At 36.4% G+C, this 112,326-nt stretch overlaps 7 protein-coding genes across 11 annotated transcripts; 3 read left to right on the plus strand and 4 right to left on the minus strand.

Moving 5' to 3' along the window:
* Positions 1 to 7,131: 7,131 nt before the first annotated feature.
* LOC131940946 (uncharacterized) lies at positions 7,132 to 14,146 on the minus strand. Its single transcript, XM_059299875.1, has 5 exons — positions 13,982 to 14,146; positions 10,955 to 11,137; positions 8,897 to 9,014; positions 8,501 to 8,725; positions 7,132 to 7,409 (listed from the first exon to the last, which is right to left on the minus strand). Exons 1-5 carry the CDS (start codon positions 14,002 to 14,004, stop codon positions 7,302 to 7,304), a joined length of 657 nt encoding a protein of 218 aa, XP_059155858.1. The 5' UTR covers positions 14,005 to 14,146; the 3' UTR covers positions 7,132 to 7,301.
* Positions 14,147 to 14,822: 676 nt separating this feature from the next.
* Positions 14,823 to 73,790, minus strand: LOC131940924 (sodium- and chloride-dependent glycine transporter 2-like). Of its 2 annotated transcripts, none has more exons than XM_059299845.1 (14): positions 73,684 to 73,790; positions 42,256 to 42,408; positions 32,788 to 32,919; positions 29,487 to 29,799; positions 27,197 to 27,329; positions 25,609 to 25,743; positions 24,954 to 25,057; positions 24,306 to 24,430; positions 23,437 to 23,549; positions 22,439 to 22,570; positions 22,204 to 22,303; positions 21,162 to 21,262; positions 20,589 to 20,756; positions 14,823 to 19,596 (listed from the first exon to the last, which is right to left on the minus strand). In XM_059299845.1, exons 2-14 carry the CDS (start codon positions 42,380 to 42,382, stop codon positions 19,420 to 19,422), a joined length of 1,860 nt encoding a protein of 619 aa, XP_059155828.1. In that variant the 5' UTR covers positions 42,383 to 42,408; positions 73,684 to 73,790; the 3' UTR covers positions 14,823 to 19,419. The 2 variants fall into 2 exon arrangements, with proteins under 2 accessions (XP_059155828.1, XP_059155826.1); XM_059299843.1 differs by lacking the exon at positions 73,684 to 73,790 and adding an exon at positions 65,805 to 66,011.
* Positions 73,736 to 81,306, plus strand: LOC131940925 (coiled-coil domain-containing protein 138). Its single transcript, XM_059299846.1, has 12 exons — positions 73,736 to 73,853; positions 74,385 to 74,464; positions 75,118 to 75,249; positions 75,652 to 75,771; positions 76,185 to 76,262; positions 76,645 to 76,788; positions 77,616 to 77,762; positions 78,330 to 78,449; positions 78,866 to 79,067; positions 79,501 to 79,625; positions 80,114 to 80,304; positions 80,776 to 81,306. The coding sequence occupies exons 1-12, from the start codon at positions 73,742 to 73,744 to the stop codon at positions 80,915 to 80,917; spliced, it is 1,593 nt and encodes a 530-aa protein (XP_059155829.1). The 5' UTR covers positions 73,736 to 73,741; the 3' UTR covers positions 80,918 to 81,306.
* A 474-nt stretch (positions 81,307 to 81,780) lies between these two features.
* On the minus strand, positions 81,781 to 91,078 carry LOC131940933 (ankyrin repeat domain-containing protein 50). 2 transcript variants are annotated; one of them, XM_059299853.1, is made up of 2 exons: positions 90,939 to 91,078; positions 81,781 to 88,824 (listed from the first exon to the last, which is right to left on the minus strand). In XM_059299853.1, exon 2 carries the CDS (start codon positions 88,775 to 88,777, stop codon positions 87,494 to 87,496), a length of 1,284 nt encoding a protein of 427 aa, XP_059155836.1. In that variant the 5' UTR covers positions 88,778 to 88,824; positions 90,939 to 91,078; the 3' UTR covers positions 81,781 to 87,493. The 2 variants fall into 2 exon arrangements, with proteins under 2 accessions (XP_059155836.1, XP_059155837.1); XM_059299854.1 differs by having other exon boundaries at positions 91,003 to 91,060.
* A 963-nt stretch (positions 91,079 to 92,041) lies between these two features.
* Positions 92,042 to 100,507, plus strand: LOC131940950 (NEDD4 family-interacting protein 1). The gene is made up of 7 exons (XM_059299885.1): positions 92,042 to 92,181; positions 94,954 to 95,056; positions 95,611 to 95,759; positions 95,880 to 95,949; positions 98,973 to 99,097; positions 99,208 to 99,274; positions 100,055 to 100,507. Exons 1-7 carry the CDS (start codon positions 92,152 to 92,154, stop codon positions 100,150 to 100,152), a joined length of 642 nt encoding a protein of 213 aa, XP_059155868.1. The 5' UTR covers positions 92,042 to 92,151; the 3' UTR covers positions 100,153 to 100,507.
* A 1,344-nt stretch (positions 100,508 to 101,851) lies between these two features.
* Positions 101,852 to 105,040, minus strand: LOC131940949 (uncharacterized). 2 transcript variants are annotated; one of them, XM_059299884.1, is made up of 8 exons: positions 105,008 to 105,030; positions 104,572 to 104,872; positions 103,977 to 104,056; positions 103,798 to 103,874; positions 103,541 to 103,613; positions 103,352 to 103,407; positions 103,069 to 103,144; positions 101,852 to 102,911 (listed from the first exon to the last, which is right to left on the minus strand). In XM_059299884.1, the coding sequence occupies exons 2-8, from the start codon at positions 104,868 to 104,870 to the stop codon at positions 102,730 to 102,732; spliced, it is 843 nt and encodes a 280-aa protein (XP_059155867.1). In that variant the 5' UTR covers positions 104,871 to 104,872; positions 105,008 to 105,030; the 3' UTR covers positions 101,852 to 102,729. The 2 variants fall into 2 exon arrangements, with proteins under 2 accessions (XP_059155867.1, XP_059155866.1); XM_059299883.1 differs by having other exon boundaries at positions 104,572 to 105,040.
* An 81-nt stretch (positions 105,041 to 105,121) lies between these two features.
* LOC131940951 (vesicle-associated membrane protein 7) lies at positions 105,122 to 111,923 on the plus strand. Of its 2 annotated transcripts, none has more exons than XM_059299887.1 (9): positions 105,122 to 105,212; positions 107,169 to 107,318; positions 107,557 to 107,614; positions 107,893 to 107,942; positions 108,042 to 108,129; positions 108,327 to 108,414; positions 108,681 to 108,748; positions 108,886 to 108,978; positions 109,066 to 111,923. In XM_059299887.1, the coding sequence occupies exons 2-9, from the start codon at positions 107,173 to 107,175 to the stop codon at positions 109,126 to 109,128; spliced, it is 654 nt and encodes a 217-aa protein (XP_059155870.1). In that variant the 5' UTR covers positions 105,122 to 105,212; positions 107,169 to 107,172; the 3' UTR covers positions 109,129 to 111,923. The 2 variants fall into 2 exon arrangements, with proteins under 2 accessions (XP_059155870.1, XP_059155871.1); XM_059299888.1 differs by having other exon boundaries at positions 105,184 to 105,204.
* Positions 111,924 to 112,326: the final 403 nt, after the last annotated feature.

Genomic DNA, 112,326 nt, shown 5'->3' on the forward strand with positions numbered 1-112,326 from the left:
GAAGAAACACTGCCTGTGATCTTTTCAGTTCTCCTTTAGGATTTACAATAACGCCAGCATAATCTTCAAAGACTTCTTCAAGTACAACCAGGTTAGATCCAAACACTGGCCCTTATACACCCCACTCAAGGATATTTTGTATGTGGCGCCTGCAGATCTGTAGACTACAGTCCAGTTCATCGACAAAGTTGGACTTGTTGTTTAAATCCTCCAAAATAAATTCAATTAAGAACGCAGTAGATTTTAAAAATAAATTTTAATATTAAAAAAAAACGTATCCTTTCTCCTGAAAGGCTTTCTCTGATTAATAACAAAGGTTGGCATTACTTTCCTTAGTTTGGGTTTGTCTGGTGACTTGCTGCTAAATGTCTATTGGGGAGACCTAGAACAAATAGTGCACTTACTTTCTTGGACATTTTAGATAAGAGAAGTACTTTTTTTAAAAACAAGCCTCAGGTATGTAATGGTATTTTAGCGTATATTTTCTTTGTCCCATGCTTTTCCGCTATTTTATTACAGGCTTCATAATTTTGGCATATACAGACGGGTGAAGATTTACATTAGCACAATATCTCTAATTCATCTGATCATTTTTACACGTAAAAAAAACCCCGTTTATTGGCTAGTTACGCTTGTTTCTGAATGTATCGATGTATTTTTACATGGGTTTGTGGGAAAATTTCTTTTGACGATACCAGAGAGTCGGTGACCGGAAAGATGCGCAATGGAAAACTGCGCACAAAATCGTGCGCAAATGCTTTTTGTTTTTTTTTTAATCGAGCGTTTACAGACCTAACAAAAATGACTACATGGACATTGTACATGCACATGGTAGTACAATAAAACATATTTCCACAAAATAGGACGAAAATAAAGCGTTTTCATAATTTATTAATTTAACAGGAGAAAAAGGGTTTTTTTTTTCTATTTGTCTACTAGTTTTAAACATTCAATTAATTAAGTTAAAAATTGTACTGCAAGAGAAACTGCAATCCGAACACTAATCGAAAAATTGTTAAAATTTGATATAATATTTAATTCGTTTTATTCTCGCGTTTTAGTTTGGCTTCAACGATTATTTAAAATAAAAGTATTTTAAAATATAACACTAAATTACTCAAGAAACACACACTAAATAATTGAACAAACAATAAATATAGTATTCTGATATAACTCATCTACATTTTGTGTGTCAATTAAAACAACCAATTAAAGCGTTTTGTTCAAGATTACCTCCCTTGTCATTTAAAGAAAAATGAATGTATACGAGACGTGTAAATCACTGTTCGCAAAGAGGGATGAGGCTCGAATATTGATTTTAGCATATAGACTAGTTGGGTGACATGATATGATGTAACACAATGAATGCTCTGTTTGTTGAAATTATCAGCCCTATGATAGAGCAGTTTTTTTTAAACAATCTCACCACGAGAATACAAACTTGACAAATAGTCAGGGCCATGACGGGCGTGTTTGTGTTTATGCTGAGGCCAGTCTTTGACACAAGGAATAAGCGAGCATTTACAAACTGTTACCTAAGATTATAAACACATGATGGAATGTATTATATCTTCTTTAATTCGAAGGTTATTTTTTTCCTTCGTTGGGGGAGTTGGGGGGGGGGGGGGGGGGGCCTTTTCAATAACTTCAACCCCAGAATAAACCTTTATATATCTAATCGTTTTAAAATGTACCGACTTGGGAACAGAACAAGGCTACGCCACGGTTAATCGTTTTTAAAATGTACCCACTTGGGAACAGAACAAGGCTTAAAATGCAATCAGAAACACAAAAGAAAACACACATGCCACTCAAACAATTTCATATCAATAAACAAAAAAACAGACTTAAATTTCCGGGGAGAAGGGGGGCGGATACTCGTTAAAGTTTATATTTTCTAGACAAATTATACGCTTTTTCTATTTCTTTCCGATAGACTGAAATTTTAGTTACATTTATTTCATTGAATTTCTTGTCTGCATTCGTCATTTTACCTTACCCCCAAACCCAAGGCCGAGAAATGAAACTGCAATTTATGCGTCTAGGAAACCATCTAATCCTTGTTTGGACAAACAGAGTAACTTCCCTTCGCTATCATACAGGGTGCGCGTATCACAAAGTGCACACTATCAGCGCTCATGACCGCATCTTTGTTTGCGCACCCTCTAGAGATGCGCGCCGCACCGGTGCTGTTATCGTAAGGTCTTGTCGTAATCCCACCCTAGGTTTTAATCCTCCCACAGACACTCGGCCTCCGGACGGAAATCTTGCCAGTCACTTGATGTGGATTAAAACTGCCAGCCTCAAGCGCCGGATCTCGTGCGTAATTCTGTATCGCGAGATAACGAGAAAGCGCGAGAGTAGACGCTAATTTAAAAAATATATTGAACAGCATAGCCAAAGCACATTTTTTTTTTAATTCTTTTTTTTATAAGTAAAGCTAGCAAGTTAGCTTTTGAATCTGCGATCCATATGGCATATGAAGTAGAGATCAACTTCTACCTTTATAAAAAAATATATTTTAAAAACTTGACTTTGAAGGGTTAGTGTTAAATGAGGCACCTGGTTGGGCAAGGGTTCGTTCATAAATGACGTCATGTAAAAAGGTTGTGGTTATTTTTGTTGCGAGCGGATTTTCATGGCATCATATAATGGGGGGGGGGGGGGGGGGAGAGAGGGTTGGTGTCTCGACTTTCGCGATAATACTAAATAATACTGAATGTTCCTATCTGACAAGGCTGAATCTATTCATTAGGGTAAGGGAGGGGGCGGTCTCAATTTTCCGGGAAGGGCGGAGGGGTGGATACTGATAAAAGAATATATATTCTACATAAATCATATTTCGTTGGGGGAGGGTAGTGGTAGACGTTCTTCGAAGGGGGCACTGACCCCCCTCCCCCCACACATGACCACACCCACCCATAGAGATGCCTCAAAGAACTCTATGTATTGGTAAAGTCTGTTTCGTGCCTTAACTTTTTTAATAATATCGATCTATTTTTAAAGATGTGTTAGATTTTATTGTTTTGCACTACGTGAAAAATTGATAAATTCAATTATTGAAAATCATAAAAATAAATCAATAGAAAATAGCAGGTTTTGAAGGTGATCAGGCGGTCTGACAGTGTAATATTAACACATGCCAACTAAACAAATGTTTACAGAATGGCAACTGACACCATGCTTGTGAAGGGAAATAATTTCGTGTATTAATTGAGAGAATTGTGAACTTAGAATGCACGAAATTATGTATACGAACTGTAATACAAAAAAAACTATTTCTCTTTGACCGCTTAGATCCGTTCTAGAAATTTGAATCTGAAATCATAGGCTATGAGCATGGTTTTCTTGCTGGACAATGAGCCATCATGAGCCACGCTGAGCCAACTCCGGGCAGCTGCGCCATTATTTGGGTTAAACGGGTGACTTGCGCCTACCCATATTTTAAATGTTGGCAGGAACGATAACTCCTGATTAGCCCATGGGCGTCATAAAACTCAAAGCCTGATGGGAAAATTGCGGAATTATTCGCTGCAAAGCGGTTTTCTCATTCCGATATTAATCCGCGTGCTGGAGAAAAACGACATTTTAGTGCCGTGTGACAAATTTGCAAATATCAAATTTTATTTTAGGATCGGGTTTTTTTTTTTCATTTCATCTAAAGAAATTGAAATAATAATGTTTTGCAAACCATATCATGCTGGGAGGTTGTCTTTCTTTATGTACTAGTTGTTAGTATTACATGGAGTCAGGGAGAGTCCGGTTATCTCCCATAAAATTACGTAATAAAGCCTTCTATTAAATTTATACCAGCAAAGTTAAATTTTAAACTGACTTAGAAGCTGATTGGAAAAGTTGGAGTAAAGTGTAGCAAGTGAATAGACGCATTCATTGTATAACCAAAACTAAATATAACCAAAACTAAAACACACATACACACGCACACAAACACACGCATTATATATATATTATATATATATATATATATATATTATATATAATATATATATATATATATATATATATATATAGCACGACTATTGTGGTCACACATATATAATGTTTATTAATGTAGCCGATTCTTTAAAAAAAATAACAAATAAAATTACTTCATTCTATTTTATTAAGGTGTCTTTTTTTTTCAGTAGTGAACAATAAAACAAAGATTGCAAATGGTTTGTTTTTAAAAAAAAAAACGTAGTGCTGAACTTGGAATACGCGAAGAGTTGTTTCTAGGCATCTATCTCTTCACACACACACACCCCACCCCGAAGGTAGTCTACCCCCCCACCCCTAAAGAAATGGAATTTATACAGGAAATATTTACTTTTATCAGTGTCAGCCCCGCCCCCTATGTTCCTGTTTCTGCCAAGACACTCTACGAAGTTCTCATATTTCTATTAATATCCCCCTCAAATAACAATAATTTTTAAAAGATTCCGTTATAATTCACACGAGATAATAACTCATCAAGCTTTTTTTTTCAGTGAGTACACCGTCAAAAAAAAGTGTAACTATCTGACACCTTTATTTTAGGTGCGTAGGTTTATAACTTTAGCTCCAAACACCGTGTACTTTCCCGTCATTTTCTCACACATAATTTCTAAAAAAAAAATAACTCTCGAATAAAAATATTCTAGAAGTATCGCTTGACGAGACACGAGCCCGTATGTATAAACTGTTCAAATACTCGCGGACGTACGAGGGGCGAGTAGGGGTAAATCCACTCTAGCGTCACGAAATCGTCCTTTTAAATACTGTTATTCTTGTGTGAGCCTCTTGGGAAGACACAATTACCTTTATCATATACGCGGTGTCATATACACCTCCACCAAGAGTTCAAGAACGCTCCTACACTGTTATAGCGACGAATAGGGGGTGTTCTGAAGTGGCGGTGTAAAAAATATCAAAAATATAAAATGAAGCACCCATGCGTGCTTATTTCTCACACCTCTTGTGAAGGTAAATTTCTACCACAGCTCGTATTCCACTCTATGCTATCCGGCAAAGACGCGGCTAATTTTCTAGACAGTTGTCATTGTAGTCTTTGAAAATGTCCTGCCGCCCGACCGCGTCCGCCATAAATAAAAAAAAAAAAAAACGCATCCGTTTGTGTTGGTTGCTTCCCCTATTGAAGCATTACCTCCCCTACTGTGCTAGTATTAAGCCTCGTTAATCGGAAGGTGATACTCCAAAATTCTAGAGCAAAAAAAAAAAATTCCGTTGTTTTTTTCGGGGTAAGTCACCTGTAATGAAGAAAAATAAACAATGTAAATTTTTGTGGTTAAGTGGAACAGAAAGAACTCGTTTATCCCTTTAAATTTAAAAGAGAAAACTGGATTTAAAAAAAGGAAAAGATAACACAAAGGAGTATCGAGTTACACGGCTTAGATACGCGAAAACAGAACCGTTCTTGTTTTCTTTTTAGATTATCCGAGAGACGGGGGATTCTCAAATTTAAAAGCTAGTTAAATGCGAACGTCTACAGCGCGGACGTACAAGAAGAGAAGATTTGTGTCTGGCGGTCTAACTGTGCAGCACAAGTAGATTGATTACATGCAGATTACATCGGCTGCAGACGTAAAGAATTTAGACGTCGGTATAGGAAACTACACCTGGAGATTTCTATACACTGTAATATATTCTGATTAGAAGGAGTGGGGTTTTTTTTTATAATTTTATTAGTCGTGAACATTTAAAGTTAAAAATTAGAATGCATAGCATTGCTTTTTTTTTTACTATTCTATTTTCTATTCGTTAAATTTTTTTTAATATTTTTTTTTTATTTTTTTTTTTCAAGAGGTGGTTGCCTCCCCGCCGTCACCATTTATCCCGACGTTGACGGGTCAAAAAGTCGCGCCGAGCCAGTTCAAGGGAGGTAATCGAGAAATTAAAAAAAGACTAATTGCAGAGTTACGGGGGTTCTAGCTTTTCGTGTTGGCGTCGTGTTTTTGTAAGGCGATACTCGCACCGTGCAGACAAAAATGGCTAACGATGAGTTATTTCCCTTCAATAGCAGAGGGTTAATTTTTCTTTTAACCCTTGTCCATTATTTTTTTTTTGCATGTAAAAATCTGTCGCAGTAAAATTATTTTTGTTATTATAACATGTCAACAAAGACAGTTGTTTTTAACACTTGATGCATTTAAAAATTTTTATAATTTATGCTACATGCAAATGAACTAGATCTTAAAACGTTTGACTCTTCCAGGTTTTTAAAAATTGTGGTAAATTATCATCTGAACTTTTTACATTTTGCAAAGGTGCATTTCCTGTTTTTAGTGTTAAAATTTAAAGAACATTAAAGCGAAAGGATTTAGTTTTTTTCTGGTTTTTTTTTTTTTTTTTTTTTTTTTTTTTTTGTCATCGACGAACAAAGCCATCTTGTCGTTCAATCGTAACATTTTTTTTCTTTCGTAGACGAAAGAGTGGTCTTTAACTGTTTTTTTTTTTTAAGAAAGAGTGCAGTCTTGAAGTTGATGTTCAGCATTTGAATACATATCCCTCTTGCGTGTGCGTGAGTAGTTTCAAACAAACATGTTCCAATATAAATCATAAGGAACTGTTTCTTTTAGAAGAAAATTTTGATACCTTGACAGTGAATTTCCTTAAATGTGCACTAAATCATGCGATGTTTAAAAAAATTCAAATGGCATAAATCAATATATTCATGTTTAAAATACAGCACGCAAATTATGGTGGTCATAATTAAATAAGAGCCAGTTCAGATTTTCGTGTATCACATAAGTAATACATGTAAAGCCACGGAAACGTGGGATAGATGTTTGTAGATAGAATTATTTTTTTTATATTTTCAAGTTCTTTTCAACGGTACGTTAAGTCTATATAAAACATCTAGCTGTTTAAATTCAAATTGATTCATCTTATGTGGAGTTTAGATGTAGGCCTATTTCGTTTACTAGAGTGAAAAGTTTTGACACTGCGTTTATCAGTCGCATTTAAATTGTAGCATCCAAGGGAAACTACCCAATATAATGTTCTTAGATTGTAATTTACTTTTCTCGCATAGTTTCGCTCCCTTTTATTTTATAAAGTTTTAAGCTAAATATTTTCCAATAAAAAAAAAATTTAACAAACATTTAAAACTTCTCAGGAAAGTTTATTAGCATTTATATTGCAACTTTTATAAATAATGTATTAGCTGCATTGCAATTATTCGATAAGTATAATACTTTTATTCAAGTAAATATGTGACATGTAATAATATAGTTAAAGTGATGTTGCTAGTTATAAATTAACATGAAACAAAGTGAAATAAAAAAAATAGTCATGAAGGCGTCTCATAAGATGAGCAGAATGCCAGGGCCAATCCTTGAGAGCACGAACATCCCCGTGGCGAAGAGACCCAGCATGGCACCGCCCCTGGTACCGCTGGTAAACACCTTACCCTGGGGGAGATACAAAGGGGGTAAAGGTAAAGGGGGTAAAGGTAAAGGGGGTAAAGGTAAAGGGGGTAAAGGTAGAGGGGCAATACTGTCCAAAAGAAGAATTCAAGAACGTCCAAAATAATAAAATATATGAATAAAGTTAAAATATAAACTATTTTAAAGAAATGCAATGAACATTCCCCCACACACACAGTAGCATACGCCTGTTACAACCTCGCACACACATATGAATAGAACCCCATTCATTTGAAACCCCAACACACACAAATCACCCACCCAAATACACCCCTGACCTCCCATCACCCTCACACCCCCACCCCACCCACACACTCATTACCAACCCAAGCATCCCCATACACATCCACGCACGCACATCTTTACCCACTCATTACGCCAACACCAATCAGCCCATACACACACACCAATCAGCCCATACACACACACCAATCAGCCCATACACACACACCAATCAGCCCATACACACACACACCAATCAGCCCATACACACACACCAATCAGCCCATACACACACACCAATCAGCCCATACACACACACCAATCAGCCCATACACACACACCAATCAGCCCATACACACACACCAATCAGCCCATACACACACACCAATCAGCCCAGACACACACACCAATCAGCCCAGACACACACACCAATCAGCCCAGACACACACACACCAATCAGCCTAGACACACACACACCAATCAGCCTAGACACACACACACCAATCAGCCCATACACACACACCAATCAGCCCATACACACACACCAATCAGCCTAGACACACACACACCAATCAGCCTAGACACACACACCAATCAGCCTAGACACACACACCAATCAGCCTATACACACACACCAATCAGCCTAGACACACACACCAATCAGCCTATACACACACACCAATCAGCCTATACACACACACCAATCAGCCTATACACACACACCAATCAGCCTATACACACACCAATCAGCCTACACACACACCAATCAGCCTATACACGCACCAATCAGCCTATACACACACCCATCACCCCTCACAATCACCCTCCCTCCTCTCACACACCCACTAACTCACCCATCCTCCACTAGCTTGAACCCGAGGCCCCAGGATTTGAACCAGACTTGACCGGCACAAGTTGACCACCTCCAGCGCATTGCCCCACTTGGCTGTCATCCTGTGCAGAATGATGTCAAAGCAGAAATAAAACAGAACAACGATCCCTTCCTCCAGATGGTTCGTCCTGCCAATCATCGTGGTCAGTATCGTGGCCAAATCCTGGCCGGTCATGTTTGAACTCAACTAGACAAAGATTAGACATTCAAGTTACACACTATAAGACAGATAACTCTAGTTCGAGTAATTTTAATACAATTTAATGAGTTATTGCCCTTTTGTCAATGTCAACGTTCTCAGTAACAACAACTCTTTTTTAAATAACTAGAGTTGTCTCTTGTAATAAACAAAAGTTACCATAACTGCTGTTTCCTTCACGAGTTTTCGTTCCTCTGTCTCAGCGAATCTTGTCGCCAGTTCACACAGACGATTAGACGCGTCATTGATTTGTGTCCTGTCCACAGGTGTTGGAGTCCTACAGCAAACATTTAAAACGTTTTTTAACATTTCATTAGGCAATATAATAGTGTGAAATTTTAATACAATATCAAATTTAATCACGGGTATAAAATAAACTGCAAACAGCTTGATTTTTTAAACGTTTGGAATCTTTAAAGGTAGAAATGCCATAGCAACTGTTGGTAAATGCTAACGTACACCGTACACCATATTTTAATTTAGTTATTTTGCTAATTTATTTTCTCCATTTAATTACTATATATAAAATTGACATTCATTGATATTGATGCTGTGTAAAACCGTCAAATAAATTATTATTACTATTTTAAATGTTTAAAACAAATGAATTTTTTTTTAAAACTGTTTGAGGACTGCTATAGATGTTTGAAAGGGAAGTATGTTTGCTTTGATGTGTCTCATTGTAATAACATAACTTCTCCGATTGCTTAAAATTTGTATCATTTTAATCCTCTGTAATCCCAAATTTGTTTTAGCTCTATTTAAAAACCCAACCCCCCACCCCTCAACCCACCACGCCGATGGAAAAAAAGAAACTTAAATCATCATTAATTACACATTTGCATTTTCAGGTTGTTTTTTTTTTCTTTTTCTTTTTTTATATTTAGACGTTTTGTATTAGATCTATGTATAAGTAACCAATCTTCTATATATATAATTCTCTTCAGGGAGACGATAGAAAACAAGCTGTAAGCGCGCTCCCTACCACTCCCACCCCTACATGGTCTGGTGAGCTGTGGTTCACGCTAAATGTTTATTGTTTACAGCAGAGCCGGGTTTAGTGACGACTATTAGGGGCAGATAATTTAGTTTGAAACGATTTTAAACGTGGGGGGGGTAACTAAGTGGAGTTTACTTTAACGGAGGGGGGGGAGGAGGGGGGTTATCGTCCTTAACGAGCTACTTAAAGTGTTTTAAAGAAATATTTTCAGTGGCAGCGTTGGTAGTGTAGAATTCACAAATTATGAATTACTGAAAAGTAGAAAAAACAACAACTAAATAGCGGCGTATGATATGCCGCGGGTCGGCTCGTCTTAAATGAATGAAAGTAGGCTACACTGATGAAGAAAACTAATACTAAAGCGGACATGCAAGGCAAACTTACGCTGTAAATTACATGTCTGAGGCGGGGGAAGTAAAAATGGATCTAAATATGTAGCGTTAGGCTAAATATATAAAAATTGGGGTCTAGTTAAGTTCCTATTGCGGACGTTAAGATCAATATGGCAGATGAAGTAGAGCAGTTGTTTTTTTTTAACCACTGCGTATGCAGGGATGGTGTGTTAGCTCAGCTGCCTTTGCTCCCCCTAACGCGAATCAGGCACGGATCTGAACTGGGTGGACTCGGGGACGTCCTAGAGACTCACGTCCGAGATCAGAGTTTCTTCCAGGCAACTCTTCGGGGGGAGGGGGGGCGGCTTAGAGCCCCCCCCCCCCCCCGAACGTAATGGAATTTATATAGAAAACATACTTTTACCAGTGACCGCCCCCCCCCCCCGGAAAATGTCCGCCCCCCCCCCCCCCCCCCCCGGAAAATGTCTGTCCATCCCCCCCCCCCCCCCCCCCCCCCCCCGGAAAATGCTGTCCGCCCCCGAAAATATCAAGTGCCCCCCTCGGAGAAAAAAGTCTGGAAGATACACTGTCTGAGATCCGGACTCGAAACTTTCGGTTTAGAAAGGTGACCACTCGGTCCCATGACCTTTGGAACTACCCGATGCTATAAGTTAATTGTTGCTTTTTTTAAATTTGTATAAACTCGCTGTCAAATATTTTATCGGTTAGTGCCCCACCCCGGCCATTTAGGTACAACCCAACCCCACACACCCCCCCCCCCACACACACACACACACGCACGCACACGCCCAAAGCTTCTAAGTGCTCCCAACCCACGTAGAAAAATGCCTAAAAGAAAGACAGCTATCTGATACACGCCCTTACCTTGGTGCGAGTATGGACTGCACGCAGGGGCCGATAACCTCGTACGACTTGACCTGGCTCATGACGAACTGATCAAAGAGTTGCTCCCCTTGTGCCCGGATGGCCGGGTCCACTAGGTCCAGCACGCTGGTCAGGGAGATGGTGTTGTCCGACTGCTGGTCCACGGAGGAGCCGACGATTCGCCTGGGGGTGTCAAGCAGTGGCGTAGATAGGATTTTGTCATAGTTAGGGGGGGGTGGAAGGATTTTGTCATAGTTAGGGGGGGTGGAAGGATTTTGTCATAGTTGGGGGGGGGGGGTGAAAGGATTTTGTCATAGTTAGGGGGGGTGGAAGGATTTTGTCATAGTTGGGGGGGGGGGTGGAAGGATTTTGTCATAGTTGGGGGGGTGGAAGGATTTTGTCATAGTTAGGGGGGGTGGAAGGATTTTGTCATAGTTGGGGGGGGGGGGGGTGAAAGGATTTTGTCATAGTTAGGGGGGTGGAAGGATTTTGTCATAGTTGGGGGGGGGTGGAAGGATTTTGTCATAGTTGGGGGGGGGTGGAAGGATTTTGTCATAGTTGGGGGGGGTGAAAGGATTTTGTCATAGTTAGGGGGGGTGGAAGGATTTTGTCATAGTTGGGGGGGGTGGAAGGATTTTGTCATAGTTGGGGGGGGGTGGAAGGATTTTGTCATAGTTAGGGGGGTGGAAGGATTTTGTCATAGTTGGGGGGGGGGGGGTGGAAGGATTTTGTCATAGTTGGGGGGGGGGGTGAAAGGATTTTGTCATAGTTAGGGGGGGTGGAAGGATTTTGTCATAGTTGGGGGGGGGGGGGTGGAAGGATTTTGTCATAGTTGGGGGGGGGTGAAAGGATTTTGTGATAGGGGGGGTGGAAGGATTTTGTCATAGTTGGGGGGGTGGAAGGATTTTGTCATAGTTGGGGGGGGGGTGGAAGGATTTTGTCATAGGAAGGGGGTGGAAGGATTTTGTCATAGTTAGGGGGGGGGGGGGGGGGTGGAAGGATTTTGTCATAGTTGGGGGGTGGAAGGATTTTGTCATAGTTAGGGGGGGGGATGTGGAAGGATTTTGTCATGGTTAGGGGGGGGGGTGGAAGGATTTTGTCATAGTTGGGGGGGGGTGAAAGGATTTTGTCATAGTTAGGGGGGGTGGAAGGATTTTGTCATAGTTGGGGGGGGGGGGGAGGGTGGAAGGATTTTGTCATAGGAAGGGGGTGGAAGGATTTTGTCATAGTTAGGGGGGGGGGGTGGAAGGATTTTGTCATAGTTAGGGGGGGTGGAAGGATTTTGTCATAGTTAGGGGGGGGATGTGGAAGGATTTTGTCATGGTTAGGGGGGGGGTGGAAGGATTTTGTCATAGTTAGGGGGGGGGGGTGGAAGGATTTTGTCATAGTTAGGGGGGTGGAAGGATTTTGTCATAGTTGGGGGGGGGAAGGATTTTGTTATAGTTGGGGGGGGGGTGGAAGGATTTTGTCATAGGAAGGGGGTGGAAGGATTTTGTCATAGTTAGGGGGGGGGTGGAAGGATTTTGTCATAGTCAGGGGGGGTGGAAGGATTTTGTCATAGTTAGGGAGGGGGTGGAAGGATTTTGTCATAGTTAGGGGGGGGTGGAAGGATTTTGTCATAGTTAGGGGGGGGGGGTGGAAGGATTTTGTCATAGTTAGGGGGGGGGGGAAGGATTTTGTCATAGTTAGGGGGGGAGGTGGAAGGATTTCGTCATAGTTAGGGGGGGGTGGAAGGATTTTGTCATAGTTAAGGGGGGTGGAAGGATTTTGTCATAGTTGGGGGGGGTGGAAGGATTTTGTCATAGTTAGGGGGGGGTGGAAGGATTTTGTCATAGTTAGGGGGGGGGGGAAGGATTTTGTCATAGTTAGGGGGGGGGGGATGTGGAAGTACAAATTATTTTTAATGATCGCTAACTTTTTTATGACTTGTTTTCGAAGCTGAAAATGTGCTAAGAGTGCAGAGGCGTAGCGAGGGGGGGGGGGGCGGGGACAAAATGGGTTGGAAAAACAAATTGAAAGTTTGAAGGGGGGTGCAAATTGAACGTTTGAAGGGGGGGGTGCAAATCAAAAGTTTAAGGGGGGGGAGGGTGCGAATCGAAAGTTTGAGGGGGGGAGGGGGTGCAAATCGAAAGTTTGAGGGGGGGGGGTGCAAATCGACACTTTGTCCCCGGTCGCCGGGAAGGGTCGCTACGCATCTGTAAGAGTGAGAGTAGATGCATTGGCATGGATTGCTCTCATATAGACACCAAAGGGCAAGAGGGGGGGGGTAAACGTGAACAAGATCAATGTAGAAAGAGTGGAAGGGGGGTGGCCTAACATTCCAACAGGCAGAGGTTTTAGTGGGCTTTGTGAGATAATGATAATGATGATACTGATGATGATGGTGCAGCTGATGATTAACATTATTAGATTTGACTTACTGTATCATGAGGTTAGGTTTTGAGTTTGGTGTTACCTTTAAAGTAGATACCAAATCAGCTGCTTAATTTCTTAAACTTACACGTTAAGTTAAAGCGTCACTTTACTTTGAATTTCTAAACACTCATCTATACATAGAGGCACACGTCAACCAATCAAATTCAAGATAACTAAACGTTTCGGTTGACACCTAACTTTACGAGACTTCCGACGTACTGTCTGTAACCATAGCAACTATTAATAAAGCCATACAGAAAGAAGCTGAAGAATCTCTACAATAACCTTGCACTTTAATTTGAGTCTACATTCTATTAAAATAGATATCAAACTTCAATCTTCATCACACTAGATGAACAATGATTCTTTCTTAAATTGATTTATTTATTATATATTTGTTAAAAATATGTTCGAGTAGACAGCACAAAATTAATTATATTATTAAACTTTAAACATTGATGTTAGAATAGAAACTACTCATTATAATATTGAACATATCTTACGAAGAATCAAAACAACGAAAATAAAATTGAACGTTGTGCTTCGGACCCCTTTTACAAAGATTTTGGTGTGTTTATTAACCATTAAACTACATTAAAATAATATTTTTACCTTCTGAGACTCTGAAATGCCATGTTTGGTCGTTAAAGTTAACTTGTTTTATTGTTTAAACCTTGGGCATCAAGCAACTGTGCTCGGTCTAACACTGTTAAACACTGAACATGGGATACCACGGCGTCTACACCCAGTTCAGGCTAACACTAAACGTGTTGTTGGGAGTCACAGTTCAGGGAGTGTGTGTGTAGCATACAGAACACATCTCACGAACATCACAATATCACTTATTAGTTGCCCCGGGTGGGGAGGGGGGGGAGGAAGAATTGAGCGAGACGTTGATTCAATTTCGTTGCGTGTGTTCCAGTTGTATTGTGTAAATGTGTTCTTGTTTAAATTTAGTTCCAGACTACATGCCCATCAGCCAGTGACGACATGTGGGGGAGGGAGGGGTTTAATCATATATATATATATATATATATATATATATATATATATATATATATATATATATATATATATATATATATATATATATATATATATATATATATAGGGACAGCTACAAAATACAATCCACCACAACTTCCAAAATATAATCCACTATAGCTTACAAAATACAGCCCACGACAGCTTCCAAAAACAATCTACCACAGCTTCCAAATACAGTCCACCACAGCTTCCAAATACAGTCCACCACAGCTTCCAAATACAATCCACCACAGCTTCCAAATACAATCCACCACAGCTTCCAATTACAATCCACCACAGCTTCCAAATACAATCCACCACAGCTTCCAACGAGCATGGTTGAAACAACACAATTAGCTTTGTTGCAACTAATTCTTTCCCAACACTAACACAACAAATAAAATAGTGTAAAAAAAAACGCTGTCTAGGCTAAGCCGCAAAATTTATTTATTGAAATAAAAATGTTCACAATACAAAGGTTTATCAGATTCATGGAATCCCGTTGGCATGTTTCAACTGAAAAATCTGGCACACAAAAACTTTATGATATGTACAGTCAAATTACCACAGATCACTTTGCTAGACTTAGATAAAAAAAAAAATTAAATAATGTTAAAAATTTTTAAAATTGAAGTTGTGTTTTATATATGGTTTATATGTTGGACCTATCCCATCTTAAATCTTTTAAAGCTGTCACTGATATGTAAGATAAACATAGCAGTTTGTAACCGCCTAATTTTGACAAATAGACACAAGATCAATTATTTAGATAAAAGGATTTTGTGCCAGTTGGGAGGGAGGAAGAAAGAGAAAAATGAAACATGGCTTTTGGGGCATAGTGGTCCAATTCTTTATTAATAAGAACCATGGCTTTTTAGGCGTGGTCGACTTCTTTATTATTAAGAAACATGGCTATTAGGGCATAGTGGTCCACTATTTTATTATTAAGAATTATTAAGAAACATGACTACAGGTAGGGGTCTATACCTCAGAAGTGCCTCTATGTATATAACATGATTTATACATTTCGTAATGAAATTCAAGGTATGTACACACACAATCCACCCAGATTCCCCACAAACCCATTCATCAGGACTAGAGTAAAGGGAAAATGGATGCTACAAACTGGTCCAATTAAAAATAGTCCAATGATAGTCCAATTCAAACATCAAATACTTGTAACAATATCATTCATTTTGAAAAAACCTACTACTGCTTTAGATTAAATTAAAAAAACTAATGTAAAGACATAATACTATGTTGTATTAAATTAAACATACATGTAATAACATACCAGGCCAACTGCTTTCTTTTAAATTAAAAAACATTTAAAAACATGCAACGCCTATTGCTTTATATTAAATTAAAAAACATTTAAAAACATAAAATAATAAGCCTTCTGCTTAATTTATTTTTCTAAATACAGTTCTATATCACTACTTCAAATTATAGTATTGAAGTGTCAGCTTTATATTCTTTAAAGTGTATAAATTTCTGTTACATGATTTTGTGAAGTTATAATTGAAAACATAAATTAATCTAGCCTACTTGTATAAATACTATAAATAATAATTATAACTGTACTAGTCCATTAGATCTGTATAGGAATGTTAATAGTACCATTCTAATATTATAATCTATAAATTATACAAATTATACATAATATTTGAAACACGTAAACTAAATTATTTTGATTCAAATATTGTGTAGTGTCATTCAGCAATATGAGTGAAAATTATTTTTCTAAATTTGTTTTAGCTTTGCGCTATTGTCATAAATTTTAAATTAAATGTTTTTTTAAAACAATTGATAACTCAGTCAAAGAGGAATTACTCTAACAAGGAGTGAAAAAAAACTCTAACAAGGAGTGAAAAAAAAGGAGTGGCAACTCTAATGAGTGACAACACAAAGTTAGAAACAATTTTAACATGAAGTGACAACCTCTTAAAAAGTGAGAAAAAACTATTGCAACTCGGAGTTGTACATTTTGTATCTGGGTACCCATCCATTTTTTGTTAGTATAAATAAATTACAATAACATTTTTTGAAACATCGTGATCAACAATAAAATTGAACAATAATTTTGCAAAAGTTAAAATTATACCAGTTTTGTGAGCCATTTCATTTAAACTTTAAATAAATTGGAAAAAAAAAACATGTGCTTTAGTTTAATCAACAATTTTTCATATACACGATAAAAATATTTAAAGTGTTCCCCAACAGTAAAAAAAATAACAAACATTTGATTTACTCACAAAATAACAGAGATCAAATCTAACAACCAGCATAACTTGACAAAATACCAGAAAATTATGTACATATTGGATCAATCTTCAGATGCCTTAATTAAAAACTTTTCATTTAATTTTTTTTTAATTCCAATTTTTAAGTAAACAGTTCTTCAAACAACAATGGTAGTGCATTGAGCAAAATAGGTTTTAGTCATGTTCAATTATAATTAAAGATTTTTAATCCATTCTTGATTCCTAAACTCTTATAGATTCCTGGCATCAAGAGAGTGAGAAGGGAGATAATTACACTGCTAGACACAATGCATTGATGAAAATAAATTGTTGGAATTATTTTATACTGCTGTCTGAAGTTATGAATTATTCTTGATCCTTGATAAATCATAGGGTATGTACTTCAAGGGCAGAAAATTCAATTTTTAAAAAGTAGTCAAAATAAAAGTACATCAATCTCTGACTTCTATTGAAAAAGTTTGAATAAATTGATGGTATAATACTGATTGTAACTTCTAGGATTTCAACACTCTACAAACATTACCAAGATTGTGTTTTGATTATAGAAATGAATTTAAAATAAATATGGTTGAAAAAATGATGTTTTACTAGAGAAATCAATTTAAATGGATTAATCTAACAAACTATCAGTTATAGATTTAATTAACACACAAAAAAAAGAATTTTTGTTTTATGATTATTTTAACTATTAGTCTAAAAAAAAATTTTCAAGTTGGATTAAGGAAAATTATAAAGATTGGGTTAACAGGTAATCAGACTGGTCCTAGGTGCTTTGACCACAGGTGCTTTGACCATAGGTGTGTTGACCATCGGGGGTTTGACCACAGCGGAGCTTTGACCATAGGGGGTTTAACCATAGTGGGTTTGACCACAGCGGAGCTTTGACCATAGGGGGTTTGACCATAGGGGGTTTGACCACAGCGGAGCTTTGACCATAGGGGGTTTGACCACAGAGGGAGGTTAATCATAATAAGTATGGCACTGTCTCAAGGTTCCATCTGCTAGCCATACGGGTGCACATGCTAGGCCATCGATGAGCTCGTGACAACCGAGTATGATGATACGATCATCGCCTGGACCCGAGACATGTTGAACGAAGTGATGAACACGCTCCGGTATCTAAAATTCAAGATCATGAGGAATAGTAGGCATTGCTTTACTCTTCTGTCTGTGCTTTCTCAATGCTCTTGATAAAGTAGTTTTCTTGGGTAAAGCGTGCAAAACATGATCTGCTAGAGTTAACGCGACTGTCATTTGTGTTGCAGCTAGTGTAGCAAGAGTATCCTCAAGTCTTCGTTTAATTTCTCCAACAGCTCGTTTTGCCAAACCATAGCTAATGTCTCCTTCGTGTGAATATTGAGGAATCTTCTCGCCTATGATGTGCAACTATTGTAGCTTGGCACTTACAAGTGCGATCCTTCATACACCGCCAAATGCGTGACCCGTCCTGGCGTTCTCTGTGAAACCAAATTCATGTCCACGATACAATAGTTCTTTTACCTTTTTTTGACGTGCTCTACTCTCCAAGATTCTCCATGGATGTGACATAGAGGGGTTTAGATGACTTGTAGTTATACATGATGAATTAACATATTATTACATCCTGCCGCAGTTTAAAATATAATTACTCAACTTTAAAATTAATCCTTACCATATATAGACAATGCGTTATCAAATGTCAGCATTGGACAAAACACCTGTTCAAAGATGGACACGGCGCTTGTGATCAAACAACCGTTGACAAACCACCTGTGATCAAAGACCCTCTGCTGAGAAAATATCTTTGGTCAAATCCCCTATGGTCAAATTCCCTATGGTCAAATCCCTGTTATGGTCAAAGCCCCACTGTGGTCAAACCACCTATGGTCAAACCCCCTAAAGGTCCGCGCACCATCAGACTTAAGCACACCCTCTATAAGAGGAGTTCCACAAAGACATTAAAGTACAAAAAAAATCATTATGGTTTGATACACAAAAAATAAAGTTTTTCACTACCAAACAACGTTAAGAAAATAGACATAGTCTTTAGAGACCTGCAAAAAATGTGTGGTCTAACTACAGAATTATGCAAACTATAAGATTATCTGGCTTGTGTGAATTGGCCAATAGATTGGACCCATCCTTGTATAATCCTCTTATGCAAGCTATGCACAAAATTATTAGAAGAGGAAAAAAATTTGATGAATAATTTTAATCATCATAAATATATTTTTAGGATAATACTAGTTTGACTATAAATATTTTCTTATCCTAGAAGGTTTAAAAATTATTTTTTTATAAATCATTAAAAAAATATACAAAGATGAAAATTCAACAGGCATAAGAAATATATTCTCATTATTAAATTTTAATTTTAAACCAGGGGTTTTAATTTTCTTAAATTTTATGATGTTTTTTTACATTATGTTAAATATCTATATTTTAAAAAGGTAAAAACACAAAAATCAAATGGCAAGAGTGATAATTATTACATAAAATTTATAATTTTTTTAAAATTCTAATATAAATATTTTAATTATGTGTATATACTAACAAGTATTGTATGTTACAATAACATAAACACGTACATTTTTAAAAGATCTAATTCACTACTAAACCATAGAATTCATAAAAGAATTCATGGACTAAGACTACTATATATTAAAATATACTTGTTCCATTAACTTAAATATTTATCTGGCCATCAAACAAAAATACAACATGGCATAAACATCATTCAAATAAACCCTATATCTATAAAATGTTGTACTATTTCCTTCACTAAGCCATCAGGGAGGATTCATCACAGCATCCATTGTTGTTGGAGTAGTCTACTGAGTTGCCCATCATTGCGACAGCCTCCATATTAAATTTACCCAGCGCTGCGTTATAGCGTCTCCTGTCGTCTGGTTTTGATGGACCCCAAGTGGGATCAGGTCTCAATAATAATTTCAGACGCTGAGCAAAGGAGAAAGGAACATGTACATAGGTAGATTAAAGCTTATATAGGTGTGATCTAGTCCTTTCTTTTATAGGCTAATCATTCTCTGATTCAAGGCAGTGAACACATAGCACCTATGTTAAAATTAACCCTTTAAGAATTAAGATACAAATATTCTATGATGAATGGTATAGGTCTTGACAATTATTTCCCAAAAAAGTCCCAAAATGATGTGCAGTGTACCCTTTCTTCTTAATTCTAGTTACGGAAGGGATTCCCTCGATCACAATTAAGTATTCTATCAAATATTAATTTGGATTTGCTTCCATAGCCTTTTTTCAACCAAAAGCAGTCTACAAGGCAGCAGTTGTTTCATTTTTGGAGTTGTCTCTCATAAAAGAGTCCCCAGTTAGGGAGCCTCATCTGTCCGGGGTTTGTACTCAGGGCTTTTTGGTTCAGCAACCATGAGCTTAACCGACCCGACCACACCGACCTCCAGGCAAATCATGGGGTAGATGAAGTAACATCCACCTGTTTCTATTACTTCAGCAAATCAAGTAATAGTGTGGTCAGCAATATGGCTTTTTTGGACGATTTTTACCTCCCCCCCTCCCCTCCGTCACACATCATCACAAAAAGTCAGACCTCCCCCTAAAATGACGTCACACCTCAGCCTACAACCCCCCTCAAAATTGCAGTTGAATTTTTTTTTTTACATCTATATTTTTCTAAAATCTTGTCTGAAATCTGTCAAAATAGAGTATTTTAATCAATTCCTATTACAATTTATTACAACAGTCTTCTAAAACGCAAAATAACGTCTAAAATTCATTTGCTAGCATTGCTTTTTTATAATGCAAAAGTGTGACGTCGCACCATCTGAACCCCTCCTCCCCCTCATCACACACCGTCACAAAATCACGGACCCCCTCCCCCCTACGAGTGTGACGTCATTTATGGACAACCCCAATGGCCATTGAGTCAAAATGAAAATAAAATTCCCACTTACTTCAATGAAGGATCCCTCTGTTTTGAGAATCTGCAGCATGGCCACCATTGGAATGGGAATGACTGAGATAACGGCCAGCAACCAGCCAATAGCTACAGCCCATGATGGGTAGGAGTAGTCACCGTACGTCACCGGAGTTAACGTAATCACACTGAACACCCAGATAAACTAGAGAAAAAAAAATGTGGTTTATATGTCGTAACTGGAACTAATGTAACCACATTAAGATATAAACAACAAAATTCACCTGGTTTATATGTTATTTTAAGTAGGGCATCTATACATTCTAGACTTCAGAATTTTAAAAGTACAAAATTAAAATCAATTATCTGGCACCTTGAAGGATGTCACTAAATAGCTTGAGGTAAAAAAAAATTGTAATTATGGCATCAAAATTAAATACATCTAAATACAACAATGTTATCATTAGATAAGATCTACGTGGAATTAACTCCACTTTTTATATTATGCTTCTTTTCAGTTATCAAAGTTTTTTCAATAAATTAAAGCTCTGACCAAGAGAGGTAGCCTAATGTATTATGTCACAAGAATGTTTATAAAGAAATGACTTACCAATACCACAGTAGGTGTGATGTACTTCCACATGTATTTCCACCAAAAGTGGGGTTTATAGCCAATCATCAATGCTATATCTCTGGCTAGGCTGTCAGCCCCTACACAGGATCAAATAATTGTGACTTTACTACAAATGAATACAGAAGAAGAATTGAAAAAATAGATTAAATTTATATTGGATTAAATAGGCGAGTTTTAAACAGGTTAATTACAGAAATAGATTTCTATTTTTTTATTGAAAATAGCAAACTATTGCATGCTTAAGAGGTAGGCGATCTCTTTTGTTTTTTAACAAACGTTATTTTTTTTAACCTGTAATTAATAGCCTTCCTTTAATAAACTAACTATAAAGACATTTTCCCCATTTTCGTAATGGAACACTAATTCAGCCACACCATTCATCTCAACTCTTCATATGCCAATAAAAAAGCCAAAAACTAAACTCACCATAAGCCCAGGCTAAAGCCATACACTAAACATAACTCACCATAAGCCCAGGCTAAAGCCATACACTAAGCACAACTCACCATAAGCCCAGGCTAAAGCCATACACTAAACATAACTCACCATAAGCCCAGGCTAAAGCCATACACTAAACACAACTCACCATAAGCCCAGGCTAAAGCCATACACTAAACACAACTCACCATAAGCCCAGGCTAAAGCCATACACTAAACACAACTCACCATAAGCCCAGGCTAAAGCCATACACTAAACACAACTCACCATAAGCCCAGGCTAAAGCCATACACTAAACACAACTCACCATAAGCCCAGGCTAAAGCCATACACTAAACACAACTCACCATAAGCCCAGGCTAAAGCCATACACTAAACACAACTCACCATAAGCCCAGGCTAAAGCCATACACTAAACACAACTCACCATAAGCCCAGGCTAAAGCCATACACTAAACACAACTCACCATTAGCCCAGGCTAAAGCCATACACTAAACACAACTCCCCATAATCCCAAACTAAAGCCATACACTAAACACAACTCACCAGGCTAAACCCATACACTAAACACAACTCACCATAAGCCCAGGCTAAAGCCATACACTCAGCTAATGAAATGAGCATGAGAGAAAAGCTGGCACAGTACCAGTCCATGATCTGTAGCACATAGATTCCACCCTGAAACAGAGACAAAAAATACATTTTCTTCTTCTTAATTCTTTAATTGTAAAGTTGGACTTGATTTCCGACTACATAATTCAGTATAAGGTGAACAACAGGTTAACGTCAACTATACATCACAGAAACCCCTACCTGTGTAATACACGGTAAGCCAAGTAGAAACTCAACAAAGCATGCCACAGCAGTTATGGCTGTTTTCCTCCGCCTCAGTGCTTGTGGGTACTCATCCATCACTCCACTCAGAATGGTCTCCAACATCCCAAACTACAAGAACAAAATCAATCAATAAACTAATCAGTAAATCAATCAATAAACGAATCAGTAAATCAATCAATAAACTAATCAGTAAATCAATCAATAAACTAATCAGTAAATCAATCAATAAACGAATCAGTAAATCAATCAATAAACGAATCAGTAAATCAATCAATAAACTAATCAGTAAATCAATCAATAAAAGAATCAGTAAATCAATCAATAAACTAATCAGTAAATCAATCAATAAACTAATCAGTAAATCAATCAATAAACGAATCAGTAAATCAATCAATAAACTAATCAGTAAATCAATCAATAAACTAATCAGTAAATCAATCAATAAACGAATCAGTAAATCAATCAATAAACTAATCAGTAAATCAATGAATAAACTAATCAATAAATCAATGAATAAACTAATCAATAAATCAATCAATCAAAATTTCAAAATCAATCTAAATTAGTTTCAAAATGTAGAATTTGTCCTCTGATACATTGTAAGTATACATAACAACATAATTAAGTTCCCAATTATAATAAAAAAAAAATAAAGTTCTCTTTGTGGACATGACGGTCAATAGGGTAGATGGCTTAGAGTTCATGTGTTTCTGTATCCTCAGAAGATAAAATGATAGTGTAGTCAGCACCATGTCCATTGCCATTACTTTCCCTATAGTGAGTCAGATACCCATCAGAGCTTAGTGGACTTTAAGACTTCCAACAGACTAGTCCATGATCCATACTCAAAACTCTTGAGATAGTGAAACTACGTGAGCTCTACCAATTGACTACACCATACCATATAAATATACATATTTAAAACAAGTTATTTTACAACAAGTAATTTTTAACAAGTCATTTTAAAAACCTACCTGGCTGTCCAGACCCACAGTGAACAGCATCAGAAAGAACAGCACTGACCACAGGGGTGAGATGGGTAGTGTAGCAAGGGCTTGTGGGTAGGCAACAAATGTAAGACCTGGACCTGCAAATGTATATGCAAGATCTTGCACTCTTTGTTATAAGCTTTGTTATAAACTTTGTTCCCTACTCAAACAAAGCTGACTCTATCAACATTCACACTGGGATACAAAGGCTTGTGTGTCACCTGTTTTGTATGTACGCTGAAACTACTTATAAAAGGCTTGTTGTTTTATAAAATTAATTTGCCATTGGTTTTATAAGTAATTCACATGCATATTGGTATTGATAAACATTCCCCTCCCCCCAACTATTTGTGGGATAATTGGACTCAGAAATATATTTTTAATCACAACGTAAACCTATTCTATTTTTATCCACAATCTGTAAATACAACATCTAGTGGATATTTCTAATGACTTCCAACTCTAACAAAACATTGCAGTATACCAGCATCACACAATGCAAACCTTCATTTAACCCCAAACTTTCCCTGCACTATCCAGACAGTGCAATCCCTACACAACCTAATCCAACATAACTCTACACAATCCCAATCCAATCCTACATTACTATGTACCAATCCCAACTCAACATTGCAAAGTACCAATCCCAACCTAACATTACAATCTACTGAATCCCAACCTAATCCTACATTACAACCCACACGATCCCAAACCAATCCTTTATGTGAAATTACCTGATCCCACCCCAATCCAACATTACAATCAACACAATCACAACCCGATCTTACATTACAATCTACACTGGCCCAACCCAATCTTACATTACAATCTACACAATACCAGTCCAATCTTACCCTGTGTTACAATCTCATCCACGCTTGTGTTGGCTTCATGTGCCATATAGCCGAGCACAGAAAAGATGGCAAAGCCAGCAAACACACTGGTGCCACAGTTCACCAATGGAACTATCATAGAGTCTCTGGCAATAAGAAAAAAAAATTGTTCTGGCATAAACATTATTATTAAATGGTTTCATAGTCTGAGAGACAATTTAATGGAAATCACAATTAGAAAAGTATTAGTGTAATTGATCAGTGGCATAGGCAAGGGGGGGTTAGGGTGGTTATAACCCCTCCCATAGACCCTTACCCCTATATATATATATATATATATATATATATATATATATATATATATATATATATATATATATATATATATATATATATATATATATATATATATATATATATATATATATATATGAATTATACATAAGGAAAAATGTTTGAACCCCTCCCACGACCACTTACTGGCTACGCCACTGTAATTGATTACAGTATATAAAACTATTTTTTCCTCCAAAACAATTTTAATGAATAGTATGTTTTGATTTTTTTTTAATTCATTAAATTGAGAATACAATTGCCAAAACAATGTCTAGATATGCTTGTGGCTGGTTATAAACTCATATAATTTAAATTTCAGGGGAAATAACCTACCTGTAGACGTTGTTGCTGAACTTGTTGTAAGATGCCATAGTGATGATCCCACCCCAAGCCATCCCTACTGAATAAAAGATCTGTAAAGCTGCATCTCCCCAAACCTAAAAAAAAAGGAAATTACACTAGTAAATTTGTTTCATATTTAGCACCGACTGAGATGCGTAGATAAGCTAAATAAAGATATCTATAGATTCATACACCTAAACAAATGCAGGAGCCTATGGGTGTAGGTTTAAATGAGCTATATATTTGATACAGGATGATCAAACATATCCTAATCTTACACTTTAGTTATAAATATAAACATATATAAAGTAAAGTTCCTCTTTAGCCCTAGCCATCTATTGGGCAGAATAGAGTTCAGAAGTTTCTTGGCCTCTGCATTTTAAGGGATAGTGTGGTCAGCACTATGCCCAGCCGCCTTAGTTATAAATAGTTTATTTAAATCTATTAGCTTAAATTAAAAAACAATTATTATCAAACATAAAAAGAACTTGATTTTTAATTGAAATATAAAGAAATAGAGCACGGTTTTTTATTTGTGCATTTACAACACAAGTGACAAGGAATTGAGCTTGTAAGTAGCCTTCTGAAACCTAAAACATAATACTTTAATCCATTAAATTTGCAACACATTAATTTTTTAACTTACTGTGTAATCTGCCAGCTTCTCCCACCTGGGCACTATGTAGAACTTAATGCCCTCTATGGCACCGGGCAGAGTGCAACCCCTTACAAGAAGGACAAGTAGAACCAAGTATGGGAAGGGGGCTGCAAAGTGCATCACCTGTTGCCATAGAAACAAAACGAGCTTAGCTTCAGAAGTCAGTGGTAAAGTTCCCTTTTCAAGCTGATGGTCCATGGGGCAGGTGAAGCAGAGTTAACATTTTTCAGAGACCTCGGCATAAGAAGGGATAGCGTGGTCAGCTCTATGCCCAGCTGCTTTTACCTTCCATAACATGAGTCAGGTATCCTTTACATCTGGATGGACTCAGGAACGCTCTTTAGAACTGAACCAGGGATTCGAACTCCAGACTTTCAGGTTAGCAGCCCTATACTCTACAATCCAACCACGCTTAGCTTTACTTTGATAGACAGAGCCACAAACAAAACTAGTCAGGGGTAAGATTAACCAACCTAATCTTTTGACAGTGGCAAAGCTTTGTAGTACATGCCTAAATAACAGAAAGGCAAGGTTTGGATCCAAATCCAAAAAAGAGCATTAGCTTTGGTCTATGGAAATGTCTGGCCCTCTTGAAGATAAAATTTAAAAGACAGTTATATAATACTTTATTGGCCAGGGTACTGTAAACAATCAATTATTTCATTCTTTTTGGAATTTAAGTACCTGTACTTTTTTTTTAAAAGCAAACAATTCTGAAGTCACCTAAATATTTGATTGATAGTTTAGAAATACTTTAAGATTTTGCCCGGCTCTCTTCTATGAAGACATCTAATTTTTCAAATTTTGCAATTAACTAACTTTTTCATGGTTTAACTAACAGTGGGCTAAACACTAGAGTGTTATTCCAATATAGTAGCCTAGGGCATAGTCTTACACTCAGTCACCTAAATTAACCCTTTTTTAGTTTGGTTTTATGAATGCTTGGTTATTATTTAGTTTTAAGTTTGGAAATTATCCATTTGAAGTAACACTCTTGTAGTTTGAGGTGGGGGGGGGGGGGGGCTTCAGATTTTTGTCATGATGCTTGACAAGGAAAAGGGTTTACAAAAATGTGACATCACACTTTAATTTTTTTAACTATTTTGCTAAACTTTTCAGCATTAACTTGTGGTAAACAATGTTTTTATTTTAGGCTACACCAGACTGGTAAGCAAACAGTAAAACAGTTGCTAAATTATTTTGCTATGTCCGATTATAAAGGAAAACAACTCCATTAGTACCTTCAGAAATAAATCGCTATAATTTTGTAAAAGCTATTTTTTGGGGCAGAAAACGCAGAAACTGAAGCATGATGTCATGAAGCCAGTGCGGATGACTTTTTGTGACAACTTATGTTTTGATGGGGTAGGGTTAAAAAAAACCCGCATCTGTCCTTTATTGGTGATCCCTTGACTAGAACTGAAAAAAATTCATGTTACCTCGCAGAAAAAAAAAAACACTCACCTTGCCTAGGACTTAAATCAAAACATGTTGCCTAGCAAAAAAAAAAAAAACTATACACAACTTGCCTAAATCTTAAAATATGTTGCCTAGCCAGAAAAGAAAATACACACACCTTGCCTAGAACTTTTACACCTTTGAACAGGCAAAAAAAGACACATATCCAGGCAAAGGCCAGGCAGATGAGCAGCTGCCATCTGATGGTACCAGGTGAGTCTATGCCACCACTCAGTTCCAGAACATGACGTCTGAAATTGGGAAAAGGAAATGTAGCTATAATAAAAGTTACAGTCAACAGCATTTGGAACTATAGCAAAAGTTACATTCAATCTCAATCAGAAGAATAGGAAAAGTTACATTTAACCCCAATCAGAAGAATAGGAAAAGTTACATTCAATTCCAATCAGAAGAATAGGAAAAGTTACAATCAACCCCAATTGGAAGAAAAGGAAAAGTTACAATCAACCCCAATTGGAAGAAAAGGAAAAGTTACAATCAACCCCAATTGGAAGAAAAGGAAAAGTTACAATCAACCCCAATTGGAAGAAAAGGAAAAGTTACAATCAACCCCAATTGGAAGAAAAGGAAAAGTTACATTTAACCCCAGTTGTAAAAATAGGAAGAGTTGCAAACAATAGTTTTAACCTTTTTAGAATAATGTTTTAATATACAGCTCTTTTTAACTCACTTAATCTGCAGTCTTTTTTTTTATTCAAATGGTTGGGGGGGAGGGAGGCAGGGAATTTTTCAGTTTTTCATAACTGCAATTTAATAATAGATTTCTGAAGAAAGGGATGTTAGGTTGATAGTAATGAATTATTAAAGTAGTGTGCACAAGCAACAGCCTTAACTCTAGTCTTTACCACTGCCCTCCCTTTTGAGACTAATTTTATATTTACTACCAACCAAAAAAGGTAATTCAAAGAAATGTAGATTAAAAGGGAAGTAACTATGGCACTAATTCAAATAGGTTTGTTTAAAAATCAGAAGGCAGTGTAGCCCTATAAATCAACCCCCTCCCATCCCCCCCTTTTTGTTATTTATTTTTTGTAATTTAAAATTAAATTTACGGACTTCTGGAATAAAATGCATATATTCTTTGAAATATGCATTTTTCAAAACACAAGAATAAGATAATTAAAATAATTAATTAAATGTTTATGTGAATCTTAATGTGTAATTATATAATACATTTCATCTTCTTTCTTTTTCTTTAGAAAGCAAAAACTTTAATTTATTTTGTTAGAGGACAATTAATTATAACTAAGCAGTGTTAAGCCTATGATAATAATGGACTACCGAAAAGCACACATTATTGATTTAATATTATTTTATAACTTGGTATATAAATAATATTAGTATGCCTATAACCTTATTTTCAGAAGCAGTTTTAATATAGGCTTATTGAACTAGGCCTAGATCTATTATATATTTATATAATGACTCTATGATGTCATGAATAGCCATTCTTATTTATACTTTATTTTAATTAGGTAATCTAATATATTTTCTTCCTTTTTACTAAGGGGTCATCAATAAAAGATATTTACAGGAGCAATGGGCAAGGGTTAAGGTAGGCCCTATTTAGGCAATAAGCCTTAGTGGTAACAGTTACGGCTAATGTCACTGTGAATTGAAGTCAGTGTTTATTTCAGGCATCTCTTGGACGTGGGAGGGGGGGAGTACATTTCTCCCACACCCTCCCCCCCCCCCCCCCCCCCCCGTGGAAGCTTCAGCTCTCACCCCAAAAATTTGATGAATTGTCACATTAACTTGGGGGTCATCCATAAATGAGGTCACGCTTTTTTGATGATTTTTACCTTCCCCCTCCACTCCGTCACACTTCCTTCACAAAAAGCCAGACCCCCCCCCCCTAAAATGACATCACACCTCAGCCTACAACCCCCCCCCCCCCCCTTAAAATTGCAGTTGAATTTTTTTTTTTTTAAACATCGATATTTTTCCAAAATCTTGTCAGAACTCTGTCAAAATAGAGTATTTTAATCAATTCTATTATTTATTAAAACAGTTTCTAAAATGCAAAATAACGTCTAAAAATCGTTTTCTAACATTGCTTTTTTTATAATGCAAAAGTGTGACCCCCCCCCCCCCCCCTCATCACACACCGTCACAAAATTACGGACTCCCCCCTACGAGTGTGACGTCATTTATGGACGACCCCATTGATGGCCATTGTGACATCTTTAGAGTTATAGGGTGGAGGTCTAGCGTTATAATAATATATTTATTATATTATAAATTATATGGTGACGAGAGAGGGGTGGTAGTTAAAAATGTGCAAAATCTTAGAACAAATAAATGGGCATTGCATATTGCATAGGGACTACCCCTAATTTTGAAACAACCTTTCGGTAAAGTCTGTCGTCAAGGAAACTTTTACTTACTCCCAGAATTCCTCGCTTGATGGAACCGACCTGTTGCTCTTGGTAAACAAAAATTCACTTCCGTTCCTCAAGATTACATCACCAGTTTTGTTGAAAAACGAATCCCGGCTCAAGTTACCTAGAAAGGCCACTGCCGTCTGGTTTTTCGCGCCCCGGAAGTCCGTGCATCTGTCCGTGTTCCATGAGTTGTCGCAGCTGGCCCACGGCAACACGGACCGGAAGGACATAAACAGATAGTACACGATCCAGGCGACGATGACGTTGTAGTAAATACACACGATGGCGGTACAGCACAGCATACCCACCCCAACACCTGCACGATAAAAAAAATTAGATTGTCTTTAGGTTTCAATATTTACTAATTGTTTGTATTCTTGGGAGAATGTTTACACCGGTGTCCGATAATAGAATCTTCTTTTTAAAAAAAGGGGTGTTAGATTACTGGTAGTTAACTAAATAAATACACACATGGCTGGCTAATGTTCCTAATCCCAACCCTGGTCCTACCGTCGAGATTACAATACTACTAACAACCCAACACCCCTTTTTTTAAAGAAGATTCCATTATCGGACACCGGTATCTATAATTAATCTTTTGTTCGCTGGTATAACGGTCTTGTCCAATCCTGATCAACCCCGCCAAAAAGTACACGCCCGAAAGGTTAAGCCCAGACACTTTATTGGCAACTCAAATTTATATTTATTGCATACACAAACTTAATTGTTATGGCGTAAAGTACCAAAAATACAGACCTGTTTATGCAAATTATTAATGGCATTTTCCAATTTTACCCCTCTTCAAAAAAAATCTAAAAGTACAAGTTTCATTATATCCTCTTTTTTATGATCTTTTTTTTTTTGGTAGACGGAGGGGGGGGGGGGGGTAACTGGTGCCGGGGCTTAACTAGACAATCTATTCTCGAATAGTCATTTTCTGCCAAGGTAAACGTAATCAGGGCCATGGCTAGGCTCACGATTATGATAGCTAAATCAGCTAAAAATAGCTTCGAACCAGGGGCGGAACTACCATACCGCCAGACCCCGCAATGCGGGGGGGGCCCAAGACGTTTAGGGGCCCAGTTCCGATCAAAAAGCAATGATTTTTTTTTTCAAAAAATATGTTTTTCATGCATCTTGAAAGTGGTTTTGTAAAAAAAAAAAAAAAACAGGTCTACTATAGCAGAGATTGTTGCGTAGAAAAATATTTTAAAATCTACAAGAGCTATAGTTTGAAAGGTAGGTAAACATTCACACTACTTGCATGACTTACTGCCCTTCTTTAAAATAGGGATGCCCACGAAGCTCATTTTAATAGTTTTGTACTATGTAAATTAAAAAGCAATTGATTCTCTGAATTGCTACTTAAATAAGACGTACTATACAATAGTATAGCTATAAAAATCAATGTTTACAAAATTGATATTATAAAAGCCAAAAATGAAAAAAATAAACATAACGCGAGAAACCATTCACGAATCAACCTAACGTCTTTATTATATTTTTGACCAGTATGGTTCGGATACTAATAACTCAATATTAGTTTGGACTAAATTTTTTCTGGTTTGTTCTCTCAGAATGGTTATATATTGCAATGAAGTAGACTAATTAACTCATAATAGATTATATATATATATATATATATATATATATATATATATATATATATATAGGGGGGGCCCTAGTTTTTTCTTTGCGGGGGAGCCTTTGATTTCTAGTTCCGCCACTGCTTCGAACGTGGCCTTCCTAGCAATCATTGTAAAGGCTTCTCTAGCATTATCTGAAAACACTCCACATGGCTTTTGATCTTACTATAGTCATCTATATATATAAAGCAAAGTGGTCAAGTGCCCGATAGGGCACTTCCCGGCGCCGCAGGCGCGTCAAATTTGGCACGATGGTGCCTTCGGGCGATAGAACACGAAGGCCGGTGACGGTTGGCCGAAAAGCCTACGGGGAGGGGTCAAAACTGACCTCGACTGACCGGCGCCTTATATGGGCTATATTACGAAAAAAAATTTCCTCCGACGACCCCCCTTGAAATTTTGTGAGGTGGTAGGAGAACGCCTTGGGGTGTCACAAAAAACTCGCCATGTCCGGGAAAATTCGTTAAATGGGTCAAAACTGACCAGTCGTATTTCCCTATATAATCTTTGTATTTTATGGGAAAAACAGAGGGTGATTTCAAAACGGATTTTAGGGCACTTACCGTCTTTACATCTGGCTAATTTTTTGCATGCTCTTAGGTAAATGGCTTGACCTTTAGGGAAAACTGTCGGTTTCACTCAAAGCCCTCGACGAGGGCTAAAAAGTGACCTCGAGTGAAATTCTCTTTATATGAGCTCTATTACGAAAAAATTTCCTCCGACGACCCCCCTTGAAATTTTGTGAGGTGGTAGGAGAACGCCTTGGGGTGTCACAAAAAACTCGCCATGTCCGGGAAAATTCGTTAAATGGGTCAAAACTGACCAGTCGTATTTCCCTATATTATCTTTGTATTTTACGGAAAAAACAGAGGGTAATTTGAAAACGGATTTTAGGACACTTACCCTCTTTACATCTGACTATTTTTTTGTATACACCTCAAAAGCTGACTACGCCGTATGGAAAACTGTTGGTCAGACTTATAGCCCTCTCAGAGGGCTAAAAATGACCGCGAGTGAAATTCTCATTATACAAGATTTGGTCATTTGGTCTTTGAACAGGGGAGGTAACTTTTTAATGTAATAATTTTTAAATATTTTGTATACTCTTTTTAAGAAAAAAACAAAAATCATAAAGTATAGCATTGTTTTAAATAAATATTTTGTTGCGAATTAAGTTTTGCATTAAACTGTAATGTATAAATTAATTGCGATAGTAATTTATTATAATATTTGATTGATAATATTAAGAAAACACCTGCAGTTCTAATAACCGTACAAGTAATAAGTTTGCGAATATTCCATTGATATTTGCTTACCATTACAATACACCACTGTAAAAATTTAGGCCCTAAGCATTTAATATAGCAGCCAATCACCTATTAATTAATCATTCAATTCCCCAACTTTTTTGAAAACCTAAGCGAAGCTAGGCAGTATGCCTAGTTTTATATAAGGTCAATTTCACTTCATGAAATACACCCACCAGAAGGATCAGCAATTGGTCTTTGCCAAAAAAAAAAACACGGAGAAAGATGCAAATTATGCATTTTCTACCTTTTTTTTTTTAAATACACACTGGCAATAGCTAACGAAAATGCACAGATAATTGTGTTAAAAAGAAACAATAGAAAAATTATTAATTTGATTATTTTACTCACCTTTGAAAAGGGGGACAACTTTCCAGATAGCAACAGGACTCAAGCTGGAGAACTGACCGATGGTCACCTCCAGGAAAAACAAAGGCAGCCCGCACAGGGCTAGGAAGAGGCAGTAGGGAATCAGGAAGGCGCCTGGGGATAGAGTGCCTGGTTAATCAACGATAGATGGTCAAAGTATTGCTTTCCTTGATACAACGTAAGGGAGTTTTCTTCTGTGTGCTAAGTATGTTTCCAACATCATACATTCATACATATAGTTATGCCCGAACATAGTGATGGGTGTGTGTGTGGGGGGGGGCAGTGTTTCTTCCAGACCTTTTTCTCCGTTAGACTTTCTTCTGGGGGGGGGGAGCGGACACTATTAAATGTATATATTTATCTATATAAATTCCATTTCGTTTGGTGGGGGGGGCGGTAGATTTTTTTCGAAGAAATGCCTGGAAGAAACTCTGGTGGGGGGGGGGGGGTGGAGTTTAGATTTCAGGTTCAAAAACAAAAATGAGGTATTTTTATCTCATTGTTATAACTAAATTCGCTTTTTTATCATCATATATTCAATACGGTATAGACACTGTATTTCACACAAAAAAATGCTCATCATTTTCTCATTAAGCCAACGTCAGCGAACTGTAGACCATACAGCACAATTTTCGTTCATAATAAGATCAATATGGTATGCGAACATATTTTGTGCTCATTGTCCATATATCATATGTGAGCTGTATAGCACGATTGTGTTCTTCACTGTGCCTGTATGTAACTAGCGTGTAATATGTTAAACCGCTCATATGGTGGGTGGGTTGTGGTTGTATGTAAACACTCTGCTTTGTGACTGGAATGAAATACCAAATGACATAAAGATTAACTTTAATACAACTGAGTTCCCATTCAAAATGTAAATCATAATTTGTCCTCTTAATACCAAGAACATATTACAGTTCCAAAAATAAACAACGCGAATCAACGTCACGTGATAATTATATTATGTTTTAGTCCGCGCATTTTAAACAATAATTTGATGAGAAAACACGAAATTTGTGCTGTATACAAAGAGCTCAATTAGCGACAGTACAATTCGCAACGCCACGAAGGTCAAGTATCCCATAGTTTATTGTTCTCATCTTCGTCCTATAGGCTATTACCTTGACCTTTGTCCATTAGAAATTTGCTGACCTCAATTCTACAGGACAAATATCCATTTAAAGAAAGTCTATTGGGTTCAAGATAAGTGAAGAATCAGTGGCGACACTATAATGTCGGGTGACGCCACTGATTCTTCACTTATCTTGAACCCAATAGACTTTCTTTAAATGGATATATATAATATATATATATATATATATATATATATATATATATATATATATATATATATATATATATATATATAGGCCCCCAATGATATACTAAAACGTGGTCTCAAATCAATGCAGGATGGTGTCACCCTGTCCCTAAAGATAAATAATAAATTTAATAAGCTATTAATATTAAGCTAGCAACAAAAACAGATTGGCGTAGGTGATGTCACTCGGGGCGGTCCACCCCACCCCGTCTTGTGACACCCCCCATCCCCCGCCTAGTGACGCTGCTGTGCAGGACAAATCTACTGCCCCTACTCTCATGACCACGGAGGTGTAGGCTGCTAAAGGATGGAAGTCATTGTTATAAAGGCCCTGCTTAAGATAAGAAACTGATGTATTAAACATATGGGACGTTTTACTTTGTTTTCAACTAAGCTTAGAAGTTAGAGAATTTTTTTTATTGTATTTTTCTTTTTTTTTTCGGGGGGGGGGGGGGGGTAGAACATACATACGTGCGCATGCGCGCGGACGCAAGCACACTATGCATCTTGGTAAACATTATTTAAATTGACTTCTTAAATATTCAGACTGTGTTGTTCTGATATTTGTATTAAAATAACGCCACTATTGATTTATCAATGTCTTGTTTTTCTTTACTTACGGTACATTTTATGCGTCATCCCCCCAGTTTATACTCTATTTGCTTGTAAAATACTTGGTATTGAAAATAACTTTTTGTATAATTATGATATTTTTAGAAATATCTATCACAGATTATCGCAGAGCAAAGAAAAATAAGTCAGTTAATTTTTTTAGAGATTAAAAAAAAAATGCATCGATATCTAAAAATAGATATAGGTTAAGGTTAATCTATTTGAGCAGCCTGCACTGGATATTTGACCCGTAGCACCCCGCTATCTGGGTTAATATGCTAGTAATGTCGTAAACAGTCGAGTACTAAATCCCTCTATATCTGCTGGCGTATTTACTTATCTTATTTACCCAGACGAATGTGCGACCAAGGCCGGGTTAACTCGTAAGCAAAATATGCAAAAACAGAGCAGCGGTTTTCATGCCAGGTCTGCGGGCCGCTGTCGGCCCTTCTTGTCGTTTAAATAAATTTTATATATATATATATATATATATATATATATATATATATATATATATATATATATATATATATATATATATTGTTATAATGGTATACTTAAAGTTATTAATTCTAGAAATTAGTCAACTGTGTGAATTTCAATTAGGACATAGTTAACTGTGCGATATTAATGGAACAATGGACCGAACAGACGTTAACTTAAATGCGACAATTTCGCTAAAACCACATGCTCGAATGCCGTTTGTCCTAAAATTAATGTTATACACAATCCAGTAGAAGTTTCAATAACACCATAGCATTTCTGGCAAACGTCCGGTTAATTAGTGTTCAAAGGTCAGAGCCGCTCCCCCTGCCCCTACCACCGAGAAAAAAGTCTGAAAGAAACACTGCCGCTCAGGTATGACAGACTTGAGTGTAAACAGCAACAGAGAATTGTAATAGCATATGGCATAAAAGTATACGATCAGAGAATCTAAAGAGGTTGTTACGATCGACCTTTCTTCCAACAAACACGTTTGTAGGCAATGTTCAACCTTTATTGCGCTTGTCCTTTTTATCTTTACACAACACGCCCTCGTACCTAGCAGCTACCAACCGTCCCCCTTACAATCATTCACTCCAGGTTTTATACCTGCATTCGACCCTGGGATAACAATACATAAACACGCCGGGGTTAACTACACACTAGGGTAAACTTAACCAGTGTTTCTTCCAGGTATCTCTTCGAGGAGGGGGGTGGGCTTCGCACCCCCCCCCCCGAAGAAAGTCTACCACCCCCCCCCCCCCCCCCGAACGAAATGAAATTTATATAGAAAACATACTTTTACCAGTGTCCGCCCCCTCCCCCCCCCCCTCCGAAAATATCAGGTCCCCCCTTGAAGAAAAAAGTCTGGAAGAAACACTCAACTCGCACACGCACTCTCCCATAATTTCTAGACTATTCTAGCCTATTTCTATCTAACCTACAAATGACCCGTAACAGTTGTTCTGTACACATGTGATCTACGTGTTCTATAACACATAAACGCCAAGGACCTACTTTACCACTATCGAATGTTTGGTTTGAAAAGAAATACATGACTAGGTTGGGCGGAGCGGATCCCATAATCAAGACTCATATTTACAGGTTAAAGGTACGCATTAATTTGATACAAAAAGTATTGAAACCCTCAACACCTTCTGCCTATGCTTTAGTTCGTGACAGAGTGCTCATGATTGTCTAACCAGGTTGCAGTGTTTCTTTCAGACTTTTTTCTGGGGGGGGGGGGGGGGCCACTTGATGTTTTCGGGGGGGGGGGCGGTCAACATTTTCCGGGGGGGTGGGGCGGACACTGCTAAAAGTATGTTTTCTATATAAATTCCATGTCGTTCGGGGGAGGGGGGGGGGGGGGGGGTGGGCGGTAGACTTTTTTCAGCTCCGCCCTCCCCCCTGAAGAGATGCATGGAAGAAACTTTACCAGGTTGTGAACTCCCCCCCCCCCCCCCCAGACACCTTCTGGTTGTTATCTCAATACGTTATATTTAACCACAGTGTCTGTCTGCGCTCATCTACGACTACAAAGAGTATATTTATATATGTTTAAATACTTATTCATCGAAGCAAATGGAAGAATCTGAATCTGTAAAAGTAAGATTAGAGTTGTTTGCTTAAAGTGAGGTAAAAATTAAATATAAAACATTTTTTTAATGAGAATGAGGTTGTTAACTTCCATGAGGTCAAAATAATTTTGGGGTATTTTTGTCGTCTTCCCGTGTGGGAATGCGTGGCCTAGCGGTAGAGCGCTATAGTGCTAACTCAAAGGTCAAAGTCGCGAGTTCGAATCCGGGTTCCAGTCGGTAGAGTTCACCCAGTTCTGTTGGGTACCGAATTCACGTTAGGTAAAGTGAAGGCGGCTGGGTATGTTGCTGATCACACTACCCCACTTCATACGCCAAGGTCACAGAAACAAGTTGAACTCTACTTCATTTGCCCCTGGATCGTCAGGTTCGAAAAGGGAACTTTATTTTGCAGCCGTTACACAATACACATTTCTTTTCCCCAATACATTTAAAATTCCAAAAGATTTTTTGTTTGTTTACAAGCTTAGAGCACGTGAATCTGCTTTTTGACTTGTTAACACGGAACGTGTGTTGGCCTACTCACGTCCTAAGTGTTTAAATTGTCCATATTGTGAGAATTGCTTTGCGTTTTTGTACAACCACGCTTTTTAAAACACTAAAGTATTCTTTGTACGTCCATGTTCATAAAAGACAATTATACATTATCGTATTGAGATTTTTTAGAGGTTCTGTGAATATTTATCCTTTTTTTTATTTTTAAGATGAACAAAATACATTCCGCATTACGTTTTTCAAGCTTCCATCCCTTCCATTCAGCAACTTACTCACAAAATCGCAACCATCTTGCCCCGTCTCCCTTAGTACATGACGTCATTAATTTACATAGCATTCAGTTTCACTTCGGGCGCTGTTGTTTTGTGATGTTTATCTTTTCACTTTCTCGTATACGAAGTATAGAGAAAGTATTGTAATCGTGCAAAAAAAAAATCGAGATTTTTGCAAATCTCGACGTTTTACACCTCCCTGAGTCGGAAAAACATAATTTTAAAATCTTGTCCGTATGTCTGTGTGTGTGTATATGTGTGTGTATATGTGTGTGTGTCTGTCTGTGTGTTTCTGTGTGTCTGTGAACACGATAACTTGAGTACCGTAACAGCTAGGTTGATGAAATTTCATACATAAGTATTATATCAAATTTGTAGATCTGTATCAACTTTTCATGATTTCCGATAACCGGAAGTGGAAGTTTTTCTACTTTAAATTTTTCAAATGCCTATAATTTGAGTACTATTTCAGATAGATAAATGAAATTTCACATGTAAGCATTCATTTTCATTTAGGGCGCTGTTGTTTTGTTTATCTTTTTTAAACGAAACTTTCAAATCAAAGCCATATGGGTTAAAGAATGACAAAATACAACAGTGTAAACTACTAGAGAGTGTAACAAGTTTTGACATCAGCTACTTAAAGAGTAAATAAAAACAACGTTGACCCTCGACAACAACCTGTTATGTTATTGTTAAGTCATGTATAAAAACACAAAAATACTCAAAGATAAAACTATGCAATCACAAAAAAGATAAGCCTTCCTTACGCTATAAGATTAACATTACTATAACCTAAGTATTAGGAAGGCACGCTAAAAGTACATTGAAGAGTATTTTTTTTTCAAAAACAATTAACAAGTCAACACACTGTTGTGTTCAGTGTAGGTCCCCCTATAGATAGTCTGTTGTTCCATCTTTATATCTAATGTCAGACATACATACTGTCTACATACCATACATAAATATGTAGATCTACATATTAGATCCATACACATACATACGCACACACACACACATATATATATATATATATATATATATATATATATATATATATATATATATATATATATATATATATATATACATATATATATACATATATATATATATATATATATATATATATATATATATATATATATATATATATATATATATATATACAGAAATACATATACAGTGTATATATATACAGAAATACATATACAGTATATATATATATATATATATATATATATATATATATATATATATATATATATATATATATATATATATAGGCCAATATATATACATGTTTCTTTACACACATAATTACATTCACACACACCACACACACACACACACATATATATATATATATATATATATATATATATATATATATATAGTGGAGCTTTTGTTATTGCGACGCTTAAAATGTAAATATTGCTACATCTCAGGCCTGTTGTATTATTTTTTTACCCACAATGCAAACGAAAACCGCTTGGCCTAGTTTTGGATTCCTGGAGCAGCTTGACCTGACCTTGACATACTAGCCTTGTTTACATATTTTAGCAGAGTGTGTATCAGAGTGTGAAAATGTGTGCGATGTGTACTCTAAGTGTGTGTGGGTGCGTGTGAAGAGGGGGGTGGGGTTAACGGTAGTGTAAATGTCATTAAGCGGGTTCTTGAAGATAGCACTAAAGTTCATGTGTCTGTTTAGATACTTTAGCAATAATAGAATGTTTGTCTCTTTTTAGCAGTGCCTACAGCCTACGTGTGTCTAGTCTAGTCTAATACGGTTCATGTTGCATCATATTCATAACTACACTAGCTAGTAGTCTAGTCTAGTACGGTTTATGTTGTCATTCTACACTGGCTAGTCTAGTCTAGTCTAGTACGGTTCATATTGCATCATTTCTACACTGGCTAGTATAGTCTAGTCTAGTACACTTCAGCACGGCATATCTACATATTCAGAATTTCTGTAAGGTATTTTTAAAATCATTTTTGTTTTGGAGGGGATCGGGAAAGGGGTGCTCCCTCTAACCCTAAACCGCCCCTTCTCACACATTGAACGAAATTGATATACAAAATAAATACTTAAACCAGTGTCCGCCCCACCCCCCGAAATTAAATACACGTCCCACCTCCCCGGAATAAAACAGAAACACTGTACATATCACGCATTATTGACATTGCTCCGAAACACTACACATTGTGTCATAGTTACACTGTTTCGTAAAGACTAGTACAGTATATGTTTGCCCTTTCTAAATTGCCTTCAAGGAAGGGGGGGGAGGTATAATCTCACTGAAATCAGATCTGTTCAATATAACAATTTAGTGTGTGTGTGTGTGTGTTTGTTTTTGTGTGTCTGCTGATGTGAGTGTGTGTGTTTTTGTGTCTGTCGATGTGACCGTGTGTTTGTGTAGTAATCCAGCAGATAAGCCATACGAGACTGCAGTACAACTTGTGTACTAGCCTGCGGAAGGCCGTGTCACCCACATCTACCAAACGTGCACAACATAACCGCAGGCTAGTCCCGACCCCTGCGACTGCTCTCGTTTAACGAATGACACCAGCGTTCCAAGTTACGAACTGTGACGTCGGAACACATTTCGACGCTCGAGCAGATTTCCCATTATATCACCCCCATTTTACACGAGCGATAAACACGGAAAGGTCTGCCGTCAGTGAAGCAGAGGCAGCCGGAATGACGTGGGCCCCGCTTGAAAGAATGGCCCAGAAATGGTATCATTTGACCTTATATATTTTGTCCTGAGATCTTTTGTTCGTGATATCATTTCTCCTTAAGATCATTTGTCCTGAGATAATTTGTCCGTGAGATCTTTTGTCTGAGATCATTTATCCATGGTATCGTTTGTCCTGATATATTTTGTTCTGAGATCTTTTGTCCGTGATATCATTTGTCCTTAAGATCATTTGTCCTGAGATAATTTGTCCGTGAGATATTTTGTCTGCGATCATTTGTCCATGGTATCGTTTGCCCTGGTATTTTTTGTCCATGAGATAATTTGTCCTGAGATCATTTGTCCTGTCACCGTCCACACTTATGTCTTATGTCCTACAGGAACTGTTGTCCTCAGTCATGTCGTGTCCTATAGGAACTGTCCTAAAATTACTGACCGCAGTCATGTCCTGTACTACATGTACTGTCCGCAGTCATGTCTATGTCCTACATGAATACCCGCGGTCAAATCTTACATTATACCTTAACTTCCGCAGTAATGTCTTATGTCTTACAGGAACTGTTTGCAGACATGATCTACAAATCTGTCTGCAGTTATTACCTATGCACTAAAAGAACTGTTAGCTTTATGTCCTATGTTCTAAGAAAATTAAGTATTCTGCGTTTTATGTTTATTGTTTCTTAAGATGCGGGGACGGTATTTTCCGTTATATCACGAGTTCTCTTGAGTTTCTAAAGTTTTCCTCGTTTACGAGAGTTTCAAGAGTTTGTAAAGTCCACGTTGTTCCTATGACAAGGGGTGAAGGGCGGGTCATTCTGACACGGACAAACACGGAAAAATACAAACCGCTGGACAGGTAAACGTGCAGCTTCAATTAACTAAAATAAACTTAAACCGTTTCTTGTTTGTTTGTTTTTACTTTCTCGTATACGAAGTAGTGTATCTATATATATAATTCTCTTCTGGGATCAGTTAGAAAACAAGCTGCAAGCGCGCCTTTGCAGTCCCCTCTCTTCCTCTCTATCACTACCACCCCCACCCCACCCCCACATGATCTGGTGAGCGGTGTTCACTCTGTTTACATTTTACAATCATAGAGACGGGTTTGGTGACGGCTATTAGGGGCAGATAATTTAGTTTGAAACGATTTTAAACTTAGAGGAGGTAACTAAGAGGAGGCTGCTTTCACGTGCAGAGTTTCTACCAGGCATCTCTTCGGGGGGGCGAAGCCCCCCCCCCCCGAAAAAATTTTACCGCCCCCCCCCCCCTTGAACGAAATGAAATTTATATAATTTATATAGAAAATATATACTTTTAACAGTGTCCGCCCCCCCGAAGAAAGTCTACCGCCCCCCCGAAAATTTCAAGTGCCCCCCCCCGGAGAAAAAAGTCTGGAAGAAACACTGTTCACGTGGGGGGGGGGGTAGTGTTTTTAAGCAAATATTTTCAATGGCAGCATTGGTACTGTCGAATTCACAAATTATAAATTACTGAAAATTAGAAAAAAAAACAACTAAATAGCGGCGTATGATACGCAGCGGGTCGGCTCGTTGTAATTAATATAATTGTGCAAAAAAATCGAATCGAGATGTTTAGAAATCTCGACGCTTTACGCCCCATGAGCCTTTTTTTTTCTCGAGATTCTATTTTATTTTTAAAAAATTAAGTATTTAAAAATGGATTAAAAATCATGTCTATAATATCCCGAGTTGCAATCCTCCGCAGTGTTATATAAGAATATTCGATAAAGTTTAGGGGAGATCACTCGCGCTTTATTTTAATTTGTAGAAAATACTTTAATAATATGTATATTGTGATAGTGTGTTCTTGTTTTTTTTTTTTAAATCCACTGCAACTGTATTCAGCTTTAACAACAAAAAAAATTCGATTCTCCAATCCATTTTTATACAACTTGATTAAGGCAGCAATTAACTAATTAATTAAAGAACAACAATTGATTTTCTTACCTCCACCGCTTTTGTAACACAGGTACGGGAACCTCCAGATGTTCCCCAGCCCAACGGCATACCCGATGCAGGTTAAGATGAAGTCAAGCTTCCCTCCCCACCCTCCTCGTTCTACTTCCTCTTTCATCGTGGTTGTTTTCTCTCAGTCAAAACCTGTCGCACAAATGGGAGGGATCTTATATAGCAGCAGTTTAAAAAACTAGACTAGCCTAAGAGTACATGCACTAGTTTGTGGATGAATATGAATGTCGATGTCTTCTTCAAATAGCATAATGGTTCGAATAAATAAAGCAACAAATAATAAATAAGGTTTATTTTTTTAAACATGACTATTAAAACTTTATTTTAAAAAACATAAAACCGACAAAAAAAACCTAACTAAAATTAAATTGAAAGGAAGATCAATAAAAAAAACATTTAATTTAAAAAGAAGAAAAAATTTTAAGATAACAAAGTTTAAAAATTCTTTTTAAAAATATAATCTCTGATATAATCTTATGATTGAAAACTCTAAACCTTAAACAACAACAACTGCTTAAGCCAAGGGCAAATAAGTCATTCTCTAGAATTTTACCAAATACGTTGTTTGTGTTTAGTCCGAAATAGTGGCACTAGTTTTGTCTGCGTTCTAATCTGTCAATGAACTGTGCTGTTCTCGTGAACTGTAAGATAGATAACAAGTTAAGTTCCGCTTTCAGACTTAACGATCCATAGAGCAGAGGAAGTAGAGTCCAATGTGTTTCTTGACCTCGGAATATGAAGAGATTTGTGGTCAGCACTTGAGTTTGGACGGAGTGGTCTAGTGGTAGAGAGCTGGACTGCTAACCCGTAAGTCTAGAGTTCGAATCCGGGTTCAAGTAAGAGAACGTCCCTGAGTCCACCCAACTCTGATGGGTACCTAACTCACGTTAGGGAAAGTAAAGGCGGCTGGGCATAGTGCTGACCACACTATCTCTTCAAATGCCGAGGTCACAGAAACAAGTGAACTCTACTTCACTTGCCCCATAGACCGTCAGGTTTGAAAGGGAACTTTACTTTTATTTTTACTTGCGTTCGGATGTCGGTCCACAATGTCTCTTTCTGTACGATAGATCTATTGTGGGTTTTTAACATTGTGTTGTCCGTCATGAAATGCTCCTTGTCCGACATGGACATATATGTCAGTCGGTTGTCAAAGTTTCTTTCAGGCATCTCTTCTGTCATCCCCCCCCCCCCTCTCAACCCGAAGAAAAAAATTTATATAGAAAATATATACTTTTACCCGTGCCCCTCACACCCCCCTGGAAAATTTAGTCCACCCAACACCCCGCCCCCAAAATTTCAAGTACCCCTCCCCCTCCGGAGAAAAAAAAGTGAAAGAAACACTGCAACCTGTTATCTGTACTGGATTGCTGATATTGACCATCAGGAAAACATATGTTATGTTTTTTAAACGTATGTTTTGTTGTTATTTGTTCTAAAAAAACATATGTTTTGATGTCATTTATTTTCAAAAAACATATTTTTTGTTGTCATTTGTTCTAAAAAATATATGTTTTCTTGTCATTTGTTCTGAAAAAAAACATATATTTTATTGTTGTCATCTATTTTCAAAAAACATATTTTATTGTGTCATGTGTTCTCAAAAAACGTTAGTTTTATTGTTGTCATGTGTTCTCAAAAAGCATATTTTGTAGCTGTCATCTATTTTCAAAAAAAACATATTTTTTATTGTTGTCATTTGAATTAGATGCTGTGACGAGAAAACATAAGTTCTAAATTTTTAAAATTTAAATATATCATATTTACACTTACACATTCTAATATTTATTCCATTTAATTAAGATACGATTTTCAATATTCGAATCAGGTCGCAATTCTTTTCAATTAGATTGCAATTATTTTTTTAAAGCTGGTAATAGAAGTTTATAATTCCCGGCTACGAAACTTTGAATACTCCAATCGTTTACATTATGAATACTCCCTCAATAATTCATCCGTCACTAATTCCAATATACACAATGAAGGAGGGGAGGTAACTACTGACAAGATCCAACAAACTGAAGAAACGCCTCCAATGGTTAAATCTGAGTCCCTCGACCAATACCTTAATATCATTCTGCCTCGAAATTAACTCCAGCAACTGCGCTATTTATTGAAGCGTCCTCGGTGCAAAAAAAAAAATATAAAAAATCGCGCATGTATTCTATAATTAATAGCTATCTTTAAGACTAATTATAAATAATTTATTTATCCCCCATACTCCCTACGAAAAAAAAATATCCGGTTTAACATTGGGCCCATACATATTCCGGGTTTAAAACTACTCAGCAAAAAAAAAAAAAAAATTACATGAGCTTCCAAATCGTCAACACAAGCTGGCGTGTTTTAGTATGACCGGAAAGTAAAAAATTTCCTCGTCTGGCGGAATTTTCCACTGACATGACAAACGTGTTCCCCACATTTAAACACCGTATAGGGGAGGGGTGTAAATGTCAAAATCAATAGGCGATCTCTGACACAAGTACTTCGACAGGCTGGCTGAATTATTGGCCTGTAAGAGACATGCTAGTTCGTATTAGAAACTTCTTTAGTGTGCATTAGCCAGCTGAATCAGCAGAGTTTCTTCCAGGCATCTGTTCGGGTGGGCTCCGCCCCCCCCCCGAACGAGATGGGATTTATATAGCAAGCACATACTTACACATACTTATCAAGCACATACTTTTCAAAATATCAAGTGCCCCCCCCCCCCCCCGGAGAAAAAAGTCTGGAATAAACATTGTGCATAAGATTTCAAATGGATATGGACTATTATAGACACACACAAGCATAATATATATATACGAGAAAAATGGCCCGTTGAGGAAGGATACACCGGGCGCTAGCTTGATAGTGCTGTCTCTTTTCTCTAAACTAAAACCAACCCACCCCCCCCCCACACACCACCCCCACCCCACCCCACCCCCACACACCACCCCCCACCCCCACCCCCCACCCCCCACACACACCACCCCCCTCCACACACCGCCCCCCCCACACACACCACCCCCCCCCACCCCTCCACCCCCCCCCCCCCCCCAAAAAAAAACATGCCTACCGTCCCATTCAACGAAATATAATTATATACTTTTTCCAGTGTCCGCCCCTTCCCCGAAAATTCTACCCCCGCCCCCGAAAATTTCAAGTACCCCCCACCCCTCTCTGGGGAGGAAAAAGTCTAAACTAAAACCACCCCACCCCCCACACACACCACCCCCCCCCCCCCCACCCCCCCCCCCCCCCCCCAAAAAAACATGTCTACCGTCCCATTCAACGAAATATAATTATATACTTTTTCCAGTGTCCGCCCCCTCCCCGAGGGGGGGGGGGGCTCAGACGTTCTTACGCGGGGGGTGGGGCTTCGCCCCTACCCGAAGAATTGTATGCAAGAAACTCTTCACGCAAACCATTAAGATTAGACAACATTTCCTTTTTATTCAATGTTAACGCGAAAATCAATGACGTCATATAACTTTGAGCACTCTCTGGGTTTGAGATTATTTTCTACTCTGTGCGCTAAATGTGTCGACGTCATACTTCGTTTTTCGAAATACTATGCATGTTTTTATTTTCTTTGTGTTTTCTCTAGAGCGTTCTTGTCAGATAGATAGATAGACAGACAGCGAAACTATTAGTATTAATATATATATATATATATATATATATATATATATATATATATATATATATATATATATATATATATATATATATACAAGTATTCTTTCGGACCTAAAAATCAATGGACCAGATAGGGTCAACAAGTCAACAAATCCCAGTAACTTTTGCTCTCTTGATGAAGGTCAGATAACTATCAAAAACTGGGTACAGTCGCGGATGTGTAGCCTATACTGTGTTGCCCGACGTGGGCCAATGATTTAGCAGTACCCGTGTCCTTCTTCCTCTACGAACAAACATTAAGATACTCTTTTTAGCGCAATTTCCATTCTGGAGAATTGCGTTTATTAACCCGTCATTTCTGGATGTATGAATGAATGGATGGATGGATGGATGTATGTGTGTCCACAGCTTTAAGTCGTATCTCCTCCTCAACGAAGCAATATCGATGACTAGTTCCAAAAGCAATTATGTTAAGCAAGTTACGAGGATGAACATAGGCCATAAAAATTACGGGTTTCTTTCATGGATTTCCCGGAAAAGCCAAAAAAACTTTTAAAAAAGCAGTTTTTGGCCCATATCTCGGCAACCAGACCACTTAGCGACTTGAAACATGTACCAATCGATTCCTGCCATAATTTAGAACAATATTGCCGAAGAAAGTTTTCAAAAATATCCTTTCGTTCGGTCACAAAAAAAATTTTGAATTAATTAAAATTTGGACCGAATTAGTAGGCATTTTATGCAACCACACCACACGCGTTATCACGTTCAATAGCTGCGCCATCACGTTCAATGGCTGCGACGTCACGTTCGGTAGCTGGGCGCGCAATGGTTTTTAGTCATGTTACTCTATTGTAAATAAAACATGTAAAATACTGAAAAAAAATTAATAAAAAAATGTTTTAATAACTAACCAATGGTTTTACTAACCCTGTTCTTGATTTTCTCTACGACAGAGCTATTTTTAGATAACACAAGGGAATTGCGCTAAAATTGTCACTAGACTTTTTTTAATTACTTGTTTTATGTTATTTGAAAAATATTTTTGGATTCATTTTTTTTATCGTCGCGTAAGGCGAAAGCGTATGGATAACAGCAGTAATCAGGCGTTACTCAAGTGTACGGATAAGCCGCCCTGTACTCTTGTCAGAATTCTGTAAATGTGTGGTGTGTGTGGGGGGGAGGGGGGGTGATGAATGTGACGCCCTTTTTTTATTCGCCTGACACCTCGTTCACGTTACCAAAAGTAGCTACCTAATGAGCCGTTTATTTTATTAAAATGTATCTGCTTGCATGAAAATAAAAATTAGGCTTACAAATATCCTAAAGGATTCTTCAGGCAATAACCTAACCATGCTATAAATCTCTGTGTCGTTTCGATTTTAATCTATGTACTGTGTTAACTGTACAACTCGCAGAAAGAAAGCTATGGACTGGAACCCCCAAGGGGAGAAGGAAAGTCGGCCGGGCTAAGAAATCACGGAGAAGAACGGAAGAAGAATAGGCAAAACTGGGCCAAAATAAGGTGAGGCCCAAACCTAGTCCGGTGGAGAGGTGTGAATGCAACCCTTTGCTCCCCAAGATGTTTACTTTTTTAAAAGCGAGTTTTGAAAAAAAAATCGTGAGAATGTACCAATCTTAGAGTTGCGAATTAATTAATTATTCCCAAAGTAAATAAACCGGGAGTGATCTCCCCTAAACTTTCTCGAATATTTTTATATAAAATAACAGGGGATGGGAACTCGGGCTATAGACATGATTTTTAATCCATTTTAAATACTTAAAGTTTTAAAAATAGAATAAAATCTCGTAGACAAAAGAATTGCACACCAAGTGAACGCTAAATAAAAAAGTGCATAATAGTGCGCAATATTATTAGTACTTTAAAAATTTTACATTAGTTTTTTGAGAAATCGGAAGTAGCGTAAATTACTACTTCCGTTCAACGGAAATGACTCAAAATTTAACAGAAGGTAGAGAATTAGATCTTTTACTTACATGTGAAATTTCGTTTATCTATCTGAAATAGTACTCAAGTTATAGGCTTTTGAAAATTTCAAAGTAGGAAAAGTACCACTTCCGGTTATCGGAAATCGCTCAAAAGTTGATACGGATCTACGATTTTGATAAAATACTTATATATGAAATTTCATCAACCTAGCTGTAAGGGTACTCAAGTAATCGTGTTTACACACGGACAGACACACACACACACAGACAGACAGACAGACAGACAGACAGACACACATACATACGGACAAGATTGCAAAATTATGTTTTTTCGTATCAGTGAGGTGTAAAACGTCGAGATTTGTAAAAATCTCGATTTTTTTTAAATTTTTTTTTTTTGCACGATTACAATACTTTCTCTATACTTCGTATATACGAGAAAGTAAAAAGACGAACAGTTTAATATCTGTGACAAGATGGCTGTCTTCAATAAAACGGTCTGGCGCATATGTACCATTAAACAATGTCTTGTTGTAGCCCATACACGTGCAGCCCACAACATTCTCTATCTTGTAAGAAAATAACAGAATCAGAAACCCTAAAACTTGATTTAAATCATGAAATTCCTTTTCTTGTTTTAAACTGTTTAGAGTTCCCACTGTTTAAAATAATCTTTGGTATGTACCAGTGTTTCTTCCAGACTTTTTCTCCTACATTTCATTTCGTTCGGGGGGGGGGGGGGGTATATTGGAAGAAACTCTGGCCTGTACACGAAGTAATGACCTACTTGACTTAACCATTTTAAGCCCATGATGGGGCAAAGGATAACAACACCTCTCCAACGACTCTATTTTTGGGCAGTTCTCTTTAGTTGAGCCCACGTAACCCCAGCAGCCCTTGCTTCTCCTTCTACACACCTTCTGCAGGATTGCTTATCCAATACACTTTAACTTTTCCCCATGGGATTCCAGTCTAACGCCTCGCGATGTTGTCCTCTTCCCTTCTCATAACATGCCCGATCCAACCCCAGTTGCGGGTTTTAATATCCACTTGAATCGGATGGTGATTTGCGATTTTGCATAGGTCGTCATTGGACATTTTCTAGACATCTAATCTCAAGAATTTATCGTCGACATCTAGATCTACTTGTGAACGACTGCAGTCTGCTGTTATTTGAGTTGGCAACTCCCCAGGTATCCGAGCCTTAAAGCGACACTGCCTTAACACAACGTAACAATAAACAGAAATATCACAAGACTAGAGCAGGCCTATAAATAATGTCGAGGAATTTTTGGACGATTTTATACCCCACCCACCAGTAGCGTAGCCAGGATCGTCTCATGGGAGGGGGGTCAAATTTTTTCCAGCATTATATAACCCGGGGACAAACTTTCGATTTGCCCCCCCCCCCCCTCAAACTTTCGATTTGCACCCCCTCAAACTTTCGATTTGCACCCCCCCTCAAACTTTCGATTTACACCCCACCCCAAACTTTATATATATACCGAGGGGTCTATGGGAGGGGGGTTATGACCCCCCCCCCTAACCCCCCCCCCTGTCTACGCCACTGCCACCCACTCTCACACATAATCACATGACAATCAGACCCTTCACTCCCTATAATGTAGAAACTCTTCTGCCTACCCAACCCCTCCAAATTGCAAATTATCTATTTTTCAAACTGCCAATTTTTTTTTCTAAAATATCAAAAAGCCGAGTCACTGTGTATTATGATATACTAGGCATGCTGCCCAGCTTCGCTTAGGCTTTCGAAAACATTGAGAATTTGAATGCTTAATTAATTCGCCCGAGGGTCGGTCTACGACCTCAGGAGTTATGAAGAGGTTCCTACGTGGACAAATTTTTTTCGATTTATAGCTCATATAAGGCGCCGGTCAGTCGAGGTCAGTTTTGACCCCCTCATGGTAGACTTTTCGGCCAACCGGCCCTCGTGTTCTGTCGCCCCAAGGCAAGATCCTGCCAAATTTGAAGCGCCTGCGGCGCCGGGAAGTGCCCTATCGGACACCCGACAACTTTGCTTTATCTATATATAATAGAGATTAGCAAATTGCAAAGATAAACAAAGATTTCAATAAAGTAATTAAGGCCTGAAATACTTTAGTATAGAAATGTATTGTTTGATAAAGATTCTAGATCTAGGTAGGGTCTACATCTGTGTAAGTCTAGTTTCTCCGTAGATCTAGATCATCTAGATCTAGATCTAGATCTAGAATACTAATTAATTTTTTTTAAAGTTTAGCCCGAGCAAAATATAAAAAAATAGATTAACCAAGGTGACTTGGTGCGTCTCGAACTCGCACCACCTGCGTGAGTTTAAGTACACTATCATCTCCGCTATATAGGCTTAGACAACACGGAGAATAAAAGACGTATTTTAAAATCTTAACTTACTCGAATATGCCTATTCTTTCAAATTAATTTTTTTTTATCCCAAATTAGCCAGTTCCAAACAAAGACTTTGTATAAAATAATTATGTCTTGAAATAGTTTAGTCCTAATATAGAAATTTATTTTTGGAATAGATTCTAGAGAAGTTAGAGTCTAAATCTAGATCTTAGCGTCTACGTCTCGATATAGAAACCTAGATCTAGTTATTGGCAATAATATTGCGTAGATTTGTAGATTTAGATCTAGTCTAGATCTAGAATCTCTAGATCTAGAATCCAAATAAATAAAATAAATTTTATGAGTTTAGGCCGGAAAAACTGTATTGTATACATTTCATAGTGTACGTAGATCTAAATCAAATTTGAATGAAATAGTTCATTTCTTTTTATTCAAAACACAGCAGATGACGTCATTAGTTAATGTATAAGCAATAGCGACGTCACAGTTTTATGCGTTCTTTTTCACATGTATTAATGCTTTTCCGGTTGCATAAATAATACTGTTTCTCTACATTCGAATACGCCTTTAATTTTTATTTTTCTTCTTTAAGTAAAATTGTGGTTATACATTTAAAACATCTAACATATTATTTTCAACAAAAGTCCGTAAAAAGTTCTCGATATATCGCTGCCGATTCTGACGTGATGTCCGGCGAAAATTTTTTGCGGACAGAGAAAGAGAGAGAGAGATGTGCGAACTTGGCCTTTTATAGATTAGGATATCAATTTTTTACAACAATGCAAGCAACAATTTCGTTCTTTTTTAAATTACTATTTTTAGTTTGCAGAAATGTGATGTCACAGATCCTACACCTCCTCCATAAAGTCACAGATCGTCACAAAAGTTCCCGCCTTGAGTGTGACGTCATTTATGAACGACGAACTTAAGGTATACAAAAACTCAGTTTTTGAACTATTGACATAATAACAGACTTTAACCACAAGGCAACCATTTTTTAAATTTGCTTTTACCACATTGTAAATGTTACGATCAATCAATCGTTCCGTTAAAAAAAACGTGGCGCTTTTTGAATGATTTAAGAACCGTTCATATCATCAACAACAATGCTGCAAAATTATAATGCGATGGTTAGGGGCTAAGTGTCCACTTTTCGTCGCTTCAAATCACACAATTGACTTTTTACTTTCTCGTATATACGAAGTATAGAGAAAGTCTTGTAATCGTGCAAAAAAAAAAATCGAGATTTTTGCAAATCTCGACGTTTTGCATCTCACTGATACGGAAAAACATAATTTTGCAATCTTGTCCGTATGTCTGTGTGTCTGTGTGTGTGTGTGTGTGTGTGTGTGTGTGTGTGTGTGTGTGTGTCCGTGTGTAAACACGATAACTTGAGTACCGTTACAGCTAGGTTGATGAAATTTCATATATAAGTATTTAATCAAAATCGTAGATACGTATCAACTTTTGAGCGATTTCCGATAACCGGAAGTGGTACTTTTCCTACTTTGAATTTTTCAAAAGCCTATAACTTGAGTACTATTTCAGATAGATAAATTAAATTTCATACGTAAGTAAAAGATCTAATTCTCTACCTTCTATTAAATTTTGAGTCATTTCCGTTGACTGGAAGTAGTACTTTACGCTACTTCCGATTTCTCAAAAAACTAATGTAAATTTTAAAAGTAATAATAATATTGCGCACTATTATGCGCTTTTTTATTTCGCGTTCACTTGGTGTGCAATTAATTTGTCTACGAGATTTTATTCTATTTTTAAAACTTTAAGTATTTAAAATGGATTAAAAATCATGTCTATAGCCCGAGTTCCCATCCCCTGTTATTTTATATAAGAATATTCGAGAAAGTTTAGGGGAGATCACTCCCGGTTTATTGTATGATGTAGAAGTGAACTATTTTCAATGAATGAAAGTAGATATTAGAAAGAAGCATGATTATTGTTGTCATTGACAAATATTACTATTGTAAATCTGTACCGGTCCTCACAAGCAGATGATATAAACTAAAACTATAGCGAGCATGACAAGGCAAACTGACGCTGTAAATTACATGTCTGAGGCAAATAAAAAAAGAAACAAAATAATTTGTATAGTAAGTTGTAGGACATAAACTTTGTCCGTAAGGCGGAAGTGTCTCTTAAAGTTAACCTAATTGTGTATACCGGAAGTTGAAGACAGTAAACTAAATTTCACGTCTGGTCAAATGGTAAGGGAGGCAATCTAGGTCAAAGCTGGTCTGTAAAAGATATATAAATGTAAAGAATGGTTTTGGGGACAATACTGTGTCGTATTGCGAAAGTTTCAAGTAATGATAAAAAATAAAAAACTAAGATATATTTCTGACAGCGATACCAGTGTTTCTTTCAGAATGTTTCTTCCAGTGGATATAAATATAATAATAGAAATATACATTTTCTGTATAATTTTTTTTAATTCGTTCGGCGGTGGGTGGAAGCTTCGTGAAGAGGGGTGGGGGGTGGGTGGTGGAAAGATGCCTGAAAGAAATTCTGAGAGAAGAAAAGATTACACCTGATAACAGCATCTGACGTCAAGGACGTCCTTTATTTATTTAAAGCTATTTGATGTCAAAAACGCACTGTGTTATCTTATAGCTATTTGAGATCAAAGACGCCCTATACCTGTGCAAAGCTATTTGAGATCAAAGACGCCCTATACCTATGCCAAGCTATTTGAGTTCAAGGACGCCCTATACCTGGCGTCAAAGATATCCTATACCTATTCATTGCTGATAAACATCAATTACGTCTGACACTTCATCAATGCCATAGTAAAGCACCCCCATGCATCTGATCCCAGCCTTCGCAGATTAAGGTCATGATGCCCAACATTTGAGTATAGCAAGAATAAATTTAGGTCAAGGCCGTTTACGTCTGACCACTGCTGGATTAAGCCCAGGGACACTGTGACACATTAACCCAATAACAAAACAAAAACAGCCTTGAACTTTGACTTTGATAAATACCCGCGCTTCAATAAAATAAAAGACTATTTTATTGTTTTTAAAATATCAACGAAACGTTAATATTGCACGTAACGTATTGCACTCGCTCACTCTTTCTCGACCGAGTTTTGCACCGCTTTCTACAAAGAACGAAAGTCTGACGCACAACCGACTTAGCCAAGAACGCATAACCTGCTAGTCTGACCGCTAACCTTCAGAAAAAAAAAAACGGCGCCTTAAGTGCATACGTGTACCAGTGGCGGAACTAGAAAAAATGGGCCACCCCGCAAAAAATGTTTTTGGCCCCCCCCCCCCCCCATATATATATATATATATATATATATATATATATATATATATATATATATATATATATATATATATATATATATATATATATATATATATATATATATAAACACACAATACGAATATAGGATACTCATTTCGGGCCTAACCGGCTTTAAAAAAAAATTCAATTAAATCTAATCATAACAACATGTCATGTGTATGAGTGCATTGGTCTTTTTTGAAAATCTCTGTTGTTATTTATGTTTGCCTTAATACTTCTATTCGGTCAAAAGTATATAAATCATGAAGCTTTGTATAAGTAATGGTGTCTCGTGTTATGTTTATTTTTATGTTTTTTTTTTGTATTTATATTATTAGTTTTAACTACATTTCATTATTATACTATACCATTATTTATTACTTATTTTTTTTAAAATAATAATTAAGATAGGTAATTGCTGTTTAAGTTGATTATTACAAATCTATTAAAAGGAGCTTATGAGCAGCCCTATTTGAGTATTTAAAAAAGGGAAATAATTTATGGAAGTGGTTTGCACGTTTGCCTATCTTTCACACTACAGCTCATGTGTATATTTAAAAAAAAAAATTTACGCAACAGCATGTCTTAGCTACTATATAATATCACTACTGTATTATATCTGTTATCTGTTTGTTATTTACAAAACCACTATCAAGGTGCCAGTGACGAAACTAATATATATATATATATATATATATATCATTCGTGTATTTATTTGAGACGTTTGCCTTGTTTTCTAGAACAGTGGTTATTAAATGTAAACAATGTCGGCACTTAATTTCTTGGATATTAGTTGTTGGAGCGCTAGTTTGTCAACACTACCACGGATTCGAGCCAGCTTTGTTGTTGGAGCGCTAGTTTGTCAACACTACCACCGATTCGAGCCAGCTTTGTTGTTGGAGCGCTAGTTTGTCTACAATACCACCGATACGAGCCAGCTTAGTTTTTGAAGCGCTATCTATTCGCTTCTTGTAAGGCTAAGAGCGGGAGGGGAGGTATGAAAAGGAACTTAAAAGGGACAACAAAGCACCGATGTGCTTTTATCCATCAGTACCAAATTTGGGATGGTCTCAAAAAGCCGTATTAATATCTAGCGGCCTCTCGCGCAATTGATGTTTTTTCAAAAGAATTTTGCCGACAACAGCGTGTGTTTGATTGTAGGAAAAAGAATATACAAGAGCTTGGGATGGTGTCTATAGAATAAAGATAGTCCAACCGCAGCTACAGTATTCTTTTTCAAAACAACCATCAGGTCAAGAAAATTAATTTTAACTTTTAAAAATGTGGGCGGCTGTGGGCCCCCTAAATGGCGTGCCCCCCCCCCCTGCATTGCGGGTTCTGGCGGCACTGTAGTTCCGCCCCTGTACAAAACTATTTAAATGAGCTATACGCAGAGTTTCTTCCAGCCCCCCCCCCCCCCCGAACGAAATGAAATTTATATAATTTATATAGAAAATATACACTTTCAACAGTGTCCGCCCCCCCCCCCCCGAAGAAAGTCTACCGCCACCCCCCCCCCCCCCCCCCCCCCCCGCCCCGGAGAAAAAAGTCTGGAAGAAACACTGGCTATACGGGCACCAGTGTTTTAATGAAGGGCAGTAAGTCATGGAAGTAGTCTGAACGTTAGCCTATCTTTCAAAGTAGGCCTACAGCTTATGTAGATTTTATATTTTTCTACGCAACAGTAAGTGTTAGTTATTGTAGAACAATCACTGCTATAGTAGACCTGTTTATTTTTTACAAAACCACTATCAAGGTGAACGAAAAACATTATTTATGAAAAGAAAATTCATTGTTTTTTGGTCGGAATTGGGCCCCTAAACGTCGTGGGCCTCCCCGCATTGCGGGGTCTGGCGGCACTGTAGTTCCGCCCCTGACGTGTACTAAACCAAGACCCCAACAAAAACAATTGTATGTTATCTTTTGACCTCCTGTTGACAGATAACGATTTATGTATGTCAAAAGGGTTTAAATGGGTCTAGTGTTATAGACTTAAAACATAAAAAAATATTTCGGTCAAGCTATATCAAAAAGTAAATCTAGCTATAACGAATGGGAGGGGGGGAGGGTGACGGGAGGTTATAATCATAGGCGTAACGACTCATTAAGGCGCCCGGGGTGAACTATCAATTTTACGACGCCCCCACCCCCTCCATTTATGTATAGGTTATCATGTTGGCACCCCCTTCCTATTTTGAAAGGTCGGGGGCGTTTTTACAAGTGACTGTTCCTTAACTGCTTTTATTCTGGTGTCACAAAATGGAATAATGTTAAATAATTTTATTTTGTCTTTGTATAAATCGGTAATGCAGCACAGAATAAGCTTTTTGCTTTACTTCCCTATCTAGTTTGGCGCCCCCTTAGGGGTAGCCGCCCCACCCGCCCTCCCCTAGCTACGCCTGCAGCTAGAAATGATTGGGTAATTTCTTGCTCACAGGGTGAAACTATTACAACAGATATCTACTGTTGGTAGGGGAAAATTAATTATAATGGCCAGTCGGGGGTATCAAGGAGGGGAGGAGACATCAACAACGAATACTCTTGCACCCGTCCACGGAATGTTACATTAAGACGTCATAAAGACCGACCTTGAGACAGCGAAACCCAACCAGTGCACGACAGTACAGTTACTAATGCGGTGTTTTGAAATTTGACACACTTCTAAGGTTTCGGTATTTCACCAAAACGCTGCTAGGGAACTTTTGGCGAAGATATTTTTTTATAATAGTCGTTTTAGTATAGAAGTATAACGGCTACATAGTTAAAATACACTAAAATTATTATTTATTTTTTTATATCGAACGATTTCAACCAAAGCTGGTTGATTGTTTAGAGAAGTTCTTTCAGGCATCTCTTCGGGTGGGGAAGGGGGCGCCAATGTGCCGCCCAACGCTCCCCCACCCCACTTGAGAAATGTTAAGTGCGCCGCCCCTGAAAGTTTTAAGTGGCACGGCGTGGTTTAGACCAGTGGTTAGATTTGAGTTAATGGATGATTTGCGTTACCCACAGTCAATTTACCCCTCGGCCATACCCCCCCCCCCCACACACACGGACCTAATTACCCGCTCTCGATTATAAATGTAATACAAGTCACGGGCACCTATAAACCTAACCCTTGTCATAATCCTAAGATAATGTCCTTATATAAGATATAGTAAAGTATCCTTTGAAACCTTATCGTCCATGAAGTGCGAAGTAAAGTTTACCTATTTTAGTGACTTTGGTATATGAAGGGATGGTGTGATCAGCACTATGCCCAGCCGCCTTCACTTTCCCTAACGTGAGTCAGGTACCCACTAGAACTTCACTTTCCCTAACGTGAGTCAGGTACCCACCCCACCAGAACTTCACTTTCCCTAACGTGAGTCAGGTACCCACCAGAACTTCACTTTCCCCAACGTGAGTCAGGTACCCACCAGAACTTTACTTTCCCTAACGTGAGTCAGGTACCCACCAGAACTTCACTTTCCCTAACGTGAGTCAGGTACCCACCAGAGCTTCACTTTCCCTAACGTGAGTCAGGTACCCACCAGAACTTCACTTTCCCTAACGTGAGTCAGGTACCCATCAGAACTTTACTTTCCCTAACGTGAGTCAGGTACAAACCAGAACTTCACTTTCCTTAACGTGAGTCGGGTACCCACCAGAGTTTCACTTTCCCTAACGTGAGTCAGGTACCCACCAGAGTTTCACTTTCCCTAATGTGAGTCAGGTACCCATCAGAGCTGGGTGGACTCAGTGACGTCCTACGGACTCAAGCTCGTGAACTGAACTCGAGACTTTGGGGATAGCTCTACCATTGGACCATGCCGTCCCAATACGACATATAGCAGGGCTAAATATGTCCTTATTTGACACACAGGGGAGTTCAAAAAATATGTAATGTTTCTGGAGGTCAAAGAACAAAAACTCTGTTCACGCCTGTCTACGAGGTGCGTGATGGAAAAATTCCGGTGGCCTTGTACTATGAGGCTTTAGCCCAAGGTTTATTGTTATTTAATCAGCGAATCGCTTATTGATACTATTCGTCTGTTTGGACCACGTGACCGCAGCGGGAACATACCTGGCGCTAAATGAATGAAATGACTGTTTGTGCTTGTTTAACCTTGATGACCTTTCGTAATTAGACTTTGTACAGCCTGAGTTGTGGTTATGATAAGTAGAGTCCAACAGTACTCAGTGAGTAGATCAATGACGTTTACAATAGCCGTGCGAGTGGCGCGGACCGCACCAGGGTGGGGACGGGGGGGGTACAAACCCACGGGGAGGGGGACAATACCTATGGGGAACACCTCCAATGTTCCCCCTAAGCTGAGTAGTCGCGCAGTCATTTTGTAAAATAGATATATCATTATGTAGGGCTTTTAGAACACCGCGCACACAAAATGCACGTTGCACACTCGCTTTATCCATTTAGAGGGAGCGTTGGGCACCAGCCAAGCAAAGAACATCAAACCAATTCTTATTTTTATTTTATTTTACAGAACGCAAAGAGCTTGTTTGTGTTGGTTTTGAGCTGAACGTAGTTCAACACGATAAAGCTCAGGTTTATAATAATCGAAAACCGATGGTGGTGGTGGCCGCACCCGGTTTCACTCCACCTAGAGACGCCACTTTTTATTCTACAGAGCAGGGGTCTCCAAACAACGGCCCGCGGGCCGAATCCATTCCCAAAGAGATGCCTGGAAGAAACTGCCCTCCCCCCCCCTTCCAACTGAAAGTTGATAGTGTATGCGGCCCTCGGGCTGAAAAGGTTGGCGACCCCTGCTATAGGGGGTGGGAGGGTCGCTTTTCTAAACCTCTGGGTACACGGTGAACAGTCTTCGTTAGTCAGATCCGATCCCTATTTAACAAATACAAAATTACATTTACAAACTATTTATTAAGAAGTAGATAGCTGTTATTTTAACCAATTAACGATAACATTCGTGTTTGTTTGTTTTTTTCATTCATGTCAATGTCTCATACCGGCTTAACTTTGCGTAACCTATGTGTACTAAACCATGACTAACAGTGGCCATTGTTTTTACATCGATGCCAAAATTCTGATCGGAGGCAATGTTGTAATTTAATTATGTTTTAATTAAAGGGCGGGTATTTTTTTTTAATAAGTAGCCTTCGGTTTGTTGTTTTTTAGACACTTTCCCCTTTGGGTGAGGAGGGGGGGGACACTTGAAACTTCAGGGAGGGGGGTGGGGGCTTAAAATTGACGGGGAGGGCAGACTTAAAATTTCCAGGAGAAACTGACACGGGTTTAAGTATATATTATCTATATTATTGATATAAGTTATACATTTTTCTATCTTGAACAAGGGACAGTTGGCACCGCCCCCCCCCCCCTTGACGGCCTATAGGGCAAGTGAAGTAGAGTTCACTCGTTTCTGTGACCTCGGCATATGAAGAAATAGTGTGGTCAGCACTATGCCCAGCCGTCTTTACTATCCCTAATGTGAGCTGGGTTCCCAGCTCTCTACTGCTAGACCACTCCGTCCCCTAAATTCCAACCAGCTCTGAATAATCTCCGACTCACGTTAGGGGAAAGTGAAGGAAGGTGGTGATTTTAACGCCTCTTTATATGCCGAGGTACCAGGGACATTTGAACTCTACTGCCTCTGTCCTCTTGACCCCCAGGTCCGAGAGATTAAAAAAATCTAAACTTGACTCAAACCCTAACTCCGATAGTTACCGTGTAGGCGTGACAAAATGAAAATTGTTGGCTAACTACATGTGTCGCCATATGGCATACAGACCTGCATGTATCAACATTTTAAAAATTTGAATTATTCAGATGTAGCCTATATACGAAAATATTCGGGTTTTTTCCCTTCGACACACAAGAAGCCAGTTTAAATTACATAATTAATTAAAAGGTTATTATCTAACAACAGTGCTGCGTGGTCAGGAATTTTCTATGAGGGCGAGTTAAAAATGTACCCATAATGTATGAGCTTATATATGATCGTATTTTTATATATATATATATATATATATATATATATATATATATATATATATATATATATATATATAATATATATATATATATATATATATATATATATATATATATATATATATATATATATATATATATATATATATATATATATGACATACACACATATATCTATGTACATATATATACATATATATATGGGGTCATCCATAAATGCCGTCACGCTTTTTTGACGATTTTTACCTCCCCCCCTCCCCTCCGTCACACGTCGTCACAAATAGCCAGACCACCCCTAAAATGACGTCACAGCTCAACCTACAACCCCCCCCCCCCCCTCAAAAATGCAGTTGAATTTTTTTTAAAACATCGATATTTTTCTAAAATCTTGTCTAAACTATTACAATTTATTAAATAGTTATCTAAAACGCGAAATAATGTCTTAAATTCGTTTTCTAACATTGCTTTTTTATAATGCAAAAGTGTGACGTCGCAACATCTGAACCCCCCCCCCTCCCCCTCATCACACATCGTCACAAAATTACGGACCCCCCTCCCCCCCTACGAGTGTGACGTCATTTATGGATGACCCATATATATATATATATATATATATATATATATATATATATATATATATATATATATATATATATATATATTCTAGGCATATAATATATACCCTTTAAAGCTTTAAAGAAAGTTAAGCTGTTGTGTATATGACGCAACATTTTGAAATATTAAACAAAGCCAACAACAGCTGCTACACAACTGTCTGCCAATGATAATTAGTGTATTCAAGTACCGGTTTCGGCACATTTTAATTTCGCTGACATCGTATTTGTTTTCGTTCATTTCGGTTTAGAAATGTCAGTATTTATTTTTAGATGTCTTTTAATTGGATTTACCATGGGACTCACAAAGCACTGGGCTGAGTTTTGTTTGTTTGTTTTTTTGTTTTGTTTTTTAATGTCATTCCGAGTTTTTCCTCAGATAAAGAAACTAATTTCGTGATGTCGTCTCTCTCCTTAACTAATCAGTTATTCTAATCATTTAATGGATTCTACTAATTAGTATTGACAATGCAACCCGGATAGGCCCAGAAATCAGGAGATTGCGAGAGTTAATTATGAATCTCGGTGCCCCCCACTCCCACAATCCCGGGGGAGGGGGACTGCTTCAATTCATTTCATAAACCCAACTCTTTATGTTTGTCGCACCTTCAACGCACCACCCCGTATATCTTAATAATAGTAAAATATCCTCCTTCATAAGAACCACCCCCTTCCCTAAACACTGACTTAACGCCCATAACTGTATTCCTGACAATTCACCTATAATGCTAACACACGCACAGTAACTTGTACCCAACTGATAATCAACTACCCGTGTTAATTAACCCCCCCCCCCCCACACACACACACACACACACACCAACACACATCATTTCTTTACCCACTTCCATCCAGTGTTTCTTTCAGACTTTTTCTCCAGAGGGTTGGGGGATTTGAAATTTTCGGGGGGTGGGGGGTGGACTAAATTTTCCGGGGATGGTGGGGGACATTGGTAGAAGTATATATTTTCTAAATAAATTATATTTCGTTCGGGGGGGGGGGGGGGGGGGGGGCGGGGGCTGGAGACGTTCTTGAGGTGGGAGAGGGGGGGAGATCCACAGTAGTCACACCTCTCCCTTCTCCCCCCCCCCCCCCCATCCCACCACCGGTGACCGGAGAGATGCCTGAAAGAAACTCTGCTTCCATCCATTCTTTTGGTATAATGATACACACCACTGAATTTAATACACAACCTGAATATGGCAACACAATTCTTCACAAAATTGATCCCAGGGAACTAAACTAGAGAAAACTTGAAATCTAAAAGTGTATTAAGGTGTTTGAACGTGCCCTCGCATAAGATATGAGATTAGACCACCATGGCGGTAAAGGCCGTTTCTACTTTTGAAAACTAATTAAACGGTCAATGATGGCGTAGGGATATCTCATTCATGACGTCAGACTCTGATTCAGCTGATTAAAATACAGCACGTGATGCTGTCACGCGCGACGAGAAATTTAATTAAGGGGGCTGTAATTGTCTCGTTGAAAATATTATGTAAGGCACTGGGCGAATTAACATCGGTGAAGGTAAGGTGTTGTCCCCGTCATTGACAGTCGTGTTGTTAGGGGAGTTTGGGTTAGGATTTGTGTTGGTCATCCCAAGATGGTGTTGATGTTAAAGTAAGGATTTGTCCTGGTTTTCCCAAGTGGTTATAAGGTTAAAGTAAGGATCTGTCCTGGTTTTCCCAAGTGGTTATAAGGTTAAAGTAAAGATCTGTCCTGGTTTTCCCAAGTGGTTATAAGGTTAAAGTAAGGATCTGTCCTGGTTTTCCCAAGTGGTTATAAGGTTAAAGTAAGGATCTGTCCTGGTTTTCCCAAGTGGTTATAAGGTTTAAGGATCTGTCCTGGTTTTTCCAAGTGGTTATAAGGTTAAAGTAAGGATTTGTCCTGGTTTTCCCAAGTGGTTATAAGGTTAAAGTAAGGATCTGTCGTGAATTTTCCCAAGTGTTTATAAGGTTAAAGTAAGGATTTATCCTGGTTTTTCCAAGTGGTTATGAGGTTAAAGTAAGGATCTGTCCTGGTTTTCCCAAGTGGTTATAAGGTTAAAGTAAGGATCTGTCCTGGTTTTCCCAAGTGGTTATAAGGTTAAAGTAAGGATCTGTCCTGCATTTTCCCAAGTGTTTATAAGGTTAAAGTAAGGATCTGTCCTGAATTTTCCCAAGTGTTTATAAGGTTAAAGTAAGGATCTGTCCTGGTTTTCCCAAGTGTTTATAAGGTTAAAGTAAGGATCTGTCCTGAATGTTCCCAAGTGTTCAGATTAATGTAAAGACGTGTCCTGGTTCACCCAGGAATGACATCCTGCGTCAAACTCGCGTCTTTGGTTCTACCATTGAGAGCTACTACTCTAACAAACCCAGTGTTTCTTACAGACTTTTTTCTCCGGGGGGGGGGGGGGGGCACTTGAAATATTCGTGGGGGGCGGACACTGTTAAAAGTACATATTTATTTGCTATATAGGTTCCATTTTGTTCGGGGGGGGGGGGGCGGTAGACTGACTTGGGGGGGGGGGGGAGGGGGCTCTGTATCCGAAGTGATGCCTGGAAGAAACTCTGACCAAACCACGAAAAGATACAAGTAAAGTGTTATTGACGATTTCATTGGGAACTCTGTGACATCCAATCTTTGGGTCATCCATAAACGAGGTCACAAAAAGCCAACAATCCCTATCTAAAATATTTACTGAGCTCTGTCAATATTGAGTATTTTATTCTTTTTATGACAGTTGACGAAAATAGTGCTTTATAAAACACGAAATAACCGCTAAATTTATGTTTCTAACATTAATGGCAAACGTGTGTCGTCACGCTTTCTGTCAACCCCACCCCATCCCCCTCCCATTTTCAGAAAATTGAATATTAATGTAATTAAGTTCATTTAATTGTACCCCTTCCCCCCTCCCCTCCCATTCCAACAAAACTGACTATTAATTTAAATACGTCCATTTAATTGGACCCTCGCCCCCCCCCCCCCCCCCGCAAACCTCTCACACACCCTCTAGAGACGCCACTGATCAAATTTAGTTGGTAACTCCGATGGGAGTAACAGTTACGTCATATTGTATTTTTCATACTGACACCAACACTGATACAAGCGAATGCTTCTATTCTATTGTAGAAACAGGTTGTAATAATACGGTACCCGTATCTAAATGGGTGTATTATTTTCTTTGTATCTCTACTAAGAGTTGAAGCGGTGCCAATACAAATAAGAGCCGATATATTTTTTCTTTTTTTTCTGTATTACGGCGAAACAAACGCTCTGTTTTGTTTCAGATTTGCTTACGTCCAACACTACAGGCTGGTTAGAATATCACACATGTCAGTGTGAGCGCACGAGTTCAAGGTCGTGAGTTTGGACAACACAGTTTACCGATTCAGGACAGATAGGTGGACTATCCATTTTGTGGAAATGTTTAGCGGTGCTCTTGGAGGGAAAAGCGCATTGTGCGCCCGCGCAAACGCGCATCGCACGAAAGAAAGACTGTGGGAATGTGCCTATTGGACAAAAATCAATAAAGGTCAAGGCGAACAGAAATTTTCGCAGCGTTGACGGTAAATTTGTGGCCTTAGCCTTGAGGGGGTGGGGGGGGGAAGGATCACACAATTGTGACAATACACAAACGGCTTCGTTAATCATTTTGTTGTGTGTGTCTTTTTAAAGAATAATGCTGCTGCATTTCGAATAAATTCATGAAGTCGGAGGCGTAGCGACCCTTCCCGGCGCCCGGGGACAAACTTTCGATTTGCACCCCCCCCCCCCTCAACCTTTCAATTTATTTTTCCAACCCATTTTGGCGCCCCCTAAGGTCGGCGCCCGGGGACATATGTCCTTCCGCCCCCCCCCCCCCCTCGCTACGCCTCTGCATGAAGTTTGTATGTTACTATAATGTGAATATCAGTTTTGGGGACAGTGTGGCCGGGGTGGAAGAGCTCACGACTGCTAACCTGAAAGTCTCGAGTTCGGATGCCGGAATTGAGACTAGGAGGTCCACTCAGCTCAAATGGTTACCTGACTCATGCTAAAGAAAAAAAATGCGGCTGTGCATAATTGCTGACCACACTATCCCCCTGCATGCCGAGATCATTGATAGAGATTAACTCTACTTTATACTTTTAACAGTGTCCGCCCCCCCCCCCCCCCCCGAGTAAAAAGTCTGCAAGAAACACTGGACAGGGTTTGGGTGAGAGTTTATGTTAGGCATAGCATAGACATTAGCAAGGGATATTAGTTGGGAGTTTACAACTTGATACGCACCCCCCTCCCCCACTTATAAATTTGAATACAACATTATTCTGGCAATATTGGACATAGATATAACACCGATTTATTTTGTTGAATATTCAAGAGTATTAGGCTAAACATACACTATGTATACATATATCGGCTAAAACTGATTCAGTGATAGTCGGGCCCATAAAGTTACCCTTTCGAGCCTGAAGATTCACTGGACAGATGGATTAAAGTTCATCTGTTTCTTGACCACTGCATATAAAGGGATAGTGTGATGAGCACTATGCCAATCCTTCATTTTTCCTAACGTGAGTCAAAGTTAGATGGACGTCCTACAAACTCGAATCTGAGATCCGAACTCCAGTCTTAAAGAGCCCTAAGTATTGGGTGAAATGTTTGGGTTTTGTTTAGATAACCCCCGCCACTAAAGCAAAAAGTGCACGGGCGAAAAGTTGATCCCCCGCCTATTTCTAATGTCTAGACATTCGAATATTTAAACACACGCTATAAAAACAACTCCTTATCCGCCTCAAGGGTTGGGGTTAGTATTGGGGTTGGGGTTAGGATTGGGGTTGGGGTTGGGTTTGGGATTGGGGTGAGGATTGGGGTTGGGGTTAGGATTATGGTCAGGGTTAAATGTTAGGGTTGGGGTTAAAGGTACCAAAATACAGACTTTTTCATTCAAATTAATATTACTAATGATATGTCTTAGTTTCACACTCTTCAATAAAATCAAACAGTACAAGTCATAAAAATGTTAATTTACATAAATATTTTCAATGTGTGTATACATGGTGGAAAGGGGGGGTACCTTTTATCTGAGAGGACAAGTGTATCGCATCAATGTGGGTGGGGGTCCCATAGAGGTGTGGGGCGGGGTCTCATCAAGGTGTGAAAGGCTTACATAACATTGTCAAGATCGCATTAAGTTGTGTGTGCTGGTCCAGTGGCGTAGCGAGGTCGGGTCTCACCCGGTGCGGCACTTAATGGTGTCACCCCCCCCCCCCACCACCCCCCCCCCCCAGAGGCGTAGCGACCCTTCCCGGGGATAAACTTTCAATTTTCGGTTTGCACCCCCCACCCCTCAAACTATCGATTTGCACCTCTTAAAACACTACTTAACACTCGAATTAATCACTTAATTAAGTGGAATTATCATTTTTTCTCTATATATTTTGCTATTTTTTGCCTTGGTGTCACCCCCCCCCCCCTAAATGGTGTCACCCGGTGCGGTCCGCACCCCCCCTCGCTACGCCTCTGTGCGGGTCTCATGTGTGAAGGGGGAGAGGGTTGACAAGCGGAGAAATAATTATTCTTCCGTTGTCTCTGTTGTTTTTAACATTGTGATGTACGTTTTATAATATAATGTCAAAGGGCACGGGGAAATTAAAATATAGGCTAATTTATAGGCCCTATACTCTTCTTAACTATAAAAATACTAAACAAGCGGACGTGAAAAAATTCCAAATGTAAAAACTTACCAAAAATGTGAATTAATAACAGTTAGTAGTTACACCCCATGCAAAATATAAAAAAAACTGTTTATACTGCTAGCGCTTCTAAGTCAGCGAATGTTGCTGTTCATACACTGAAATCCGTGTTTACGATTTAATTTTAGAACCAGCACGTGCTACACTTGCTATAAATAGTTTGTTCCAATGACATATTAACACAGACAGGAATTTGGAACCGTCCTACATTGTGAGTGGTGGGGTGAAGGAGATAGCATGAATTTTAAAATACACTTGAACCTATTCCCCCCTACCCTAAGTCCCCTCCTCCCCCCTCCCCCATCTGTTTTAGTAGCTCCACCTCCCCACTTTAATTAGAATGGAAAATTTTCTGACGATAGCGTAACTCAACTGGAGCACAACATTTCACCTCCATATATTACCAGGCTTCTGATTGGCTACTTAGAAAGAACCGAGTGGAAATTTTTACTCGGGATATTCTGACCTACCAGCGGGAAAACATTATTGATTTTTTTTTCTGGGAGGGGAAGAGGGGGTGGCGGTTAGCAAAAACCGTTAGAATAGGAATAGAAACTGATCATAGTCTGCATCAGTGGCGTAACAATGCGGGGAAGGATGGGGGTGACTCTATACAAGGGGGTGACACCTAACTTAAATATATTAAATTGTAATCAGAATGTCTGCCTTTTTCAAGTTAGTATTATAGTTAATTAATACTAATACATTATTAAATACAGGCGCTGGTATAGCTAGAAGAGGGCGGGTGGGGCGACAGCCTCAAGCGCCGACCTCAGGGCGGGGGTGGGGGTGTGGGGTGGCAAACAGGCCAAAATTATTATTTTTTTTAGTTTATTCTGAGCTGCATAACTGAAATCATACACAGTAGAAGTTAAAAAAGTAAACTGTTATTCTGGGCTTTACAGAGGCGTAGCGAGGGGGGGGGGGGGCGGGGGGGACATATGTCCCCGGGCGCCGACCTTAGGGGGGGCGCCAAATTGAAAGTTTGAGGGGGGGTGCAAATGAAAAGTTCGAGGGGGGTGCAAATCGAAAGTTTGAGGGGGGGGGTGCAAATCGAAAGTTTGAGGGGGGGGGGGTGCAAATCGAAAATTTGCTCCCGAGGGGGGCGCCAAATTGAAAGTATGTCCCCGGGCGCCGGGAAGGGTCGCTACGCCTCTGGGGCTTTACGAAATTATTTAACTATTTTCTACACCAGTAATATGAAACCAAAATAAACACCGTTAAGGGACAGTGACTGAGAGCCCTGACCCTTCCAAAAGAGGGGTGCATTTTCGCCAACCTATTTAAATAAGATGGGGGAGCAAAACTGATTGTTCGCCCCGGGCGCCTGAATGAATTGCCAGACCTCTGGATACGGGATGACAATCCGTGATGGGGGTGACACCAAATTATCCATACATTTACTGCATCGTGTGTATAGTTATTAGCAGATGGAGGGAATGACATCCTGGCTAACCGCACCAGATGTCGCCCAACCTGGTGACGCCACCGATGCGCATTGTATTTTATGCTCTTCCTTAGACAGTCAGTGGCGTAGGCAAGGGGGTAAGGGGGGTTATAACCACTCCCATGGAATATATATATATATATATATATATATATATATATATATATATATATATATATATATATATATATATATATATATATATATATATATATATATATATATATATATATATATATATATATATATATGATTTTATACATATGGAAAAATATATGAACCCCTCCCATATGACCAATTCCTGGCTACGCTACTGTAGACAGTTACATATTTATATTAGTTGAAGCTACGCATTAAATCAAACATCGACCAAATGTTTTGCCAATCTACCTTGATTTCATATATATATATATATATATATATATATATATATATATATATATATATATATATATATATATATATATATATATATATATACCCAATCCCTGGAAGCTTTAAATGTACATATAAAAAGGTCCAAAACGATCTATTTCAAAATTGACATGTAGGCCCTATGTCCGTCAACAATGAAACTTTTTAAAAATTAGTTGGCTTATATAAAGTACAAATTTTAGTGCTCTCAACTCTCAAGTCTTTTTAGCTATGAGATTCTTATCTATTAAAGTTTCTAACGTATTTTTAAAAATAATTTTTTTGTAAATATTATTTATACGAGAAAAATGGCCCGTTGAGGAAGGATACACCGGGCGCTAGGCTGATAGTGCTGTCTCTTTTCTCTAAACTAAAACCACCCCCCCCACCCCCACACCCCCCACCCACCCCCCACCCCCACACACCACCACCCCCCACCCCCCCCACCCCCACACACACCACCCCCCACCCCCACACACCCCATCCCCCACCCACCCACACACCCCCCCACCACCCACCCCCACACACACCACCCCCCACCCCCACACACCCCACCCCCCACCCACCCACACACCCCCCCCCCCCACACCCCCACCCCCCCCCCCCCTCTAAAAAAACATGTCTACCGTCCCATTCAACGAAATATAATTATTTACTTTTTCCAGTGTCCGGCCCCTCCCCGAAAATTCTACCCCCGCCCCCGAAAATTTCAAGTACCCTCACCCCTCTCCGTGGAGGAAAAAGTCTGAAAGAAACACTGGTGTCGCGCATAGCCACTACGCGAAGAATTGCATTAAAGAAATTGCAAGAAAACCACTTTTTAGATGAGACACATTAATTAGGCGGTAATTTTATTATAGAGTATCGATGAGGAAATTTCTTTTGAGTTGGGGAGAGGGGGGGGGGGGGGCTCAGACGTTCTTACGCGGGGGTGGGGCTTCGCCCCTACCCGAAGAATTGTATGAAAGAAACTTCACGCAAACCACTTAGATTAGACCAAATTAGACCAAATCAATGACGTCATATCAATGTGTGCACTATCCGGCTTGAGATTATTTTCTACTCTGTGCGCTAAATGTGTCGACGTCATACTTCGTTTTTCGAAATACTATGCATGTTTTTATTTTCCTTGTGTTTTCTCTAGAGCGTTCTTGTCAGATAGATAGATAGACAGACAGCGAAACTATTAGTATTAACGAGAAAAATGGCCCGTTGAGGAAGGATACACCGGGCGCTAGCTTGATAGTGCTGTCTCTTTTCTCTAAACTAAAACCAACCCACCCCCCCCCCACACACACCACCCCCACCCCACCCCACACACCACCCCCCACCCCCACCCCCCACCCCCCACACACACCACCCCCTCCACACACCGCCCCCCCCCCCACACACACCACCCCCCCCCACCCCTCCACCCCCCCCCCCAAAAAAAAACATGCCTACCGTCCCATTCAACGAAATATAATTATATACTTTTTCCAGTGTCCGCCCCTTCCCCGAAAATTCTACCCCCGCCCCCGAAAATTTCAAGTACCCCCACCCCTCTCTGGGGAGGAAAAAGTCTAAACTAAAACCACCCCACCCCCCACACACACCACCCCCCCACCCCCCACACACACCACCCCCCCACCCCCCCCCCCACCCCCCCACCCCCCCAAAAAAAACATGTCTACCGTCCCATTCAACGAAATATAATTATATACTTTTTCCAGTGTCCGCCCCCTCCCCGAGGGGGGGGGGGGGGCTCAGACGTTCTTACGCGGGGGGTGGGGCTTCGCCCCTACCCGAAGAATTGTATGCAAGAAACTCTTCACGCAAACCATTAAGATTAGACAACATTTCCTTTTTATTCAATGTTAACGCGAAAATCAATGACGTCATATAACTTTGAGCACTCTCTGGGTTTGAGATTATTTTCTACTCTGTGCGCTAAATGTGTCGACGTCATATTTCGTTTTTCGAATTACTGTGCATGTTTTTAAATTGCTTGTGTTTTCTCTAGAGCGTTCTTGTCAGACAGAGCGTTCTTGTCAGATACACAGACAGCGAAACTATTAGTATTAACGAGAAAAATGGCCCGTTGAGGAAGGATACACCGGGCGCTAGCTTGATAGTGCTGTCTCTTTTCTCTAAACTAAAACCAACCCACCCCCCCCCCCACACACACCACCCCCACCCCACCCCACCCCCACCCCCACCCCCCACCCCCACCCCCCACCCCCCACCCCCCACACACACCACCCCCTCCACACACCGCCCCCCCACACACACAACCCCCCACCCCACCCCCCCCCCCCCACCCCCAAAAAAAAAAACATGCCTACCGTCCCATTCAACGAAATATAATTATATACTTTTTCCAGTGTCCGCCCCTTCCCCGAAAATTCTACCCCCGCCCCCGAAAATTTCAAGTACACCCACCCCTCTCTGGGGAGGAAAAAGTCTAAACTAAAACCACCCCACCCCCCACACACACCACCCCCCCCACCCCCCACACACACCACCCCCCCACCCCCCCACACACACCCCCCCCCACCCCCCCCCCCCCCCAAAAAAAAAAAAACATGTCTACCGTCCCATTCAACGAAATATAATTATATACTTTTTCCAGTGTCCGCCCCCTCCCCGAAGGGGGGGGGGGGTCTCAGACATTCTTACGCGGGGGGTGGGGCTTCGCCCCTACCCGAAGAATTGTATGCAAGAAACTCTTCACGCAAACCATTAAGATTAGACAACATTTCCTTTTTATTCAATGTTAACGCGAAAATCAATGACGTCATATAACTTTGAGCACTCTCTGGGTTTGAGATTATTTTCTACTCTGTGCGCTAAATGTGTCGACGTCATACTTCGTTTTTCGAATTACTGTGCATGTTTTTATTTTCCTTGTGTTTTCTCTAGAGCGTTCTTGTCAGATAGATAGATAGACAGACAGCGAAACTATTAGTATTAACGAGAAAAATGGCCCGTTGAGGAAGGGTACAACGGGCGCTAGGCTGATAGTGCTGTCTCTTTTCTCTAAACTAAAACCAACCCACCCCCCCACACACCACCCCCCCACACACCACCCCCACCCCACCCCCCACCCCCACACACCACCCCCACCCCCCACCACACACCACCCCCCCCCCCCACCCCTCACCCCCACACACCACCCCCTCCACACACCGCCCCCCCCACCCCCACCCCCCCCCCCCCCAAAAAAAAAACATGTCTACCGTCCCATTCAACGAAATATAATTATATACTTTTTCCAGTGTCCGCCCCCTCCCAGAAAATTCTACCCCCGCCCCCGAAAATTTCAAGTACCCCCACCCCTCTCCGGGGAGGAAAAAGTCTGAAAGAAACACTGAAACCAACCCACCCCCCACACACCACCCCCCCACACACCACCCCCACCCCCCACCACACACCACCCCCACCCCTCACCCCCACACACCACCCCATCCACACACCGCCCCCCCCACCCCCCACCCCCCCCCCCCAAAAAAAAAACATGTCTACCGTCCCATTCAACGAAATATAATTATATACTTTTTCCAGTGTCCGCCCCCTCCCAGAAAATTCTACCCCCGCCCCCGAAAATTTCAAGTACCCCCACCCCTCTCCGGGGAGGAAAAAGTCTGAAAGAAACACTGAAACCAACCCACCCCCCACACACCTACCCCCCCACCCCCCACCCCCACCCCCCACCACACACCACCCCCACCCCCACCCCTCACCCCCACACACCACCCCCTCCACACTTTTTCCAGTGTCCGCCCCCTCCCAGAAAATTCTACCCCCGCCCCCGAAAATTTCAAGTACCCCCACCCCTCTCCGGGGAGGAAAAAGTCTGAAAGAAACACTGAAACCAACCCACCCCCCACACACCACCCCCCCCACACCCCCCCCCCCCCCCCACCCCTCCACACCCCACCCCCCAAAAAAAAAACATGTCTACCGTCCCATTGCAAGAAAACCACTTTTTAGATTAGACACATTAATTAGGCGGTAATTTTATTATAGAGTATCGATGAGGAAATTTCTTTTGAGTTGGGGAGGGGGGGGGCTCAGACGTTCTTACGCGGGGGGTGGGGCTTCGCCCCTACCCGAAGAATTGTATGCAAGAAACTCTTCACGCAAACCATTTAGATTAGACAAAATTTCCTTTGTATTCAATGTTTACGCGATAATCAATGACGTCATATAACTGTGTGCACTCTCTGGGTTTGAGATTATTTTCTACTCTGTGCGCTAAATGTGTCGACGTCATACTTCGTTTTTCGAATTACTATGCATGTTTTTAAATTGCTTGTCTTTTCTCTAGAGCGTTCTTGTCAGACAGATAGATAGATAGATAGATAGATAGATAGATAGAGAGACAGCGAAACTATTATTATAGATTATATGGGGTGACTGGAGGTCTGGGGGTGAGAGGGGGGGACACTTTATAGACTAGATTATGCGCACGATTATTGTTGGTTGAAAAACACGGTTCTATACATTAAATATGTACAGGTGTTTAGCTTATCTTCGGTCTGCATTTGCATTTTTCTGAGTAGAGTACTTTACACACTTTAATTCAAATTTAAATTGCTTTGTTTCATAATTATAGTCAACTCAGTTGGCCAATGTGTCTGCTTTTTAAAACATGTTCAGTATTGTAAAAAAGTTGGAGCATGCAAAATATGCGGAATGGTCTGCGTTGCTGTTTCTAGGGAAAACTTTGCATCTTATGTCTTGAACCAGCAATCGTAGCTCTTATTCTAAATTTTAATTATTTTCAGAAAATCGATTCTTTTCTCATAATTATTCCAAATATACTAGATCTAAGTCTAGATTCAAAATACTTAACGAATAGATCCAGGTAGATCCAGTTATCGTGTTTTGGTCACAAAGTGATCAAATTCACGGCAAAATAACTTGTTGAAACCTGAAGTCTGTGATTTGTAGATCTAGACTTCTACTCTAGAGTCTAGATCTGTAGTAACATACTAGATCTAGTAGGAGTAGTTGTCGGTTTCAGTAGTAATTGTCACTAATTTAATTGAGTAGATCTAAATTAAATCTAGTCGGGATCTTGTTTTCTCGTTCATTCCCTGTACCATGTACATTACTTGTGTTTGAATTATCTTAGCCTGATCATTTAGGCTTCCCATTATTCGATCTTTATTTGCAGCGTGAGTAAACTTATCACTTTGATTTATCTTAATAAGATGAGTGGTTTTGATTGCTTATGAATGATGAGTAAAGTTGTGAAGTATGACCCACAAAAATGATACATCTAGAATTCTTTCTAGATCTAGCCTATCTTGGACTTTGGTGTCCTTCAGCTTCTGAGATTTGCACTGCCCCCTCTTTCCCCCCCCCCCCCCTACTCCTCTGTGCTTTTGACCTTTTTAACCTTTTGAGTCATGTTACTCATTTTAATAATTAAAGTTTTAATAAAATTAACTCTTTAAAAAAGTTAGAAGTTGAAATTTTTTATTTTATAGGCCTTGATTTAATAAAATTTGCAAACACAGAGTAGTGACCTACTTGAAAAAATGAAAAAAGTTTTTTTAAACATGAGGCTACATTGTTATTTAGACTTGAATAGGCCCTATCTAAAATACAGTGAATCTAACATCTTAACTCGCTTTTAATAGCAATATTAATTATATTATACAAACCTCGATTGTGTGTTTTATTGGACCACCATTATTTTCATACAATGGGTCCACTACTTAATTAACTAGGCTACATGTTTTGGTTTGTAAAATTTAAAGAGTTTTAATACATCACACTCATTTAAGTTGCAATGAAAAATGTTATTAGAAATCAATACTTTGATGAGCATTATTTTTTTCATTTTGTTAATAGATTAAATTACTAATAGATTGCAATACTACTGATTATTTTAACCTTATACTAAATAGTATTTTCATTTCTCAGAAAATATTATAAATATAAAATATTTTAATTACAGATGATGTCATTCCATTTATAATTGGAATTCGATCTAGTCAGTACAGTAATTACACTTACCAGCTATTAACCTCAAGAATTTTATGCTGAAAATGCCTCAGTAAAGTCTTCAAGTTCAATGTCTCACCATAGAACTAAGAGTGATACAAAACATGTACACATGCGGGCACTGTCTTCCAAAGTGAAAAGCAATTTGCAGAGCATGGCTTCCTTTCACACAGACGATGAAGGTATGCTAAAAATTAATTGTATAATTTCAATGTTGTTACAACTGTCATGTAATTACACTGTTTGGTTTGTACATGGTGAATTACCTTTTCAAGGTCAGCTGTTTAGCCTGGACTAGATGTTACGATTCCAATTATGCATGCCTGTAATAAAATAGGCACTGGTTCTTATCTTAAATGTTGGTAATGGTAAAACAATGAAGCTATTGAAGAATAATATAAAAGGATATCAGTGCACCTATAATTATAGCAAGCAACATACTACACTTACAAAATCTTGTATTGAAAGGGCTCACTTCATTTACGAATTATTTTCTTTTAAATCACAATTTAAAAGCATTTAAAATATTTATATTTTTCAGATTTCCTATTGCAGGCAGTTTAAACATACTTTTTTCTTGTTTAGAAAATGAATTTATTTTGATCATGATTTTAATTTTTAATAATATAAGCCATCAAATAATATTAGAAATGTAATTTTAAAATCTCATTTATCACTATGAGATCCTAATTCTTGTTGATTTTTAAAATTAGTTTCAGATGAAGGGGAGCTAACTAAAGAAGATATTAAAGAGATTTACAAAGAGTTACAGGCAATTAGTGATAAGTTAAGGGTGAGTTAAACATTTTGTATGCTCAAGAATGATAGATCTGATTTGATTAATTAGCCTTATTATGTAAAAATTCCCCAATTAAACCTGATGGTCAATATGGAAGGTGAAGTAGAGTTCGCCTCTTTCTGTGGCCCTGGCATATGAAATGAACATATGAATAATATGATCAATTTTGTGCCCAACTACCTTTACTTTCCCTTACATGAGTCAGATACCCATCAGAGAATTGTGCACTCTGGAACAATGGACTCGAGCCCATGATCCAGATCTGTTAGCCATCATGCTTCTGGCCACTGCTTCTTGTGATAGAATATATGAACAATTTATAGTCAACCTTATTAAATTTTAATATAGCTCTCAGTTGTGATAAATGCAATTAAATTTTTTCTTGTAGAGTTTTTTTTTTCTTGTAAGTTTTTTTTTTTAATCTTAAATCAATCAAAAAGTTTTCAATCTTCTAAAAACAGACATTACTCAACTCTTTTCTTATTGGTTCACAATGTATGCACTTTCATCATAACTTAGATGATTGTGTTAAGTTTATATTTCAATTACTAAGTCATCCTTCTTTTCTGCTCTTCTCCATTTCTTTCCACCACCCTCCTCTCCCCTAGAATATAACCCTTATGCTAATTTTATACACTCTTTTCCAGGAAGAAAATCGTATCCTCCATGAGCGTGAAGCTAAGCTTAAAGAAAGGGAGAGAATGCTGGTTATATCACAGGAGAGTTTGCAGACAGTCACAGACCACCAAGTTAAAGTTAAGGTTATGTCCATTGAGGAGGTATTACTAACCAAATTCCTTGATCATTTTTTTTTCTAAGACCTCTTTGTAGAGTTCAACCTGTCTTTGCTGCTAAGCTTATGAAAAAAGCCAGTAAAAAGTTAATCCTATAAAAGCTTACAAATGCCTTTGGCAATACTAGAAAAGAAAAATATTTTTTCAGTCTATATAAAAATGCTAAATCAAAGTCTTATATTCTGTCTGTAGTGATATATTATAGAAATGTATTTAGCTTTTGTTGACCTCCAGGGAAATGCCACTTTATTAAGACTTGATCTGGTGACATATGTCATAGAATGAAAACATTACACTACCATTTATAGATATGTCAAAGCATTAAAATATATTTTCTCTGTATAGAAACACCACATCATTCAGACACAAACCTTGTATTTTTTGCAGAGATATACAGCAGAGCTAAAGCAACTAGACCATGCACTAAAAGAAAAGACAAAAGAAAATAAAAGGTTGAAAGAAAACTTTGAAACTCTCAAACAAGCAAATGATGTGATGAAAAAAGAAGTATGTTTTTCACTAGTTTCAATAAATGTAAACGTGTTAAAATAAATATGTTTTTCAAAGTTTGGTTGGATATGGTGTACAATGAATGTTTCAACCCAAGGTCTTTGTCAGAACACATCTATTACAATAGAGAAACTGCAAAATGGTTGACTGTTTAGTAAGACTCTTTTCATAAGTCAAATGTGGACAAATTTTAAAAGAAAATGATAAATCAAATAAATATGACAGGGCTAATGGCATTAATAAAACATGATTGAAAAGTACACAGATTGTAGCATATTTATAACCAATCATTGATGATTGGACCTTTAGTAACCCATATCCAACATATAATTTCCATCAGGGTTTAAGTGCATGCTTGCTTAAACGATCTTATGCTCATTAAAAAATAATTGAATTTGTTCTGCTTTTAGCTTGAGGCAGTGACTACCCAGAATGCAAAGCTTACAAAATCATTGACAAGTTTACAAGCTAGATTAGCTAATTTACAAGTAAGTCCATGTTCAAAATATAGAAATCTGTTGTTAAATATTCATAAACAAGTAAAATATTTTTGTATGAAAATGTTAGTATTGATAATTTTATTAAAAGTTTGTGTTAAAAAATAATAGTAATCTGTGTTATTTATAATAAGTAACTTATAGTATGTAAAAAGATTGCTCAGATATACTGCACAATGGTTTTATGACCCATTTTTTTCTCTATTGTATGAAAATATGGAGCTTTTTACAATAAAAGTATTTTTTAAACTCTTTTTTTTTTACTTTTTTAAAGAATTTTTTTCTTCCATTCATTTAGTGTGTAGACAAACTATTGCTGTTACCCAAAAATATATTTTGCTTGTTGATGTTATTGATTTATTGATGTTCACAGAGAAAGCAGGAGTATGAATTAAAGCTGAAGGACACAGAGGTGATCAAACTGGCAAGTGAGGCCTACTCAGAACAAAAAGAACCAACTTCGGTAAAGCCAGGTGATAAACCAGAAGAAAAGCCAAAAACTCCCAAGCAGAGCAAGGTATGTGTTTATATTATCATTGTGTTCTTACATTCAGTGAGATTTCAGCACAGAAAAGGTGTTTTTATGCCACTTTGGGCAGTTACAACATTCAAATGCTTATACAAGTAAAATACTGTAATGGTACCTGGAAGTTTAGAGGGTGGAAGAGTTTATTTGTTTGGTTTGGTTTTTTGTAGCTGCTAAAGGGATTTTTTTTGGTCAGTTCCTTAATCTCCCTGTGTTGATCCAGCTATTCATCAGAGCTGGGTGTATTCAGCCAACCATATTTCTGAAAAAATCCTAGTTTGTAAGATATCGCCTATCTAGCTACTGTTATCCTTGAGAATTGGCAGATTGTTTTTTTATATGACATTTATACCCAATAATACACAATGGTCACTAAGACATCTGTTGCCCTGTTTTATAGATCAACTGCTTGTATATGATACTATTCTGGATAATCAAAGAGAATTAAGTCATTCATTAAGATATGAAAAACCTCACAGTCCATGGCATAAGTGAAGTAGAGTTCACCTGTTTTTGTGACCTCTGTATATGAAGGGATAGTGTGGTCAGCACTATGCCCAGTCGCCTTCACCTTCCCGTAAGTCAGGTACCCATTATAGCTAAGTGTATATAGGGACAGTCCGCAGACTTGAACCCAGGTTTGAACTCAAGACTTTTAGGTTAGCAGCCATATGCTCTATAATCAACCACGCCAAACCATTAATACATAAATTGCCCTTTCTTACTATAGAAAATATAGTTTTCACCATGTATTCAGAAAGGTTCTCCTATTCAGATGTTTCTGTTTCTAAAACGCTGTACTGTTTTCCCTTTGTCAGAACACAATTCAGGTGTACTCATCAGCTCTGTCCACCCTGTTGGACTGGGTGTGTGAAGCTCACCTCAGGCAGGCCCTGACTGATCTACCAACCAAACCATCAGAGTCCTACTGCGCTCCATCATTCATTCAAGAAAGGGTTTTAAAAGTATGTGATTTTGACATTTTTATTTAATGCTTGTGAATTTTCTTGAACTTTTTTATTTAATAAGCTAAATGTTAGTTTTCTATTGTTTTACTTAGACTTTTTGGTTCTTTAAAAAACCCTATCAGGATAATGCAATACTATTTTTCTTCTTTCTAAATCAGTACTAGGTTCATGGCTAGGATTAGGGTCAGGGTTAGGTTTAAAAAAAGTAGGGTTCCTCTTTCAGACCTAACTCTCCATAGGGCAGATGAAGATGAAGTAGAGTTCTTATGTTTCTTGACCTCAGCATATCAATGGATGGTGTGGTCAGCACTATGCTCATCCACCTTTATTTTCCCTAACATGAGTCAGGTACCCATCAAAGTTGAGAGGACTCAGGAACATCCTTCAAATTCAAGCTAGAGATCTGAACTTGAGACTTTTAGCAGTCATGCTATTCCAAGGATTAAAATATTAGACCCAGAATGTCTTCCTGTTGCATTACTGAGTACTCATTTTTCAAGTAAAAAGTTCATGAGTAAAATTGATATTTATTTTTGATGAAATTGAACAAATGTTTGGTTTCAGGTTTTACCTAACCTTGTAGAAATTCTACGGGAAAATGCTGCCAATGTCCGCTGTTGTCTCCCTTGCTTACAGTTTATTTATTGGTCACTTTTACACATAGACCAGATACAAACTCTCCAGGTAAAATCATTAGGTAGACCTTTTACACACAGACCAGATACAAACTCTCCAGGTAAAATCATTAGGTAGACCTTTTACACACAGACCAGATACAAACTCTCCAGGTAAAATCATTAGGTAGACCTACACAACTAAGATAATGTAAGAATTAATTTTCAAACAGAATTGTATTTCATCATGCTATAGTGTTAATTTATTAGAGAGTTTTTTGTTTAACTTGAGCTGATTTAAAAACAGAACTACACTTAATTCTGTGTCTTTGATACAACCATTTTACAGATTTAAGTTAAATATTAGCCTTCGCTTTGAATGCTTAGTTTAATTACCATTTTATATTATTTTATTTTTCAATATATATATTTATATTTATATATATATTTTAAAACAGCTATTTTTTTAACAACTAATTTTAACAGAATGTAAATATGTCCACTACAATGAGAAGAATTGGAGAAGAGGTTTACTATCCAAAGTCTTCCAAAGTTACTGAGGTAGAGAAAATAATTGCCACGACGGCCACACTGAATGAAAAGTTAAAGGAGCCTTTGTTTATGAGGAGCACAAACAACCACATCAGATTGCTCTCTGCTTTAATAGTTTTGAAAACTTTATCAAGAGGTACTTCATTAAATGTTTTATATATATTATTATTTAAAAGTTTTGATAGAGAAAAAAATTCAGTCGCCACATCAGTATTGTTTTATTAATATATTTTTTAGTATATACTATGTAAAATAATTTATAATAAATTTTCCCCCAAATATTTCATACTTCAGGAAAATTTGTGCGGAATTAATTACCATATTAAGTTTCCTTTTTGAACTGTTGTTTACATTTAATGTCTCTTCTGTACTTTAAATATTACAGTTGTTCAGAACATTTCTCATAGTTGTTAAAAAACTATTACTGTTTTGATGAATCAAAACTTTTAAGTTTTAAGAAAATGTTGCAAATCAACACAGTAATAAAATGGTATGGAGTAAAATTTGAGGTGTAGAAAGTTGTTAGAAAAGGTTACTTAAACGATAATTAACTCTATATTATTTGTCAGCTGATGTTTTAGCCCAGGCGTTTGATTTGTTGAAGACAGAGCTCAAGAATGATCAGTCTAAGGAGTTATTTTTGTATTATCAAGCTACTGGTGTCATCATTTTCTTTATGAAACCTGTCAATAAGGTCAGTTTTATATTTTGTCCAGATTTCATAGCAGACATGATGACACATTATATATTTGTTAGTGCTTTTTAATTTAAGATTGACAATTTCATCACCTTACATTTATTTTATTGACCTTAGTAATTTTATCTTGCTACTTTGACTTCATTGACATATTCCTGTAAGGACCCTGAGGAGCAAAGGGCAGTAATTTTGTGACCTTACAAAAGACATTAAGTGGCCTTACAAAATGTCATTTGAAAACAAAAGCTTTTTTACAAGTTTGATATTTTTATTATTTATCATATAAATATTAGTTGATTACTCTTCCGTGTTATATTTTTATTAAAATAGATGATTGTTATATTGTTCTAAAACACCATTTAGCTTATTAATGATAAGCAACACCTTTTTTCTTTATCTCATTCTTAAAAAAATGGTAAATTAAATCATTTGTATATTGTTTAACTACACACAGCCCATAATGTTATATATTTTCTAAAACTCAGACGTTTATTAATGTGGCTGTTGATATTCTGCTTCAATTGTCTGCCGAGTCCCCTTTTCAACAAACATTTCTGGAAAGTTGCAGCAATGAACACTTTTTCCGCTCTGCTGCCCTGCTCTTACGAACACCTCTGCCAGACATCAGAGTTATGGAGAGACTGAGCATCATCCTGCAAAAACTTTCAAAGTTAAAGTAGGTTCTGATTCACATTTATAATGACAAACTGCTAAAGTAGGTCCTGGTTTACATTTTTAATGACAAACGCTCCTGATTTACATTTATATTGGCATAAACTGTAAAAGTAGGTTCTGATTTAGATTTTTAAAGATAAAACTGTTCAAAGTTAATTTTGGTTCTGATTTACATTTATGATTGAGATTTACATTTTAAAGTATGTCCCAATTTACAATAATAATAACAAAACTTTTAAAGTTAAAGAAGGATCTGATTTTTATTTATAATGAAAAAAACTTCAAATTAAAAAATTGTAATTAATTGAGTTCCATATTTATGATAGTAAAAACTTTCAACGCTAATTTAAAGTAGGTTCAAATCTACATTTAATATGCAAAAAGACTTAAAAGTTAAAATAGATCCTAATTATTTATTTTTTCTAAGCAATTGTTTTACCATCTTTTAAAAATATTTTTTCTTTCTTCCTAGATCCAACAAGCGCTTCTTTGAAACATACACAATTGTTGCTATAATTCAAGAGATATTAGTAAATGGAGGCAATGACAATGCATTTTTAAACCTCAACTTGAAATCTATTTTATTCAATCTAAATGTCCCAGTCAAAACATAGCTCATGTTGCTTTTTTTACTAACCCAAGTGTACATAACTCATTAAAGATAACTGCTATACTCATGTTTAATTCTCTTTGTATTCCTATCATTTGTTCTTGTACAGTTAAATATTCATCTATTATCTTACATAATTGATGATTTGTAAAATTTGTTTAAAATAAGAATTCTCTTATTTTATACTAAATAAAATTGTATATGTTAGTTATTTATTTCTGGCATCCCTTTTAAAAACCCTACCAGTTATGACTTTTTCTGGTTCCTAATTATTCATAAGTTTTCTGTATCACTCATAATATATTTAAAATAAGGTGCTTAGTTATTTTAGAAAAAAAGAAAATTGCGCATCATGTACTATGATTATTACTTAAATTTGTGTCAATCTTTTTTATATGTATAATGCATTTCATACTTTGTTTTAATGAAATAAACATATATCTTAGCTACTGCTTTGAGTTTGCCCTTATTTCATGAATCATGTCATAGTTTGATACACCTAACAGCTTCCAAAACACAATAAAGTAACTCAGTTATTTCATCTCCTAGAAATGTGATCACATAACCACACATGTACTGCATTGTTTTATCCTAATGGTCCATGGGACAAGTGAAGTGGTGCTCACCTGTTTCTTTACTTTCCCTAATGTGAGTCAGGTACTGATCAGACTAAGCCACATTCTATGGACTTAACCTGGATTCAAACTAGAGACTTCTAGGTCTTATGCTGTACATGCCATCCTACGTGTTGTATAGTTAGCTCAGTTTAAATGGACTCACAGTCACACATTCACTTCTGTATGCCTCACTACTGACCATATATCCCTTACAAAGGATCAAAAGCAAAAAGTAATTTTTATTCAAATATATTTATTGTTGGTTACTCTCTCCAGTTCGAGTTGTTATAAGCATTGAAAAAAATCTTCACAGTACAGGCAACAAAAAACAAACACTAACATTACAGACAGATTAATTTCAGTTGATTCTTAACAAGTTATCACAATTTTACAATTGTTTTGTTACAGTCCAAATCAAATTATTTAATTTACTAAAGCTTCTTATATTTATTTTAATCAACAAGTTGTATAGGCTGGACTATGTCTATGTGTTATAGCAGGGGTCTCCAAACTTTTCAGTCCGAGGGCCACATTAACTTGAAATATCAGTTCGGGGGCCAGAGTTTCTTTAAGGCATCTCTTTGGGGAGGGGGCGAACCCCTCTCCAGAAGAACGTCTACCGCACCCCCCCCCCCCCACGAAATATAATTTATATAGAAATATTTACAAATTTCAAGTGTCCACAAGGTATATTGTTTCAAAATTCGATAGGTACTATGATACAGAACTTTTAATATTAGGACGGTCTTCCTTGTGCAAAAACTTATGAAAATCAATCTGCCCTTCTTTGAAAGTGTCTCTAAGGAAGTCATTTTCTTGCAATTCAATGACCTCCAGCTGCAGTTCATCTTTGCAACTGGCCACATTTGCTTCAGTCTCACTTCTTCTGCCTTTGAATCCTACTAAAACTGCAGCTGGAAGTCTTTGATGATCATATTTAAATGACGTGGGAAATTCATTGGTTGCTTCAGCCGTAAAGAACGTGCACTGCTGAAAGTGCGTCAGGTTGTTGGCCTGTACTTGTTCCAAATACATGACACGTTTGAATCTGAAGGTCTTTAGGTGGGTGTATAGATAAGAAACTAGATTTCATTCTATTGCCGTTTTAGGTTCAGAAAATTTAAATGACTGGTTAATTCTGCAACAGAATCCAATTTCTATACCCACTCTAATGAACACAAGAAGTAGAGGTGGAACAACTGTCCAGCGACTCATCCATTGCAATTGAAAAATGGCGAAGCTTGCTTGCATTTTTCGCTATTTGAGTCAAGATGTTTTCACCAATGTCTGCAACACGGCGGGCAATCGTATTTGCACCCAAAGCTACATTTTCAAATTGTTTTGAATTTTCTGTGCTAAGTTCCTCAGTCAGCTATAACACACATTTATTCAGTGGATAAAAAGATCGTCGCGGGCCGGATGAAATGACCGCGCGGGCCGCATCCGGCCCGCGGGCCGTAGTTTAGAGACCCCTGTGTTATAGGAAGCAAAAAAAGTTTAAATAAAATCTGTAGAACATAAATATCTATTCTTAATCCATTAACCAATGCATACTAATGATTAGGCACTGATGCAATAATATGCTGAAGTTTATTTTGAGTATGATGAATTAAGCCCAAACAATCAGATGTTTGTGTTTGTTATCAAGTTTTTATAGATGTGTCATGTATTTTGACCATCTAAACAATATGTCTATTGTTTCAACATTAAAAAAAGATCTTTCAATTAATTAAATATATAAAATCTGCCCTATTGAATTGACAATGATAAAAAATCCTATCAATAACTCTTAATGAAAAAAAAATTCACCACTTCTCAGAATAGGCCTATATTTTTTGAATACATTGAATATTATAAAAATCACACAAATCCAAACCAGTGACAAATTTAAAATTCTTAATACTGGAAACCAAATTTTAACAAAAATGTTCATGAGTTATACAGCAATGTTTTTAATGGCAACTTAACTGTGTTATCTCACACAGAGAAACCAATTATATAGATAAAGAATATATCTATATGTATAAAACTGAAAGTATGTCTGGGTTTGTGTGTCTTTTATGCTTTACTAAATTACTGGTTTTATTCGTAAAATAGAAATCACATTTTTTTTTGAAAAACATATTTTTATTTTAAGAAGTTCAAACACTGAATTTTGTGTTAAATACGTTAACTAGTTGTGTCAACCTATTCACTTAAAAAATTGCAAAAAGAATTGTAGAAATAAGAATATAGTATGAATTCTTGAATTTGTAAATCTAATATATGCATGATCCCTAACAATGGTGGGGGAAGGGGGGCCAATTTATTACCCGATAATACACTTTGCTGTAGATGCAATGCTAAAACATAATGCTTTTTTAATTATTGAATTACAAATAAAACATATCAGCATTAAATTTTTTTTAAAAACATCTTTAGAATGATAAAAGCTCATCTCATGATGTACAAGAATGATTTTTGTAAAAAAAAATAATACAGGCACTTTTTTTCAATAGTCAAGAAGTTAAAAAGTAGATTGTCACTATGAAATGCAGACTGCTTTAATACCTTACGTTGCGCACACTCAAGGCAGTGTTTCTATGATGTATTATATAAATAGATTATTTTCTAGTTGATTAGCCAACAAAAGCTTGTTAATATTGTACCAACACCAGATAAACTTTAAAAATTGTGGGTTAATCTTCCGAATACAACAAAAACTGTTTAATGTCAATATCTTTTTGCAAGCACACATGTTAAAAGCTATACAGGACAAAGAAGCATCATCAGTCAAACATATTTATTTAGTTATGAATTTGAAAACTATTGTCATCGCTAAGTATTGTAAAACTAGCGCCATTTTTCTTTTCTTTGCAAGGGGGAGGGGGTGATCCATTTATGATGTCCACAGAGAGGACTGGGGGGGGGGGGGGGAGAATTGAGTGCACATCAACATGTTGAATTTATCATCAATATACTTTTCTAGGTTCTGCAACAATGGCCTTCACTTTTTGTCAACAAGGTTCATCTAGACATTAGATCAATCATGATATTTGAACTTCCACATTTGGTCAACCCAAGTCAGATTATGTTGGTTTTATTACATTTATTACTGCCAAAATTCCACCATGTCTTAGCAGATTTGAAGAGGTTTACAATGTTCAATTCCCTAATCCAAATCCTAATGCTTTAGTAGACCAAATATCATGACAGACTAATTGTCTGTAGAAAAATGTCAGACAAACAAAAATCTGAATTCAAATTGTTGTGCTATCATTTGTAAGTTACACCATAAAGTATCTGCATATAAAATGTATAACTGTAAATTAAATCGTAGTGGGCACACGGCCACAGGGAAACAAGTCTATAAGTTTCAACTGTTTATATGGCCTTCATAAAAGGATAACCCCCGACTAAAAAAACTATTTATGTATGGCAATAGAAAAGTTGACCAGTTTTCCTTTTAAGTTATAAATCACAATGTGTTTTAAAATACAGTATGTCATATTTATATATATATATCAATATTTAATAGTAATAATAGATACTGGCTTGACATATAGGGGATAATACAGTTATTTTAACTATAAAGCATATATTTTCTTTAAAAAAAGAAATCTGCCTAAAAAGTTTATCAATTTGCAAAGATTTTTTAAAATCTATTTTCACCGGGGTATCACATTTATACATGTGACTAGCAAGTTAAAACATTCCGTATAGTGTCCTTAAAACATGACATACCTATGTTGTGATATAACTTGATTAAATGACAAAGACAATTAAAGCTTGTACAATTCAAACAAATTTAGGATTGGTAATTAATCAGTCCATATATATATAATTGAGTAATTAAAATATTTTAAAATACATTGCTTCATGTAGAAGATAAAAGTACAAGTATATAAGCCTATATATATTTATTTATACATGTAAATATAAACACAACCTAGAATCATGCGTACATTGAATTCTTGCATATTACTTTTGTAACAGAGGAAAAAAAATTAAATTACAAATGAAGTAAATAAGAGAATTTAGAGAAATTTAAAATGGTTATGACTAATTTTTTTGAAGAATTAAGCCAAAAACACTTGATTAAAAAATGGCTGCTTATGCCTAAATGGCACTAAACATGAATACCACTCCTTTTTTATTAAATGATTAACATAGTTTTGTTATTTATTTTTTTTTGTGAAATTTATTTTCATTGAAAACAATATTGATTTTTAAAAAATCAAAAATATTTTTTAATAGCTATTTGCTATTTTTTTAATGGTAAAAAGCTCCACAAAATTAAATGCATGTAAGTACAAAACTGTTATTTTGAAGACATTAACAATAAGAAATATATCACAAACATATTTTTAAAATATTAAATTTATTTACTACAACTTAAATGTTGTATTATTTAATTTTAATTTGTGGTCACTAATTGTGCAAATGCAGCAGTTTTACACTTTAAATCTTACACACTTCCAGCTTAACACATATACATATTACACTGTAAAATCTTGTAATATTTGACTTTTTAAAAGTAACAATTACTTTTGAAAGAGAAAAATCAGTTTTATTTCATCTGCTAAAGATTTATGGAACTAAAAACATGCACACTATATAAATAATCTAAAATTTAAAAAAACATGCAAGCTTGTCTAAAAGTCATTATAAAGAAAATAACTAGTCTCAATTCTCATCATTCAACTGAAAATATAAACAAAGACAAAAATTAATACTGTCCATATAAGCTTGTAAGATTACCATTTACCTGCTGGGTCGACTTTTATTAAAAAGGTGGTAAATTATAAAGCTAAGCTAATACTAAAATACTACAATTCTTTTAAAGTATTGCTACAAATACTGAATTATTATTATATTATTGTATCCAGTGGTATCCTATTTTTTAAATATACAAAAAAAAAAAACACTCCAATTGCAAATATCTTACAGTCAGTGGCTTCACAGTAGGGTGCAGATACATAAGCCTACCTACATTCTGTCAAGTTAGATTTTATTAATCTACACAGCAGAATATAATAAATTTTCTAAAAACAAAGCACCAGTTCTTCCAATAACTATTAGTTCAAAAGCAAGTGGGTAAAGCTTACTTTCTCCTTAGAGAATTCATTCATCTAGCAATATGAATGTTGATCAAAATGTTATAATCTAGGTCTAGTTTAAGTAATATTGGAAGACCTTTTATAAAAATCTTAATAAAGATCTCAAATGTACAGTATTTTCAGTTCTTAAAACTGATTATTTATGACTCCCATTATCACTCAATGAATTATAACAAAATATTTAAGACCTGTGGGTATCAAGATTTAAAAAAAAAAAAAAAGTTATGTCAGCCATAAAGAATAATGCAAAAAAAAATAATTAAAAATGCCATTTTATGATTTGATAATGCAAAACATCTTCAATCCATTTAACAATCACAAAAGTCAGTGGTTCTCAGTCAGGGATAGGCTAGAAACACTTGGCTTCCTTTAGGAATCAGGGTGCATAATTACATAAAGCAAAATAAAATATTATGCATGCAAAGCAATGCAATGCCCATTCAGTATAGGGGTTGAAATTTTTAAGAAACCAGGCTGATAACACTACTTTTTTTTAAAGTGTCATGCTATAAACTTAGTTTTTTTTTCTTGCTTTAACCTATTGACAAATAACCTCAATTGAAAAGAAATCTGCTTGATAAAAAAAACTTCTGTCATGAATAAAACTTGATTGTGCTAAAGAAATACATACAACTAGACAGGTTTAAAAAGTACATTTTGACAAATTTGACTTTACAGCATATGCTGGTTAATCAGCTGTTTCTTCCAATTGCTAGCAAACAGTAACACCTTATTTGTTCAATTACTTCATTAAATATTTAAAGGTTGATATTGTTTAAATTGAGAAAAACATCCAATTACAAAACAATAACATTTTAAGTGAAGCTTAGTGAAAGACCATGTAATCAAAATACATGAAATAATCTATACACTAAATTTCTCCTCGGTTCTCATACTACTTCTCCTAAATACTGTATTTGAAAATTCACTGAATCTAAGGAACCCTTTTATACTATTGGGCAAAGGCAGGTGGTCAATCTTTTCATCTACTGATGGCTTCAGCTGGGCACGAATGGTGACTCGACAAGAATCGGCTAGCGATGACATAGGGGACAGCAAATTATTAATCCATGGGCTAACTTTGGTGTAGGAGCTGCAAAGGGAAACGTGTTTGAGCTTTGGAGCAATAAGTGAAAATGTGGGCCTGAATCCAGCTTTCATTAGCAGCTTCCACGACAGGAGCTCTTTGCTATCTTCACTAATGATATCTGGGTTTTCAAGGACCCATTTAGTAAGGCTGATGGAAAATAGTTCAGACAGTTCCTCACAGCTTACCGAAGCACCGTAAGAAAGTAGGAGGCGTATTTTGTCAACAGAGTTGTACACGTAGGCTGAAATAATGGGCTTGTTTTTTCTGCCATCACCATTAACATCCGCGCCTTTCTCGAGCAGGAGCTTGACCATACTGATTGAACAGGACGTCGAACAAGCACAACCTAAAGGTGAGCGCCTATTTTCATCCTTCATGTTTACATCCATCCCCAGATCTATAAACTCCTTCACAGTTTCCAGAGTGCTATACAGCACAGCAGTTGGGAGAAGCGTTGCCTGCTTAGGATCGGCCCCCGCCCGCAACAAAGACTTGCAAATAAATACTGGTGGAAATTTATCATCATGATAAGAATCTTCAGTATCACTATCATCATTTAAGAAGTCAGTGTTCCAAAAATACCAGCCTTCGGATGCCATCCTACAGGCAACCATAAAGGGTGTATCGAAATTTTCATCTGGAATGTTCACATTGCAACCAGCCTGGATTAGCAAATCAACCAGGCCGATTTGATTATTTTTGCATGCTAGAAGTAAAGGCGTACTACCAGTGGCATCCCTTAAATTGACGTCTACGCCTTTCTTCAAAAGCAATTCTGCTATCTGCAGACGATTGTGGGATGTCTTCATGCTGTTACATAAAACATGCAGAGGTGTCATACCATCATCTCCTGGAAGATTCACATCAGCTCCTTGTTCAAGTAAGGTTTTAACAAGCTTTATGTTACAATCAAAACAAGCTGAACTGAGCTTAGACATTTTAGAGTTGTCTGAAGTACTCAACCCTAGTGTGCCTTTCAGAATAAAATCCAGACTAATATCCTCCATGTATAAAGCTCCAAGATGTTCATTTAAATTGTGTGCATCAACTGTAGCCATTATTAGACTACAAGCTAATTAGTGGTTGGAAAGAGCCTGCCTTGCATCTGTCAGAAATAAAAAATAAAAAGTTTAAGTACTACAAATAATTTTAAAGATAGGATAGATGTATTTTAGTTCTACTAAAAATTTGAGCTGAATTTACCCCATGTTGAAAGTGAACGATAATGTGGACTGGGTCTAGTGCATGATGTACTGATGTCAGAATAAATGGTTTTAATTTTAACTAGTTTTTTTTTTCTTGTCTCTGAGTTTCAGAGTTCAACAAAAAGGTCAACAGAATATTGAATATATAGGAGATAACAGAGTTGTGCATTCATAACAAGGTCCTAATCCAGAAGTGTCAAGTCTGAGTCTGTAGGACATCCAATGAATCCATTCAGTTCTGATGGGTAGCTGAGTCACAATAGAGAAAGTAAAGAAGGCTGGACTTCCTGCAGGCCACACTATCCCTTCATAGGCAGAAGTTACAGTAACAGAGGAACTCTACTTCATATGGCCTATGTTTTTCTGTGAGGTACACAAATAGGTAAGGTTTTCTAAAGAATTAGCTTGCCACACACACACATATATATATATATATATAACACAAACACATATATATATTGGGGGGGAGGCGCCAAATTTAACGGCTTTAGTACTGATACAATAACAGTAACAGCATTCTGATAGCTTGTGTAATATTTTAATAACTCTCTAAAGTTTTTGTTGTTTTTTTAAATTAATATTTATCTTCCCATTTTTACTTTCTTGTATACAAAGTATAGAGGAAGTATTGTAATCATGCTAAAAAATTAGCGCCCAGAATTCCAGAGCCGCTATCTTAGCACTTTGTATCTGTTAATCGGGCATCTTGCATAGCGAGTTAGGGGTACTGCTATATTAAGCATTAAAACTTCAACAGGCGCAGCCGCCAGCGCCACTACTATTGCGTGACCAGAATCACCCCAAGGTCCCCTGTGAGCACTATGGCGCCTACGTTAGTTTTAGCGAGCACCCTACAATGCTGAAAAGGCTGCTTGGTTAAACCGAGCCAGTCGCTCACTAAACTGAATAAGGGTTATCCCTTGAGCACTATGGCGCATAAGTTTGTTTTAAAGAAGTAGTATTATGGTCGTTCACTAAATTGAATCAGGCACGTCCACCCTCTGGCAGGGTACAATTTGCCCCGGTCTATCCTTGACCTTTCTTCTAGCCCCCCCAGCTGGGACAAGCACACTAGTATAAGTATATATTCAAGAAAGATTAGGGGAGATCACCCCCGCTTTATTCAGTAAAGATCTAGTTTTACTTGAAGATTTAAATTTTGCTAAATGGTTTTTTTTCTTTAAATTTAATTAGTTAGTAGGCTACAGGTAATTGCCATACTTATACATTTTATTTAATTTAAGCAAACATTTAAAAGTAGTTAGATGTGATGATTTATGATTAGCATATTAATAACCAAACCTTGATTTGGTTTTAGCCTACCTGTCAAAATTAATTTGATATTGTTTTAACTTTAACTGATCACAGTCAGAGAATTACAGTATCCAATTTGTATCATATCAAACATAGATCTAGATCTAGACGATTCTAATACAAATCAGTAATCTAGCTAGTAGTAGTAGTAGCTAGAATCTAGACCTAGTCATTAAAAGTCTTAAATTCTTAAATAATAGGGCCTATATTAAAAATATTAAAATATTTAAAAGCCTTGCCTTTAAAATATTTAACTTTAAACTTTAATTGGCTAAATTGGAATTGGCCTTAATAATTATATTATTAAATTATTAATTAATTAGGCTAGAGGCCTAAATGTGTTTAATTAACTAAATTTGTTGCACATTGCATGTGGTTACATAGATTTAGATCTAGTCCCTAAAGATCTAAAGCTTACAAGATCTAGATCTAGACTCCAGAAATCTACATCTAGATTCTAGAAATTCAGACGATATAGCCTAGCCTATAGATCTAGATCTAGACTCTACCAAAAATATTTTCTTTCACTCTTTCGGCAATCACGAATCAGCTGTCAAGAGCATGCTAGCAGCAGCAGTACGTAGACTGTTACGAAGCTCAAGGTCTCATACTAATTTTGGTCTGATTGTTCAAACAATAATGTCATAGCATAACGGTCACAATTGTGAAAATAACGAATAAATAACTTTAAAAATCAAACCTTTCCAGTGAATGTGGCAATGCAAATAATCTAGATCTAAATGAAATGCATTTGGATGATGTACCTCAGCAAACTCGGGGAAACCATCTAAATTCTAAATTTAACCCACTTTCTGAGGTCAGGGTTAGGTTCACGCTGAGGGCACGTGCCATTTAGCTTTACTTTTTTGTCCAATCGCTAGCTTTTTTACAAACAAATCTCTGCCTCCAATGTTAATGTAAACAAATAAAAATAAAAGCGCACTAGACATTCTCAATAAAATAATAAGAAATCTACTCCGGCAATTTGCAGGTCAATTATAAAACAACAAATGAGTCGTTGTAGCCTACTCTAAATTAAACAGAACTATATAGAGCTAGACCATATCTATATTTTGTTCGATAAACTGGTAAAACGTTTGTCCTTTTTTTCTTCTATTTTTGTTTTTACTTATCCGTGATTATAAGCACACGGCTGACATATTGGAAGGTAAATAATGCGACTAAAAAAGTGATATTGGTATAGATCTAGATGTAAACTGTGTATGGAGGCTAATAGCAGGTAACAGGCAAAAGAAGCATGGTAATTTATAAAGGGGGGGGGTGATCTCTTAATGTTGTCTTGATGAGGAGGAGTATGGCTTTTTACTATCGAGGTCAAGGTTTCTTTCACTTTTCTCGGGGGGGGGGGGGGGGGGGGGGGGGCGCAGGAGAAATGCTTGTAAAGATAAGGATCGAGGAATTGCTTAAAAAGCGGATAAGAATGGCACTTGACTTCTACAATGGGAGGCATAAACATGAATGGTGCGTCATATTGTGTCTGCCTTACGTCGTGAAGAATAAGGATGCGACAAAAATTTGTATTGATGTTGACAATCTTTGATTTTAGGCTTCATTTGTTTAGTCTAGTGCACATTTCCAGGTAATTTTCACTCCCTCCCCCCCCCCCCCCCCACACACATATACACATTACCAGCCCTGTTTAATTTTATGGAGATCTTCACATAAAAATTTCTGTGTTATATAATTTGTAATTATTTTACAAACTAATTGGAAGATATTTAATCCAGTCCAGTTAATAATTTAATAGGGACAAAATAGAAATAGAGGAAAGCCAATGGGAAATACCGTAACAAGCAAATGATAAAATAGTAGCCATCTTTGATTTGACAGATATATTGGCCAGCATAAATCTAGAGTGTAAACATCAAAAATAGATCTACATCACAGTACCCATGGCTAGATCAAACGTTCGTTATGAAGTGGTAATTATTTAATATTTAAGGGTATTTTCTTAATTAAGTACGCCACGGCTAGATTTAGATTCTCGATAATAAAGTAGAGTGTTGTACCTTCTTTAATCTTTTTTTTAGCCTCCTCATTTTTCTTAGTCAACTAAAACACTGAACTGTACCGTCTGTTACCCTGTACTACTCAGTTCCGTGTACCGAGAAGTGTTAGTGTGGTGAAGTGTAGTCTCATCACTCATCTCAGTGTTTTGAATGATTGAGTCTGAGTGTAACAGAAACTTTAACTTACTAGACATAGAGTCTAGATCTAGAGTCTAGACTCTCTAGACTACTCTAGAGTCTAGAGGGAGGCCCTAGGTAAAACTCCATTTTAGCGTATTTTATTCCCCGCTTCACGTTCACCTCCAGTTGAGCGTATTTTATTATAAACACAACAGAAACACACAAAAACGTTAGGAAAGCATTTACATTGGACTTATTTCTTTATGAAGTTTTGATTTAGTTTTGATAATTTGTCAAAACTTGAAAAAAATCCAAATTTGGAATATTGAATGCTATAACTATAAATAAACTTTTATAAACTCGCAATGACCCCAAAACTGAGGCCAACACCATTTCATCAAATAGCTATTGCCATCGACCGTGTAAGGATTTTTCTCCCGTTGACGATAACACGCTATTTAATTGGAACTGTCCTAGTGCTTTTTTATGTTGTTTTTTTTTTACCTTTTCTAATTAATTAAATGTCACATTCATATTAAAAAAAATATATCTAGCTCTAGACTAGCTCTAATCCTAGTGTTTTCCTACCGTTTTTGTCACTTTGTGTGTTTCGGTTGTGTTTATAATAAAATACGCTCAACCGGAGGTGAACGTGAAGTGGCAAATAAAATACGCTAAAATGGACTTTTACCAGGCCCTATTTTCTAGAATTGAAAGTTAGCTAGCTTACAGTATAATTGTTAAGTTTAGAAGATTCTAGATCTAGCAGTCTAGCTACTAACTAGCTTATAGCTAAGTTAAAGTTTTGAAGAAGTGACTGCTCGGAAAAAGATTTGGGGGAATTTTTATGGAATTTTAATGGAATCTTCTTTTTAAAAAAGGGTGTTAGGTTATTGGCAGTTAACTAAATACACACATGGCTGACTGGCTAATGTCAATTGCTAACCCTTTCCCTAACCCCAACCCTGGTCCTACCATACGTCTAAGCCTAATTTTTAACCAACAAATTAGTCGAGATGACAATACTATTAGTTACTATTAAAAACCCAACACACCTATTTAATGGAAGAGTCTGTTATCAGACATCAGTATCTAAAATCATCCAAAGATTTTTCGCCCCAGCATCTCCATCTCGTCGGCAGAAGATACGCAACTCAATAGTTCTGCGCATGTGAGGTGTCCTTAATATTGTAAATCAAATGGTGCAGCCTATAGTGTATAATTTAATTAATGTTGTTAGAATGCTGAAGCATCTTTTTAAAGATAATTTTTTATTTTAATAGTCTATTTTTTAATCTTTAGCTTAATTAATGAGGTTTTTTTGAAAACTGATGACTGTGGTGTTACTGATTTAACTTATATGTTGGTTACCTGTACACACTAGTCTAATTTATTTGTGTTAAATTTTTTATTTAACCATTAATGTCCCGTAACGCCCGCTGCCGCCCGACACCGTTAATGTCCCGTAACGCCCGCTGCCGCCCGCTTAAAATACGCATAGAAAAATTAAATTTGTTTCATTAAAATTTGGCCTACAAATCCTAATTTTTAACTAAACAGGAAGTCGGATAGTTTCAGTATCCTTTTCCGGTCTTATAATTTCAATGGCGCTTTTGAAAGATAAAAAATAATAGCTTCTTTCGATCTCGAAATTTTAGACTCATCTGTCCTTTTTTTAGTTGATTTAATGTTAAAAATAAAATAAAATAATGCCTCTAAACGTATCTAGGCATGTATTTTATGAATTATTTATCTTAAACATAACCAAATTGATATTTAACTGTTAAATTCGATGCTTAGTTGTTTAGACAAAAATAAATAAAGTTGACTACCGAAAATGACCTGTTTTGAATTTTCTCCGACATTTTTTATTTTTTTACTGTACTTTTACCGAATATAATATATTCTATTTAATACTGTTGGAAAGCCAGGTTTATTCCCAACATTAAGCAGTAGTTTTTATCTTAATTTTCAATTTCATTTAGACAAAAACAAATATTTTGTGAAACTATTCACTTGATCATACAGAGTTATGCTCCTTACATTGGGCCGTCATGGGTGGAGTTTTGGTAGAATGAATGGGACATTAATGGTTAATAGTCTGTCACAGAGAAGAAATTAACTCTAACTTAAATATCATATTATGATTATGTCTGGACCTTTTTTTTATTTTGGGTTACTTGCTGGAGTATGGAGTCCTAACTGGGATGAATGAAAATCTAGCTAGTCTGACTATATCTCCCATGCAAATATACGCTACTTTGATTTAAAATCAACCTAATTTTTAATCAAGCCCATAGGCTTCCATAAAGTAGACCTTCCCAAAAACAAATGTTTTAGCTGAAGGTACCAGTTTAAATTTTAAGAAGTTAAAACTGAGTGCAGTACCACATTCATGTGTATAAAAGCAATAATAAAATTAAAGCTGGAAATTAGGTTATTTTTTTTAGGAGTTAGGGAATACTTTAAAGTTCTTAAGTGTTGCATTATTATTGTCACTCAATAACTTTATTATTTTTACTGAGATTTAAGTTAATTAGAAAGTGTAATTACAACTTATTTTAGCTTCCGTCTGAGGAACAGAATGTCCCAGCAGAACCAGTAGCAATGACTATGATTATACCACCACCAGGATATACTGAAAGTGCCGTCATGGAGCAGCAAGGGGGTAAATATTCACCATAATTCATAGCATGTGCAATATTTATTTGTAAAAAAAAAAATCTTATACTGTTTTTCTCTGAATGAATAGTTTAAGTGTGTACATAGGTACCAGTGGTAAAGATGGTCATTGTTATTGCTAATATTCCCCAGCCCAAAAAGAAACAGTATTCATTGCAAAGGCTTTTTGAACAGTTTAAGTTTCTAGGTTAAGACTGAAGTTAATATTGTCCCAGTTCTTTTATCATGACAAAGCATATTGATGCATGACAATAACAGGCCAAAGTTCAAGTCATTTAAAGATAATTTCTACTTAGCTTGCGCTCCTGATTAGACATGAGATAACAGATTGAGTGTCATTACTTTTTAAAATGTTTTTTTTTGTATTGATCTCACTGATAAAAACACCTCCTTCCCCCATAAATGTTATTCTTAAAGTATACAAATTACTTTGGTAACAAACAAACAAAAAATTATGTATAAATATTATGGATCTAGGCCAACTTTATTTTAAGTAGTTGTATTACTTAACAGTTAAAAATTCATTTTTCTACTTTTTAGATATTCCAGCTTATGGTCCAGCTAAATTGCCTAATTACTTGGATGCCACAACTCTACCCACCTATGAAGAGGCAGAGAGGTCTAAGCTGGAGCAGGAAGCTGCTGCTGTCTCAAGTGGTCCGACACTTTCTGAATGTGAAGGCGGAAGGGTGTGTTTTAAATGATTATTAGTCTATTATTTTTACTTTATCGTTTAAGTAAAGAAAAATGTTTTTAATTAGTTCAGCAGTCTTTGCCTCTTCTTATACATTTTTATTTATTTTTTATAGCTGACAGGGTCAGATGGTATACCTGAAATAGCTATTGGCACAGATGGGATGTTCATTTGCACATTCTTGAGTGAGCTAAAAACCATTTTCCACTTTAAATATTAATGTTATTTACATAAATATTATTTAGTTAGACATTTTTAAAAGTGTATTGATTTGAACAGTGTTTCTTTTAGGGGGGGGGGGGGGGGGGAGTTACACACACTACTAAAACTATATAATTTTTATATAAATTCTATTTTGTATGGAAGAGATGCCTAGAAGAAACTAAAAAAATTAAAGTTTACATATTTTTTAAGCTAATAAGTTAATGTGTAATATATATATGTGTGTGTGTGTGTGTGTGTGTATATATATCTATATATATAAAGCAAAGTTGTCGGGTGCCCGATAGGGCACTTCCCGGCGCCGCAGGCGCGTCAAATTTTGTACAATGGTGCCTTGGGGCGATAGAACACGAGGGCCGGTGACGGTTGGCCGAAAAGTCTACGGAGAGGGGGTCAAAACTGACCTCGACTGACCGGCGCCTTATATGGGCTATATTATGAAAAAAAATTTCCTCCGACGACCCCCCTTGATATTTTGTGAGGTGGTAGAAGAACACCTAGGGGTGTCACAAAAAACTCTGCATATCTGGGAAAACTTCGTAAAGCGGTCAAAACTGACCAGTTGTATTTCCCTATATAATCTTTGTATTTTATGGGAAAAACAGAGGGTCATTTCAACGCAGACTTTAGGGTACTTAAGCTCAGTATATCTGGCTAATTTTTTGCATGCTTCTAGGTCAATGGCTTGACCTTTAGGGATAACTGTCGGTTACACTCAAAGCCCTCGACGAGGGCTAAAAAGTGACCGCGAGTGAAATTCTCTTTATATGAGCTCTATTACGAAAAAAAATTTCCTCCGACGACCCCCCTTGATATTTTGTGAGGTGGTAGAAGAACACCTAGGGGTGTCACAAAAAACTCGGCATATCTAGGAAAACTTCGTAAAGCGGTCAAAACTGACCAGTTGTATTTCCCTATATAATCTTTGTATTTTATGGGAAAAACAGAGGGTCATTTCAACGCAGACTTTAGGGTACTTAAGCTCAGTATATCTGGCCATTTTTTTGCATGCTCCTAGGTCAATGGCTTGACATTTAGGGAAAACTGTCAGTTACACTCAAAGCCCTCGACGAGGGCTAAAAAGTGACCGCGAGTGAAATTCTCTTTATATGAGCTCTATTACGAAAAAAAATTTCCTCCGACGACCCCCCTTGATATTTTGTGAGGTGGTAGAAGAACACCTAGGGGTGTCACAAAAAACTCTGCATATCTGGGAAAACTTCGTAAAGCGGTCAAAACTGACCAGTTGTATTTCCCTATATAATCTTTGTATTTTATGGGAAAAACAGAGGGTCATTTCAACGCAGACTTTAGGGTACTTAAGCTCAGTATATCTGGCTAATTTTTTGCATGCTTCTAGGTCAATGGCTTGACCTTTAGGGATAACTGTCGGTTACACTCAAAGCCCTCGATGAGGGCTAAAAAGTGACCGCGAGTGAAATTCTCTTTATATGAGCTCTATTACGAAAAAAAATTTCCTCCGACGACCCCCCTTGATATTTTGTGAGGTGGTAGAAGAACACCTAGGGGTGTCACACAAAAACTCGGCATATCTGGGAAAACTTCGTAAAGCGGTCAAAACTGACCAGTTGTATTTCCCTATATAATCTTTGTATTTTATGAGAAAAACAGAGGGTCATTTCAACGCAGACTTTAGGGTACTTAAGCTCAGTATATCTGGCTATTTTTTTGCATGCTCCTAGGTCAATGGCTTGACCTTTAGGGAAAACTGTCGGTTACACTCAAAACCCTCGACGAGGGCTAAAAAGTGACCGCGAGTGGAATTCTCTTTATATGAGCTCTATTACGAAAAAAAATTTCCTCCGACGACCCCCCTTGATATTTTGTGAGGTGGTAGAAGAACACCTAGGGGTGTCACAAAAAACTCGGCATATCTGGGAAAACTTCGTAAAGCGGTCAAAACTGACCAGTTGTATTTCCCTATATAATTTTTGTATTTTATGGGAAAAACAGGGAAATTTTAACACAATTTTTAGGTTACTTAACGTCTGTACATCATGCTAAGTTTTTGCATACACTACTATAGATGACTAGGCCGTATGGAAAAACTGTTGGTCAGACTTAAAGCCCTCGACGAGGGCTAAAATATGATCTTGAGTGAAATTCTCCTTATATGAGATATATATATAAATAAATTGACGAACGATCCCCTTAATATTATGTGACGTCGTAGACCGACCCTGGAGGGTAACAAAAAAACTTTATTCCCGTCGGAAACAGCCATAATAGTCGTTAAATATGTTCATATACCGTAATTTCTTATATAAGCATAGCAACTGTTTGTAAAAAAAAAAAAAAAAGACATACGTCATACGTTCAGTTTTCAAGGGAGGTAACGTTTTTTAAATTATTATTTTTCAAATAATTGTATACTATTTTAAACAAACAGAAAATGACGAAGTATAGCATTTGTTTTAGTACAAAATTAAGTTGTTAATTCAGTTACGTATCCAAATAAAATAAATAAATAAATTTCAAAAGGCAATGTAATATAAACTATGAGATGTACTGTTCATGGAACCTGTGTAGTTCTAATTCCATTTTAGTTATACATTGCGTACTTTCCAATATTTCTCTGAGAACGGTATATAAATGACAATCAAAAACATTTTTTTTCTAAAGTTAGCATTACTGTTTAAATTAAAGCACTCCACACCCAATCCATCGCTAAATAATTAAGTATTCAAATTCTCAAATGTTATTTAAAAACCTAAGCGAAGCTAGGCAGTATGCCTAGTATATATATATATATATATATATATATATATATATATATGTGTGTGTGTGTGTGTGTGTGTGTTTTGCTTACCTTATGTTGGTAGTAAAAAGGTTTAATTAAACAATGTTTTTTGGAAAATATTTAAATTGACCAATACAAATGTGGAATAACTGTGATGAGGTAATAAATGTTATTGGAAACTTGAAATGTATTATCCCTCTGATTAATATCAAACCATTTCCACAGTTTCCTTCCTTTTCAACTGGCTTGGTTTCCTACTGTCTCTCTGCTTATCAAACACCGTTGCTGGGAGATGTGGTGCTCTATCAGGGCTCGGCTTATCCATAGTCAAATGGGTGGTCATTGTGAAGGTAAATACAGTATTTTCAACATGTAAACAAATGCTAAATGTATTTTTAAATTGATTTGTTATATGTAGTAGTATATGTAACATGCTGAATGGTAACTATTTCTTTTTCAGCACAACAATTGGGGCAACAATGTTGCAGATGCAGATTCTTGGCTGTGGTGGCTTCTAGTTCTTTGTGGTGAGTTGATTATAGATTCAGCAAATGAAATTATTAAGTATGGTTGTTAGAGAAGAATTGGGCCCAATAAATCTAATTGTGGTGTTGCACTATATAATTTATTTAGAGCCACACTTCAGAAGGTTAGATATGTTACTTATCTTTTATACTATAGTAGTATAGTAAAGTAAAGTTTCCCTTTCAAACCTGACGGTCTATGGGGCAAGTGAAGTAGAGTTCACTTGTTTCTGTGACCTTGGCATATGAAGAGACAGTGTGGTCAGCACTATGCCCAGCCGCCTTTACTTTCCCTAACTTAAGTTAGGTACCCATCAGAATTGGGTGGACTCAGGGACGGTCTACTGACTTGAATTCGAATTCGAGACTTACGGGTTAGCAGTCCAGCTCTATATAGTAGTATAGTACTTTATAATAAAATTAATTACTTTGTAATTTTGGGAGTAGTTTGATTCAAGATTGGAGAAAAAGACAAGTTATTTTTTACACTAAATGCATATTAAATTTGTTAAATTTTACTTCTGAAGCAGTAAAATTTAAGATCATCTTTAAGTTAACCATCATAAAGTATAACACATCAGCATAACTTTTCCTTTATTATATTTATTATTTAAACCTGGTGGGAAAATACAAAATAGTATGTGTAGATTTTGGATAAAAAATGTGCTTCTTTGCTAGACAAACACTAAACACAAAATTAGTTAAACTAAATTTATTGCAAATTAAAAATTCAATTTAAAAAAGCCTTTTGAGATTACTGATATAAAATGTTATATTTTTCAGGCTTTTTACTTTTCGTCAGAGGATCAATTCAGTATGTCAGAGTAAAGTACGAGTGGGCTCGCCTCAGTGGACACATTCGTCATTTTAGGTTAATTTAGACAAAAGTTGTCTCCATTCATTCAAGAAATATGATGCTTAAATAATTGATGTAGTCTTCTCTCTAGCTACCCATATCAAATCCTATTTATGTGCTTTGGGTTTTTTTTATTATTAGTGGTCTTTATCTTACTTGGTTAAGGTATTACTACTCCCTCAATTGTTTGTTTCAGAAATTTTAGTTTTCCTCCCTTAACCGTATAAAAATAAAACTGTCCAATTTTGTTTTGAGTGCCAAAACCTTGAAGCAAAGTTCTAAAAAGTATGTTTTTTTTTTTAAGTTAAGAACAATCCTCATACACTGTATGGTAGGCTCTATATATTTTGTAAAATAAATTATTGGATGTACATTTTTTTTAACAAATTTAATACACACAGAATGAAGAGGAAATGTATAAATGTTCTTCGTTTCCCGTATAATCATTTCAAGTAAATCTGTCTTTCATTTTTTTTTAAATTGTAAAAACTACATTTTAGAGAAAAAAAAATTATTTTCATGAATTTCCATTATCAGTTCTGAAATTTAGTAATAATAAAAATAGGGAATTATCAATTCTACTTTTTAAATTTTGTCTACCTTAAAAGTCTGCACAATTACTTTTTAAACATTTTATTTGAATACAATACATTATAACTTAGCTGTTTCTAATTTGTCTGTACAAAAATACAGCAATTTTATCAGTTATTTAAAAATTTTGATACAACTGAATTTTAAAGTTTTGACATGTAAATCTTTTACATTTGCAAATTTCTAAATTCTAGTTAACAAATTTCTTAAAAATAAATCTTTGTACTATTGTATTTGTCATGGCTTGCTTTTTTTCTTTCACCAGTTCTAAAGTTTATTATTCAATGGCTTCAATGAAAACATTTCTAAGCTCTTGTTTTTTTTATGTATTAAATTTTGTGTATTTATAATCCACATTGGAAATCTTTCAGAGCTATTTTATCTTTCATTTGGTATTATAATCAGGATGTTATTTTGGAATATTTCACCAACTTTTAGAATGTGTTCTAAAACTGTAAAAACAATTATCGTTTGTAAATATTAGATTTTAGTACCATATATATTATAACAAGGATCAAAGCTGCATGAGTATGTTGCCTCTGTTGCCCACATTTTAAGCAAAAGCAAGCTGCTCTCATTCCAATGTTTTATTATTTTTTTAACAGTCTGTGAAGGCAACATTTTTTTAAATAAATGCTTTAACTTTTAAAGAATTGTTTTTGCACCTTTGCATGGGGGAGGGGGGTTTATCCTATCTTTTAAGTAAATTCATTTTCATAGATGAAATAAGCAGGTGAGATGATACTCACTGCACTAGTGTAGCATTTTGTATACAACTAAGTTTAAATAAACCATTGCACTAACCTAAGTTTACCGAATGAAGTCTTTAAAGTTAATTTAGTGTGCCTTGAATGATACATGGCCTTGAAGAAAATAGTAGCAGTAGATATTAATTGGTTTAGATATTATGATTGCTTTTTTTAAATTTAGATTTTAATAAACAATTCCAAGATTTCCTTTATTTTAATTCAGGGAATGACCCTAATTGAAACCATTTTCATTTAATTGCTGTCTACTTACTATAAATGTTTACATGTTCTTCTGGAGATGTAAAGTGATATTTCTAAAAACATTGCAGTGAGTAAAATAAATATTTTAAAAACAGTTAATAGTTTTATTTCATGTATTTTTTTATTTTAAAAAAAAATGGCATTACATCTCTTCATGTGCTAGAATTGTAGGTGTACTCATTTCTTCTGTCTGTCCAGCAATAAGTACCTTATTTTGTTCCAGTGAAAGTAAGAAATAAATTGTGTATTCCCGTGCCACTATAAATGCTGAACAATAACTTACGTAATGAAATCAACAGCTACACAATACCAAATAAAAACAATTGTTACATTTAAAACCTTATAAAATCTCATTAACACTTTGACATTGGTTACTATTCTATTTCTATCTAAAGAAAGGTATATTCTTTTTACTTTTAGTGCATTTTGAAGTTTATAACACTTGTTTTATCAATATACTTTTTAGTAATTAGATAATTTAAAATCAATTCTATATTCTTTATAAGCTCATTTGTTTTTGAGTCAATGCCCCTCAAAAAATGTTAGCTTTGTACCTGACATCACTTAAGTCATCTGCTCTTCACCTGAAAGGTAGAAGAGCCATTACTTCCTATATCTCATTTGTTGTTATTGAATATCTTTCGATCTTTAAAATTTCATTTAATATCTAATAAGAATGAATATTAGATATTCTTTCATTGTTATAGGAAATAAACATACTTTGAAAGATAAGTGGCTCAAGATTTATCCACCAACTCACAGATGAGCATTGTGAGCTAAGAAAAACTTAGAATGAGCTTGTTTGAGAAATGCATCAACAAAATTGGTGGAATTGATATTCTACACCATTAACCATCTTCGCATAAAAATGGAATTTGTTCTATTTTTAATTATTATTGTCAGTCATTGAGACAGTCTTTAATATATCTGAGGAAGCTATGCATAATTAAGCTCTACACTAAGTACAAATAACTACCAGTTATCAAAATAGAGCTGTCATTTTAAGGAACTCTATGATGAGGAAGTGTTGATGGCCAATCAGGATGCATGCTGTATTCACCTCGGCGTAGATGGGGTAAACATTGATACTGGCTTCTAATATGTGGATTGTAATCACATGGTGGGTGATCCCGCAAGGGATCTGACCTCAGTGTTTGCATTATTCTGGAAGTTACATTGTATTCTGAAAATGTAAACAGCATAATACTGAGAACATGTTAAATGGTCTTTTACAAATACTTTTCTATTGGATCCAAAGTATATATAAACATTAAGAAAATATTTTCTTAAAATAAAGCAAACAAGGTTAAAATTATATGGTTAATTTCTCTGTTTCATACCATCAACTCCACTATTTTTCATCCATCTATGAAGAGAAGGGTATGAGCTTTTAGGACGTTGCACTCTTGCAGTTTCCTGAAAGTTTAGAACAGTACACCAAAAATATGATAAATTATGCTTTGTGACACAACATGTTATTGATTTTATAAAAATAGCACAATTAAGCAAGGTCTTAGGTTAATTCATTAAGTGTGAAATCAATTTTAGTTGCTACTCCTGTAAAGAGCTAAAAGGATTACATTGTATTGAGCTATGAAATTATGTCTTAGTAGGCCTATTTACCTGTAGCTTCCTTGTCTCTTCATGGTCTCTCACTATGTCATAAACTCTTTCATGATCTGGAAATACAAAAACAGTTGTGACTTCTTTTTTTAAATTACTTAACTATTATTACTTTTGAAGTTTCTTTGAAAGATTTTATAAGTAAATTAAATGGTTCTTACTAAGACGAGACCGTAAACCAGAACTTACCTACATCATCAGCCAATTTTACCCAAGCTTCAGCTGCCTGTGCTTCTTTTGGAGGGAGGATTTGCTTGAAGCCCTAAGATTATGTAATTAATTTTAAGATTGTATTGCTTATGATGATGATGATTGCTTATATCACTTTACATATATACGAATACATGAATTATTTATTTATGGGTTATTTAATCAAGTTCATAAAAAAACATACAATTTTCAGAATCTACTATATCAAAATAAAATACTGTAAAATATTAACTTACATATGGGTCTTTATATACTCTCAACAAAGCAGGATCATTTTGTGCCAGGTACTCTGGTGTAATTTTCAAAACTTGACCTTAATAAATAGGAAAAATATTTATTTTTTATTTTCTATATCCCACTTTAATTAATGGAAAACAGATATAGCTTGAAATTTGTAAAATATATATTTACTCACAAAGAGATGGATTTTTCCTTATTGTCGAGTCTAAATTGGGATTTCCTTCTATATAACGAAGTCTTGTAGTCAGGAAAACTCTGAAATTGAGTTAAAATGATAGTGTACTGGCTTTTGTTTGAGTGGTGGTTTCTAAACCCATAAGATGCACCTTCAAGGGGAGGCAAAAAAAGATTTAAATGCTGGTAGGTCAACACAGTATCATACTGAAGTTTCTTCCTGCTGGTATCACAGAAAGAAGACACATGACTATATTATTATTAAGCCTAGAAAAAAAAATAAACCTAGGGTTGATTTAGAGTTTTCTTAAAAATTGACTGCTGTGTCCTTCAGGATTTCATAAAGAGTTTTGATTGTTTCCCTTTTCTGTCAGTGCCAATGGTGAAAGGTTGCAACTTTCTTAAAAAGTAGATAATTGAATTAATTAATACTAATAATAATAATGACATTACAATAATAAATGGCTTTTTTTTTTAAGCAACGGGGTCAACAATGTCTACTAGAATCTACTACAAGTCTACAAGAGATACCCACCTGTAGTAAATACTTTAGTAAATAGTTACTAATCAAGATTCTAGAATAGATCTGTACTTACTGTGGAGGATGCGGATTATTGCGCCGATCACTTGACGATGGTCGAGATTTGGCTTGTGTGAGTTCGTTAATTTCTCCACCATTGTGAAAAGTTTCATAAGTTGTAGGCTTTTGTGCTCGGCTATTCCATAGCCTTTTGGCATTTTCTTTTATCTCTTCGAATTCCTGGGGTGATAAATGAAAGTCCTTATGACGATTTTGAAGAGCGGTACTATCCAGTGGATAAAAACCTGCAGACCGCACTCTGCGTAGTCGTGATACAGGTTCTCCATAACCTGGCAAAATATGTCCGGTTGCCATTTCTTTAAAAATGTAATCAAACCAGAATATTTACTTCATTTATATTATTCTTTCAGTCGATATAAATTTTTAAATGCAACAGTCTGCATCAACAAACTCTCTCTTGCTACGATCTAGGTAGTCTACTTTGATAGTACTTTGTTTACAGTCGCCAAGCAATCACCAAACCGGATCGAAATCTTTTAAAAATAAAGTTAACTTTACTACTTTACTGAAATACGCTTGCGCAGTAAATAAATTTAGCATGTGACCATGCGTCATTTCCATGTTTGTAAACAAAACATATTTTCTGAGAAAGAAAATCGTATAGACGTTTTGGTTTTAGAGATCGAGTGTGAATTGGTGATTTTTTTTAAATATCTAGATCTAGATCTAGAGTCTATAATAGCCTATATTATATTAAACAGAAGCTTTTGAAGATCTGTATCGACATATCATAATTTAGGTTAAATCACTAGATCACTAGAGTCAGAGTTATTTATTTACTTGACTCAGAACTGGACTATTACTACCCGGGCCACCAGAGTACCAACCAGACAGTTGAAACAGTGACAGAGTATCACGACTCTAGTCTGATTTAGACTTTTAGTTAATTAGATAGAAACTACAAACAGTCACAATCAGTGAATCTCAGTGAAACACTTATCAAATCACTAAACTTAAAACCTAAAAAATACTAGAGTCTAGTCTAGTCTATAAAAAAAACTTTATTTTTCAGTTTACATCTGAACTTACAATCAAATCATCAACCAACGACAAATTGCAATAACTTTATTAACTACTATTCTAGATCTAGATCTAACTTTTACTTTTAGGCCTACTTTTTTTTTATTTGAAAAAAAAAGACTTGATCTACTGATCTAGATCTACCTGACCTATCATATTTTAATTTTTTAGGGCCTATGCCTAAATTTAAATTATTTATCGAAAGCACAGAGTTAAAAGAAAAGTTGATTTGGAATTTTTTTTCTTAGGCCTATCAATCATGAATGTTGATTTAATTACTAGTAGAATAGATCTATCACCAATAGTCCATAGACTATAGACTATAGACCTACTATTTTTTACTTTACTATAGATCAGGGGTCTCCAAACTACGGCAGCGGGGCGGATGAAGCCCGCAAAGTCCTCTTATCCAGCCCGTGGAGATATTTTTGTCCAAAGAAAAATCGTTTGTTGGTTATTGTTGAGGAACTTTGCCCAGAAAAATCAAAGACATGCCTGGAAGAAACTGGCCCCCGAACTGAAATTTGATAGTTAATGAATGCGGCCCTCGGACTGAAAAGTTTGGAGACCCCTGCTATAGACTATAGTAGTATACTAGTATACTATGTATGTACTATGTATATATATTTTATATTCGGCACGGCAGGTTGACATTTGGATTATTTTATTAAGCCCTAATAATAATCAGGACTAATGCTAATACTCTAATCTTAGTAATCTAGTCTTCTAATACTAATTACTAATTAGGCCAATTACATATAGGCCCTATAGTACATAATTAATAATTAAATAAGATTAGGCCTAGTCATTTACCTAGCATATAAACTCAAATCCTAACTAATCAATCCTTATACCTAATACTAAAACTTTTTCTTATAAAAAGTGTTACACAATATAAAAAATAACGTTGCTCTCTTTTCCCCAGTCATGATGATGAATTAAATGCTATTGTTATTATAAGATTGATATTATTCTTAGAAATATATTACATGAAATGATAGTCATTTGGGAATAGTCATATTGAAGCTGTTGCGTCTTAAGCCCCAAAATACAACTCCAGCCATCTGTGAATAACCTAGACCTTAAGATGAAGTTTACCAAGCTAGGGCTAGACTAAATAAAATGAAAGCAGCACTGTGATGTTTAAAGACCTGGTTACACTCAACACTGCATAGTAAATGCGATAGAACCACCTCAACATCTCTAAACAGTAACCTAGGTTCATTACCCTTAATCAAAAGACTTTTTTTACAGGTTATTTAAAATACTTTTTTTTTACATTTAAAAAACTAAATTTCTGGATGTCTGCATTTTTCCTCTCTTTTGTTGAAGTATACAATTTTAAACATAATTTCTGATGAACAATAGCACTATTTATTTTAATAATGTGTCATTAATATAAACAAAACACTTTGACATGATGGTCATTTGGGGATAGGAAATTCAGCTCATGAGTTTCTGTGACCTCAGCTTATGAAGGGATTGATGAGTCATCAATAATAAATTGAATACAAGTAATTAATTATATTTTCTTTAGGCTGTTCAAACTGAAATTTTAATTTCTCTACACAGAAGAATGCCTATTTTATATTCAGTGGTTGCCAGGGGCACTACTGTCCTTGCTAAGTATGCTAGCTGTGCTGGAAATTTTACTGAAGTCACTGATCAGATATTGATGAAAATACCTCAAGAGAATTCTAAGCTGACATATTCACATGGAAGGTTTGCAACAATCATGATTTAATAGTTTTTGTATTTATATATATGGATATATATCTCATAAAGATCAATAGAATATTATTTTAATTATAATATGGTAATTAATGCACTGCCTAAGTCATTGTTATTAATGACTAAGAAGTTGTAATGGCTAAATGTCGTACTTTAATTATAACATATATCTTAAGTTTATAAAACACAATTGTATTAGAGTTGTAATGTATTGTATTATTTCCAACAGTTATTTGTTTCACTACGTCACAGAGGACAGAATAGTTTATCTTTGTATTACAGATGATGTGAGTTATTTCCTGATTCTTGTTTGCTTATAGGAAATTCTGTAGATTTAACTAAGCATTATTGCTGTTACGATTACCTGAATACACAGTTTTTTTAAACTAAATAATGTTTTAAAGTTTGTCATTTCAATAAAGTATACTGAGAATTTGAAATAGTGAATAAAATAATTGCATAAATGTTATTATCAAAAGTATGCCATTCCCACCATGATGACTACTTGCACTTTGCGTTATTTGACAATATAAAATAGTTTCCTTTATTCATTTTATGATTTCAGGATTTTGAAAGGTCAAAGGCTTTTTTATTTTTAAATGAGATTAAGCGAAGGTAAGCATTATTTTGCCCTAACAGCTTTACACACTATCATTTTACACAAACTTTTTACACAGAATATTTTTTTTCAAAAATGACTGTTTCCATTAACAGGTTTAAAGCACAATATGGGGTGAGGGCCCAAACAGCACTTCCTTATGCCATGAACAGTGACTTTTCACGGACAATGGCATCACAGATGGTACGTAGCATTTTTAAAATTGTTTACATCTATATTTCCGTTCCATGTAAAATAAGCGAAGACCAATAAAGTTTCATATCATAACATATTTAAACGCATTCATTTAGTTGTTCACAACTTTAGATAAATTGAATGTGTATAATTTGGTACACAAAAAAAAAAATTACTTTTATTTTACTTTTTAAATATATTTGTAGAGAAGTGTTTCTGAAGATAGACCTGATCAGCTCAACAAAGTCCAAGACCAGGTTGATGAACTAAAGGAAATTATGGTCAAAAATATCGGTAAGGGAATTAAATTTTAAATAGCACAATTCTTATTCCTGTAATTCCGTCTAAAATTGATTACATATTTCTTAAAAATAAGTTCTATTCTTGATTAATTATTACTTATATATCTGTTTGGTAGTAATAGATTAGAGTTTAAATTGGGGTTCTTTTCACTTGAATTATTTAAAATATATACTAACACTTACACTGTCCTCTTTTTTTTTGCTATTAGTTTTTTGTTTTGTTAATATTTTAAAAGAATTATAATTTTTTTATTTCAGATCAACTTGCAGAAAGAGGTGAAAAACTAGAATTACTTGTTGACAAATCAGAGGATCTTAGTGCAAATGTAATTGAACTAGCATTTTGTTTTTAAAAATTATTATGTATCTAAAAAAAATTTATTTATTTTTAAAACCCTGATGATAAAATTTATGCTATAATTTTAAAGTAGATTATCATTTTGTTTCAAAAATTGTATTTCAGGCAGTTTCATTCAGAAAAACAAGTCGAAATTTGGCTCGTTCGTTGTGGTGGAAAAATGCTAAACTTCTTGTTATCATTGGTATTGTTATAATAGTAAGTATAAATATTTCGCTTTTCAAAACATAAACACCATTAATTTCAGTCGCAGCTGTAACTAATTCCACACTTTTTCATCAACAGGTTGTGATCTACTTTATTATATCAGCGTCATGTGGAGGATTAAACTGGCCTTCCTGCACCTAAGTGGAGCATGGGGAAATAAGTTGTGATTTCATTGTGGATTATCTTTTTTAAAAAAAACTAATGGCAGTTCATAATTTGTAAGTGGTTGTATAAACTCACAGATCTCAGAGATCTGAAACTAGAACTAAGAGCAATTGTAGTTGTGTAATAACCAGTTTTATTGTTCCTTTGCTTTCAACTGGATTTTTTAAATTTTTACCTTGAACTTTGTAGGGAAAAAGGAAAATGCATTTAATTGATGTTGTGCATGGGTTCCAAATAACTATGGATGCTTTGTCTTATATTCTCTGTTACTTGGACCTTAAAATGTGAATTTAGTTGCTGCTATAAGCATATTTATAAAGCAAAACAGTTGTACATTTCTTTTGCGCTTCATCAAAACTGGTAAAGTGACATAAAATATGTAGTCAGTTGTGTTAATACATTTTGTCTAGATATATTTATATTGCACTCTAATGTGTAGGAATAGAAGTATGCTTTTATAACTGTGTCAATGCTAATTTGGTTGTAAAAACTTACAATTCTAGAATATGGACACTAGCCCATAAGCAATAATTATACTTTTTATTATAGAAACAATCAGTAGTTCTGTGAAATTAGAGCTCAAATCTTACAAATGTTCATTGAATTTTGAAGATTTACATGGAAAAAAATTGAAGATCTTATTTTGGACTGAACTATTTGTGACCTAAAATTTAAAAGCACAACAATTGCCAGTTATTCTAAGCATTTAACTACTCATGTTTAAAATTTTATTACCAAATATTATTAAGATTTAGTAAAATGTAAACATACTTTTTTTTTTTTTTTACATTGCAGCAGTAAAGTAATATTCTTAAAACTGATTGTAACCAAATGCAAAGCAATTTTTCATTTAACAGTTGTTTTTACATCTCTTATATATTGAAATCAATTCTCACATTAATGTATAGGTGTAAACCTTCCATTAAAATTATTATAGGTGGATATGGCTGTGACTTCTTCAAATTAATTTCTCAGTTCCAAGTGTAATGAGAAGGGTATATTTAGTGCTTACGTTTGTTTACAGACAGTGTAAAGTCATGTTGTCCAGTTAAAATGTCAGATCTGCTGTTTTAGAAAAACAGGCAAAGCAAAACAGTTGACTGCTTAAACATTACCTTCAAGAGATTATTTTCAAATTTTATTCTGTTATATTTTTTTTTAATTACAATTTATAAAAAATATATTTGTATTATTATTTATTTGTATCACTATTATTAATTTCACCAGAATTAAAGAGATCACCATACCTTTTTAAATACAATTGTTTTTGGAAGAATGTTAACAAAATTAGTTCTTTTTTATTATTAAAACTTTTTGGACAACTTTGTTTTTCTTCAATAAAAAAATCATTTTCCCCCCAAAACTACATTTTTAGTTGGCATAGATCTAATATAATATAGAAAACAATGGGGCTTCTAGAATTGTTTAGCTTCAGGATACTTTCAAGGAATAAAATTATTGGTCAGAAAATGCTGTGCCTCTTTTTTTTTTTTAGCCATAAGAAATTTTTTTTATTTTAAAAACTCTGTTACTGACCTAAACTTAGTGGGTTAAATTCTCATGTTTCTATAGACAACAATATTTATCTGGCACCATTGAAGAGGCACCATTGTAGTTGACTTTGTCTTCCACTTGATATGTGTCCCGTTGCTAATTTAAACTATCTTTAAATATAAAATAGATACTAGGTAGGGTTTTTTATGCATCTAAAAATCATTAAAATTTGTCTTAAAGCTCAAGCCAGACTTTTATGTAATAAAGCTTGTGTACAATTATCTAATACATTGTACAAATGTGTATACTTTGTCATTGAATACAGAACAGCTCTGCTTTAATTTATTCTGTACATAAAATTTGAGGAAAAGTTTGATGCGCTGGTGGGCAAATTTTAAAATTAAAAAATCATTTTTTTTTGTTTTACATTCCCACCAATTGATTCAAGTTGCCCATTATTGCTGAACTCAAAATCTCTTAGACCTGAATTTACAGGCCACAAAGGGCTGTACAACTTTTCTCTTCCTCAATTCAAATAATTTAAAAAGTCATTTTAGTTGGTGATTCATCTTGTTGTGTATCATTTTATGTTATGGTCAGTTAAAGATTGGGAATTATTTTTTTCTGATAATTTTAATGTTTGAGGTTGTTTTTTTTTATTGTTTGTAGGTAGTCTGTAAAATTAGTGTTTTTAGTGCAATAATAATGGGTCTGACATTTGAAATTCTCTACTTTTAAAAACCATTATGCAAGCTTTATCTATAATGAAAATAATCAAATATTATTTTCTGTTAACCTTCAATGTATACTGGTGTTTCTATTTGCTTGAACTGCCTGACTCTTCTGTTTTCTTTCAATAAAATAAATTATATAATTAATCCATGTTTTGTGGATTGCACATTTTGTTAAACGGTCTCCCTTGGTATGGTTTAATAACTTTTTTTTTAAAGCTAGCTATCTTTAACTTGAGAATACTTTCTGTTGGACCAAAGTGTATTCAGGTTACCTTCATCTCCCGTATTATAAAAAGAAAGTATTTTTTTTTTGCTTATTGTTTTGCAGTGTTTCCATATAAATATCAAACTCTTTATTGTACTATTTTTGTAAATATTGCTTGTTTTACTCGTATAATTATTTGGTTAAAATAATATAATTCTTATTGATGAAGTTGTTTTGACATGCTATTTTGTTGTTAAATTTTGAATTTAATTTTTAACTAAACTGTTATTTCAACTGTGCTCGTTAAGGTATGTAAATAAAACAGCTATAATAATATTGATAAAGATGGCTTTGTTGATTAGTTTTTCTAATTCTTTTGGTTTGCCTGTCTTTATACTACATTATCATCATCTGTTGCCTTTCATGTCCTAGACACATGGAGCAGATGAGCTCATCTGTTTCTATAACCACTGCATACACAAGGATAGTATGGTCAGCACTAGCTAAGTTTCCCTAACGTAAGTCAGGTACCATTTAGAACTGAGTGGACTCAGCGGACATCCAGCAGATTTTAGCCTGGGATCTGAACTCGAGACTTTCAGGCAAGCAGTCGCAGGTTCTATCTCCCTACCATGTTGTCCCCTTACTACATTACACAGTACACTTCTCAGACCCAATGACCAAAAGAGCACATGTAGTGGGGTTCTCTTAAAAACTATTTGTGTTGAGCACAAACTCATC

Source organism: Physella acuta, unplaced genomic scaffold, assembly GCF_028476545.2.
Source record: "Physella acuta isolate Inbredline_101_S28 unplaced genomic scaffold, ASM2847654v3 ptg000335l, whole genome shotgun sequence".
NCBI lineage: Eukaryota > Metazoa > Mollusca > Gastropoda > Physidae > Physella > Physella acuta.

Bases quoted from the DNA above. Each gene is read 5' to 3' on its own strand.
- LOC131940949 (XM_059299883.1), bottom strand. From the start codon at position 104,870: ATGGCAACCGGACATATTTTGCCAGGTTATGGAGAACCTGTATCACGA. The intron at 103,875-103,976 runs GTGAGTAAATAT...CTATTTATTAAG, and splicing joins AAGGAAAAATCCATCTCTTT to GTCAAGTTTTGAAAATTACA. The intron at 103,408-103,540 runs GTAAGTTCTGGT...TTGTATTTCCAG, and splicing joins AAAATTGGCTGATGATGTAG to ATCATGAAAGAGTTTATGAC.
- LOC131940951 (XM_059299887.1), top strand. From the start codon at position 107,173: ATGCCTATTTTATATTCAGTGGTTGCCAGGGGCACTACTGTCCTTGCT. The intron at 107,615-107,892 runs GTGAGTTATTTC...TTATGATTTCAG, and splicing joins ATCTTTGTATTACAGATGAT to GATTTTGAAAGGTCAAAGGC. The intron at 108,749-108,885 runs GTAATTGAACTA...ATTGTATTTCAG, and splicing joins CAGAGGATCTTAGTGCAAAT to GCAGTTTCATTCAGAAAAAC.
- LOC131940925 (XM_059299846.1), top strand. From the start codon at position 73,742: ATGTCTCACCATAGAACTAAGAGTGATACAAAACATGTACACATGCGG. The intron at 75,772-76,184 runs GTATGTTTTTCA...TTCTGCTTTTAG, and splicing joins ATGATGTGATGAAAAAAGAA to CTTGAGGCAGTGACTACCCA. The intron at 76,789-77,615 runs GTATGTGTTTAT...TCCCTTTGTCAG, and splicing joins AAACTCCCAAGCAGAGCAAG to AACACAATTCAGGTGTACTC.
- LOC131940946 (XM_059299875.1), bottom strand. From the start codon at position 14,004: ATGGCATTTCAGAGTCTCAGAAG. The intron at 11,138-13,981 runs GTAAAAATATTA...TGACACCCCCAG, and splicing joins GCATTTCAGAGTCTCAGAAG to GCGAATCGTCGGCTCCTCCG. The intron at 9,015-10,954 runs GTAAGGGCGTGT...TGTTTGCTGTAG, and splicing joins CAGTCCATACTCGCACCAAG to GACTCCAACACCTGTGGACA.
- LOC131940933 (XM_059299853.1), bottom strand. From the start codon at position 88,777: ATGGCTACAGTTGATGCACACAATTTAAATGAACATCTTGGAGCTTTA.
- LOC131940924 (XM_059299845.1), bottom strand. From the start codon at position 42,382: ATGAAAGAGGAAGTAGAACGAGGAGGGTGGGGAGGGAAGCTTGACTTC. The intron at 22,304-22,438 runs GTAGGGGTTTCT...TCTCTGTTTCAG, and splicing joins GCTTACCGTGTATTACACAG to GGTGGAATCTATGTGCTACA. The intron at 20,757-21,161 runs GTAAGTCATTTC...TTTTTTCTCTAG, and splicing joins TCACACCTACTGTGGTATTG to TTTATCTGGGTGTTCAGTGT.
- LOC131940950 (XM_059299885.1), top strand. From the start codon at position 92,152: ATGGCTAGATCAAACGTTCGTTATGAAGTG. The intron at 95,760-95,879 runs GTGTGTTTTAAA...TATTTTTTATAG, and splicing joins CTGAATGTGAAGGCGGAAGG to CTGACAGGGTCAGATGGTAT. The intron at 95,950-98,972 runs GTGAGCTAAAAA...CCATTTCCACAG, and splicing joins GTTCATTTGCACATTCTTGA to TTTCCTTCCTTTTCAACTGG.